The sequence below is a fragment of the Perca fluviatilis genome, chromosome 15 (genome assembly GCF_010015445.1).
Source record: "Perca fluviatilis chromosome 15, GENO_Pfluv_1.0, whole genome shotgun sequence".
In the NCBI taxonomy this organism is placed as follows: Eukaryota; Metazoa; Chordata; class Actinopteri; order Perciformes; family Percidae; genus Perca; species Perca fluviatilis.
In genome coordinates this window covers 18,051,382-18,195,560 of record NC_053126.1, presented here as the reverse complement: position 1 = coordinate 18,195,560, position 144,179 = coordinate 18,051,382, and the positions used below count along the sequence as shown (strand labels likewise).

At 39.3% G+C, this 144,179-nt stretch overlaps 1 protein-coding gene and 1 long non-coding RNA gene across 5 annotated transcripts; one reads left to right on the top strand and one right to left on the bottom strand.

Annotated features, from left to right (window-relative positions):
- Positions 1-33,711: 33,711 nt before the first annotated feature.
- elfn1a (extracellular leucine-rich repeat and fibronectin type III domain containing 1a) lies at positions 33,712-110,739 on the bottom strand. 4 transcript variants are annotated; one of them, XM_039825386.1, is made up of 3 exons: positions 110,115-110,739; positions 55,563-55,653; positions 33,712-36,657 (listed from the first exon to the last, which is right to left on the bottom strand). In XM_039825386.1, the coding sequence occupies exon 3, from the start codon at positions 36,287-36,289 to the stop codon at positions 33,923-33,925; it is 2,367 nt and encodes a 788-aa protein (XP_039681320.1). In that variant the 5' UTR covers positions 36,290-36,657; positions 55,563-55,653; positions 110,115-110,739; the 3' UTR covers positions 33,712-33,922. The 4 variants fall into 4 exon arrangements, with proteins under 4 accessions (XP_039681320.1, XP_039681321.1, XP_039681319.1 ...); XM_039825387.1 differs by lacking the exon at positions 110,115-110,739 and adding an exon at positions 108,619-109,465 and having other exon boundaries at positions 55,553-55,653; XM_039825385.1 differs by lacking the exon at positions 110,115-110,739 and adding an exon at positions 108,619-109,465.
- On the top strand, positions 55,982-59,418 carry LOC120574888. The gene is made up of 3 exons (XR_005641920.1): positions 55,982-56,041; positions 56,129-56,193; positions 58,927-59,418. It is a non-coding gene; the product is annotated as an uncharacterized LOC120574888 (long non-coding RNA).
- Positions 110,740-144,179: the final 33,440 nt, after the last annotated feature.

Here is a 144,179-nt window from a genome sequence, read left to right as displayed (position 1 = left end):
TGCTTGTTGAGGAAGGTTCAGACTAAATGGCTTTGTGATTGAGATGCTGTTCAAACCACACAATAGAGACACTCCTAAGAAGAAGAGGTAGTACAATACAGTTTTTTCATTCATTCAGAGAGTTACTTTGAATTTAATTTTAGGTTGCCTCAGTCTCTGACGAGAGGCCATAGATGGTTGGCAGGTTCCTACAGGTTGATCAAGTGGAGCTGTGGATTTTGCTGATACAGTACAGTATGTACCACCATCTCACTGTGGGTGTCTTCAATACAATAATACACAATGATCAGCCATATCGGTAATCTGGTCTCTTTTACGTTCCAATAAATGACCCTCTAAAAAAAACTGGTTAAAGTGAAATTAAAAATGATATATATGACAAATTCTATTATTTTTATTTAAACATATTTCAAGAAGCATTTGCCTCTAAACTCTTCAGACCAGCCTATTATTATTATTATTATTTTTATTATTATTGGCATACCTTGACTTAAAGTCTCACGGTATGCCATAAAGTGCATATGATGTAAATGGTAAATGGACTGTGTTTATATATAGCTATCTATAGCCCCTTTTATACCTTACTGTACCTCATTCACCCATTCACACAAACATTCATACACTGGTGGTGGAGCTGCCATGCAAGGCAATGTCCTGCCCATCTGGAGCAACATGGAACTTAGGGTTCAGTGTCTTGCTCAAGGACATTTTGACATGCAGACAGGAGGTGCCGAGGATCAAACTACTAACCTTGTGATTAAAGGACGATCCGCTCTACCTCCTGATTTTTATTTTATGTCAAAAAAAGAAAAATGCCCATCAAAATTTCCCGAAACCCAAAGTGACGTCTTCAGATTGCTTCTTTTGTAGAACCAACAGTTCAGAACCCAAATAATTTGCAATCCTATAGGACCAAAAAAGCAGCAAATCCTCACATTTCAGAATCTACAACTAGCTTATATTTGGCACGTTCCTAAATAGCAGAGAAGCTATGGGATTAGTTTTGTGACTTTAGGCAAGATATCAGTAGGCTTTAGCCTGCACACATAACGCCAATAGCCAAGTGTAGCCTCTTTGATATTACAATCTTTTTTGTTCAGTCTTTGGTGTCACAACATGTGTAAATGGAGCAGGCACCTCTGTAAATGGAGCATACACTCCCATCTCTGTAAATTCAAAGACTGATTAGAGATCTGTATTGGCCGTTAACATTAAAGATGTCCAGCAATAGAAATTACTTTGAGTACAATCTCTCTGATGACCCAATCTGTTCAAAGAGCGCTTCAGATCATTTTGAAGGGTTGTGTCGTGTGTTTATGTTGTTGTGTGCTTGTGTTGCTGTGTTTCCTTCACAATCATGGCCGAACCCATTAATTTTATTGAGTGTGGTAATGAATGCAGCCTTGTTGGTCTTTACTGTTTGATGTTCAAATAATTAGAGTAAGAAAAGGCCTAAAGTTCATGTGGCTTATTAGAATCATGATATCGAGTACATAGGAACCAGCACACTTCAAGTTTCATGGACGCTGACACTTGGCATTTCGATTTCGTCAGAGCGACACGTTCCGATCTAAAGAGAGTGAAGGTGTTGCGTGGGGGGGAGGGGGGGGGGAGTATGGTATGGTGACGGCCGCCTCGCAGGAAGCCTGATGAACTAAATGAGCTTCAGGCTTCTGTCACTCGGCTGACCTGGTGAGAGTAAAAAAACAGCAGAGGTAAGAGGTCTTGCAACGAGTGCAACTGAGTTTAAATCCAGAGCTTAGAATAGAGTTTCAGCATGAATTAATGCCACTCTGCTTGAGGGAATATAATACAAATGGTTTTCATGAGGGCTGAAAAGGTCATTGTACCAAAATATGGGGCAGCTGTGTGATGTTGAAACAACCGAGAGTGGTATTTCCTGAGAGACATTGTACTTAAATACAACGTGAATGTTCAGATAGTAAACATAATCGTATTGGCAGATTTAAAATGGCTCCTGTGTAACTCAGAAGGCTTAAAGGTCCCAGGAAATGAAAAACGTCTTTTCTGTAGTGTTACCCTATGGCCCTGGGTTTAATGTATAGCTGTCTTTTCTCATTTTATTTTTTTAAATATCAAACATTTTGTCGATCCCATGAAGATTATTTTCCCCCCAATGACTCATTCTGCACTCTGGGACCAGTAAGATGCGATTATAGATTTTAGGGTGAATGATTCAACACGTGCAGTTCCTCCTTCATTGTAAAGTCCCTAGCAAAAGTAGCAGTAATTTGAGTTTGAGCTTCAGTTTGAAAAATTGATTTTTAATTTACAGCGGCTATAGTAACAGTGTATAAAATGACAACGTGAAAACAATATAACTGGGGGAAAGGAGTATCTCGTAGTGATTAACCTACAGATTTGAGATATTGGAGGGCATTGCAGTTTTTTTAAAGTCAAGGAGAGGGTCTAGAGAAAATATTAAAACACCCCAATTATTGTCGTACAGTCCCCTATCCACATTGAATGTGTGATCATTTTAGCATTTGTTTTTGTGTTTTATCAATTTTATTCAATTCATTTGTTTTGTTTACCTTTGTGTATAAAAAGTGAGCTTCAGTGCCCCAGTGTTGAGCTTAATAGTCACACAGTTACAGATATTCACATCTGGAAGCTGCCCAAGCATTTTTTTTCTTGTGTCTATTTTAGACAAATTAGCAGCTCCACTAGAGCAGCTAGGGATGTTAACACTTTGCTCAAATGCACTTTGACAGTTGTCACTGAGGAAGAGGCAGTATGGGGATTCAAATGTGTAACCTTCTGTAGCCTGATGCTTCCTGCTGCCTCCTTATTTATTATAGAATATTTAGGACATTTGGGGAAAATGTCAAAAAAAGCAATAAAGGCGTTTATTATTATGCCTCGAGCCAGAGGCAAAATAATACTACTTCACAACTTTACTGTAAAACAAAGATATATTATTAGGATTGCGGTGAAAACAATATACTGTATATGCTCTTATGTTTTTTTTTTTTTCTGAATTTGTTTTTAGAACTGCATCTCTAAGATCACACATTTCTGTTATGATTTAATGAAGGAAAAAACTAGACAAAATTAGGTTGGATGTTGAATGTTATCCCATCTTTTACATCTTTATGTTGGCTGATTTTGATTTTCACTCCTCCCATCTAGTCAGGTTTATAGAGCTGACGCTAAGTAGGGCCACTAATGCAGTCAGGTGATTGGTAGCATAGTAGTGAGACACTGACCGCAGTAGTAGTAGAACAGGAAATCGGACAAAAGGAAAAAATATCTATTGTAAATTGTCTTTTTAATTACTCTTTGTTTCAAGTGCTCAATTAGCAAAGAAAGGTAGTGTGAAATGCTTTCTTAGATCATATGTAGCTTGACATTTATTTATTATTTTACTACTATAAAAAATGTATTGTTAATTTTATTTGACCATCGATTTAATGAAAATCGTAATATTTCTAACAACAAAATCTTTTTGTTATGGTTTGGGGAATGTCAGAAAAAGAACCGTCTCCAGCTTCAAAGTTGCATGTTTTCATCAGTCATTCTCCACCCTCTCTAAAAGTGTTTGTGGTGGTGTATTAATGTCACAGCTTTCCTTCCACCTTTGTCCATTAACATAAACATGATGTTTTAAGATATAATCAATACTGATTTCTCTGGAACACAAGAGGCCACTTGTGACATTTGTAAGATTTGCAGTATTCATAAAATTAAAGACAAGATGTAATGTGCACACTGCTTATTCCAATCACTGTGTAGTTGAGTGAGTCTGTGGTTCTTGTATTCTTTAGGATCTCTAAAGTGGTGACCTAAGGTTATCAGCTCAAATATAAAAATCAGACAAGCTTGTCATTTTTATTCCCCAGTCAGTTTTTATTCCTTGAACTCAAGCTGCCAAGACAGGCTTCACAACAAAAAAAGGTTAAATACGTATGAAGTGAAACAAGGTCATCATTTTACCACACATGCCTAAGCAGTTTATTTTGCGCAGGGAAAAATAAACACGGCTGTGCTTTATCACAGATCTGCTTGGGTATTTGTCTCAAAGCAAGTCCTGTTCACAGCCACCACCACTCCACCACTGCTCGCGCATATCCACCAATTCAATATCCTGGCCTTTTATTATAGTGAGTGTTAGATTATGCAAGCACAAGGGAGATGTGGGAAGTGACCACAAAGCAAAAGTGAGGAACAAATCAGAGTCTGTAAAAAGACAAGTGAGAACTGGTTCATGTCAGACAGTCAGATAACAACTGTGAATCTTTAAAACTGCCTCTGGTTGTCATGGGGAAAGAAAAACTATAATTTCTCTGATTTGAGAAATTGATCTTTTTACCCATATTTGTTAGAAAACATCTGTCCAAGACATTGGCTCTATCAAAGGCCATCCAACATATTGATAGTCACAGTGTAATCCCTTACAAGAAACATTGTCACAAGTGCAGTTTTAAAGGGTGGGTGGACATGCTCAATGATGAGAAATGTGCTTTCATGTTTCTAATGGCCTTTCATTATAAAGTCATAAGTACTTTGACCATCTTGTTAGGCAGCATGCTGTGTGATACCAAGCTGTATAGGAACCCCCTGTGGATCACAGTCAAATGAAGTGATACTTTTTTCTTTTAATTGCATTCTCATTTGCAATAAAAAATACTTGCATATTTATTGGGATTCACAAATGCTTTGAACACTTAGCCCTTTATAAGACATATTTTAAGATAACATTATGAAAGCAAAAACATTATTTCTATTATCATCACTTTTACAACAATAATTTGTTTTGAAACTATCATAGGGAAGCCACTTTCTTTTCAGTACATACTTTAAGGATGTGTTTAAAGTATTTTCCCCAAAGTATTCATTTGTCTCTGTATTTCAGTTTGTTATTAGGTGCTTCATCGTGTATCTTAACATTTCTATGTGGATGATGTTAACATTTATGACAAAGGAATAGTTCTAATAACTTTGCTCGACTGTGTTTTAAGCCCCCAATGTCGCCTTCCAGGCAGCGCTGCCTGGAAGATGACGCTGGGGGCTTAAAACACCAAACACCAATAACTTTCATGCCATTAGTTTACTGTGAAATAATTATTGTTTGTACCTCTAATTTGAGATTTCTTTACTTCATTTGTCATGTTATTAAAGACCTTAGATCAAATATATAAAATGGATTATCTTGCAGTTGAGTCAGAAAATGCTAAGGCTATAGTTTGTTAAAATGCTAAGGCTATAGTTTGTTAAGGGAAATCATCAAACAAGTGGAGAAGACATTGGGAGAGTTTGCAGCCAAGCATTCATCTTGCCTTAGCAGAAGCATTTTCAGAAGATAACCGCGGTGTCTGTAAGCTTGTTTTGAAGATATGAGACTGTGCGTGCCCACCAGGGCTTGAAATTAGCACCTGCCCACCCTCCAAATATGTTTAAAAATTAATCGAAGCAAGTAGTGTCCTCAGGTTACCAGCCAAGTTGGCAGGTGATGAATATAAAACTGATACTTCTGCAAAGGCACAAACAGAGTGACCAAAACAAAGTGCACCATACACAAAACAGGTGAAGTGAAATAAAAATTGCACTGTGGTTTTAAACGCAATGGCTGCTATCTTGGTTCTCTCATAAACGTGTGTACTTCAGTCTCTAATTTTGATAATTGGTTGATTATTACCAATAATGACAACCAAAACTCTTTGTAGAACATGAGAGACCCAGTGTGAACCTTTTAGGGCTGCAAATAATGATTATTGTCATTATTTATTGATGTCAGAAAATGGTGAAAAAAAGTTTTGTTTTTGTTTCTCCGAGTCCAAGGCGACATCTTTAAATATCTTGGCTGAATAGTCCTTTTTCCTTAAAGGGATACTTCACCGATTTAGCATTCAGCTTTGTATCAGTAGAAAGCCGATAGTATTTCCGAATGACCGTGCCTCCTTCCCTCATGTCCCCCTGAGACGAGAGATTTCTGCATTTGGGGCCTGGAAAAAATCTTCCGATGACGTAAAATGACGATTTTTGCGTCATTGGAAGATTTTTGGGCCAGAGGCAAAGGACTACAGCCGATCTACTTCCGTATGTTTTCAACACGCCCACAGGGGGTTGGACTGCCGAGTCTGGCCGAGGTATTCCGAATTACAACGACTGTCAGCCATCTTGAATCTTCGCTAAACAGGCTCTCGGTTTTCAGCAGAAAACATTTACAACAATTATCTGCATTCAAACTACCGGACGTGTGTACCACCGGGATACATCGGTACAGATCAGAGAATATGGAGGAAACGTTATTTCAGGCGGAATACTCGGCACACTACGTGAGCTTTGCCTGCACGGAGACCAGCGGTGTCGCTCAATGCCGCTAGCCGGCTAGGGGACATCCTCATCGGCTAGGTGGAAAGCCATCCTGCTTGCAAGTGTCTGCTCATTAAACAACTAGCTGGACTACATCCTCCTTCAACGAAACTCCCAACGTGAGTTCAGTGACTGCTGTGTTTTTGTTGTTGTGGAAACATGCCTGAACAACAGTGTACTGGAACCGGGACTATCCAGCTACCAGGCTGCTCTCGCCGGCCCGTGGAGGTGGACTGGTGTAGAAATAAAATCCAACTAGCTACTGCTAACTGCTGGTGGAGCTTGTGACTGTTAAATGCCGACCATTCGACATTCCACGCTAATTCACGCCTGTGTTTATACTCTGTGTTTAGCTACACCAATGCTAGTATGCGTTAGCTAAACTTTACGGATCCTGCTTGCAAGTGTCCGCTCATTTAGACCACAAACTGGACTACATCCAACTTCAACGACACTCCCAACGTGAGTTCAGAGACTGTTGTGTTTTTGTTGTGGAAACATGCCTGAATAGCGTACCGGACTGTCCAGCTACCAGGCCTGCTAGCCCTCCGAGCTAGAGATGCTCTGTCGCCAGGTAAAAGAGGTGGGCTGTGTTAACACCGAGTGGCGCAGAAATGTGGTGATTTGTATCCATTTAACTGCTAACTGCTGGTGGAGTTTGTGACTGTTAAATGCCGATACATCATACATTACACACTAATTCCACGGCTGTGTTTATGCTCGGTGTTTACAGCCCACCAAGCGCGTAATGCTAGTATGGCGTTAGCTGAACTTTACGGAGCCTATAAAGTGTGTGTACTAAATGTAGCCTGTTTCGGTATGTCGTTTTTATATATAATGTCGTTTTTTATATATGTTAAATGTGTAACACCACTTGAGTCACGATGAAACGTTTCGTGTATATGGTTGAAATGACAATAAAACATGCTTGAGTTGAGTTGAATGCCTCTGTCGGTCTGTCCGGGTCTGTCAAACGGTAGGCGTGGCTTGGGAGTGGACTCAAAGCAACGAAGCAGGTGCATTCTGGGATTTGGTGTTTTTCATCCATATAAGACCAAAACACATTTTCTGGGTTTTCTCGGCCTAGAAGGCACCAATTTAAAAAAAAAAATCGCATTTCTACTACATAAATGACCCAATTTAAAGATATATTCAGCTTTCCAGCGGTGAAATATTCCTTTAAGAAGGTTCCTAACAGAGTGAAATGACCCAGAAGTAGTTAAAGCTGCAGTAGGTAAGATTCTGAAGATCCAGGACTTCGCCAACAAATTTGAACATCGACAACTTCTCAGTCCCTCCCCCCTTTCTGCTGTAGCCCAAACCGTTTCCTAAGCCCCTCACACACAACGGAGTTTGACAGAAATGCCGGCCGGCATGTCAGACAACGTGTTCAATAACTAAACACTAACACAACGTTAACTTTACTCACCAACAGTAAAACGATGTTACTAGCAGGCTACCGTTAGCCATTTCAGCATCATATCAGACCGACCACTGTGCAAACGTTACTATTATCCTCACCAACGTAGCTTTGTGGACTTTTGACTACTAATAACCAAGTGAAAGATAAATCATTCATCGTAATTATGTTACCTGTTGAGAGGAAATGTGGCTACATCTGCATCGTTCTTCAGATCTTTAAAATCCCGGAGCTCACGCCACCTCTGAAAAGCCGCTCCAATATTCACCCGAGTTTTGGAAAACTTTTCTGCAGCTCGTGCGCGGGGAAGGGGGAGGGGAGAACGCTCTTATATGCGTGTATGTGCCTGAGCAGTGATTGACAGGCAGATAGACACCCCTTGTGGCCCTGATTGGAGAAAATCAACCGGGAGCGGTGGAATTTTGCCAATGGCACTACAGGCTGTAGGAGGTGCCATGTAATTTTACATAATTCATGTAGTTCTACTGGAACATAGGGTCAGTTTCAGCAAATATGACAGAAAGTTAGTTTTATAAGACTTACCTACTGCATCTTTAAGTGGCAGCCATGCTAAGAGCCGTTCGGATTGGTCTAGACCTACTCTATCTGTAAAGTGTCTTGAGATAACTCTAGTTATGATTTGATACTATAAATTGAATTGAATTGAATTGAATAATATGCACAGTAGATTCGTAGGCCTAACATGTTATGCTTATCATGCATAAATGTAAGAATTATTTTTCTATCAGGATTCATGTGAATAAATATGAGTGGACAGGAGAGTGAGCGTGAGCAACATCTGATTAAAAACTTTAGTTGCATAACACCTGTCACAATAAATAGCCTACAGCTCAGTGCTTTACAACAACAAAATGACATGCACCAAGTGCTTCACATGAATAGACGTAATTAATGCAGAATAAGATGGAAAATAAAATGGTGATGGAGTAATATTTCCACGGGGTTGTCCATGTTCATAGAGCCTGCGTGAAACAACATGAGTGTAAGGACAGTCAGATTCTCCTTGCAATGTGGTTGTCCTTTTTGAATTCTCCTTCATATCCTTTTCATTGACCTCATGATTTTTACCATTGGGGTTAAGAAAAAGTGCTTAGTAAAGGACAAAAGGAGGTCATTCTTTTGACTTTCTAAATGCAGCCCTTGTTTTGTCCAAACAACAGTCAAAAACCCAAGGATATTTGATTGAAAATGATAAACAATTAAGAAAAGCAACAATTCTTACAACATTAAAGAAGCTGGAAGCAGAGAATGATCCACTTTTTTCACTATTTTTGCTTGAAAATGTCTAAAAAGATAGATCAAATTTCAAAATAGTTGCAGATACTTTTTTTCCGAACAACTACAAACTTATCGTTTCATCTCTAGGACCTATAAATAGATCTTTCTTTTGCACTTCAGATTTGAGAGTGCACACACACACACACACACACACACACACACACACACACACACACACACACACACACACACACACACACACACACACACACACACAGTTTATGCATTACTAGGAAGTGATCAGAATGTACCCTGAGCTTGAAGATCTTGAGACTTTCATGGATCAAAATACTGAATACAATATATGATTCATAAGTAAAATAATATTTTCTTCTGTGTGCAAACAGTAATATTAGTAATATATTAGGTAAATATACTTAATGCCTCCCAACTTTACTTTTAAAGTGCTCATATTATGCATTTTGGCTTTTTCCCTTTCTTTATTGTGTTATGTATCTTTTTTGTGCATGTTATAGGTTTACAAAGTGAAAAAGCCCAAAGTCCACCCCAAAGGCACTTAACCATCTCCAACAGAAAACACTGTTCACAAACTGCTTCAAACAGCTTTATTGTAGTCCAGCCTTTACTTCCGTGATGAACGTGCGTCACTTTGTAACACTAGTTATAATGCTCGCCTAGCTGCTAGTGTGGCACTCCCTCATGCTCTGCTACTGACTAGCTAGTAGTGCTTACCTAGTGTGCATGTGCGACTCCCAACAAAGATGGAACAGAAGTGAGATACTTCACTCGGTAGCTAAAACAGAGAGCTCAACACACAGGGTGAAAAGAGGAGCTGCAGCAATGTTCAGTACAACAAAAATATGGTGTTTTTTGAAAATTAAACCATATATAACATAACATAACGTATATCCTCTAAATACAATTATGAACCTGAAAATGAGCATAATATGAGCACTTTAACATAAAAATGTTGCTACATTAGACCTAATTGGGGAAGGCAGTGGTTATATTATATACTATAAGTATTGCAACCTGATTCTGTCATGCTGTAAGAAACATAATAACTTTCTGGATTTATAGGCTACATGTCGATCCACAGTTCTTCGCATCAGCCTGATGGCTTCACAGCATGCTTATATCATGGTGCACTAAAATACAACAGTGATAAGACCACTCCATCACAGCTATATACCGTTATCTGAAATTAATCAACACCCCTCGAGTCATTCAGAATCGAGTATTCATGGCGACTATGGTATGAAAGTGTAATGAAATTTATTAGATCAAAAAAGGATGTGACCCTAAACGAATAACACCAGAGTTATTGAGATTTTGCAAATCTCTGAGGATAGAAATGGCTTTTTCTCCTCCACAGACATTTTTAGTTCTATTCACTGCTGCGCCAGAGGCTTTGATCTGAGATGTATTTACCTAATATCTTTCCAGTGCCTACACGGTGCATTTGAAACATTTAGCAAATTTAGGTTTCTCAGAAGTTGGTCTGCAAACGTGAGCATGAAGTCAGCTTTGCTATTTTAGTGTTAGTAAGTGTACTGTGCTGAAGTTTAAAATGCATTTTATTAGAGACATTTCACCTGCTTAAAGGAGCAGTGTGTAGGATTTATGGGGATCTATTGGCAGAAATGGAATACAATATTCAGAATTATGTTTTCATTAGTGTATAATGGCCTAACCTAAAACCAGGGCTGGACTGGCCATGTGGCATACCGGGCATTTTCCTGGTGGGCCGACGCACTTTTGGGCCGAATCGCCGATTTGAATAGGCCTTTTTTTGTTTTTTGGGCCACGCCGGACCATAAAGAACTCACAGCGGCCCATTGGTTAATTTCTTTATTGGCACTGGCCTGACCCAATCAAAACCAGGAACCCCCTTCCCCACTCTGGCCCGCAAATGTACAAATCCCACTATGGCCACGCCTCCCGGCCCTGAGACACGAGCTGTAATAGTTATGCTAGAAGTTTAGCATCCACGTTAAAATGGACAAATGACCGCCAAAGTGCAAGGGAGGTGCAGAGAAATTACGGGAGAAAAAAAATTAAGAATCTACAGGCGGATTCCTCAAAATGTGCCAACATTTCTGACATGTTTGGGGCTGTAGTAGCTGCTTCAACATCAGCATTACCTGAAGCCGAGGAGGAGAGGTGGCTGGCTATACAGAGAAGCAGAAACAACATCATGACAGGGAAGAAGCCGAGGAGGAGGAGAGTGACCATGACAGGGCCATGGGAGCGAGTGAGGATGGAAGAGAGAGTAGGCTAGATGACGACGTGATAAGGAGTAGGCAAATTAAGTGTAGGCAAATTAAGTGTGTGTGTGTGTGTGTGTGTGTGTGTTCATAACGACAACAAGCAGTTTGGCTGTAACATTAAAGTTAGTGGCTGTCAGGTAACAACTGTTTAAGCTTACATTTAAAATGCTAGCGGTTGGCCTGTTGGGTAGTTGAAAGGTCTGTGATCTATAAAATCAGTTTTTAAAGTTACTAAGCCAATATTAAGCAAAATAGTAGGCTAATAATGGCAATACAATATCAAATATCAATAATAAAAATACCATAAATATACAAATCATAACTCTAAGAATGAATTAATTATTTAAGTGTAAGATCAACAGATTAGTCTTGAGGCCCCTCTTGAAGGATCCAAAACGATCACATGAACGCAGAACACTAGGCAACTCATATCATAGAATGCCCGCCTATTTTAAGAGGACTGTCTGCAGGGAATGTGTCTGACCAATCATGGTGGGTGTGGGCCACCTGGGCCCAAAAATTTTTGTGCCAGTCCAGCCCTGCCTAAAACTAAGAATTGTGTTTTCGTTAGCTTAGAATGAGCCCTTCATATCTAGGAGCAGGTTCTCTTCCATGGAGGCCGCCATGTTCCACCGCCCATATTACATACATCGCCCTGTTCTGGGTTTACAGTAACCCAGAACAGAAAAACCAAACATTGGCCCCTTTAGTGTTTTTATGTTAACTGAAGGCCGTAGGTTCTACTACACGCTTGGAAAGGCAGGGGTGAGGGCTATCTCCAACCTCACCGCTAGATGCCACTAAATCCTACACATCGGTCCTTTTAAGAAGGCAACGGAGTGGATAAATACAGAAGCTGAAAAACATTGCAAGAGCAACACATAGTCACCACATTTTGAACCTCAGTCCACCTACATTTTCTTTTGAAAAGGCTGTTGCCAGGAGCCAAATTATGAAACCATTTTGTTCACAGAGCTGGCAGAAAGGACAAAGCTGTCAGAGTCAAAGCTCCTTAGTGACTGACGCGCTGACCTGAACAATGAATTAAAGGCAAATTAGTTTAACATGGTTCTGTTTTGGAGACAGTTGACATTTTAGTCAATAACTGCACATCATATTAGCAGAAGTCTCAACTCTGTGTCACTGTTGTTAATTAGTGCTAGCAGTATATTGGCCAGAGATGTGCTCGGGCATTTCGGTTATTTTGATGATGCACTCTGTGGTGCATCTTGTTAAACTGCAGCACAGTGTTTTATCTGTGGCTTTGCTTAATGGTGGTAGATATAAAATATTATTGCACGTCAGAGTAAAAACTTATTGTGACAACACTATTCCCCTTATTGTTACTCAGCATCCTTACTCTATATGGTTGGAGTTATACATTTGATTTATAATTCTGTTTAAACACAAGAAAGTCCAGTGAAGTTTGCAGGTTCAGCTCATGTTTGGGTTGGTTTCCTCTCAGTAGATCTGCAAGTCAGAGTTGTAGACTCAAATCCATCTTCTTGGCCACAGATGTGAAGGTGGAGTATTTGTTATCTCTTCCACAGACTGACAGTGTGTGGAGAGTGTTTCCATCCTTTTGCCCACTTTGTATCAGTTGTAGGTACAGACATTTGTCAACCTGAATACAGGTGGGGAGGAATATTCTGAATTATTGTTTTATTTTATTTTAGATTCAAATAGGTAGATTTTTTACTACTTTTAGAGCAGGAGACACATCAGTTAAAATGTACAACATTGTATTGCTAGTGTCAATAGAAAGTTACAACAATATCACACTGTATTCATTGTCCTTATTCTACTTTCTGTATAACATAAAGTTGCTTGAATTAATTACTGAAAAAGAAGGAAAGAGACAATTTAAGGAGGATGCTTCTTAACAAAGTCAAGGTTAAAAGATAGTACAGATTGCCAGACATGCTCAGTAAGTATCACTTCTGTTTATTTTGAATGGTACAAGTGGTAGAACAAGCATCTTTCATGCTGTTGCACCTTTTAACAGGTACTCTGGGGAAAACAGAGTGGCTTTGACTCTAATGACTCCTGACAATTTATCCGCTGCTCTTCATTTGCTTTAGTAATAAGCATATGTCAGCTGTTTGTGAGCCTTATAATGGGTGAAAAATCTAGCAACGTTCATTTGTACCGTATCAATGAATATTTATGCTTAAAACGTCATTCTGATGTGACTGCTGTTTCTTAATCCCTTTACTGCAACAAAACAAACCACACCAGCTGATTTATAAGTAAAACCATTATTATATGTAAGAGCCTATAGTCAAAGCAGGTCATTGAAAAATATTTAATGTTTCTGAGTGCTGCTACTGTGAAGCAGTGTTGACAGAGTTTGAATACATACTGAACACAGACCAAATCTGTGCTCATTCATAGTTACAGTTACAGCGAAAATGCGAAAGGCGGAGCAGTATGTCCTGTATGTCCCTTACCGGCTAACGTATTTCAAGACGGCGCGTGAATATGGAGCGTCTACCGCAGTTCATGCGAATGCAAATGTAAAATTTCAAGCCAAAAGGAATACTTGGAATTGATGGTGGTAGTAAATATACATGAAAAAGGTTTGTGAATGGGCAACACAGATTTTGATAATGAACAACTAAACACGTTGCACACTGGTTCTTTAAGGTGTCCCAGTCTTCCATGCCCTTGAGCCAGCATGCACAATACCAGGAAATTTGAGCTAGAATATCTAAATGGAATTGAGCCATAATAATGTAATTAGTTACTGTCCAAAAATGTCTAGAAAGTACATTTTGGTTCACTGGCTGTATTGTAGCTGGAATTGCTATACTAGTACATATTGTACGGTGGCCCTGAGGTGCAAAACCTGTGAGGTATGAATGTGTAACTGTGTGAATGCGATCAGGGTGTTCCTGCAAAAGAGAGGCTTCCTCTCAGTGAACCTTCCCTGAATAAATAAAGGTTGAAAAAAAAAACAATATTTAAAAAAAGTGGGAGTTGTTGTCAACTTCTCCCTGGAAATGTTTGTGTACACAGGCTTGTACCTTCGACTTGTTATCAAAGAACCAGATAACCCTAACCCACTTTTGTTAATTTTACAGACTGACGAATCAACCCGGACAGTGAGCCAGCATTCACGCTATCAGCACCCTTAAACCAATTCATGCAATTCCATAAATATAATATTTATTGCTATTTTTGGTAAATGGGGGAGAATGTTCCTAAACAAAAACATACAGTACAGGCCAAAAGTTTGGACACACCTTCTCATTCAATGCGTTTTCTTTATTTTCATGACTATTTACATTGTAGATTCTCACTGAAGGCATCAAAACTATGAATGAGCACATATGGAATTACAGTGCCTTGCGAAAGTATTCGGCCCCCTTGAACTTTTCGACCTTTTGCCACATTTCAGGCCTCAAACATAAAGATATAAAACTGTAATTTTTTGTGAAGAATCAACAACAAGTGGGACACAATCATGAAGTGGAACGAAATTTATTGGATATTTCAAACCTTTTAAACAAATAAAAAACTGAAATATTGGGCGTGCAAAATTATTCAGCCCCCTTAAGTTAATACTTTGTAGCGCCACCTTTTGCTGCGATTACAGCTGTAAGTCGCTTGGGGTATGTCTCTATCAGTTTTGCACATCGAGAGACTGACATTTTTGCCCATTCCTCCTTGCAAAACAGCTCGAGCTCAGTGAGGTTGGATGGAGAGCGTTTGTGAACAGCAGTTTTCAGTTCTTTCCACAGATTCTCGATTGGATTCAGGTCTGGACTTTGACTTGGCCATTCTAACACCTGGATATGTTTATTTGTGAACCATTCCATTGTAGATTTTGCTTTATGTTTTGGATCATTGTCTTGTTGGAAGACAAATCTCCGTCCCAGTCTCAGGTCTTTTGCAGAGTCCATCAGGTTTTCTTCCAGAATGGTCCTGTATTTCGCTCCATCCATCTTCCCATCAATTTTAACCATCTTCCCTGTCCCTGCTGAAGAAAAGCAGGCCCAAACCATGATGCTGCCACCACCATGTTTGACAGTGGGGATGGTGTGTTCAGGGTGATGAGCTGTGTTGCTTTTACGCCAAACATAACGTTTTGCATTGTTGCCAAAAAGTTCGATTTTGGTTTCATCTAACCACAGCACCTTCTTCCACATGTTTGGTGTGTCTCCCAGGTGGCTTTTGGCAAACTTTAAACGACACTTTTTATGGATATCTTTAAGAAATGGCTTTCTTCTTGCCACTCTTCCATAAAGGCCAGATTTGTGCAGTATACGACTGATTGTTGTCCTATGGACAGAGTCTCCCACCTCAGCTATAGATCTCTGCAGTTCATCCAGAGTGATCATGGGCCTCTTGGCTGCATCTCTGATCAGTCTTCTCATTGTATGAGCTGAAAGTTTAGAGGGACGGCCGGGTCTTCGTAGATTTGTAGTGGTCTGATACTCCTTCCATTTCAATATTATCGCTTGCACAGTGCTCCTTGGGATGTTTAAAGCTTGGGAAATCTTTTGTATCCAAATCCGGCTTTAAAATTCTCCACAACAGTATCTCGGACCTGCCTGGTGTGTTCCTTGTTCTTCATGATGCTCTCTGGCACTTTAACGGACCTCTGAGACTATCACAGAGCAGGTGCATTTATACGGAGACTTGATTACACACAGCTGGATTCTATTTATCATCATTAGTCATTTAGGTCAACATTGGATCATTCAGAGATCCTCACTGAACTTCTGGAGAGAGTTTGCTGCACTGAAAGTAAAGGGGCTGAATAATTTTGCACGCTCACTTTTTCAGTTTTTTATTTGTTAAAGAAGTTTGAAATAGTCAATGAATTTCGTTCCACTTCATAATTGGGACCCACTTGTTGTTGATTCTTCACAAAAAATTACAGTTTTATATCTTTATGTTTGAGGCCTGAAATGTGGCAAAAGGTCGAAACGTTCAAGGGGGCCGAATACTTTCGCAAGGCACTGTATGTACTTAACAAAAAAGTGTGAAATAACTGAAAACATGTCTTATATTTTAGATTCCTCAAAGTAGTGTTCTCTCAATGAGCTTCATGAGGTAGTCACCTGAAATGGTTTTCACTTCACAGGTGTGCCTTGTCAGGGTTAATTAGTGGAATTTTTTCCCTTATTAATGGGGTTGGGACCATCAGTTGTGTTGTGCAAAAGTCAGGTTGATACACAGCCGACATCCCTATTGGACAACTGTTAGAATTCATATTATGGCAAGAACCAATCAGCTAAGTAAAGAGAAACGAGTGGCCATCATTACTTTAACAAATGAAGGTCAGTCAGTCCGGAAAATTGCAAAAACTTTGAATGTGTCCCCAAGTTCAGTCGCAAAAACCATCAAGTGCTACAACGAAACTGGCTCACATGAGTACCACCCCAGGAAAGGAAGACCAGGAGTCACCTCTGCTGCTGAGGATAAGTTCATCCGAGTCCCCAGCCTCAGAAATCGCAAGTTAACAACAGCTCAGATTAGAGACCAGATGAATGCCACACAGAGTTCTAGCAGCAGACACATCTCTAGAACAACTGTTAAGATGAGACTGCGGGAATCAGACCTTCATGGTCAAATAGCTGCTAGGAAACCACTGCTAAGGAGAGGCAACAAGCAGAAGAGATTTGTTTGGGCCAAGAAACACAAGGAATGGACATTAGACCAGTGGAAATCTGTGCTTTGGTCTGATGAGTCCAAATTTGAGATCTTTGGTTCCAACCGCTGTGTCTTTGTGCGACGCAGAAAAGGTGAACGGATGGATTTTACATGCCTGGTTGCCCACCGTGAAGCATGGAGGAGGAGGTGTGATGGTGTGGGGGTGCTTTGCTGGTGACACTGTTGGGGATTTATTCAAAATTGAAGGCATACTGAACCAGCATGGCTACCACAGCATCCTGCAGCGACATGCCATCCCATCCGGTTTGCGTTTAGTTGGACCGTCATTTATTTTTCAGCAGGACAATGGCCCCAAACACACCTCCAGGCTGTGTAAGGGTTATTTGACCAAGAAGGAGAGTGATGGAGTGCTGCGCCAGATGACCTGGCCTCCACAGTCACCGGACCTGAACCCAATCAAGATGGTTTTGGGTGAGCTGGACCGCAGAGTGAAGGCAAAAGGGCCAACAAGTGCTAAGCATCTCTGGGAACTCCTTCAAGACTGTTGGAAAACCATTTCAGGTGACTACCTCTTGAAGCTCATCAAGAGAATGCCAAGAGTGTGCAAAGCAGTAATCAGAGCAAGGGTGGCTACTTTGAAGAAACTAGAATATAAGACATGTTTTCAGTTATTTCACACTTTTTTGTTAAGTACATAATTCCACATGTGTTCATTCATAGTTTTGATGCCTTCAGTGAGAACCTACAATGTAAATAGTCATGAAAATAAAGGAAACGCATTGAATGAGAAGGTGTGTTACAGAGCTGCAGAGGTTGACAGAGGATCATCCTGGTTTATTATTATTTTCAAACTTTGACAACAGCCACAGGGGCCTGATAGGTAAACTGGATGAATTATTGATTGATTGAATCAATGAATGAGTTACTTTCTGGATCCACACGTCATTTAAAAGGTTTTCCAAAAATGCATTATTTATACATAAATTCCCTTTTGAGGCTTTTAAATGTTATTCCTCAAACCTGATAACTATTATAGATAATTATAGAAAATAACTATTTAGATGTTAACAGGTTCTACAAGATTCTCGTATGATGAAAGAACAAATTATTCTAAAATAATTTTCATTTCAGATATTTCAGATGGCTCTCCATCTGTCCGTACGGACTCGTTTTACTCAGGGTTGTGGGGGTCTGGAGTCTATCCCAGCATGCATTGGGTGAGAGGCAAGGTACACTGCTGGAGAGGTCACCAGTCTTTCTCAGGGCTAGTACACACCTACAGGCAATTTAAAATTTCCTTCCCCTGACCTGCATGTCTTTGGACTGTGGGAGGAAACCAGAGCATCCGCAGGAAAAAAACATGCAGACACGCTGAGAACATACACAGACACAATACAACTAATTATCATACTGTGAAACTTGACTTTTGTCCCACTATCAATCAATAAATAGTATAAAAAGGTGCAAATCCCTAGATAATCCATTAATTTTCCTGCTTTGATTCCACATCAGCATTTATTTTGGAACCTTTCTGTTAGATAGAAACCTAGAGCCCCTTTTCTTTATACAACACAAATGTTGGGATCTCTGTTAATGCTTTTACTAGAAGTAATGAATTCATGCACGGCCACCTACAAGAGCTTTTTCCATAGAATTCAGTCTTCTATGCATGCTAAGGGTGTAAAATGAAGAACAAAGCTTAATTTCAGTCACAATGCATACTAACACACCATTCCCTGGTCTGATGCATCTCATTCTCTATGCAGCCAGAGTGTTGTTGCTTAGTAGAAGGAGGAGAGGAGGTTCATTTGTAATAATCACTTGTTTTTTCACACTTCACCCTTCAAAACTAGTTTCTGTTGCAGTGACAAAGCAGTGACACAGTCTTTAGTCCTAAAATGTAAATATACAAGTGCAATGCAATCTTAACTGCAGGATCATTTGAGTATTTGCTCATTTCATAGTGTGTATCTAAGTCTTCTGCCCAGTGCATGCTAGGATAGACTCTAACCCCATTTGACCTGTGGGCATGGAAAACTAACAGTTGCTTGTGAGTAGTACATGCTCATTTTGATTCTGTGCAGATGTTCCATTCATGTTCATCAACTTCTTCACTTCGTAATGTATCAGTTCTTGTTGCCATCGCACTCTGATGAATGCTCAGATTCATACGTTCAGAAAGAAAGAAGGATAAACAGGAGTAGTTAGAGTTTGTGCAGAATATGAAGCAGCGTGAGAGCTCCTGCTAATGAAAATCATGGTGCTTCCTTCTTTTTCTGTGATTAAACACGCAATATAACTGGGATATAGAGAATTGGTTTTCACTAAAGAGAGAAAATAATGCACCAAAGAGTCAAGTATTCCGAGAATTCTCAAAATGTTTTTAGCGTATGATGGGAAAGGCCACTTCTTAATGGATTGCAATCTAAGCTTTTCAAAATCATGAAGCCTCTGACTAATTGCATTCTCTTGTGCACCACAGTCATTTCACATGTCAAAGGCTGCAACTTTCAGAGTTGATCATTCTAAAAAAAACATTATTCAGAACAACTAATAACTCCTACAGATAAAGGTTGACTTGCTATTACCACTACCAACAACAACTTTCTTTAATTGGCGGCTAGTGTGTTTTTATCTTCATGCCAGAGCAATGAAAATCAATTTGGGTTATGTGTGTGTGTGTGTGTGTGTGTGTGTGTGTGTTGTGTGTGTGTATGTGTGTATTATATATATATATATATATATATATATATATATATATATATATATATATATATATATATATATATATATATATATATTCTTTAGTGACATGAGATGCTAGTAGACAATGGACATACATTGATGAAGGTTATAGGCCAAAGTGCCTTTCATTGACAGTGACATTTTTTAGGCATCTTCTGAAATAATGTACATATCAAGGCAATCAGTGACAGCTTCCAGAGACTTTGATTGCTGGACAGATTAGAAGACTGTAGTATGCATCGGAGCCTCATCCAGGAAATAACAAGTGCCTCAGCAATCAGAAACGCGTTCCCCAGGAAAAAGAACAGCCTCTGTGATTGCAGCGTTTTGAGATTAAAAGACATCACACGGAGGACATAGCTATAGTGAATTCCCAGCTGAGACAAAAGCACCAACAAAGTGTGACAGAAAGAAATCTCAGTGTCAGGATCTTGTAGTGACACATTGACAACACAGCACAGCAGCAGGACATCATTTCACTCAACACAGAGAATTCATTCCCCGAATGATAATGCATCTTAACTTCTCAGCATACACGGCCCTCAAAACAAAATTATTTAGTCCCTCAGTGAAATCCGAAATGTTCCCTTATTAGGTTACGTCAAAATCTCTGATGCATTTTTCATGCTCTGCTGCATAGTACTACTTTTAGCACATGTGAGAGACATCTAATAAAGATGGATAGGTTGTATGTGGTTCTCAGATAATACGCTTTTTTTTAAATTTCCTTTATACTGGAGATTGTTATTGTTTATTCGTTCATTGAGGCCTTTTTCACAGCAATGCAATTTGACTTGTCATAGCAGGAAAAGCACAGGTGTTCCTAATAATGTTAAAGATGGTTCTGTTCTGGACTTCCGGTGACGACATGGTTATGCTTGCAGCACCGTAAGTTAGCTCCGCTGGACAAAATTAAAGATAAGAGTGACAACTACAATATTTTGACGCTGAAACGTAAAAGATAGATTTATGAAACATGAGTTCCTCCGCTGGTCAAAGGAGACAGGAAAAACCAGACCCCTCACGGGGAAAAGATGATAATAAGCCGAATCAACCGAGCCCAACTAGCAAAACAAAGGCTAGTAGCAACACGTGTCAGTCAGACTCAACGATACTGGAGGAGTTAAAAAACTCCGAAAAAAGAAAACAAGACACACACCGACACACTCAACTGGCCCTTAGCCGGGTGGAACAAACTATTTCGGACATAAAGGACCAGCTGGCGGAACACGAAGAAAGAATGGGAGGACTGGAGGAGAGAGTCGGTGCGGCCGAGGATGCGGAGATGCGACATCGCAGGGCGCTGAGGTACCTGCTACACCGGGATATCGACCTATCGGCAAAATGTGATGACCTCCAAAACAGACTGAGACGAAACAATATCAGGATCTTTCAAATCCCGGAGGGCAGTGAAGGGAAAGATATGGCTGGATTTGCTAAAGACCTACTTCAGAAGGAGCTTAAACTGCCACCAGACCTGGACATTAAGATTGAAAGGGCACATCGGTCACTGGTGGCCAAACCTAAAGATGCCACAGCTTCACCAAGATCGATTATAGTGAGATTTCTGGATGCTGCGGTGAAGGACACAGTCATAAGGCAGGCATGGAGCCAGGGACCGGTCCTCTTTCAGGGTAAGCGGATCTACTTTGACCAGGACTACTCCCCCGATCTTCAGCAGAAACGGATGAGGGTTCGAGAAGTTATCAAACAGCTTAAAAAGATGGACATACAGGCGAGGTGTCTGTACCCAGCACAATTGAGAGTGAAGCTGAACACCGGGGAGAAGACCTTCGCATCACTAACGAGTGCCGCGCTGCTGCTGAAGGAGCTGGGAGTCGACGTGCGCTGTGGGGAGAGGGAGCGCATCGAGGAGGAGCTGAAGGATGGATGGAGGAGCCAAGAGAGGAGAAAGAAGGCAGCGTTTTTGTCACCAGCTGATCTCAGGGCCCTCCTTCAGGAGGGAGACTAAAGGGAATCTACCACTAAGATGGATAAGAAGTTTGTTTCAACTAAACCAGTGGTAAGGTTATAACGGACCTATAGGAATACCATAAGTGCCATTAACATATATATAAATAACATATTGTTGTCACATCATAAGGTAATGTGTTAGAGAGTCCAGAAGGAGGATATGCTGGAGTACATGAGTGGTATACACTCACCCGGACCTTTTTTACATGTTAGTGTAATATTGGTCACACTTGCACTGTGTGTGCTTTTTCCCACAGAGAGGGTAGGTCACACCTCTCTGCCCCAATACCACCGGGGACCTGGTGCAGCCACAGTTCACCTGCTGCGTCAGGTTGATGAGATGGAAGTTCAGTTCTGTGTTATATACAATGTTTTTTGTTTTCTGTTTTTCCTGACACATGTTACAGGCACTGTTTTGTTAATGATTAGATTATTTTTGACATCCAAGTGTAAACAGGTAGGGAGCAATATTGTAAGAGTACGAAGTCCATGGCTGAGTTGAATTTTATAACTTATAATATAAGGGGAATTAATAATCCGATCAAAAGGAAAAAGATTTTAGGACAATTAAATAGGTTTCACTGCTCTGTTGCTTTAATTCAGGAAACACACCTGTCTGAGACTGAGCACTTGCCAGCTAAAGAGAGAGTGGGTGGATCAGGTCTATAGTGCATCATATGGGAGGAAAAAGAAGAGAGGGGTTGCTATACTATTTAATAAATCAGTGTACTACAACAATGAGAAAATCTTTCAAGACGATGAAGGCCGGTATGTTATGGTGATAGGCACAATTGGGGGAATAAAGATAACCATACTTAATGTGTATGCCCCAAATGAAGATTGCCCATACTTTATCAAAAAAGTTGCAACTCTACTAGCAGATAAAAGTGAGGGTATTATACTAGTGGGGGGCGATCTAAACTGCACTCTGGATTCAAAATTGGACAGGTTACCTGCAATAAGAAAATCTCAATCTAAAATGTCTAAGGGGCTATTAGATATGATGAAGGAACTAGGCCTTGTAGATGTTTGGCGCGAGCGCTCCACCCAAATGAGAGAGATTTCACTTTTATGTCTCAAGTGCATGGGAGTTATTCGAGGATAGACCTCTTTTGCATATCAAAAACGGAACTATATAGAATTAAAGAAAGTACAATTGAGCCAGTCACTATCTCAGACCACGGCCCTGTGACCATGAAAATTAATTTAGGGGTAAACAACCACTTTAGACACTGGAGACTTAATGTCTCACTACTAACAGATACGAACATCAGGCAAGAAATACAAGGAGCTCTAACTGAGTATTTCACTGTGAATGACGATGGTAGTGTCTCCCCCTCAGTTGTATGGGATGCCAGTAAGGCCAACGATGAGAGGAAAGATTATTTCTATAGGATCTAGAATAAAGAAACAAAGGCCCTCGGCAAAACAACAAGGATTGGAAACTGAAATAAAAAAATTAACAAGGGAACATAAACAATTTGGACAGGAAGATACTCTTAAAAAGTTAAAGGAAATTAGAAAACAACTGGATGAGGCTCTGACATATAAGGCAGAGGGAGCTCTCAGATATACTAATAGAAAATATTATGAAATGGGGAATAAAGCTAGTAGGTTACTGGCTTTTCAACTCCAGAAAAGCCCAAATTAGTCGGCAGTTCCCAAGATCAGGAACCCTGGAACTAACCAGGTTGAGACCGATCCCACTAAAATATCAGACTCATTTGCTACATATTATAAACAGCTATATAGGGCTGAAGAACTAGAATTTAAGGAAGAGAAAATTACAGAGTTTTTGAGACCCCTTAAAATCAACAAACTATCAAGTGAGGAAGCAGAACTCTTAATAAAGCCTATCACAGAGAGCGAAATTAGAGAAACCATCACCAAGTTAAAAAACAACAAAACGCCCGGAACAGATGGTTTTTCTGGAGAATACTATAAAATCTTTGTGAATGAGCTCACTCCCATATTATATAAATTATATAATTATGTTCTAACATCAGGAGACCCCCCAATTTCATGGTCAGAAGCCATATTAACAGTCATACATAAGGAGGGGAAGGACCCCATACAATGCACCAGCTATCGCCCAATAAGTTTACTTTGTGTAGATTATAAAATCCTGACTTCTATAATGGCTACTAGAATCCAAAAATATATAAAGAAATTAATTCAACCAGATCAAACAGGATTCATACTAGGACGTCAAGGAACAAATAACATAAGGAGAACCCTGAACCTGCAGGCAATAGCGGCAGGAGACAAACAAGCGTCGATGCTTCTCAGCTTAGACGCAGAGAAGGCATTTGATCGAGTCGACTGGGTATTTCTGAGGCAGACACTGATGGAAATGGGCTTTGGGAAAGAATTTGTGGCTTGGATCAACCTATTGTATAAGGAGCCCAGCTCCAAAGTTAGAGTTAATGGTCACTGTTCTAGTTTTTTCAGGATCGAGCGGGGTGTGAGACAAGGGGATTCGCTATCACCCATTTTATTTGCTCTTAGTGTTGAATCTTTGGCAGAGGCGATACGCCAGAATATGCAGATTCAAGGGATAGAGGACGAAGGGGGGTCAATCCATAAAATAGCTTTATTCGCAGATGATATTTTACTTTTTGTTAAAAATCCACTTCTTTCCATCCCTGCGCTTATGAAATGCCTGCAGGAATATGGGTCAGTGTCTGGATACAAAATTAATGAAAATAAATCAGAAGCTATGATGATCTCAGGTACTTGGCCTACACAATTAAATAACAAGGTCTCTTTTCGCTGGTCCAAACAAGGATTTAGGTATTTGGGAATTATTATTACACCCAACCCCGTTCAATTGTTTGAGGCAAATTACAACAAATTAATTAAACAAATAAAAAATGATGTGACACGTTGGGAGGTCCTTCCCCTTTCTTTAATTGGCAGAGTAGAAACCGTAAAAATGAACCTACTACCAAGACTTCTTTTTTTGTTTCAATCACTTCCTGTAAGAGTACCTGCTTCCACTTTAAACATGTTGGACAAATTAATCTCAACATTTATTTGGCAAAAGAAGAGACCGAGGGTAACCCTTCATTTACCCAAAGACAAGGGAGGTCTAGGCTTGCCAAACCTTAAAAATTATTATTGGGCTGCACAGATAAATGCAATAGTGGCATGGATCGGAAATGACCGGGAAGCAATATGGACTCAGATAGAGCAAGACTCTGTTAGGGGCCGTCCTTTATCAGTACTACCATTTATTGATATAAAGTCTGTCAAAAAAATCAAAATAAAGAACGAATGGATAAAACACACTTTAAAAGTCTGGACAACAGTGAAAAAAATGCTCAGGGGACCGGAGACGATCTCAAGGGCCATGTTGATAGTAGGAAATATAGAATTCCCACCTTCCGTGTTGGGATAGCGGGGGTTTAGAAGGTGGGCCAATAAAGGTCTCTGTACAATTAATCAACTTTTTAAAGAAACAGAATTCAAATCATTCCCTCAACTTCAAGAACAATTTGGCCTCCCATCAAATGATTTGTATAGATACCTCCAGATAAGACATTATATCACAAGCCATAAGGAAAGGGAGCTGCTCAGCAAAAACCCAAATGAAATAGAAGAGTACTTTATTAGTGTTCTGGAGAGGCATTTCCCAACAAAAAAACGCATATCTAATATATATAAAAGGTTAACGGCTGGCACCTCACAAAGCACAAACTACATCAAGGAAAAATGGGAATTAGAATTGAATGTTATAATTGAAGATTCTACATGGATGGACATATGGACAAGTTGTCATAAGGGAATTAGTAGCCAACTGTGGAAAGAATTTGACTGGAAGGTAAAGATCAGATTTTTTAATACTCCCTTTATCATCTCTTCATTTGTGAAAAACCCCAACGTGGCTTTATGTTGGCGAAAATGTGGAACTATTGGAGACACCACACATATTTTTTGGGACTGTCCATCAATACAAGGATTTTGGGATGATGTTAAAAAGGAAATTGATATTATTTCAGAGATAGATATCACTCCAGAACCAATGTTGTTTTTGCTGGGAGCCATACCTACAGATCTATATAATACAGATCAGCGATATATACTTAGGATTCTTTTATTAGTAGCAAAGAAAATGATTACAGTGAACTGGAGGGATGTAAAATCGCCAACAATAGGTCAATGGGTCCAGAGACTGAAAAATGTATACAGGATGGAGCAAATGACGGCAAGTCTACAGCTGACTATGGACACTTTTGTGCAAAGATGGACTTGTGTTTCAAGGTATCTGAGGGTCTGATGGATGGGATGATATGATACAATACTGTTGGGAAGGGATACCTATCTAAATTCCTTTTTTTTTTTTTTTTTTTTTTGCTTAGCTATTATTTACAGATATCTACCTCTCTGCCTGTTGTTATTGTTGCTGTTACCATTATTATTATTATTGCTATTCTAATTTTATTTAATCTACCTTTTTACTACTTTTTTACGCACTTAGTTCTATTTTGCTTCATATTTACTTATTTATTTTAATTTATTTGTACTCTGATTGTAACTTATTTTGCCTGTCATTTGTTTATTACATTTATATTGCTGTCAGGAAACGTTATGTATAATGATTAAAATGTTTAAATAAAAAGTAAAAAAAAAAAAAAGATGGTTCTGTTCTATTCGAGTTTCCCAGTAAGCCATCACTGTGTTACAGTGAGCCAGCATGCACAATATCAGGACCCTGAAGCTAAGCTGAATTCAGTCCTCATTAATGTTATTATTTACACCTGTGCTTTTCCTACTGTAACGGGCCAAAAGGTCTTTTATAATCAAAGACCTATTGTTTTATTCACTCAATATTTTTACATAGACCAATACAAACACAATATTTACACTTGCCTGTTCGCTGACTTAGTGCAAGTAAGCTTTAAGTTTTAAGTAAAATGTTTCTCACTGGCTTTATTAATGTTTAAATTTTGATTTTATTGAATGGGCTACTAATCAATTCCACATTGTTTATAAGCACAGCAAAATAAAAATAACTTTCTTTTTTTCCAAGTATTTTAGATTCCCAGTGTTTAATACAGGAAAATAATTGACATACTCCTTTAAATGTGGTAAAAGGAAATGAAGTGATAGTCTATTGGAAGTGTGTTCAAGGGAGTCCTCACCACTGAATAGAGTGGTAAGCAAATTCATAAAGCTACGAGGAGGACATAATTAAAGCCTAAAAGCTTTTTATCTTTCTCAAGAATGAAACTATTGATTTATTTATTTTTTTGCTCAGCCTCCTATCGTTTGTACTCTGCTTTGATCAGAGAAGTCTGTGTTTGGAAGAAGAGAGGAAAAAAAGAAGAAGACCGTACCTGTGGGGATGAGACAGGCAGGCTCATTATCGCCAGAAGCAAAAGTTCCGGGAACAAAAGTCATATGACCCGTGTGGGCACACGTCTTATATTTTCTAGTGTGTGAAGACGCTTTGATTTGCTCTGACTTTCATATCCTAATGAGCCGTTGGGTCTCTCCTGCTCCAACATGTGATGTGCTCGGCAGTTCTTCTTCTCTTCCCTGCCAGTAGTATTGACTGGTGGTCCCTGTGACCTGCCTCTGCACAGCACTCATTTGAAGGATCATTCACTTGCTCTGCTTGGCGATCACTGGAGCTCTTGTCTCGAGCTGCTGTGCCGTGTATTAATGAGCTGGTCCTGGGTCTTTCCGGCTCGTCGGAATCATCCATCAGCATAAATCTCCTTTTAACAAGACTGAGGAGTTTCAGCCCATCAACATGAAGGTGCTTATAGATCACAGGCTTCAACACCCCTTGGTAAAACCATGAAAGATTCATTCATAATGCTCTTTCTTGGGGCATAAGCACACAGCAGGAAGCACTTCACACAGTTAGCTACATGTAACAATGTTACTGCTGAATGCAAAGCAACGACTAAATTGATTGTCATATTGAAATATATTTTGAAATTTCATTTGCAAGGCAGGTTTTGGTCACTGTCCGTGCTGGAAATGTTATTAGCTTGTTTGATCACCCTCTAAAGCAGCTTTATACGAGTTTGATTTGTTAATTACACCTGCTATTTGAGCTTTGATCTCCGTGCAGATCTCATTTAATAGCCCAACTGTAGAGCCTCTCTTCTTCACAGCTGGTCACCCCTATCTAGTTAGACATTGAATTTGACAAGAGCAGGGAACTTTTTGGTGTTTCCTCTTCTAAAATACTTTAAACTCTGAGCTATAGTCATGCTCTGCTGACAGCTGATTAATGCACTGTGTGTGCCATGTCCATGGATAGAGGGTCTCCATCGCTAAACTTTGCGGAAGGGATGACAGGCAGGGTGTTTATGTTCAAAAAGCAATCTTTCTTACAGGGAAGAAATGTCATGAAATAAAAGTCACATTTGTGGTTTGTATTCCACTTTGACTATATGGACATAATCTTTAGTCTTTTCACAATGTCACTCTTCCAGGGAAGAAAACCAGAAACAACATAAACAAATGTGTTCGGGATTAGGCTGATCTTTTTTTTCATTATTATCTAGCTGTTATGCTGTGTCCCCTAAAATATTTGTTAGTTCAGGATCTACATAAACCCTTGGGTAAAGCCCCAGTTCTGTGATCAGTATACTGCGCCCTGTTTTCTCAACTGTGACATGTTGGAGTCTGAAATCACTCACCAGTTCTCACATTCATTATTTCCTATACAAAATAAATACTCACTTGGTTATTTGATAGGGAGCAGGGCATTTCGAACATTTATGAATCATATTAAGCTGCCATTTAGCAAATTATGCTCAATTCAAGTTTCATTGGTATTGGTGTGGTCAGAGGAGTTGAAAACTTCATAATAGGGCTCCCTCCTTAAATTTCATGTTTCTTTATTCATCTCAGGTGTTGATGCATGACTGTAAAAGTGAAGCCAAACATGTAGATCGCCCCTCGGTGGTTGGCTGCAGTTTAGATCTTAAATCCCGCCGCCTTCATGTTAGCGGATGGAACATGTGCTGCGTTCATAGACATCGAAAAAAAAAATTCCAGTGAAAACGTCATCATTTACGTCACTTCCTGTGGGAATCAGAGGTGGGAAACTCGGGCTAGATTTTGCTAACCGAGTTTCCCAGTTGGTGACGTGTTGTCGACAACTGACGTTTGATGTTGGCGACTTTGGTTCACTGAAAATATTTCAATGACAATTAACTGTTTATTGTGGACAAATGCCTCTGCCAAGAAACATACACAGACATAACATGTTTCAAATTATTCATAAATAGGCCCGTGTATAAAAAAACAACACCTTATCCGTGTCCTTTCCCGTTCGTTGTCCTGCAGATAACACAAACACACCCCTGGCTATGTGCTGTTTGTATGCTCGTATAAGAAAACAGCAGCTAATCTTTTGTAATTGTGGCCTCCATGTTTTCCCACACCTGATGCTCTAGGCTACGGCCAACCGTTGGTGGCAGTCATGCAACAAGTTGTTATGCCAAACGCCAATATAACAGAAGAAGAAGAACATGCATGCCGACCATGTGAATGCTGGCAGTCGGAAAAACAACGTAATCACGGGGCGGCCGCTGTTATTCCCAGGTGGCATGAACGCAGCAAAGGGCCAAACAAAAAAATCGTCATCATAAACTGGCAAACAACAATAAACATGGGAAATTCTGAGCTGTAAAACTTTCCACTCCTAGAAGTCGATTCAGCTCTACTTCTGCTATACAAAGATCATGTGAGGAGTTGTGTCTGTAATTTCCGCCTCAATGCTAACCTCTGTTCCAAGTCCACGCCTTCCACAGTCTCTCCCCTTCATTTCCCTCCAGGCTAGCCAAACAAGCAAATTGCAATAGAAAGGCAGAAAAAGCAGCACTGTAAACAACGCTATTGATGGCAGAAGTGAGTCAAGCAAAGTAAAGCAATATGGTTATTGCTTTCTTGTTGAATTCTATTGCATTTTTAGAAAGGATATACTCCTTTTAGCTTCATTTACTGAACTGTTGTTGTTTATCGAGATAATTAAATGGCTGTGGTTTGTTGAGGACAAAAAATTTAAGTGAACTAAGTGAGACAGTTGGACCTTCAAACAACATAAAAAAATACAGCTTTGATCTGCTCCTGTGATTTTGAATGCAGTCTAGACATGTACCTTGGCTTGTTTACTTGCCTCTACTAATAATCAGCAACCCTTGCAGATACTTACTGCTCATATGCTTCTTGAAAGCATAAATGGACGAGGAAACGCATAGAATCTTTAAAATTGTGATTTTGACTCTGTGAATGGGCCTGGACTTTTGCTTTTAGTGAAAGGTGGGAGTGAGAACATTACGAAAAAAAACTTTCAAAAGAAGCCTTTTACCTTCTGTCATAGTTGCAACTGTGCATTCATGACAATAGCAGAGCTCTTGCAACATGCGGCACCATTGTGTGTAATGATCTATTAAGGCTACTCTGAGTGGAGAAAAATGTTTTTCGGCTCCTTTTCTCCCTGTATGATGGGTGTAAAATGGCGAGGAAAGACACTTCGATTTTCAGAGGTAGACATTTACATTTAATGTTTTCAATACCTGAAAAAATTTAATAAAATTTTATCAATAGAAATGTCACCACTAAACTGCACCATGTTGTCTGTTTGGACAGTTCTCTACTGGAACAAGAAAATTACCATGGGTTCAGACAATATAAGGTATTTTTGTAAGAATAAGCTCTTTATCCTGTTTAGTACTAGAGCTGAACACTCATTATATCCCAATCACATTAAAACATGTGACATGGTGTGAACATGGAAACATGTCTGCTGGTTGAAGAGTTTATCTCAAATGAGGCTGGCAGGCATAGTGTACATGAAAGGAGATGACGTGATTTTTGTCGAGGTCTATATTGGTGCACCATTACCAACTTACCTGAATTGCAATAAAATTTATCTTTAGTGCACTCCAGGCCCATTATAGCGCGTGACGTCATGATAAACTACAAAATCACAAGTGGATGGTGAAAAAATATCCACTTGCAAAGTCACAGTCTTAATGTGTGCTGCAAAAAATGGGTCCTAATTACTTAAGAACAGGTTTCTACTGAAGTCAGTTCTGTAGTGTAGATGATTTGATTTAGATTATGGAGCACCTTTCTGCATACATTTGTACATTGATGAAAAAAATAGCATGGCGGTCTGGACACGTCTAGTAGGTCTAACTCATCACTCATTTTAAATGGCAATATAGCTGATCACACAGCACAGCTGTTGTCGTTAGCCTGCACTTTTGTTTGTTTTGTCAGACTCTGCTGCAGCACAGCAGCTGGTAATGACTATTAGTAGGGTTTTGCGATATCTACCGAATTGGCATATGACGATGTCCACAGTGAAACATCATGATGGATGCTGACATTGTTGTTGGGGGATGGGGATGATGTCTTTTAAATTCAAAATTGATATGAATGGATTAATATTCAGGCATCTTGCTCCCAGTCCTCTCTTGCTGCATGTCTGTAATAGGCCTATCTGTCTATTCTGTCACTCTGACTGTCATCCAAACTGAAACTGAAATCATATGGGCACAAAACCTGCTTTTAAGAATAAAAAGATGTCTGTCATCTTATCAATTGTGACGTTCTTTGAATGAGAATCACTCATGGCATGTGGTGTGGAATCATGATGTTTGTTGTGACAACACAATGTCCGTCGAACATCATCCTTCGGACTATCCCTAACTAATGTTCAAACATGGTGTTTATGTATCAAATTCATAAATAGCAGAGTGAAAAAGAAGCGGTAGGCGAGACATTCGTATTGCAGAGCCAGAGCCAGTGGACATTTCCACACCGGCTAGAATGGCAGCACACTGTCGATGGCAGCACACTGTCGCTGGCAGCCGCGACGGAGAATGAACGTTATGCGGTTACACGGATCCAGTGCTCAATGGCTGTTATATCAGCCTTAAAGTGATTCTGGCCAGAAGTCATAATAAAGATGCTGGTGTAACTGTATGTGCACCCTTAACTTTATTTCACAGTACTTTGTCTGAAAGCAGATAACATAGTATTAAGAAATAAAATAAAAAAAACATATTTTGTGCTCTTGTTTGTTTTGATGCACTTGAACAATTGTTGATCTTTTCAAAGGTTTTATCAACACTCTTTTTATACACAGTGCTACAATATGCAGTATAAAAACATGTTGCTAAATAACTAAATTAACTAGAAACCTGACAGCTCTCAGAAGATACTGAAACGCTTTTACAAAAAATAACAACAAATGGAGACTCGTCAACAGTTTCAACATTGAAATGAAACAAAAGGAAATTTACACTTGTACACATATCCCAAAATCTTAAGGCGGTTGAAATATTAAGTCAGACAACCAAGTTAACACTTCATAAGGTTCTTACATAACACATTCACATCAGGCTCATGAATGCTTCATTTCACATCAATGAATAATATAAGCGTCATGACACACTTACATGAAATGGACGCAGAATTGTGACACAGAAAAAATACAAATGGGTTAACTAATGCCTGCAGTTATTCTTACATACTGAATGACTAATGGCAAAGAGTTGATGAAAAAAACATGTCACCAGACAAATTCATTCCCTCAGGTCAGCCCTGCTATCATATTGCAGACTCTGATCCTCACCTCAACGCAGAGTATGTCTGTCCTGCTTTTCATTTATGTACAGTATATCGAAATGTTTAATATTTATTTCCACGCAAAGTCCTAACATTCCTATGTGAGGCATAACTGCCTAACCCTTAAATAGCTGTTTTTTGCTTTTTAAAACAACACATATTCATGAATATGCAATGAGTCATCATGAGCCTGTTTGGAATAAGTTATAAAAACATCTTACAAAGACAAAGCGTTGATATTTACTCAAAAAAAGTCATGATATACAAATTCACAGCCAGTAAGTCAGAGGATTCAGTTTCACATTCTTAAATTTTACTCTAGCACGTTGATTATTGTCTGGTACGTAGCTTTTATAATATACAAAAAGATTTAACAGCCTAGCAGTTGAAAATAAAATGAAACCTCTCAGCAAGCAACAAGGCCCATCCAAACAACAAACAACTTTCCTGCATTTATCGGATCAGACATTATGCAATATAATACACTGGAAGAAATATTGAAGCAAAGGAAAAAAACACACTCGTTAATAGCATTAAATAAATATTTCCTTACATAAAAGCTGCCATAGACAGATTAGAATATGTATCTGTTACATTCATCCATCGGGCTCTCCTGCAGGAAACAACAGCTGTCTCTACCTAAACAACAGGTGACAAAGTACAGCTGCCTTCCCTTTAAAATGTTAGTGAGTAGGCTTTCAATACCATATCCTGTATGTGGATATTATTGTTTCCCAATGTTTTCACTTAGTAACTGATACAATAAAAAATGGAAAGAAAGTCAACATGGACCTACTACTGTATGTTGTTACGATTCCCAGACCGTGCAGGAATATTGTAAACATTTCAGCTTTTCTACTTTGGTACTAAAGATACAAATGATGGTTCATGAAACAGATGATTGAGACTTTCATTTCAGCATGTAATATACTGCAAAATACTGTTTTGTGTGAAAAAGGGGACATTAAAACTGAATCTTCTGTATCTTTTAAATGCATGTAAAAGCTTAAAAAAAAAAAAGAATTAAAAAAACAGGCGGTGACGGTTAAAATGACAAATGTTCAGACAGGTTTAAAGTGGCCGTTCTTCAGCAACAAGTTAACTCTAAATGAACAGTGCTTCATTTGATGAACCTGATTCATCCACTAATACTTATCCATTTACAATTTACACAGCAAACATTGCAAATATAGATACCCATATCTGTACATAGTTTTTGTTTAATGAAATATATGCAGGGAGGAAAGAAAAGAAAAAGTTAATTTTGAATGAAGGGTCCAGATAATTCCTCAAAAGAATATTGAGGTTTCAGTAGACATATCTTCATATAGTAGTTTAATATTACACAACAGCAAATCCACTGTCACAGGACTTGGCCATGCGATACCCAAAAACCTATAATCCATATATATATATATATATATATATATATATATATATATATATATATATATATATATATATTATTAATTTGCAATATATTTTCTCTTTAATAGATAAAAGTTTTCCCGATGAATGCTTTACATAATATTACAAATTTAAATACTCTTTACCCCATTTTACTCACAGTCAAAAGAGAATGTGAGTGAGTAGTTGATTATAATATGGAAGTTTCCATTGATTCAATTGTCAGATGAGGTTCTTGTGTCTTTTCTGCAATGTGTGGTCCATTTTAAAACCCCTAAAGAGGTTATGACTTCTGTTGGGATGATACACCTTTCCAGTAGTCTAAAATATCATGCAGGTCCTCATCCTTTGCAAACTGGACTTTCTTACGCAGTGCATGGCCCGCAGCCATGTATTCCTCATCTTTGTGCCGTTTTCGGTGGAGTTTGAATCGCTCCCAGATGCTGTGTGAAGGTTTGCAGTAGTATTCGGGACTGGAGGAGTAGCTTAGATTGTGATACTGAGATGACAGCTGGGAATATGCTAAGTCTCTGCTGCGGGAGTGAGTGAGAGGCTCCAACATGGAGGACTTGTGGCTGTCAGGTCTTTCAAGCTCCTCTATCTGAGCATCGGGATATGAGTGCCGGTGGTCATAATGACGGATCTTCTCTGCCTCAGCCCTCAGGATGGCGGCAGCAGGTGTTACAGTGAGCATGGTCTCTCCTGTTGGGGAGGTTTTCTCTATGTACTTGGATTCAGAGCGATAAGGCCTGGGACTTCGCATGGGCCCTCCTGTGGCAGTGCTGGGCCTCTTTGGCGAGACATCAGAGGTCCGATGCCTCTGCAGAGAGTGGTGATAGCTGTCCGTATACGCTGGGGAAAGAAGGCCAGATTTACTCTGTGGGTGTTCTGATATTAGTACGAGCTGGGGCTCTGCAGTGGAGACTGCTCCAGATTTCCCTTGAAAAGATGTGGATTCTGACTTTAGAGCGTCTATACAATTGTTAATTATCTGATTGACCTTATCCACCTCTTTTGCAATGGTTGAAATCTCTGCCACTGACCCCTGGCTATTCCCAGCCATTCCCATGTCACACTCCCTGCGTTCATGGTGGTCCATGCTTCGCACCTCCATGTAATTTCCTTTCATCATTTTAGGAGTATCACTTATCTCTTGAAATTTGTACTGCTCCATTTCAGCTGCAGATGGTAAGTACGGCATACGTGCCATGCTCTCCCCGGCCAACAGCTGCTTCTGCGACATTCGAGAAATAGTCGCTCCCTCCAGTTCTTGTCCGTATTTGAGTTCTATTATATTTTTCTTCAGGCTACCTGTTTTTTTGTGCTTTTCATCTTGCTGACGCTTTCTTCGCAAGCAATAGTAGACCACACCCAGAAAAATGACCATGCTAAAGAGGCAGCCCAAGATTGTCATAATGTAGTGAGTAGCAGTTGCATTGTTTACAACTCTATCCTTTCCATTCCAAGGACCAGTAGTGAGTGTCAGACAAGTGTGGTTGTGTCTTAGAGAATTACGTATCGAAGCAACACAGTATGTGTAGTTAGTGTGTGGTTTAAGGGTTTTTAGTTCAATGTCCTCCTTTATATCTTTCAGGTTTTGAATATCTGTGAAAAAGCTGTTGTTGTACTGAACCAGGATGTACATCTTTTTGTAGGGGTGAGGAATCTGAACCGTGATGATAGCACCTGTATTTGATACTTGCTTCAGTTTCATCAGAAGGTTTCCTTCCACATCATTGTAGGTTGTACTGATGGTAATGTCTTCTGGTTCCGTGCCTGAGGGACAATCTTCCAGCCCACAGAGTGTGGAGTCTGGCACAGGTGTTGTGGGCTCAATGGGCACAGAAATAAATGGAGTCACATAGTCCTCAGTACACACAGTGGTGAGCATGTGAAGCGCATTTTTATATTTTGGATTGTTTGGATTCTGGCTCAATAAACTATAACCAGAGACATCAGGTGGGGAGTCGCAGACCATCCGCTCATTCGTCCTGTTTGGGAAAACGGTGAGCCATTTGACAAAACCAAATAATTCACAAGAGCAGTTGAAAGGGTTGGTGTACAGCTCGCAGGTGGTTAGTTTAGTCAAACTTGTAAACGTGGACCCGTCTAACTGCTGGATTCGGTTCATGGAGAGGTCAATGTTCTCAATGTTGGGGCATTCCCAAAAGGCATTGGGTGTCACAGTCTCAATCAGGTTGGCCTGGAGGTAGAGGTACTGCAGCTTTCCTAAACCTCTGAGGATGCCCTCTGTCAGATTCCGCAACTTGTTGAAGCCCATTTGAAGGACTTGTAAGTTAAACTGAGCAGAAAAGGCCCCATCATCTATGTAGGAGATTTCATTCTTTGTTAGGTTCAGGTAGGTCAAGTTGGCAAAGCGACTAAGGGCAGAATAATGGATACTTTTGATTTTGTTTTCATTCAGACGAAGGTCCACAATGGTGCTGTTGATATGCTGTGGGATGGCCTCATAAGGTGGTTGATTTTGGCTACAAATTGCAAGCCATACAAAGCCCTTTTCCCCCTCAATTAACCAGCAGTCTCCACTGACTCTGCCAATATGAGTCAAATATACAATGGCTACAGACCAAAACAAGGCACTCATTACCATGCCTGAGCTGCAGGCCATTGGTGCTTTTCTAAGAGTCATGTACAGGGCCAAAAAAATGAGAGAGGTGATACTACTGTGTTTTCAGTGGAGCTGAGACAATCCTGGAAAATCAGCTGGTTGTTCAACTGTTCTCCGGGCCAGAAACAATCCTTTTATTTGTCTCCTTCTCATTGATGGATGGTATTGTCCCCATGTACCAATCAAAACATTTTTTAAGAATCTGCCCTTACACTGAGTTTCTTTCATTGAGGTTTGCCTGCAGTGAAGTTGTGGTAATGCTTAAAAGATATTTCACCGTCTCAGGTTGGCTTGTGCTTTTCTTCTTAGAGGTTACCATCATTAAATGGTCTCATCTTATTGTTTCTGCCCCTGTCTTCCTTTCTTCTTTATGTGCACGGAGGAATAACCTGCAAAAGACAAGAACACATAGTTGACATGAATTACATTTTATCAGGATAAGAAATTTACTTCTACTGCATATGTTGGTAATGAAATTTTGCATTCAAAGCCCAGGATTCATGTTTACAGCATGCCCTCCTTGTTTATGTCCCACCAATTATTTTGTACAATTTAAGAGGTGTTTGCAGTCCCTGTGGCAGACTGCAATTTGAGGAAACCATTGGCCAATTACCATTTGACAGGTTGGGAAAGGCAGGTCCCTGTTTTCACACCATTAACCTGAGGACTGTCAGACGCAACAATGTTAAGAAGCTGCATTACATCAATTATACAACACGACATGAAATTACACTTTGGATCAATGTATTTAGGATTTTCCTCTGAAAACCTTTCATGCATAAATTGAAATACTTTTGTGCACTGATTCAGAAACAAACAACAGAAAAGAGCCTATGGTGTCATTACTGGATCATCCTAAATTAAATTAAGTTCGTTTGCAAAGGGAGCCATGGTTGTAAAAATGGGAACATTCTTGCTCTCTAATCTGCAGAGGCCACTGCAGAAAGAAAATCCCCCAAAAATATTTTCTTTTATGATGTTCTTTTCTTGTTAATCTTGCTTCTCAAATACAAAATACAGCATATGACATCCTTAGACCATTTGCTTTTGAACCCATCATCTGGTTTTATTGTTTATGCAGTCTCATACAATAGCTAATACCAGTTATAATAACAGTTTATGCAAATGCTTTGCATTTCATACAAAGCAATCCTATGTAATTTTAGCTGAACAGCAGCCACTCTCGATACAAGTGACAATTACAGGATAATGATATATATACTAAATAAACAAAAATATATGGTAACAATAGCACGAGTAAAGAAGAGTCCTACAGTCAGCAAACTGACCCTTTGTCAGTTACACAGGGATATCTATCAAATGTTTGCTAACATTAGCCACTCTGAGCTACTGGTGGTTATACCAGACCAATTAAGGTTGTAGCAGTAAAACCTAAGTGTATTGAACTTAAGCAATAAAACACACCCCTGTTATGTGTTCAACTTCTAATTTTGAAAAGGATAAATGTGCTATCTTTCAAAAGTTATAGCGTTGCTTTAAAGTATAGTGATTATAGTTCTTTCAGTAGATGGATTCAGAGCCCAACCGTATTCTCTACCATCACTAAATCACATTATTACAGCCTTCAACAGCATTTTAATTGTTAATGGGTCAACGTATGGCTACTGACATGAAAAAATAAAATGAAAAAAATAATATAATGCCGCCTGCTGCTCAAATATGAGGTAGTGCTTGACTGAAATCACCAATAATAATTTTTAAAATGCAGCAAGGGGATGTTTGTACTCAATTGCAGGTTGGACGATGTTTGTGTAGAAATGGAATTTGTTATCTGATATGATTGTTTCATCCACAGCATAGTTAATAGATTTATTCTAATCAGTGGAACCTTCATTATTTCTTTAGACAATTTAGGATTTATTTGTAGCTCTCAAATCAACTTACTGTTCAAATATAATTAAATTAAGTCGTTAACACTACCCTTTCTGAAGGTGATTCAATTATTTCCTCCACTGTTCAATGTCATTTACACCATTTTACATATCTAGTGTAGTTAACAGAAATGATAACATTAAATCATACATTTTAAATTTTATTTGTTTAAGTAGTTAAACAGAGACGGTAGTTACACAGAGACAGAGACTACTGTTGGGCAACATCAGAAATATTTAAGCTTAGTATTTACAATGATCTTGTAATAAGCACTAAATTGTAATTAGAGTATGAATCAAAATGTGCATCAACCCAGAGATATTGATATGTGTAGTAATCTATTCTTCTCTTTTAGTTCACCAGTTCTGCCTCTGACAAAGGCCAAAATGAGTTGTCTTGTGAAGGGGACACAGGGGGTCAGAAGGTGCTTTGGTGGACACGGCTCTTCACAACAGGGATAATCACTGTTAGAATAGAATACATGTGACAGTTTGTGGCTGAGAGAATATACTTCAAGTTGAAAACCCCACCTGCCATTGTGGACCTAAAGGCCATTCCCGCTGTCTTTTGACCTTTTTCTGAGTTAAATTTATCATATTGGTGTGGTTTTCCTCATCATACACCAATTTGAGCAGTGTCTGCACTGAATTATAATCACTAATTTGTCATATTTGTTTGGCCCTAAATAGTATTGGTATTGACTGGGGACCAGCACCAGTTCTGAGGCCAATGCATCCAGGTGCTGAAGCCAGTATGAATGTATACGATTCCCAGAGGTACTGAGCTGGGGTGGGTGTGTGTCTGTTTTGGGTTTTACCCATCCACCTAATTAGGGTTCAATCCCAGGATCTTCTTGCAGTGAGGTGACACTGCTAACCACTTAACCACTGTACCAACTAATAACAAATCCCTGTGGTTTCCAAACAACCCTAACACACATTGACAAAAGTACATAAGAACTGCATGCTTCATGTTACATTAGAATTACAATTGAATGAATAATAAATGATAACAGAATGATATTGGGGAAATATTCATTCAGCAGCTCTGAATCCCCTCTAACAGTAAACACTGTGCTGTATGCTGATAAACTGATACAGAATCAGTACATTGGAGCATTTATGATGTAATCTGATGCATGTTTCACATAGATTTTGATTGGCCTAGAGGGGGAGATTATATGTGAATCTATAGCTCATAGTTTAGCCTTGTTGTGATTGTATTCCACACATTTACTATAAATGGGGAAGCTGGTATGTCTTCATTGCCAATTCACTCTTTCTGCCTTCCTAGTCCCACTCTTTACCAAATGTGGTAAAGGAATGCATAATACAGAAAGCTGTTTTTCTATGTGGTTTATGTATTGAATACATTTGTATTTTGTTAAGTGGCAGTTAGCATGAAGATTTTATTGGCAATATGAGTGTGACAAAGTTCCACAACTGAGGGCAGACCTTGCCACTGAATGTCAGTCCTGTGCAACTACAGCTAACTGCAATGCTGTATCCATACTAGGGCTGCTAGAAATAGAACCGACGTCTATTTTTCACACGACATGCAAGCGTGTTGGAAGTGTTTCCAGGCAAAATAGAATAGGAAAAAGATGTTGATATATCGTTTAGACACGAATACATATTAATAAATGACATGGTGATGTTTGAAAGCCTCTAGGTTTTGATATAAATGCAGATATAAATGTAATAAAAAAAAATCGATTTTCTAATATTGCACCTGTCAATACAGAACGAAATATTCTGTAGCCTATTTTTCTGTCAATACTGCCGACGTTGTCTTTGCTGTAATCAAATCAGTATATATTTATGTTTAACATGGTATTTCATTTTATCAATGGGAAACATACATGTGTTCAGACAAGGCTAGCAGCAGCAGCTGGTGCATAAGAACCATGTTTTAATTGCAATTCTCCTTGGTTCACACAATGCTAAGAAATCATCTGCTATTGGGATGTGATGATCAAGTAAAAGCTTTGGTAAGCTGTTCAAGTGCAGATAAAGAGGAGAAATAAATGCTGTGGTGGAGGACACTGGAACAGAATGTCAAAGGCTGCCATTACAAAAACACCTTCCTGGCGACAAAGGAGCAGCGGCAGAGGAGCGTTGAAGTAAAGAACACTCTCAAAGACCCTGGGAGGAAAGAGGTTCCAAATCAAATGTTCCATGAAATGAATATGAAAAAATACAGCTCTGCAGAATATCTGGCAAGGCAAAGGATCTCTTAAAGAAAACCTGTGCCTTGTTATTATTCCCCAGTCCCTGACCTTTATTGCAAATTCCGCATGGCAGAGACTGAACTCATCTGACCTGATCTCCACCTGCTCACAGCGTGGCACTGGTGCAAGATCCTTCAGCGGTTAAATGCAAGTTAAGTTAACAGAGTGTCTATTTGCACCCCCGGTACGAATAGCCTCGGCCACACAGCTGAGCTCACACCCTTTTCACACCCTGTGACGTAACAACAAAAACACGTTGCTCGCGTGCACCAAAATCATGGCGGACGTTCATCTTCCTTGACAGCAGAAACTGGCATATTAAGAAAGTTTTGTCTCTAAAGTTGCACTTTCTGTCTTCAGTGAAAGCATACAACCGTTAGTTTGTTAGTTAGTACCTTTTTTTTGTATACACTATGGTTACCTAGCAACCGATGCTTGACGACATCAAGTGGTAAACAGTTGTCCAACACTCTGAAAGAACTGTTGGGTGAGTGGTTGGAACACTGAATGTTGGCCTGGGAGTCTGGAGTTTGATTCCCTGGTGAGGTGATCTTATTTATTTTTTCATTTTGGATTGGATAATTTGCATGCCATTGCGCAAGTCAGGGCCCGCGAAGGCAAACTTTTTTTTGCAGGGTGGTAGGGGAAGACTCATGAATATTCATTAGGGACTCATCCCTGAATGGCTAGTACTCGTTGCCTGCTCTGGTTGCGTTGGTTAGGTTAAGGCAAGAGGAGTGGGATTGGTTATGGTTAGGGTAAGAATGTAGGGCGAGCAAATCAGTGATGAGTTCCCTAATGAATATTAATGAATCTTCCCCTACCACCCTGTAAAAAAAAAATATCGTGGCCCACGCAAGTGTATGTATTAGCAGCCCTCTGAACTGAAGTGTGCGAAATATTGGACAATGCAACGATAATATTCCAAAAAGGTGTAATACATGAGTAGTATGGATAAATGTGTGTAAATATATGCCAAGGTACTGTAAATGCACAGGGATGCAAATAACATACATTGATATTTGTACCAGACGGGGTATTAATAGAACACATTGCTGTGTGCACCGGCGGGGTACGAATAGCATTCATTTCTAATTGCACCAGGGCACGAATAGTACTTCTAATTGCACCAGAGTACGAATAGCATACACTGCTAATTGTACCAGGGGTGCAAATAGCCTCACCCTAAAGTTAAACCTGAGCAGTCTCCTCTCATTTAGAATGCATTGGCTGTTTTGTTTGTCCACAGTGACTCACTCTAGTGAGCCTCCAAATGATTCACTGCCTCACCACTGAAAGCCATGCATAAATTACAGCCACGCTAGTTCCCTGTGTTAGGGTTAACACAAATGCACACAAGCATACTCACAATGATAGGTGATACTGTAGTTTTTGCGTATAGATTTTGAATTCAAACGCTGTATTTTTTACCCTTGCACTTTTCCCAAAGAATCCACAGCATATGCCAACAAAAACGCCTGCGGTGTTGAGTTGTTCAGGGATAAACAAAGCAACCAACGACATTAAAATATATTTTTTAATGCTTTGGTTTCATGCAAATCACATCATACTGTATATGCAGATCTTCAAGGGAGCCTAAGGCAAGGTATGTGGCCTTATGAGAGCTTACGTCTACTTGCCACCACAAACCTACTTTCCATAATGGCAGCAATCTGTATGGTCCAGTGCTAGCCCTGTGTGCAGCAGGCCAGAACACCCAAGGCATCAGAGCCTAGTATATTCCCCTATCAGACACAGGCAGCCATTCCACAGTCTCTTTTCCATTTAGGCTTTATGCGCTGGGTAATGAAGGCTTTTCTTTTTATTTTCCTCTTCTGTGGATAACCTATTGAAACCCTGCTCTTGAAGAATGATTCAAACGCTGCCTTGTAAATTTTGGTTCCAGTTGCTCAGGGCCTGTTCATACTTCACTTCTACTCAGTAAATCATTGCTTCTTTTTTATGAAAAAAGGCTACAAAACATCACAGAGGCAGCTGTAAATGTGTGTTGAGGTCTATCTTGAATATAACTATTTCTGCCAACATGTAAAGCAACTAAATTTGAGCGGAGAATCTATCTCTTTTTGGAGTCGTCCAGTGAAAAATCACACAAGAGTTTGAATGCTGATATGGCCTCCAAGGAGAAGATTGAAGTAGGCGTTGTGATAGTGACAGGTTGGATCGTACTTTAGAGGGAATCTCTCAGCTGCAGTGGCTCTATGTGTGTCTGGTTGGAGTCTTTAAACATAAAGCAAAAGTCTTCTCTCACACAGAGCCTCAGGAGTGCTGCCTTGCCACAAAAGCCAGTGCTTCAAGGCAAACTTTGACGGAAGCTCCAGAACGCCACATTGAGAAAAACGATCTTGAAACTACTTTGTCTCCTTCCCAACAAACAGTCATATATTGTATGCAAACCAACCGGACTGCACCTCACCGCCCTCTGGCTATCTCTGCCTCTCAGTCCCCTTCTGTTTGCCAGCGTGTCCGTCAAAACAATTTCACTGTGCATACTAAATGGATATTTTTCTGTTCTATCTCCCAGTGTCTACAAAAGCGTGATATCTAAGGATCTGTTTTTACTGTTTGAGGCCCTGCTTTTTCTTGTTTCTACCCGTGCTTCCTATCTTGTTTTTTGTGAAGGTGCCTCAATCTCAGAGGACCCTCCTCATCCATACCAATGACTGCCCTTTATTTGATGCCATTGAAAATGCATGCACTTCTTGCTGGGAAGAATGAAATAAAGATTGGAAACCAGAAGTGTAGAATCAATTGAGTTTAAATGGAACTTCTTCTCTTGGGGAAGGAAAACATTGTGCTCATTGAGGTACTGAATTGCTTTTGAGGGAAGGAGAATGAGGGCACGTATGCATGGGTTATATCAGAGCATATTAAACTCATACATTAATTACGATGGGAATATTGCCTGGCAAAAAAATGATGGTCCTGTCTTCATTAAATACTGTTTGCTAAAGGTTCAGCACTTTTCATGGCTTCAGTGATATACTTGTTGGACTTAGTGTGTCTTTTCTAGTAGACAGGAGCTCAGAAAATGGAGTTTTTAGTTAGTATAACCTATATATATTATATACCTATAACTTATCTTCTAAGTGAGGGATATAGTGAGGAATATTGAATGCCAACTTAATAACCTTGATAGACAAAGCCTTTTATTCCCGCATGACTATTGGAATTGCTTCCTCACATAAAACCGAGTTAGAGGAAGCTTTCAGCATTATCTCAATATGGAAATTGAAATGTATTCATTTGAAACCGGGACAATGCACAAATAAACATTAAACTTGTAATACAAGAGAATATGTCTTGGGCCAGGTTATAGCAACAATTGTTAATTTCCACCTGTAGTCCCTGAGGCTGAACTAAAGTAATAAATGTAGTGATAATGTACTGTACTTGGTTTTGAAAACATTTGAAAACACACATTTTTAGAAATATTTGCTTTAACAGTGTCGGCCTGATTCTCCACAATAAAGTAAGAAAAAGCTGAAAAGGTGGCACCCAAACACCAGATAGTAACACAAGCAACGATAACTAGTTGTTTCGCTGCCTATTGTTAACTGTCATTGCCGCATGATGCTCACTCAAATGCTGTAGAGAACACCCGCCCGTCTGGGGAGTGTGTCCACTATCATTTCCACCCTACATTATACATTACTAATTTATAATTGTTGAAGAAACAAATCCAAAGAATACACAAATCTTTATTTTTATTTTTCCCAATAATCCTAGATTTATTAAAGTTTCGCAGAGACGAATTAAGGACAAGTAACATACTTTTGCTGCCAATTACTACTGGTCCCTGCTAATTAGCTTCAAATTGGCATCAGGATAATAAGTATTGCTGAAGTGTGGGTAGATCTGAATTAATGCTGATGATACATTAGTGCTTTTTGGATAATTAACGTATTGAGAGCTAAGGTTAGGCTAATACAGATTTGCACAGGCATTCTGTATTTGAAACTGGTCTATTGGAAAGTTATGCAGTCCACCAACTACTTAGTATTCCACACAGGTGTCATACTTTGTAAAACTTTAAATGACTTACTGCCCTGCCATCTCTTGTAAATTCCCAATATCTCACTCTATTGTTCTTTAGTGTATCAAGAGTCCTTCAGGAGGCTCGTGAACTAGTATGATTCAAGCTCCGACGAGAGCAAAAAATCTCATTACAAACTAAAAGCTCTACTTTGGGTGACACCTCTTATGTCAAGATGATAAGCCATGGAGAGTGGTGTGGAATCACATCGCACTGATGAAGACCGATGCATCATTTAAACCCTGCAGGAGAATTAAAGCAGCCTGGCACAATAGTTAGCAGAAAAGTGAATCCTGCTCAACCTTTCACAGTTCTTTCTTTAAAATGAATGCTGTGATCTCTGCACTGTACTGTATTCTATAACAAAACCGTAACAGTTCAGCTCCACAGGATGCATACTGAACAGGGGAAAAGGCAACTGGCCTATAGAGATCATTTATCACAGGGACAGGAGCTAAGAAGAATTTAATTTAATTCTGTACGTTTGAAAGTAAGATACAACTTGGAATAACACCTGAAGGTTTAAATGCAATTTTCCAGGCCATCAACTGACCATCAACCCGGCACGTCATTTTGGCCTCCAAGCCAAAGCATCTGCCAGCAATGTCTCTAGCTGCTGACTCATGACATGTCGAACTAAAGTGTGCAGCCCTCAGCAGGAAGTTATGGGAAGCTCACTACTCTACTGGATTTAACAGGATTGCTGCGTGTCAACTTCTTTATGTTTTTATTAATATCTTATATTTAGAGAATTGATAAAAGTTCATGTGCTGACAAAAGCTGTGATAAGAATCGCTCTCCTTATCTTTGTCAATTACCTCGCCTTGCTGAACCCAGGTTTCCCCACCAATTAATCTTCAGAAAGTGACTGGAGCTAATTCAATTATGCTGTACTGCAGGACCATGCTTTTGACTGACAGGTCAACCTGCCTCGGTGTTCTGATTGACAGGCTGTGAACAGAAGAGCAGCCATTCCCTGTGCTGAAAGTTTATATCTGTCTGACCAGACAGACTATCTGACACATTAAGGAAGAGGACATTATCACTTTGAGATTATCTCCACAAGGAGTTTAACTCAATTCATCTACATCTTGAAGAGTTAGCTTGGCTTCCCGGGAATTTCAATTTTTTATCTTTTTGCCCTCATTTACACAAATCCAGTCAGGACACTCGCGCCAGGGTTTTAACCATTTATTGCAGCTATATGCATTTTACTTTGGCGGTGTGGCTCTGCTTATGTGATGCTCTCTCAGGGGGATTGTCTGTGTCAAACTTGCTCAGATTTGTCAGATTTTGTCAATCCATCCATGGGAGGTGAATTTAAGATTGTGGTGGTCAGTGACAGCAGATAGGAGCGGCAGTAGCAACAGATTCATGAAGCAGGAGTTTCAATACATTAGTTTAGTGTGTGGGGGGATAATGACTCCCTGAACCTACAGTGTGAGCTCCTTTGTACAGGACCAAAAAGGAGTATCACAGTTGGACAAGATGACAGGATAAAAATCAATCTGTGTAAGCAAGAATGTTAGTCCGAATTTACTGGCACTACAATTTGATCCATCTATGATGAGTGCAGGAATCATAGGAAACACGGGGGAAGGCAAATGAAAACAGCCACCTTGTGCAATGTTAGGAAATAAAACTGTCTCTTCCTTGAAAGGGAAGTTATTGTTTCTGACAGGGCAAATTCTCTCAGGCTCAATAAGGGGCAGAGGATGCAACAGCAAGCTGGTGCTTGAATATCACAGGAGTGAAAAGTTTTTTGGTGCACCACAGAAAACAAACTGTCATACAGTAAATAAACGAGATCTCAATACGAGATGACAGGTACACCACTGGGAGGACTATTATCCCAGTTAGGTTGGAGGATGCAGCAAATAAATGCTTTAAATGCTAATGGCCATTAGTGAGATAAACAGACTTAGAATGCTCTGATGACATTGTCAGAATTTGCATTTTTATTGTTGTCCATTTGAATTTACCTCCACAAACGTACATTGTGGGCAAAAAAGGGAGTGTTTGCTTTCCTGATTTTGAAAAAAACAACCATTTCTTCACAAAGGAGTATTGTAGTGTGTATGCAGTAAACAGTGGTTAAAAAAATCACCTTGTGCTTGAGTAGCTCTCACATGCGATGCTATAGTTGTCACCACCGTAATAGTCTGGCTACACCGCACATACATTCTGGGATAGGAGAAAAAAACGCTCTTCTTTAAACCAATCAAAATAGTCTTGGGCGGAGCTATGCTCCAGACGTAGAGAGGGTCGCTCAGCAAAATGGTCTCGGAAAGGAACTTGTTTTGGTGGAACATTTGCACTCCGCAAAAGAAAATACATATAATATAAAATGAAGTTCACTGTTCACTATTTAAATTAGCTGGATACATGGTTAACCCCATTTGCCATTACCAGTATATCGCCGGGTGTACTTTGTCCATAGCAATCCCCACCAATCGGTCCCCAAACGTCCCAGTTAGATAGTAAATGCCGTAAACGTATTCCTTGTAAGTCTTTACAATCATTTCCCAAAAGAACCAAGGAGGCCTGCCTTCTTGCATGATCCAAATTCTCTTCAAAACTTGCCATTTTCAGCGTGTAGCGTGTGTTGATGTTTACTGAAGCGAACAGAGTTTGAGAACAGCCACACACAAAGAGCGGAAGTTGAGGGACACGCGCCAGATGTCAGGCAATTATCCTGGAAATGTACTTCCGTTGATTCAGACTACCGCCGTAACAATACCATTCACAGTTTTTCCCACATGCCTACTCTTTGGCAGAGATTTTATTTGAATATATCATTCTCTATTTCAAGAAGCAGAAGCTTTAATGAGGTTTTCAACAGCAGGTTTCATCACCAGCATTGATAATGCAAGTCCTCCATATAAAAATAAGTGCCTCTTTTTCACAGATGCTCCTCATCTATATTGCCTTTTGCACACTTGTAAAATACTTGTACAAGGGTGTGAAGTCAATAAATGTCATCTCTGTCATGACCTACTAAGGAGATGAGGCAGAGGGAATTATCATTCTACAACAAAGTCTAAAGGTCATTTGACCAGATATATTACATAGTGGACAGGTGCCGGATGTGATTAGTCATTTTGCAGATGAAAGCGTTCACTTTTATCGAGCCCTGTTGAAATGACTGCTGTCAGTCAGACCACACACATTTTGTCTTCACTGTGATACATTTGCATTTTACTGTGCTGTTAAATAGATGCATGGTTTTGTAAAAGGTACAAGTTTGAAAGAGACAACTGTTAATCCATTACTTTTATCAGTCTATTTTAACAATTTGTCCAATATTTGTTTAATTCCAGCTAACTGTTGAGACTTCTCTTGATAACCAGTCCCACCAGCTATTTGTTTTTTTTCTTCATGATATACTTCAGGAATGGTTTATATATGTATAATTATACCTCACATCGCCTGAGCATCACTTATTTTCTTCATCAGTGCCGGTTTCCAATAGCCTTAACACCTACATGTGATTTTACACTGCCTATTAGTAATAATAAGTATGCCTTTTATCTGGAGGTCACCAAAAAAATGTTCACTACAAAATGTGCTCGTAGCTAAATCGGCAGTTTTGTTTGTGTTCATGTCAGTTTGTGTATTGTTAGGCACAGTAACCTTGCCCTTAGAAATGTAGAAATGATGTCACTGTACATGGATGTCAGTGGTCTTTATTCATGAAACACCCACAGCTGTGTTTATTCAGGTTCAGAGTATTTACAACTAGTACAGCTGCTGATTTAAATCACTTCATTCCCTCTCACTTGCTCAAAGTGAATCAATAAATGCAACTGCTCTACAGTAAACCTGGATACACATGAATCTTCTTCCAACTTTGTCCTAAAGTGTCTCTGTGTGTGCTACCTTTTTACCTTTGGGTATTCAACGTTAAATCACTAATGTACTGTTTTCATATCATAGATTTATTACATCTTCAACTAGGTTTTTAAAACACACTGAATGAGTGATTCTTTGTTGGGACTGTACCACAGTCCTGACTCCTGACACATTACCGCCCAAGTTGAACAGTCAGACACTGATACCAATCTATAACCTATTTGAGGTGCAATTTTCGAAAAGAATGAGGGAATAAAGAAGCACAGGGCGATGAAAAACACAGAATCCTGAAATGGTAAGGTCAATTCCTGTTAAATAGAAATAACCAAACTCATGCAGGATATAATGGAAATTATAGATAATGTTTTTTTTAACTGTCATTTAAAAAGTTATGGGAGGGTGAGAGGCAAAGAGAATAAAAGCTAATACATGAATACCTGCAAATAGTTTTTCAAACTACACTGTGACAAAATGATGGTGTGACAGTTTTCTCATTAAGCATCTTATCTCCTGCAATCTTGTTATCTTTCAGACTAAAGAAAACTTCTTAAGAAAATCACTATATAAAATTAAAAGTGCCATAGGAAGCTTCACATCAGTTTTAGCTCCTTATTATGAACAATGACTCACGTGACATTTACCTAATGCAAGAAGGTGAACAAATTATGCTCATTAAATGTATTTAAAGACTCATTTACCAACATATTTTCTTCTATTATTTTAATAATCTTTATGAAATCTGGTACTAGTTTACAGGCTTAAAAACAAAGCTGGATAATGGTTTACAAAAGAAATTAAAAGGTAAATGTCAGAGACATGACGAAAATGAAGGACAATGTTTGACAAGAAGAAACAAAAGCCGCTGTCCAGAGATCCTTCTTTAAAGGAGGGTGGCCTCTGGTTTTTAATCATTCTCTGTAGGCCACAGCCTCAATTATCTCCTCATGTCTCAATCGTAAACATGCCTAAATCTGAGCTATAAACAACACATGCACATGGAGTTTCTTGCATTGCATTAATTTAAATTTCTAAGAGACAGACAGGAAGCTCTGTCTTCTGAGGTCTGACTGAATGAATGGCATGTAATAAGAGGGAAGATTTGAGGTGTCATGATGTGAGAAAAGTCCCTCGTCATGCTGAGAAAGGTGGCGCAGCGCAGCACTATATCAGTGATGTGGAAAAATATCATTAGGAGTCTGTAATGAATGGCTGACAGCTGTCTGTCAAATCTGTGCAGCCCTATTTTAAATTTCATCCATTTTCTCCATGATTGCCTTTCTCATTGCTAAGTCACAGCCTGGCTGCTTCGTCTTTATTAAAACAATATAGGATTTGATCGAAGTCATGGAGATGACATAAGTCACACTGGAGTCTCATTTTGGCTTCTTTTACACATGTATTTGTTGTACAGATGCATTATGGGCTGTAATTGTTTTTTACTTAACCCTATTGTTCCATTTTGTTCCAGACCCACATTAACAGCTGAAAAAACATACTCAGTATTGTTTTATCACCTTGATACTTCATGGCTTTTCCTTATTTTATAAATATGATGGATGTTCATATCCTTTACTATGACTTTCTACACAGCAAAACATCTTCAATATCCAAAATGTGTGTTAATTTGTCTGAATTTAATTGTGTAGAATAACATCATCTTCATCATCATCTCTGTACTCTCTCATTTCTTTGCTTGTTAATGCCGTTTTGGAGAACAAAAGGAATATATATTTGTTAATGTATAGCTCATATAACAAGTCCTAAACCAGTTCCTTATTTGGTTTAAAATCTATATTTTGCCACCTTCTTCAAATGTGCAAGCCCAGTTTGTGGCAAATGGAAGGGTTACCATTTGAATACTTCTGCATACTGCAGACATAAATAACACTGAGGTTTTAACACTGACTGACACAAAGGGACTTGAGCATGCACACGATGTTTACTGAATACATTTTTGGTCTGATTTGGATCCACTCATCTTCTACAGGGCAAAGCCTTAAATATTGCGCTGGCCATATTTCTGATAGATGTAGCTCTCATCACGGAATTAATGGACTGAGGGAGCATCAAGTGAGTAAAGTAATCACAAAAAATGACAGTACATTAGGACTGGTAACAGCCCGGACAGGGCAGTTGGATGACTTCAATTCTGGAATCGCACCAATACAGAACCACAACAGAACCACTGAGGAGGCACCATGTCATATTTTCCTTTATTCTGGTTGAGCACCGTAGATCCCAGTAATAAAAGTTCCCAGTAATAATGTAATCACATCGTTAGTCAAGAAGTGTAAACCAAAACCAGCCATTTACCATTTTAAATATGGAGTTTTCTGCCATGGAGGATGTGGTATATTGCATCGATCTTGCCTAAAAAAACAGACTGGTTTTATACAGTTACCAACTTGACATCCTAGTAAATGCAACTACATAAACAGCCAGTTGTTTTCCTTCCTGTGGGCATTGATCATTGTACTGCTTGGGCGCCAACAAACACCTCTGCATCCAACGTGAGATATAACAGGCTAGAGTCGAATCAATGCTGTGAGCAAATGTAGAGGAAGGGTTCAATTTCTTTGATGAGGAGGGAGCCCAATAATTGCCAACCATGCGGATGTTTTATAATCACTTTATGTGACCAATTTAAGGCTCCCTCGGGATCCATGTCTCCCACAGGCTAATCCATGATGTTCTTTACAGTAATCCATTCAAGTAACTCTTCTCTAGTGCCATCAATTAGGAATCCAGGTTGATGTAGGAGCTGGCACTATACAGTTTGACAGGGATAACGCTGTAAGAGCTGTAACAACTCCATATTTTGCTGTACAATTAATTGTCTCAGTAATAATTGCAATTAACAATATAATTGTCTCTTTCAGTCAAATTTAAAAAATATGTATTTATGTATTGCTTTTTTAAACAAATTAAAGTTTTAAATGAATTCCAGGATACATTTTTTGGTTATATCACTGTCATGTGACCTAGATAATGTAAAACACTGTACACAGCCTATGAAGTAAACAACACCTCTTTATTATCATAAAACATATTTTCTAACTATATCCCCTCTTGTCATTTTTGTAAAGGCTCAAGTGCCAACAATTAAAATATATAGTCCGACCAATAATCACTTCTATAATTACAATTTGGCATATCTAAACAAAATCAAAAACTACCAATCATACGTCTTAAGACCTTAGCTAATGTTAGCAATAAATTGCGGTTAAACAAAGAAAACGCGATTATGTAAAATAATTGACAATTAGACAATTATGCAATAATTGTTACTGGCCTAGCTGTGACCTGGTCGGGAGAATAATCATCACAATGATCAATGACTCTACGGCGATGTTGATAGGTTTTTACATGTAGTGAGACCCACAGTAAACTGAATATCTTTTAGTAATTTGAGGAGGTAATCTTGGGCTTTTTTCAAAATGTTTCACCATTTTCTGACATTTTATAAACAAAGCAACTAATTGATCAATCAACTATGAAAATAACCGTCAGTTGCAGCCCTACACTAGAGGCATACAGTAGTGTTTGTTTACAATAAAACACAGGGCCTCAGGCAAGAACTACTCGTAAACAGATTAGTTCTTAGGTGGCACACACGTCATTTAAGAGAATGTCAATCATTTTCTCATACTTTGGATTTTCTTGTACAAACGTAATTTACAAATAAATAATCCAGACCTGTGCTATGAGTCATGTACATGCCTTTTCTCACAGAACTAAATACTGAAATTAAAATATAGAACGAAAAAGAGACTTGATGCAAAATGAATATCCTGTTTACCAGATTATCATCATCATGGCTTCCCAATACACTGATTTGAATGAAGTTTGAAGTTTTTAAGATTTTATCCTTTTTTTTGTCAATTTGTCAATACAGTTAGTAGTTGCTAGAACAATTCTCTCACTCCAACAGCTGCAACTGTCCAGTATAATATTCTGTTGTTCCTGACAGTATAACAACATCTACTGTAGGCTATAATATTATCCCGTCTGATATCTCTGTTATTGCCATAGCACCTTAAGCCCCTTTCATATAAGTCATTGCTTTAGAAGGATGGTTTTATTTTTAACTTAATGTCTAACCGTTCCCTCCTTACTTCTCTCACAGTACAGTGCTGCTCATGACATGTTGTTGGCAGCTGTGCTATTAATGTTTTTTTTTCTGTTTTTTTTTAATAGCTTTCTTTAACACTACTACTGACACTACTAAATATTTTATGGCTTTGCCTGCTCCCTTTTGTCTACTTGTTGGTAACATTTTTGTGAGCTTAACAGGTAGCCTCATTTGGCATATTTTAGGGACATTCAGTATGGTAATGATACACATTACACACACCTCCTCATTAACAGGTGGCACTCATCAGGCTCATCAGAGGTTTAGGTTTAGGTCAAGTGTGTGCGGTTAAGACAGTCTGGTGAATCTGACTTGAAACACTCGTACGAGCAAGCCTAAGGAAAAAGTAAGGGAGATGATAGGTTAAGAATATGAAAATGTTCCTGCTTGAGGCCCAGTGTTTCTTAAAGTGGGAAGGACTTTTCCTCCTGTAGTGCACATTGCACATTCTGTAAACTGTAAATCAGTAGTATAAAAGCACATACCGCTGCAAGGAAACATAATGGGTCCCCTTAAAGAATATTGGTCTGGACAAATAAAATAATTAAACTGCAAGTTTTGTTGTCCCTCTCCAGCTCTGGGCTCACAGCCTCGTCACTAACTTAAAAAATCCCTTTGGCTGTACTTAAAAGGCAGTGAGGATTAAATCAAAATCATTCAATTGATCCAGCACTCCAACACATATTTGATATGTACAATGTGGGATTTTATTTTTTAAGTCTGTCCAAACATGTCTTTCCTTTCATGATTGACAAGAATATATACAAAGGCTCATTGTCTCTCAACTTCGAGTTTAAATAAAAATGCCATAAATACCTGCTCCTATTTGAAACAAAAACTGAACATGATAAAGAAACATGAAAGAAATACTTCAAACATAAAACAAAGAGGATTTCTTTGGTTAGTAACACTAAAAAAGAAGATTCAATATCCATTTAAGTGCTTTCTGGCAGAACTCCTAAACTGAATGTCTTGTTGCAAGCTGATTTAGATGGTGATATGTAAAATGAATGCTATTAACATGCTAACTGAGCTAAGTATTGGACATAGTGGAAATATCTATGAGTTTCATTTAACTACATCTAGGACACAGAAGGCTGTAGGAATTAATTATTAAAGCCTACAGTTCACTTTTTTATTATTCTGCTACAATTAAGTAAACGGCAAAAAGAACGTGTTAAATTTAGAACTCTACTGCTGCTGACGTGCCTTAATGAAGCCAAAGGGCACTCCCCATCTGCTCTGCTTTACATGACAGACTAGCTATGTAACTAGTGAGTCAGTTAAACAGAAAGGTTGTGCAGGTTATGGAAATGTATTCCCAGAAAGTGAGTCAGCGATGATTAAAATTCTAAGGCCATGCCCCTCTGTGAACAGCCTCTTAATTAGCACTAATTGTTCAGTGTGCACCTACTCTTCCTGTCACCCTACACACATCAGCCAATGAAAGTACTCATTTGTTGTTTGGTGGAAAGAAAAAGGGACAGAAAAACCAAAGAAAAAAACTGTTGTATTTTTAAAAGGATCGTTGGGTAGTATAGTATATGAAAGCTTAACTTAACTTAATTATGCCCATATGTAGGGCTGTCACAATCATGAATTTTAGTTGACGATTAATAGTCATACAAATTAAGCACAACACAAAAACACAAAACATGGTTCAAGACATTTAATTAATGTAGAAGGAGGCTTATTTTTTTTTCAAAAGTAAGCAGTAATATGCAACAGGGAAACACAAAGCGAGTGTTAAATGTTCCTGCTTCAGTTATCAGACAGGGAAGACTTTGTTTTGCCTCCAGGGCCGAGTTATGCACACTTTGGGGTTACACTGTTCATTTACTATACAATTCTACTGCTAATTTCTTCTCTGCTCTGATCGCCAACACCTGTCTTCTTATCCATCACTCACTCTCTCTCTCTCTCTCTCTCTCTCTCTCTCTCTCTCTCTCTCTCTCTCTCTCTCTCTCTCTCTCTCTCGTACATTAAACCATTCCTGAAAGGACCAACGCTACTCTAATAATACCATGTTTCCATCTTAACATTTTCATGTGAAATATTAAATTTAGAAAAGCTGGATAAGTTTCCTAGATAACTTTTCCAGAGCTTTCAAACACACTGCTGCATTCGTAGAGGAGACTCTCTGCGATAAATTAAAAGAGAGCCGTTATCGGCACTGCTCTGATATAATCTTGCTTCGAATTGCAACAAATACAGTCTCATATGAGCTGAAACAAAAGAACCTGCCCAACAGCAGTAAGATATACTGTAGATAGCCCAGCTCTGTTTTTCCATGTATTTTTTTATTTTTTTCTGATATTGGAACCTTATGCTCAGGTAGACACCTACTGTAATTCACCTTCTATTTGTTGCCACATTTGTAACATTGGCTTTAAATTCCCTTGATTGTGGAATCCAACGATTATGCAAAATGATCACGGTCAGCTCAAATAATTACGATCAGGCGATTATGTTATATAATAATTGTGACAGGCCTACCCATATGCAGACCTAGTAACTCTAAGGCAGAAGGGTGGTGATAAACTTATTAAATTGACTGAAATAATTGACACTGATTTATATTTTGGTGCAGGTTTGCTTTTCCCCCCACCATGATTATTGGGCCATTTTTTATGTTTTTAATTATTTGAATAATTCAAGTTTAGCTATAGTGAAAAAATCATTTCATATATTCTAGTCGTTAGAGGAGGAATATCATTTGTAACACAATAGTTGTTATAAATTCATTTATCCAGGCGGTTGGAAGTGGGTTATAAAAATAGAACTAGAACACAAACGAGACTTTCATTCTTATGTTCCCACTAAGTTTAAAACACTCCACCTTCTAAATCCTATAATAAACCTATTTGCTTGTGGAGCTGACATTCTAATGTAAATGAAAAAGCAGAGGTAGCAACAGGGAATCTGAACACAACACGACTCCAAAGAGTGATATTCAGACTGTCCACTCTCAGGATGACATGTCCTTCGAGTGACATGTCTTTGGCACTGTACTGTACTTGTCGTGTGTATTGACCAGTGGATTAGAGATGGATTCTCTGTGATCCTCTTATGGGCCGTTTGCTCATGCAGAGCTGCAGTTGACTCAAGCTGCAAGCAAAATACCTGCAATTACCTCTGGAATCTAGGTTGAAGTCCTCAGTGTGAGAAAGCATCCCTGGTATCCTCCAGCAGTGCAGATGTTAACTGATTTCTCCTTTTGAACTCTGAGGGAAAATTAAATGATAGAGAAACATATTAGGTCATTTTCTATTAAGATGTTTTTTTAGCAATAAAGTGAATGTTTTTTGTATATTTACAAGTGAAGAAGTATTTCACCAAAGTAAAGAGGGTTTTTTCATAAAACTAGACTGTCTATGCAGTAGAACGGCGCAAACATTTTTGAAATTGGTGCTATATGAACAGAGAAACAGAAAAAAAAAACTGTGATATTCCCTTTTGCTCAAAAGGTAGAAAACCTACAACTACCAGAATGCACTGCGCTGCACTGGACCAATAAATGCTCCCGCTGGTGGGTGATGCAATGCAAGCTTGTCCGATTGACACAGAATGGCGGCCGGCTGGTCACAAACAATCTTGTATAACAGTTAAACGGTAAGCTCAAATATGTTTTTGAAAACATTAAGTGGCTCTCTCTCTCGATCCGCTTCTAAACTCTTTGTGTCTGTACGCAAAGTACAGTCTGTGGTTACAGTGAAACAGCATTTGACGCAGAACGCATAACTTGGAGGTTTTTCTGCTGGCCTGTGAGTAGAAAGATCTGGGCACTGGTAAAATGGAGGGATGTTTAACATAGTTAATTTAATACTAACATTATTATGATACAAAGTTGGTTAAAAAACGGCAAAGTATCCCTTTAACACTTTCATAAAACAAGGTATTTAAGCCAACATGTCTTTCCATGGAGTCCTGTCTTAATGGAGCATGTAATAAAAAGCTGCTACTTCAAAGGATAACCTTCTTTTGGCATTGCGGTCTCCGAAATGAATTTAACAGCATGCTTTTTTTCTAATTTCTTTTTTTCAAAAATATCTGAACCACCTCATTAACCTTATCTAGCAAGCAGAAGCTCATGAAATCCTTTGTTTCAGTGCCCGGTCTTGCCAAAGTTAGTTTTATTAATTAATCAAACATCAGTTTCCCGCCCCCCCCCTATCATCTTAATGACTCCCTGTAAAGTAAATGAGAATGGGCTGCACACAACGCCCTGGGAAGGCTGCATGGGCACAGCTTTTTTTAATGTGACTATTACGCCACTGTTCATCACACCCCCAACCGGCCCCGTCAGACACCGCCTACCAAGAGTCTGGGTCTGCCGAAGTTTCTTCCTAAAAGGGAGTTTTTCCTCGCCACTGTCGCAACAGCCACTGCTAATGCTTGCTCTTGGGGGAATTACTGTAATTGTTGGGGCTTTGTAAATTATAGAGTGTGGTCTAGACCTACTCTATCTGTAAAGTGTCTCGAGATAACTGTTGTTATGATTTGATACTATAAATAAATTGAATTGAAATTGAATTGAACTTAATGCATTTTGTTTTGGAAGTTAAAATCAAAGAGAAACATAAGCTTTGTGCTAAAGAGAGACAGATGTTTTGTATTTACCACAATAGTGAAATAGAAATGAAACATGATTTCCTCATCTTCTGTACATGTTTGGTTCTTGCTTTTTTGATTCTGTTTATTGAGTCTTGATGCAGCGATGCCAAGCAGCAATTTTCCCACCTACATACTGGTACGTAATATCTGCATAATACAAGCTCCAGATTACTGCACAATCAGTATTCATATTACTCTTCTTGCTTTAATGAAACAATTCTGTGTTCTCAACCCTTGTGATTCAGAGTTTGACACGCTGTATCAGATGAAAAGCACCAGCAAAATTCAATCTCCAACAATCAGTAATGGAAATCATTTTCAGTAAATGAGAGGACAATAGATAATGTTATTCAATTAGCTGCTAAGGCTGCTATTTGCATCCCAGTGAAAGGGGTGATAGTTTAAGTGGCCCAAGGCAGCTGCCTTTCACCAAAGGCCCGTGACAAAACAAAAAGAAGCGGAACCAAGAGAAAAGGCGAGTTTGGGAGTCTTCAGCAGTATTCTTTTAATTACTCATCATAATGACTCCATTTAGCTGTTCAATGACCCATTTTATGGCATTGAACAGGCATGGGAAGCTCTCTGTCCTTGGCAGGGTCAGTCCTGCAGCTGCCCCTGCCTGCCATCCTATTTCCAAGAGGGAACATTCCGCCCCCATTGGGTTTTAACAGACAGGTTGTTTAAGAATTTCCCCTCAAAACACATTCACACATGTTCACAGTGGCTCCAAAAGGGAATTAAATACAAAGAAAAGCAACTTTTATGGGAGAAAATAATTATTTTTCATGTTGTTTTTTTTTTATTTATTTTAAAATTTTGAATTTTATTATTTCAGGACAATGCACATTTGATGAACATGTACAACAGTACACAGATTGTAGCCCAAGGGCTAATTTCCATCTGTAGTCCATTAGGCATGTATGTTGTTGTGCATCAGATGAAGATAGGTTTGTCACGTTGGCGCCCACCATGAAGTTGGCAAATAGAAGCTTCGAAGATAAACAATGTGTCCTCTATGCACAGTAAGATGTTGGTAATGATTATGTAGATGCTGCTTGACTACAGTAGCAACTGTGTTCAGGTTACAGTTAGAGGGAGTCTATTGTTATGTGAATTTACCTCATTAAAATAGTTTTACTATTCAATTCAATTTTATTTATAGTATCAAATCATAGCAACAGTTATCTCGAGACACTTTACAGATAGAGTTTGTCTAGACCACACTCTATAATTTACAAAGCCCCCACAATTCCAATAATTCCCCCAAGAGCAAGTATTAGCAGTGGTTATTGCGACAGTGGCAAGGAGAAACTCCCTTTTAGGAAGAAACCTTGGCAGACCCAGACTCTTGGTAGGCGGTGTCTGACCGGGCCGGTTGGGGGTGTGATGAACAGTGGCGTAATAGTCACAATAAAGATAATGGAACAGTGACTACAATGGTAGTCGTAGTAGTTCATGTCATAGCCGGGCACAGCAGGGCGTTACGGGATGTAGCGTGGCACAGCAGAGCATGGGTGGACGCAATGGACGCGGCAGGACACAGCAGGACATAGCAGGACATAGCAGGACATTGCAGGGAATCGCAGAGCGTACCGTATTTACAAAATAAGGTGTTGCATACAATAATGTATGTAACACCTTATTTTGTAACACTATATGGAACTTAACTTAATGTCATATAATAATAATAATAATAATAATAATAATCTGTTTTCTTGTAATAATCTTTTACAGACACTAAGAGGGAGTCTTTAATATCCCTATTTTTGCGAATTATTGACACTTTTATGTGGACGTGGAGCAGTATCCATCCACCGTGCTCTCTCTTTTGAACACGTTCTTACTGTCCAACGACTCTCCTCTTTTGTGTTGCTTTTCATAAGACATGATGTACGTGACGATTGGTCAGGTTGCAGCCTTGGAGAAACAGCCCCCAGATGGTCTTCAGGAGCTTTCTGGCACATCTCCAGGATGCTGACCCAGAGCATTGAAAGGTTGAGCACTGGCAGCGATCTGACTGATTCTGCCCAGCTGCTGACGTGCAGAGCAGCGCACATTGATACGAGGACAAAAATAGCTTGCTGGGATACACAGCTTGACGCAACTGTTCAGAATTAAAATCACTGCCAATTTATTCTGTCCAACGTCAACTTTCTATGAGATGACAACCGTCACAGTGTAGAAATATTTAGTTATTGTGTATAAAGGATGTTTGAGTTAATTTCGTTTGATCTGTGCTATCACTGTCCTAAGTGGAGGCTTTAGAAAAAATCTAGTTTGTAAGACTGGTCGGGTGCAATCTATTTGAAATGAGAGCAGTTAAAATATTCAGAAAAGAAGTAACCCCAAGTCAAGTTATGTGTGCCCTCCTCATCTTCCTGTGTAAAAAATAAAAATTAAATAAATAAATAAAAAATAAGTCAAAACATCTTGTTGTGCCCCTTCATTAATTGAAGAGATTAGTGTGCTAAAGTAGTTTATATTACCTTGTTATATTATGTCTTAGCTTCCGTTGGCCAGTGGCCAAACAGAAATAAATATCAGTGTAAAAAGTGTGAAGATGTGACAAGAGTGTTGCTTTTCAGTAATGTACCCATTTTATGCTCCTTGCGCGGTACACTTCAGTCAGAGTAACTTGTATTAAATAAGACAATTTTTGACATGATGACGAGGTTTAGGTGGTCCTGTTACGTACTTCACCAACACTGAGTTGCTACTCAAGGATTTCAGTACCTCACTAGCACAAAACATCTTTGTAGCATGTTGCACAGTCACAAGCAACAGACAGAGTGAGCAGCAGACTGGCTAAAACTATCGCTGGTCTTTGAAAGGGCCACTGATGTAGAATCATAGAATCATTACCAACAACATTGAATAAAATAAAAGCAGTTTCTATATAACGAAATGAATCACTAACTGGGGCTGTGTCGGGATAGAAAAATGCAGGTGGTTCCAACTGACCATGAGATAACTGAACCAGGGGAAAAGTTATTAGATTTACATATTTGCTACAGTCATACTCAAGATGTTAAGTTCCTGGTTTTACATCTGAGTGACTCAATCTCAGTTAAGCCTGAAGGTATGGAAGTGGAGAGCAACACAGCTAGTTTCCCCTGTGGAGAATAAAAGAGTTTGCGCTGCCTGTTGAACCCACAAACAATAAGCCTTAAGCAAAGCAACATGCATGCACACACACACACACACACACACACACACACACACACACACACACACACACACACACACACACACACACAAATGCACACAAACACACAAGAATACTTCCATCTAACTTTGCCATGTGCATGCGTATGCACACAGTAAACTTTGAAATTGCCTTTCTAAAAATAGACGTGCAGTAATACTTACAGTACCCTCAACCATAGAAAATGCTGTTGATGGTAAAAAACACATTTGGAGACAGAATGGGTTTCCTGATAGCTTCATGAAAGCAAGATACTGGTGTGCTATTCCTTCACTCATTCAATATTTAAGTAGCATGGCATGCTTTCTAGAGCACACATAATGATGTAATGGCTCGACAGAAAAATAAAACATGGCTGGTTATAGACTTTACTGCTAAGGTACAAAATGACTGCACTACTCTGAGCGTGTGGGAGGTTTTGGTCTACAGAAACTAAAAAATTAACCATGACACATTTTGAGACATTTATCTACTGAGATTTGCTTAAATATTTTAAAACAGCTAATGCAAGAAACTGCCATAAAATCCCATATCTCAAGTTAAATTGTACGTGCTACTTTATGTAAAATAAAATTAAATAGATGGATAGAGGCACATTGTGGTTTAACAGTCTTACAAGATCCTATAAGAGTTACATGCAATTTATTTGTGATTTAAATTGTATGATTCTGCTAATAGTTCACCTAATGATACTGTATACTTTGTGAATGCACAGTAACATCACATACTGCTTGATTATCAATTTAGTATTTCTACAAGTGTTCGATGTGTTGTCCTCCTTTTCTAAATAAATAATAATGAAGGGACTTTAAGACAACTACATCCTACAAAATTTTCTTTGGACCACCTTTTTACTACAAACTACTACAAAAACTACAATACCCTCCCCCTAATATCTCAAAATAATGTATTCATGGGAAATATAACAAAATGGTGACGAACAGGCAACAGCTCTGTGCTCAAAGGCTCGTTCACTGCAATATCTTCTCACCCCACCCTATATCCTCTGCATATGCCTAAAAGCACATGGAAACCATCTTCTGATGGTATTATTTTGTATTTTTTTCATATAATAAAAATCACAAATATGAAATTAAATTGAATTATGGACTTAAATGGAAAAGGAAAAAAACTTAGAATGCCCTTCCTTCAGCAAACAAAAAAGAAAAATTACATTACCCTCCCTATTTTCTGCTCTGCCTAGTAATTTTTGTACAGTCCTTAAACGTGTGTTGTTTTAAGATCTACAGCCTTTTAGATCATCAGAGAAGTACAGTAAGCAACTTTTGAAGAGACCTTGAATTTGCGAGCAATTCACCAAAGAAATAATATCAACCACTATATTCCTTCAAGAAAACTTAAATTAATTTCACAATACATTCTGCTAGAATTTAAGATTTTTTTGAAGGTGTGTTTATCATCATATTAAAAATGTAAAGTACATTACTTTCTGTCAGTATTTTATTATACAATAATCTCTTTAAGAACCTGGCACTCTAATTGTGATGCCTCTTGTGTTGTTTTAACATATAAAAGCTGGGCACTTAACCTTTGCCACATTGAGGGAAACCCTGTTGTTGACATTTCATTTCAGAAGTGCATTCACAATCTTTTGTTCAAGCCATTTCTGTCCTCTGTGAACAGAGTGGACCCCGGGGTACAACGTAGAAAACCTATTAAGTAACTCTGGGGCTGTTTTGTTTTGCATGGGGAATCATTCATTTAATGTCTGATCCTTGCCTCGTACAGTATTTTTTTTCTTTTTTGCTTCCAGGCGAGCTCTGAATAGTAATGAATAGTAACAGAATGGCACTCTGTGACCAAAAGTGGCCTTGCACACATGCATGTGACAAAGACATGTACTCCCATGTCCACTTTTGCTTTCCAGGATTGTTCATCAGGAACATCTTATGAAGCATCATATTGACTTTTATTCTCGATTAAAGTCAGATCTCTTGAGTGACACAGGCTGTAATTTGTTATTATTTGGAATAAGTGAGGTGGAATGAAAGGATGACAAGTATAACAGGGGCTCTGCATGGTTTTATTCCACTGCCTTTAATGCTTATAGCAGATTTTCTTCAGGGCAGGACCAGCTGAAGAGGGCATTGTTTGCTAGTATTCTGGGATTGACTGAGAAGAACAGTTTTGAACAAGTGCACATTGAAAGACAGACTAATGCATAGAGGCCCTTTCAGGAAAAGAAAGGCTTCATGATACATTGTGAAATTTCATTACAGAGATGCATAAAGTCATGTAAAGCGCACACTGTTTTCATTTTCAGCACTAATAATTTTCAGTATTTTTTTTATTTTTTTATTTATTAACCTTTATTTTACCAGGAAATAATCCCATTTCAGTATATCTGAATGTTTAGCACGTTCTCTGATATTCTCATGAGCGAACGTTAAAGGCATCTGCGAAAAACATATGGTGCAATGAAACACTGATGTTGCAGTGACTTTCCTGTCCAGCGGCTTCCAAGTAAAGATCATATCAAGAAGCAGCGGCAGAATATCTCGAGCACTGCTGCCACGATTAAATTAAGACCTACAGCAGAGCAAAATCTCACCAATAGCTCAAGCATTAATTTAAAATGAGTCCAATCATCACTGCCATCATGAGACTTGAATTCAAACGGTGATTCTGAGGCTTGCAAAACAAGTCCATTAAGAATCCCACAGTTCTGTTGATAGCATCATTGGGAAATCAACATTTTTATAAAAATTGTTTAAAATATCAGTTTTCTTCTTCTTCAAACAGGGTTATTTCAGCATTTCAATACGATGCCCTCTTTACATTTAATGCATTTATTTTTAGTTCACATTATTTGCTAGTGGCCATACAGGTATATTATAAAATTGAAATAGAAACACTTATGTTTGTTGTGATCAGTCAGGTTATATGGATAGCTTTAAAGGCATGCTTTACTGTGTAAAGGACAAAAGGTATAAGCCCGCCATAAAAAGGAGCTTGCAATTTAATTGATGAGATCAGAGGAGACTTGGAGGACTGTGATATGTAAAAACCTGGAATTGCTGCATAGCTGTTGAGCAGCCTTAAGGCCTTAGAGTTGTTTGCGGAGTTTGTCAAGATGACAGAGTGCTGTAAAATCCTCATGTTTAAATTGATATAATCCCTAAACCAGTCTGGATTGAAACCGTCACTGTGTACAACTGAGCAAGACACCCTACATTTACTGGTAGGTGATGCATATCTGGGAAATGATCTGGCATGAATAACACAAGTAATCTCACCCTGTTCAACTCACGAAGCGTGAGTGTCGGGTCCATAGAGCTGCACTGTACATATGTTAACAAGGAGACCTGCAAGGCCACAAACCAGGGCAGTCATAGTGTTGCAGAGTGCCCTCACACTGAGAGTACGCTCAAGCAGTTTACGGGGGAACGTCCCAGCCACTCAACTGAATGTGCAGAAGAGAGATACTGCAGTACACATTCCCTCTATGTTCATTAGAAAGTGGTTCGAGCTCCAACCTCCTGCACGCTTGCTCTTGCCCATTCATATATACAACACTGGAAAATGTTAACAATCAATTTGGCTCTGCAGACACGATTCCTGCGACTGTTCATTTATCCACTCATGAATATGGAATCATTCAGACCTCATTGGCTCTTTTTACAGTAATGTGAGAAGCGAAGCCTCGGAAAATCTCTCCTGACTACAGTGAGTCTCACTTTCCAGGTGAGAGCATTTTATTATCCCTGCTTCCCTCTGCAGTAGGCCTACTCATTAAAGCATGTACAGGTATTGTTGTCTGTGAAAGACCTGGTCAAAAAACTGGTGTACAGTAACATTTCCTGGTTCGATTTACAGTGTGCCATAGAGACAAAAAATCTCAATATGAGTTTTGCAAAAGCATTTTATGTTGCACTGTTCCATGCACTGTAAATACATGTAAATAACACATCACATGAAACAAACTAATTCTATTAATCATAATTGCATTTTAGGTTGACGTCATAAATGAGAACAACCTGTGCACTGCAGCTATTTCCCCCATTTCCTCAATCAGCACTTATAGAATGGATAGGGTAACAAGTTAGTGTCTGCACTAAAGGCATTATTCAGTGTCTTCATATTGATGGGTCTTGCCAGAGTTGATTCATTAAAGTGTTTGAGTGCAGCTGGTTATGCACTTTGGGGTCTGATGAAGCTAAAGTGTCAACACTGAAGCCAAGCAGTCGGTTCATGTCTTTGCATTGTGCATTCTGCTGCAATGAAGAATGCTTATAGAAATGAATTGATTGAGTATATAAAGAAAGTGCATAGTCATAAAACAGTATCTGAGTCATCCAAGGATTGAAGTTGTTATTAAATTCTGTGCAGCAGCCAACTCATTGCTCAGTTATTCAAGCAGAATGTATTCAACTACTATAACTTCTTTTGGAAGTGCTTATTATAGCACATTAAGTTCATACACTTTGTATTTACTTTGTATTGTTGCACTATTAAATGTAGCCTACATTCTGTTTTTTTTAGAGATTGTCATTAAGTGGTTGTTATTAATTTTGTTGCAATTATTTTTCAATCTTCCTCAGTTACTGTGAGTGTGAGCTGTACTCTATATCTGAAATACAAATAATTGACAATAGAATATGATATAGACCAAAATATGCCCAACCCTCAACTTCCTTGTGTGATGCTCTAATTGAAATTTGTAGTTAAAGCATTCACATAGTGTGGGTTCACTATAGTTCAGCAAACTCTACGCCACTGGAAACTTGTGCTGACTGCTGATTAAACTAAACTTTTGGTGTTTTCTAATTCTGGAAACGGGTTCCTATATCTTCCATCTATTACTATTTTATGGGTAATGTAATGGAGTCTGTTCCACAATACAAATATCTTAAATGATGATGGTCTGTCTTTTGAACTGCATATTTAGCAATGCTGCAGTTGTTGGGGGCGGAGTCCTGCAGTGGTGCGGGTTCGAATCCAACCTGCTGCCCTTTGCTGCGTGTCATCCCCCATCTCTCTCCCCCTTTCATGTCTATCCATTGTCACTTGTAATAAAGGGGAAAAGCCCACCCCAAAAAAGCTGCAGTTGGGTTTTTAATTTTAGAAACAAGTCTTTTTTTATGCCAAAATGAGACACTTTCTTATACAGTAGAAATGTTTACTTATTGTAGCACTTGTCTGCAATGCGTCTTCATGCTTTTGACTCAATAGAAAAATCTAAAGTATTTTCATACATTACTTTTGTGGTTTGCTTTACTGTATTATACTGTTATTCTTTGCTATGTTTAGGTTAAATGAATTAATCATTAATAATAAGTTGGGTGAAGCTCTAGGTGTTCACTGACAAATGCATTGAGCACAAAAAAGTATTGCTTTAAAATTCTAAGCGTTCATAATCCTAGTTTATTGGTGGAATTGCTGCTAATGTGTCAATTGTTCATTAGCATGCAACAACAACATTACTATGATGTAAATAAAAGATGACATGCTGTTCACTGTGATGGATTACCTATCTCATATAACATAAACACAAACAAAGACAAATTCACCTGGGGGCTCTTTGGAAAATGATTAAAATCACTGATAAAGGGGCATGCAGACAACATTCACTCCCTATCTCAAGGCATACAGTTGCATGTAGCTATGGATTTAATCATCATTAACTAAAGTTGAAGTTAAAATATTACTGCATACCAAATAAATTACATCTCATAAGGGAGCTTTTGTTAGCTATACATGTTTTTATTCAGTTTCTTAACGTTCATTCATCAAGTCACTTCACACAAGACATCATAGGTGTCATAAAAACACAATGGCATGACATTCAACAAATTATGAGCAATGAACAAGCAAAATGTATCTCTCTAACTAACTTGTATACCTATACAATATGTGGACATACTGGTAACATATTCTCTAATGTTTGATTTTTCACCAGCATGTGGTTGGTTACAAATGTTTGACATTGAATACAATTGCAACATCTCTAATTCTCTATCAGCTCCTTACTTACTTGGTTATCGGAGGGATTCACGTACATTGAGGCTAATGTCTCATCACTAATGCTGAAGCACAGAAACAGACCCAGTACGCCCCTGCTTGCCTCCTTCTCTCATCTCTTCCTGATTTTGTTTTCCCTCAAGAGGGTTTACTATCTAATAAGACTTGAGTGGTAGTGAAAAAAGGGGGAACAGAAGTTTTGCATACCTCGACCTTGGACACCCTACCAAACTATGTTAGGACTGATCTAAGTTGGTAGTTTAAAAGTAAATTGAATGTAGCATCTCAGGTGGCCTTGCAGTGAATGTAGCAGACTGACTCTTTAAAGAAAGCGGCATCTGTCAAACTAATAAAATAAGCTGCTTATTTTGATTATCAATATTGCCATCCACAAGTGTGTAAGTTTTTTGTTTAAAAGCACTTTGATTTACTCCTCTCAATATCAGCCCTTTTCTTTGTGCTAATCACACACGTTCACATCACAGTGGTAATAAAAATACCACATGTCATGCAGCATCATTGAGCAGCTTGCCCTCTAGGCTGCTTTAATGCAGTGGGATTTGCCAAAATCCACTAGCTGCATCAAGGGATGAGATGACTGCTTCAGATACAGTAGCTGGGCTGATGTCTCACTGAGAAACATCATGTACGTCTTTTCCACTTATCTTTCAGCTTCTTTTGTTAAAGAAAACTTCTGGCATGTCCTTTCATCACACAAAACATCTGTGCACACCAGCTCATCATTGGCTGTGTTGCAATCCTGCATTTATCTTTGGTAGTTGTGTATGACGTATTTCTGTCAGATACACTGTATTTAAATTGATTAAGTCTTTAGTGTGGAGCACTCAACAAAACCTGCTTGACCTTCTTGTTGCCGGGAACATACATTATATTCTCTACATGTAAACACTGCTGGAAAAAATCAACCACTATAATAACAGTGTTTCCTCTATGTTGATTTTGTAGTGGTGGCCTGCCATTGCAAAAATTCTGCCGCCATTTTATCAGAAATAAGGCAGACGCACAATGTAGTCGCTTTTTAAATTATCCTGCCGCTCACATTGCAATTTAACAAGTAGAACTATTCAGAGGTTATTGGGCCCGTCCAGTTTAACTCCACATACTGTTGTGTTGATGTAGTTTATTGTCAAAACATTTGCTTTCTTCAGAGTTGACCATTAAACGAACAGCTCCACCAAAAACGTCACCGCGGAGGGTCCGTTCTAATTGGACAACGTTCAACTTGTCAGTTCTGTCAGTTCATCGTCCTGATATATGTTGTTCGGACAGACCTGCCCCCACTGCTAAAAAAATTAACTAATGTCTCCATTCTTCTTTAGCCATGACATGGTTTACTGTGGCTGAATTCCTTTCAGTGATCTTTGTCTACATTCTTGCATTTTTATACTGCCATCCAGCACCTGGTTTTGTGCTGGATTTTTGGTGGATTTTCCAACATCTGTTTGTGCTGGCTGTGTTCCTGGTCTTTGCCTTTCTCTCTCTGCATCCAGAACTCTTCCGGGTTGGTCACCTATGCGACATTTCCTGCCCAGTGTGCATGTTCCTCCTCCTTGTCCAGAAAGTTGGCCCAATGCAATTCCATTTTTAACCTGAACATACAACTTTTTGTAACATTACTTAACATGCTTTTCATTATAACTTTTGTTCCCTTTGGTAATATGGATAATTTCCTCTCTTACATATGGTTTAAAGGCCAAAATTACAGTTCATACCAAAGTACATTTTCCTCTTACTTATAGTGCTATTTATCAATCTAGAGTATTTTGGTGTGAGTTGCCCAGTGTTAGAGATATCAGCCCTAGAGATGTCTGCCTTCTCTCGAATATAATGGAACTAGATGGCACCTGGCTTGTGGTGCTCAAAGTGCCAAAAAATACATTTGAAAACCTCAATAGCAGTGTCTCTTTCCAGAAGTCATGACCCAGTTACTCAAGATAATTCACAGACCTGGTTATGAGCACTTGCATAAAGGAACTATTTTCTTTCTATTGAACTACATCCACCAACCGTATCACTGCGCAAAAGGAAACATACTCATTGACGAGAGCCTATAAATGTTTCATTTTTTATTTTAAGGGGAACTGTCCCTTTAAGAGATAAACTATCTTGCTGGTAATGCTTAATGTATCATACAGAAATGTTGGCACAGGCAACACCAGTGATGGTAGCTTGACACGAAAATAAAGTCATACTCCATGAATAAGTGACCAACCTAAACACAAGACAGAGCCAACAGAAATGTTCAGTGATTAACGTGTATATCACAATGCTAAATATTGCAATAACAATACTGCTCTCTCGTATGTTTTTCAGCCTAACATCAATAGTAAGAAAGTTGGTTGCCTGCTTATTGCTTTATTGTAGAAATAGACAACTTAAGTGGTTAATGAGCTTTATTTATTGACTGCAACTTAGAAAGTACATTTATCAAACACATCAAAACTGCAGGCATATTATGGTCCAATCATGCTATAACACATTACATGTATTAATGAATGCCCCTTTAAAGACTCTAAAAACCTATCTTCTCAATCAGCTTCTTACTATGAGTAATGGGGATCTACAAGAACACAAAACTTCCTGCCAAACATGTTCACATGATAGATTGCTCTTCTTGCTGGTATAAAATAAAAAAGACAATTTCTCGGGTTCTGCTGCATAGATTTGAAAAAACTGTCCATCTTAAGTCTGACAGTATTATAGGAGTGCAATGCTAAATCAGTGGAGTACTCCTTTAAGAAAGGCTAACATATTTATGAGTGCATTTCACATAGTAAATTATTTGGTTACTTTGTTTGGTCTTTCCTAACTTAGATGAAACCGTACAGAGAACTGTAGTATGCTCAATCGAGTGATAGACTAACTGTTTTATGTCTTTGGGCTAAGAAGGTCAAAGTACAGCTAAGAACAAGAAACTACCATGGAGAAACACATTACTGGAGATGTGTTCATGGGAAAGATTAAAGTATCAGGTCTGTGGACCTAACATTGCCCATGGCTGCTCTAAAGCTACACTTCATAACAGCCTCTCAGAGCTGCAGCTGCCTCTTCTGTACCAGCATTAATGGTTTTGGAAGCACCACTAACAATGTCCCTACAATGTAAACCTCTCAGAGCTCTCCTGAATAGAGCAGACGCTCAATATTACTCCACGGTCGCATTAGTAAAGTATGATAATAAATGAAACATTCTCCTGAACACCCCATTAGTAAAAATTATCTTTTCACAGCCTCCTACAGCCACCAGCTATCGCACAAAAGCCCACATGCTGTCCAAGGCAGAAAAACTTCCCTTCTTATTTTTCTCTCTGTCTCTCCTCATTTGTCTCTCTTCCTCCCCCTTTTCACTTCTGCTCTCATTAATTCACTGACTTTTTTTTCAATGCGACAGTGTGAGTGTATGTACCTTACTCGAAAAACCCAATGCATCTAATCCAGACCCATTTGAGGCATGATATGTATAATAACTACATAGTCCTAAAAAGTGATACTGATGATTGCAGAAAAGAAAAAGTCAGCAGTGCTAGTTCTAAATTTAAATCAAATGTTTTCATTGATTCCTCATGTTACGAAACTACTTTGGGGGGCTTTTTTCCCGTTTCTCTGTTTTGTCATTTTATTTTAGATTTTCTGGATTACTTATTGTGACCTACTCATGCCTACTCATGGGGTTCTTTCAGTGCCACTGCCCTTTAAAGTCAACTCTTCGCCCTGAAGTCAGGCTCAGGAAAGGATAACATTGGGAGGTATTGGAGGCATCTATACGTATGTAGGGTTTCTCTTCTGGCACATTTGTTGCACTTTAAGTTAAGTTAACTGCTCTTCTCCCTTCAGTAAGAAACGACTAAACAAAACAATGTTTTACCTGACAACTGAGGGGGCACTATCATTTCATTTTTTAGAAATGGCTGTAATAAGCATATTTTTGGAATATCCAACAAATCTGCAACACCAACACCCAATTTTAAGGACTATGGTAGCTTACTATTTAACAATTCTAATCTTCCTATCACAAACATGACCTTACTCGGTTTCTAACAATAACTACAATCCAGACACTGAATATTTTTGCACACTTTCACACTGTTTTTCACACTATTATATCACATGAAACACAGTATACATCTCATGATGCAGTAGTAAGATATATAGACCGTTCAAAGAATGTGTGACTATTTATTATTTACAACAAATGCTCAATGGAGAGTTGGTTGGTTCATTAAAATAAACACATTGTGAATGAATCTAGCTTCATCCACAGTCTGTTTGAACTGTGCCATTCTGCTCAAGTCCCAGACCTTCTTGGGCTGAATTTATGTTGTGTTTTAAAATAGACAAGTGTTTTCCAGGTCAAAGTTGAGCAGTTAAGTGGCATTTTTAGACTACTCTGGCTATACATGTTTGGACTCTTGAATCCTTTACTATGGGATAGTGACAAAGAAGCTTAGCTTTAGTCGATAAGAACAACATGCTTTTTGCTTTTTTTAGTAAACAAGTGCACTTAAAAGTGAAATTTAAAAGGTATTTGTCTTTGCTCCTGGGAATCCAAATGTTTTCTTTTGCCCATACTGCGTTATTTATGAAACCTAAAAGTCAAGGCAGAGATTGTGTTCACCTAAGTGTGATTTGCAGCACATTTCTCATGCCTCCTTGCTATACTGTATGTCATTCTACATCGCTGCACACCAGCCACCTAAAAGCCTGTGTGCTTACATCATCGTTCTACAAGAAGATGTTTGCCAAAATATCCAGAACCATCTGATCCAGAGGACCTCAGTAGGACTGAAAAACAAAGTGTACTTTACTACAGATTGTAGCCCTAACCACAGACTGATTATCCAGGGCAGTATATTGAGGATACTTATTACACTCTTTTTTATGAAACACCTGTGATACCTCCAGGCCTACCAATATAAATGTAGTGTTATATAGCCTAGTGCAAAGTGAATCATTTTTCAGGTGGAATCAAAGCTGTTAATCTTTCAGTCTTATGATGACGACTAATGCAGGATCACTGAAGCAATAAAAACACGATGTAATGAACGTTCTTTCCTTGCTCGGGGGTTGTAAAGAATCCACTGTTCAATTTACAGTATGATACCATATAACCTCAATTTTTGCAATGTTACATGAGAAAGTAATCTGTAAAATGGTAGTCTTTAAAATACTACCAAACATTAATACCAGTAAAAACACTCTTGAGTAAAATATTGCATTGTTTACCAAGAAAGGGTTATTCCTTATGTTGTACATACAGACACACACAGACACACACACACATACATATAGACACACACACAAACAACACACACACACACACACACACACACACACACACACACACACACACACACACACACACACACACACACACAAACAAACAAACAAACAAACACACACACACACACATGTCCATCTCCACTGATGATTATTTATCGTGGTGGGTTGAGGAAACATTTTCTTTAGGTACCAATCCGAGACCAAAGTGGATCCTAGCAGTCAGAATTTTGTTTTCATGTAATTTTCATACTGCTTAACTCAGCACAAACTATGTATTCTCTTTATTGCAAGCTAATGGCAGTACAGTACCCTTTTTAGCCATTCTGCTATAGTAAGATCGGGTATATGTTAGTTTAGCACAAAGATTAAAGCAGAGGCGTTTCTAGGACTTGAGTAGATTCGGAGCTTAGCCCGGACCCATTTAAATAAACCGGAATGCAATGCAAAACAGCAATTGGTTTGCCCAGCTTGTTAATAGCCAGTGTATGTTCATTTTAACTGCCCAGTTTGTAGATGTTATTTAGATGGAACCACTATTTGGCCTAATCATAACTGGTCTGGCAACCCAAAGGCCAAGGTGTTGTTTCCCGATTTGTTTGGTGACTTATGATGTGGGGGTCTGGGGGTCCACTCCACAATTTTTTTTTAGCATTAAACACTTCTTTTCCTGCATTCTGGTGAATTTGTATGCACCTATTTATACCTTTTTCTGAATAAATATATGCTGGAAATATATTTATGTAAAGGGAAACATAGATTACAATCCAAATATAAAAACATAATGGAATATATTGCAGTAAGGCTGTCAGGCATTCTGTATTGCATTCATCTATTTATTTTCCTGTAGATCAGCTTTTCTAATTCTATCTGGTAGCACACATGTAGCCTAGCATCATTAACTCTTCCCTCCTCTTTTGCATATTTTGTTGAGGATGTAACCTCCTTAAATGTGCATATGACAATTATTCACCTCAATGATACATTAATTTCAAATCATTTAATAATAATAATATTAATAAACCCCTGGACTGTAATATTTCAGATGTGTTTGCACAAGATTTCTGCTCATGTTCAAAACTTTGTGCACATTCAAAATATATCTGTGTTCTCTGAGATTTGGAGGAGTCGTGCTATTTTGAGAAAAATAAAGTTATGATAGGCTATTACAAGAATAAAGTCACTATATTTAAGAAAATAAACTGTCTGCACCATAGTCTGCTGTGCATTACGCGATTGCTCTGCTGATACGGTAGATCTCAGACCTTCTGACAAACACAGAGCCCCGTTTGAGACTCTGGTCTCTGAATGAGCAAAAGTTTATGGAAGTGGCTGTACGCTGCTCTACGTCGGAGGTGGATAACCGAAACTACTGCAGAAATACACGGAGCTCAAACGCAACACATCTGCCGCAGCATCTCCACAGCAGAGCGCGTCCATTATAAACCTGAAGCTGCACAGACCACGGAAAGCACGCTGCTCATCTCTGTTTTCACAGCGAGAGTGGACAGTAAGCGACGGGCAGTTCTGCTTCAGAGCTCCGTGTGTTTGAGTCTGAACCACAGACTGTAAACGTCACGGGAACTTCAAACTAAATCATTAGTATTGTCCTAAACTTTGTGTTGATAGCATCAATGTATTAGATTTGGCTTTAATTTCTCTGAAAATTACACCTTTCACAGGTTTCGTCACTTAGAGATGGTTGCTAGGTGATAGCAACAAATACGGCATGATGGTCGGACCCAGCATGTAGCTGCCTGTTCTGTTCACCTCAGAAAAATTAACTGGACAAAGTTACAGTTCTATCATCAGTTTTAGCACAATGAAATAAGGCAACTTATGATTTCGGGGGTTTACATAGGCTATTATCCGGTTTCATATTTGTCAGTCAACTTTTCAAAATACATTTGGGGCTACACTCAAAACATTTGGGGCTGAAGCCCCGGCAAAATCGACTGGTGCCGCCACTGGATTAAAGGCAGGAGTAAAAGAGAAGCTCCATCATATGTTAAGGACAAATACTCCTTCCTAAAACTCCAAAAATGTTTTTAACTTTATGTCTTGGAGTTAATAAAGACATCATGATGTTAGAAATAGTTATGTGGGTGAAATTATTTTTGACTCATCTGCCCAGTATCTCCAGTGACACAGGTGTTGCTAGGTGCAGTTGATGATATTCAAAAACAAGGTACTTTATTATATAAAATATCAGAAAAACTAAATCTGTCTGTCATAGGTATGGTGTACTGTAGAAACTAATTGAAGTCACTGTCCTGTGAATTCCTTTCTAAGGCTGTGTTGTCCTGCACAGTGGGACTCCTGATCATCACGTGGAGAGTTGCGTCAGGCCACCCATCAATTTCCTATCAGAGGCGGAATGTGTTAGATTGTTCCTGCCTGACTTGTTAGGCAGTTGTCTATTGCCAGTCACGCTATATACAGGCTTTTGTAGAAAGCCTTTCAGGATAGATGGGGAGTGGCAGACCAGTCGTGCTGACCTGTTACATGAGGGTTAAAAAATGAGAGTTGCATTGGGCCAACTTCAAAGATAATTGTTGCTGTGTCAGGGCACAGGGCGCAGTAATTGCACTTTACCACACAAGCCTACTGTAAGAGAAGTGGAGTTGCTACTCCCATAGGACTAAGTTGGATCATCCTGAATGGCTGAACATATGCAAATTTCACTGAGGAGTGTTTCAGGGATAATTGGCATAGAGCCCCATTAAAGGGCTCTGACTACAGTTACGATTTGTGACTATCATCACCATGGCAACGTTTAAATGGTCTGTTTAATCTATATTGTTGTACTTAATGGATGTTTAGAATAATGCTTCCACAAAAGGCTTGCTTTCCTAATGGCCGCACATTTGGTGGCTTTCATTTCAGGATGTTTCATTCCTGCAATCAGTAAATAAGCCTAACATTTACCAACTAAACTAATGATGAGCACTTAATGTCCCCTTGAACATTTACAATATTTAGTAAATATTCTGGAAAATCAGTTGGAAAAACCATCAATGGATAAAATAGAATGTCTTAATGTCTGTAGCAATCAAGGTGTTTTGACGCAGGGCTGCAACTGATTAACATTATTAATTATTGCTTCTTTTTGTTCTGATTTTATATATCAATATTGTTGTCCTTGTTTTGTTGTACATTGTATAAAATTAAAAAAAATCCTTGTTTAAGAGTCAAAAAAAGCAAAGATATTAAGTGTATTATAAATGACAAATAAAAGCTTCAAATCCTCAATTATTTTTCATCTGTAACTAGAGAATGAATAATGAAAAATGACTAAATCAATTACCACAATAGTTGCTGATTAATGTTCTGTCCATCAAATCGGTTAATCGCGTCATCTCTACATCGATGCAAAAATCCATTAAAGGAAATATTGCTATAAAACAGTCTTCACTGATTTGTAACATTTCCTGCAATGGAAACAAAGCGATATTCAGGAGTAGTTACCTAGGTAGAAATAGTAAAGAAAAATCTGACAAAATATCTATTGCCTCAAAGTATATCCTCATGTCATCCAAACCTGTGTAACATGCTGTTTGACTGTGCCTCCCTCATAGGCCAACACAGCCTTGCCTGAAACCAAATCCATGGTGCAGTGTGATATATTGTACTAAATGACAGCTCAAATTGTCAGAACACTTGTCTCTCTGTGCTAGTTAAAAAAAGAAGCCTTCCCTACAAACCAACGCAAGACAAAACATCCCCCAGACCAAACAGGCAACATACTCAGAGGAATATTGTACAAGAAACAATGTTTCAAAAATGTAACATTTGATACACCAGGCAGACACAGCTTCTTTGAGGAAGAAAATAACTGACTGTCACTTCAATGACTATAACAGCTGATCTGTAGGAAGAGGTCTGTCTCCTCCAACAGAACTGAGCAACACTTTACTTCTGTCTATCTTTCCCTTTACATGGACCCATTAAACTGCCAAGCTGTAAGGCAGCAAATGATTGGTGTAAGTCGCTTGACTTTTTCCCACTACTTGACACATGTCAATCACTGTAATGTATTGAAGGAGCTCAGTAGTGGAGATAGGACATGCAGAAATGTCCTGTGCTTAGAGCTATGATTGACTCTTGCCTCAGTGCTCAGGAAGGTACGGCACTGTCTGTTCTGACTCCTTTGTGTGACAGTAGATGAATAAATAATAACAGATAATTGAATAACTTTTTCAACTTAAACTAAAACAGTGCTCATCATTGCATGAACTTTGTACACAGACTTTTTATTCCACCTGCAGAAGTCGGGAAGTTGGTAAGAATCAAATTCTTCGATTCCCATTACTTCCAGAGTCAGAGCAGTGTGAGTAGACAGTGTCAGAGTTTTTAGGTTATTTGTCACTTATCCACCTGCAGAGCACAGGGTTAGTCAAGCTAAGAACCACAAGCACTCCAGGGGACTGTACCATCACATCACATCTTTCTAAACTTGCTGGACCTCTCTGACTTCAGAGTTCACTCCACAAGTTCTTCAATGAATTACATAGTTTGGAACACTCAGGAGGTTGAAAATACAATAGGATTCTGGAAGAGTGTTTCATCAGGTGTAACTCTAATTTAGTATAAAAACATTAGCAAATTCCAAAATTTGTTAATGTTCAAGTGACAAAGCCCTTTAATAGCTGTAGTAATCATGGCTTCTGTCCATTGGGAGCAAAGTAGGAAGTCGAGTGACTTTATTACAGAGCGACAAAGTCCACATAGGGAGGAGGATGGATGGATGGATCACCAAAATGTTGGACTTTAACACAACTGTTCTTTCATATATTCTGAAATATATTATTTCATATATTATTTTCATATTCTTTCATATATTTCAATATTGGTGTATTTTTATTGACATTGACTTTTTTTTTTCGAAAAATCCTGTTCCAATCATTCTTTGTAATGATTAAGCTGACTTATCCACCTCAACAAACAAATCTCTTTTACATTGCCCCTTCCCACAATAGCAGCCATTTTCAGATTTCCAAGCACACATGCAAAACACACATGAACTACAAGAACAATGAATAGCCAGCTGAGCCAGAGACACTGTAAACACTCAGTATGAGGAGGCGGTAATGGAAAAGTCCTACAAGAACGAGTGAACTGCTCTTCTTAGAGGCTCAGGCTGCAATGGATGTAACAGACAATTAAACATTGTCTCAGTCAGTGGTGTTCAGTGCTCCACTGACTGAGGAATCTGTGGAGGCAGTGTTAAACAAACTGTGAGAGAGAGCGGCTGTGTTGTAGGGCTGATGCTGGACAGCCGGCCTGGAGGCAGCAGCGGAGGAGGAGGAGACTGAGGTCTAAACTACATCTTAGACAACAGCACCTTCAGCCTCTGGCTCAGCCCCTCAATGTGCTATATACAGTGCAGAGCTATTTATGGGCTCAGCAAACCACAGTCTTTGTATTATTGCTTTATTACAATGCTTGGCTCTTTTTCTAACTTTGGGGGAAAGTGTTGCATGTAAAGAAATCCCAAGCTGTATATGATCGTGAAGACACAATACAGAGATTGAGCTCTGCATGGTGTGGATTTTCTCTCCAATCCTCTTCACAAGGTTCTAAGACACAGTAAAAAGGGATTTACCACAGAATTTCAGTATTGTATGTTATTCTAACTAACAGAAATTAAATTGTATCATTTAGAGCCAAAAAGTAAAAGTTTATTCTGCCCATCCCCAATCTGTCATAGTGCAGCACAGTAAGTTTAAAAATGTGATACATTCTGGTAAAGAGTTCGATAAAAAAATATGGACAGTTAATATGAAGCTACACGCAGCAGCCAGTTAACTTAGGGGTGCTATGGAGCCCGCTAAACATGCATGAACCAAATTGTGGATATTCTCGCAATGCTGTAAGTTTTGTTGTGTGCCACAACTTTATAATTTGAATAGGGGTGCAAAGTTAAGTGTGTTTTTGTGCGTTTTTAAACATTTGTTCGTAAAATAAAAATGAATGCACAGAATCCAAAATGGTTGTCTTCCTGTCAGAGGAGAGAAATACTTCTCTTTAATGCTCCCACTGAATTTAGTGAACATCTTTATCCCAACCCAGGCGTGCGATTGAGGGCGCTATGAGCCCAATCACTGCAGAACATTGCAATTTTCGCCAGATATGACATGTGTGCCATTTTTCATGATTTTCCAGCATCCTGAGCCCGTCAAAAATCGTTCCTCGCAGCGACCATGGGGCCCCTGGAACTTTCATGCTTGGACCTTAATTAGACAATCTGATGTTATCTACATGATTTCAACGCAACTCAGGTTCATGGTCTGCTTAGCCTTAATACACAATAGTCTGTAGAAAAGCAAACTACTGGATGGTCAGCTAATTCATCCACTTGACTATTTAGTAGCCAGTAAGATTTCAACATCTTGGTGTTTTCTGTTGCAATAAGACTGAACTATAAAATCCCTTCTGGACTGTTGGCTCATACACTGGCCCTCAGAGTGAGCATATTAGATAGATGATGGCACTAAGGAAATTATGTCAACCTCGTGATGGGATGTGCCCAAGGTGCTGTTGACTATCATCTGATAGCAGTGGCCACTGTGGCCCTGAGTCCTTTTCTCCACCAGTATCACACAAAAAATCATACATTTTGAATTTCTTGACAACCTAGATGTATGCTCCCACACAGGAAGAGCTACAGTGCACTGCCAACATGTGTGCAGCATGCAGAGCTGTATAGTAACGAAGTAGAACTACTTCACTACTCTACTTAAGTACTAAAAGGCTGTATCTGTACTCTACTGGAGTATTATTCTTTTCTCCTACTTACACTTGAATTTAATTAAATACTTTTACTCCGATAGATGTTTTATGTGCTGCATAGTTACTCGTTACTGTTGTGAATTCCTCACGCTACGGAGACTGTGTAGGTTACAGTGTGTGTAGTTACGGCTACGTACGCTAATTACATAATTTACGTAAGAAATCCCCGAGATCGCGTCAAGTTTCTTTTCATTACGGTTGCCCGTTCAGAAGTCAGAGACGATGTAAGTTTGTACTCTTTCTATTTAGCTATTGTTGCAGCAGATTAATCTATTCCTGAGTTGTTTCAGTCTGCAGTGAGTACTGAATGTTAACCGTTTGACCCTGTGATGTGAGGCTCCTAGTTTATCTGTATGTTGCTAGCTTGATAACTTTCCTGTAGCTACATCACACATGTAACCAGCTAGCTAGTGTGCGATACGTTTTTTGGGGCTTTAATCGTTACTGTGCTGGAGAGGATGTTCATTTTACTTGCACAGTGTGATAATTGTACATTTTATTTCAGTATTTATTAATATTTGTTATTTTTAATATATTTAATATTTGTTAATTCCTTTGGCTACAGCCTTAGGCTAAACATTTGACATAATATAAACAATATGATATTCAAACTTTTGACTGCTTTCTTTAATAACTAAATAACACAATACTTGTACTTTTACTTTCAGTACTTGAGTAGTAGATTTTAAAATAAACTACTTGCAATACTTAAGTACAAAATGTTTTGAATACTTGAGTATTTCTACGTAAGTGTTGTGCTTAAAGAGCACTTCTACTTCTACTCAAGTCACTTTTTTGATAGAGCACTTGTACTTTTACTCAAGTATGGGTCTCTAGTACTTTATACATGTCTGGCAGTATGATTCAAAGCAAGAGAAAGGATGTGCTGGACTGAGTGGCTTTATGTGCATGCGTTTGGTGTGCAACCCGATGTGTGGCAGAAATCAATTTACAGAAGATAATTGTTAATTTCCAAGGGGAGAGGAGGAGGCAATGAAAGGCAATGAAAGATTGAGTCTACATCACTGTACACAATTGGCACTAATGGGGACAATGACCATCTCCAAATGAATCCAATTATGGGGCTGTTATTCCCACACCTCACCACTCTTCATGTCTTCATATGGGCACAGTTATTTAGCCAGCAAAAGACGATAAAAAGTTGTTGACACACCTAGCTAATAAACCCTTATCTGTCCCAACAGTTTGACAGTTAAATAGAAACAGATGACAGCTGTCCAGAAAAGATCAACCAGGGGGGTTGTGGCTGTAGTGAAGTCGATGGGATTACCTAGGGGATTAGGAACTGTAAATACAATAACAAAATGGCTTGACAAGGACACAGTTACTCTGCCATGTTTGAGACGAGCTGATAAAGGCATGCAACGTGGCTATGAGGGCCTGAGTCCCTGTCACATTTGAAAATGGGCTCCTGCAGCTTGCTGACTAGAAGGTTGAACCCTAACTCAAAATATAATTCAACCCATCATAGTACTCACTGAAAATCATGTACAGTTTGGGTCAATATACTTTATTTTACCCACCACTACTGGGTTGTTTTGACCCAGTGTTAGTGTTAGTTCTCATGTTACTGTTGAATTATTAACCAGAATGAGATATGTTTTTGACCCAGTGTTAAACACAAGAAGCTAAGAATTTTTACCTTAAAAATATCATAAATGTACACATTGAAAACTGAAGGATACACATATTATTAACAATCAGTAAATAATAGATACATATAAGTTTAAAAAGAGATGGGATAGAATTTTCAATTCAATTCAATTTTATTTATAGTATCAAATCATAACAAAAGTTATCTCGAGACACTTTACAGATAGAGTAGGTCTAGACCACACTCTATAATTTCCAAAACCCCAACAATTACAGTAATTCCATCAAGAGCAAGCATTAGCAGTGGCTATAACTGCAGAATATAACTGCTTGCAAGAATACCATATTTTAGTTTGGGTAAATAACCCAGTAATATAAAGAATAACACTACAGTAATACTGGGTTAAAACAATCCTAAAAGTTTTATCCAGTAATTTTTAGTGTGTATGTTCAAGATCATCCATGAGACATTTCACTAAGTTAACATTAATCTTTAAAGGTGCATGTACTTTCATTCAAACCATCTTGATTCCCCAGATTAAATGGTAATAAGAGTTTAGGAGAACACCACAAAGTCACAAATTATTTCTTCTGGCATTGAAGAATCCTATAATTTGTAAAATTGAAATCCCTCAGAAGAAACCTTAAAATATATGTTTCCCATTATCTACTTACCTCAACATATTGAAAGGTCCGCACACTATTTAGAGCGTAATCAGCCCTCTGCTGAAATTATATTAGATTCCAGACTCCCCTCCATGAGACTCTCATCAACTTAACATTAGGCTTGAAGCTGTGCAAATTATGGAAAGCATTCGTTTAAAGGCCGGCCTCTCTCTCCTGATGAAAGCTTTTGCGATGGTTTAGGGAACACCTCAAAGTCACATATCATTTTCTCAGGGTATTAGAAAGTCCAATCAGAATCTATAAAGATGAAAAACTCCCTCTCAAAGCCAGAGGTCCAATACTTAACTGCAGTGTCATATTGATGCACGGTCTAGAGTTCTTTCATTGGTAATGATTAATGAATAGTAAATGAGTTGAAGTAAGTGAGTTGGGTGACTCATAAATAGTTTGTCAGAACTACACCTCAAAGAGCTTTACATTATTCTACTAGTAAGAAAATAACTTTACTGAAGAATTTTTTTTATAGAATATTCTCTGTACTGCCACAGTCACTTCCCCATCTTTTAATCAATTTCCCCCCTATCAAGCTATATATTAGTGAAACTGTACATAAGATTAGAGGTCAGGGAAATCTTTTTCTGAAAAAAAAAAAAGATAATAATCTCAGTACCGCCACGGTCACTTTTTCCATCTTTTAATCAATTTCTTACCCTATTAAGCTATATAATAGTGAAACATACTGTTCATTGGATTAGAGGTCAGGGAAATCTCTTTTTCTGGCTGGCATCAATAAAAGAAAATATTAGCGAGTCAAAGTCCTCTAAAACAGGAATAGTTTTTTATGCCTCTGCCCCAGCGACAGCCGTGACCAGAGGCATTGTGTTTCCGTGTTGTCCGTCCCATTCTTTTGAATGTGATATCTCAGGACTCCCTGGAGGGAATTTCTTCAGGTTTTACTCAAACACCCACTTTAACTCAGGCATGAACTGATTAGATTTTGGAGCTCAAAGGTCAAGGTCACTGTGACCTCAAATCTTTTCCATTATCATGAACGCAATGCCTCAGGAATGCCTGAAGGGAATAAGGCTGTCAAAATTGGCCAAAAATGACGTTTAAATATTGGTTCTAAAAAACCACAGTGGTTGGAATATATTCAAATATCTATTTTGCGCATTATATCCATAAGAGGGCAAACCAATACAACAGGACACATAACAACTTGTGTAACGTTAGTCCTCTCTCTCTCTCTCTCTCTCTCTCTGAGTGTGCAGGAGGCAGATATGACCCGGATACACAAAGCCGTTCGTAATTTGGTCATAAACAACCAAGAGTCTTGCCGTTCTATGAATTTGTCCGACGATATTGGTGTCGGCTCTTACCGGAAAAATTATCTCTGCAGTTAAAGATTTAGCCTACATTAGCGCCTTTGTAATTCTTCTTCTTCGCCCTCGTTATTTGTCCACTTCTGGTACCGGCAGCCACATGATAGAACATCATCAACACGCCCAGTCGCTCACTGTGAATTCTCTTCCTGACCATGGATGTATTAAGAGAAGAAGAATTTCCCGACTGGCTAGGCTCAATCAGACAGGAAGCTGAACGTTTAGGCAGTAGCAGCCCAGGCCCACGAACGAATAGACCCGGTGGTGCCGTATTTATTTTTATTTTTATTATATCTTCAAATTTGGCAGAAGCGTCCACTTGGACTCAATGATGAACCAATAAGATTTTGGAGGTCAAAGGTTAAACTGCAACTTGACTGGTTGGCGAAGGCATACAACCACAAGGCGGTAATTCCAGTTAAAGCTGCACTCTGATCTTTAGCAGTCTCAAGCACAGATATGTTTGAATAGCTGAAACTTCATCAGGCGCGAGTGTTAATTGGAAACAAACTCTAAAGCCTGCAGCACACATTTTCTTTTCCTTTTAGAAAGTTAATTGTGGTTTGCTGCAGTGTTGATACAGAGGCTAGGGAGTTATTGTCATTAAAGCGGACATATTATGCTTTTCCATATTTTCTGTCATATCTACAATGTTATAATGTCAGGTTTTCAAGTTAAATGTGGCCATAACTTCAAATATAAATATATAAATAATGAGATAAACATATTTTAGAAAAATCCCCGTGATCTAATGGTGTAGACACAAATACCAGACGGGCGGTCTGTTCTGTGCGAAGAACAGACCAATAAGACGAGAGGAGACGAGACGTAATACATCTCTATAACAGCAGGCGGCGCTAATCTGTAATGTTGCCCAAGAAATGAAAACCGGCAGCTGATTGGACGAACGCATCACATGGGTTTGTTTTCTCCGGAAATTCAGAGCCAGACTGTCATGGCGGCCGTTCAGAATACGATCTCATATTGTACTAAAATAGTTCACTGAAACGTGTTTCTGAAAACATTTTAAGCGAGAAATAGGCCGTGCAGTTGCTGAATCTGTCTTCATTTCAGCTCAACAAAGGTCAGTTTAAAAGATTTTCATCAGATTTTGAGAGACTGTAGTCACCTCATTCCGCTCGTCATTTCCGGGTGAGTCCCGACTGCCCTGCCGCTGACCGAACATATCAGGTCGGCCAAAATGAACACCAACAGCCACCCAGACGGACGACGGCACGGGACACACAGAACAGATTTGAGTCACTGACCTCGCCAGACTGTCCCACGGCCGATAATCGGCCTGATGTGTCCCGGCCTTTAAATGTTCAGGTGTCCAACTGTTTTGAACGCTCCGGTTTCAACAGTTTTTTCTACTCACGGTAGTGTGTGCGTTATGCAACTCCAAGCCGGCCTTCTATGATTGGTCATCTGCTCCAGCCAGGCAGGACTGTAGTGTTTTGTTTTTTTAAGCTACTGCGCTGTTTAAATTGTTGCATGTAGCTACATGCTAACGGCAGTAAAAGATTTCATCTTGGCTGCCAATGTTGTTAAATTCTCCCCAATTTTGGGTTGTATTACTGCTGAAACATGTCCGATCGGATAGTATTTGGTTCAGAAGCCTTTATCTGTGATTTTTTTATGGTAGAAAGTGCTGCTTCGTCCCATTAAGCTCTAGCGTTAGCATACTGCTAACTATTAAGTAGCTGTAATCTTGGCGGCCAATGCTGGTTATTTCTCCCTAATTTCGGGTCACATTGTGCGGTCTTCCCGTCAACCTTGAAAAACAACACTTTTTTTCGATGTTTGTTTTTGCTTTTTCCAACGTTTTAAATTGTAAAATTGCACTTATTTCTACGTCCCATATTTTCTGATATAAAACAAGAATTTAAAACGGGTCAATTTGACCCTAAGTCAACACAATACTGCTGGGACATGTCAGGTTGTGTAGTATTTGGTTAAGAAGTCTTTGTTTGTGATTTTTGCAGGAGCTCCAGCTGCTACTAGTGTAACAAAACTGGAGCGCAGTGATTCCAGGAAACACTCTGGCCAAAAGAGACCAGCAGAGCTGTATACAGAGGGTGAATACAGGTGCAGCAACCATGGGCAGTATGAAAAAGATAAAGTGTTTTTTGAACATTAAAGCATGTAAACATGTCCTAGTACAAACACAAAATACAAGTATGAACCTGAAAATGCTATATAATAATTTCCCTTTAAGTTTGTCGAAATTTCATTTGGTTATTTCCTTTGTGCTGAGTTAATTTCCTGCAATTATCATTGTTGGGTTCCTTAGGGTACAGGTTTGATCATTGGCAAATTATCAAAGATGTTTTATCAATATTAATAAAGTTATGAATATGGTTATTAATAACTTTATCAAATCGACAAACAATCAAAAACGGGGCACCACCCTGCTAGTCAGGGACCAATAATCAACCTGTGGGTCAGTCTCATTTCTGTGTAAATCCCTTTAAAGGATTTAAAGGAAGGGGTTGATTCGAGCAACGGACCTGTTTGACCAGCAGTTGTCACAACCAGAACACAAATAATCACAAGCAACGGCTAATTAAGCATAATAAGATTTATTAACTTCACAATTATCAGTAGCTAAACAATAATTCTTCAATAATAAACTCCTATACCTTTTTATAATATCACAACCAAAAACAAAGCAAAAACAAAACAGCATGGACACGTTTGTGTCCGTGTGTGTGTGTGTGTGTGTGTGTGTGTGTGTGTGTGTGTGTGTGTGTGTGTGTGTGAGCGGAGGAGGGGCGGTGTCAAAATGTATTCCTAACTCAAAAACCAAACTGGCTGCTCCTGTGAGCTGCCCAAAACTACTTAGCCTCACGAGGGCGGTAGTGGTGCTGCGTGCACGGGGAGGAGCTGAAGAAGCCCAGGGGGGTTGCTAGGCGACACGCACGCTTAGCCGATATGGTAGCTAGTGTGTTAGCTCTATACCAACGTTAGCATATCCCACGTGGGTAAAACTAGCAGCGTTAGCTCGAGAGCTAATGCTAGCTTGTGTCCGTGTGTGTGTGTGTGTGTGTGTGTGTGTGTGTTAGTAAGAGGAGCAGAACAAAAGAAGGAAAGAAAAGAAAAGCACTCTGATCTGAATTATCGATAATGACCCAGTTCCCCTCAGCCACTCAGGTCTGGGCTAACGTGTAGTTAGAACAGACTCTAAGACTTTTGGTTTTGCTGAGGAAAACGTCACTATAACCACTCCAGTAGCTAACAGCTGATTTTCGCGAGTTTCCAGTCGCCAGTAATTAAAACTCCGTGAAAGGAGTGAGGAGCAGATAGCAATTACGGTTTTAACCCAGCTACTTTAACACAACATGAATCAAACGGTATAATGATCAAGTTATACATTCACAGAACAGATTAATAATCACATATGGATCAATACATGATTAAATCAGATCACATTAATGGCAAACAAGTAGCGAACTCTTTGCTCATTAATAAACACACTACTTATCTCTGCCCAGACGTCCGCCTTTTTACGGGTGTGTTCAATCCATTTATTCCTGTCCATAGATTCCACAGAAATGAAACAGCGCGGGTCTCGGGCTCTCGTCAGAGCCACTGAGAAACTTCCCTCCAAGAAAGGCAGCGAGGGGGGGGAAAGTTTGGTCGACTTTGAGAAGAAAACGTTGTTTCCTTCTCACTGCAGTTATGAAAAACACTGGTGCGTTTTTCAAGGATCCACCGAAATAAAATCCACTTTCTCCAGAAAATGAAAGTTTCAGCAGCAGCGCGCGGCTCCCCTCAGCAAACGGAGTTGCAATGGAAGACGAGGGATTTTGGATGATCAGGCTTATTTATAGATCAGGACCCCCTGCTGTGTTTATGGTCCCGCTGAACCAATAGAAAGACTCAAAACTCTTGAAAGGGTGAAAACTACACTTATGTAGTCCTTTGACTTCCTGCCAGTTGTGAGGCGTTTCCCTTCTGGCTGGCCCTTTCACATAGAGGTGTGAATTAAACAGGCTTTGAGCTTTACATACAGGCCGAGATTCCTTTGTCTTGGTGACATGTTCCTTTGTCTCTGAGCTCATGTGTGTCCTCTATCCAGCGGTCAGTTTAATCTGAGGCCTTTTGGTTAAAATCAGGTTTAACCAGACTCTCGGTCCCCAACAGTCCCCCTTTTTGCTCTGAAGAGCGGTTGGTCCCGGTCTTTGGAGCAAACCAAAGGACCATACAGATCATGGGAGAAAAGGTTAAACTGATATCAACATAGTCCATGCCTTCCTGGAAATGAGAGGCAGTTCACAAGTTCATAATGTTCATATGTTGGCTGAGGCTAGAGTGTCTGGGCAGACAGTAGGCTAAGGTAGCATCTGGGCAGATGACTTCTAACTGTAGCTACACAAAAATGTTTATACAAAACAAAATAGGTAAGCAATGAATTATCCCTTGTACAATCATTGTAGTTATTTCAATATGACATTAACCCAAAATATAGTGAAACAAAAACAAATGAAGGAAGATAGGAAAGAAAAGTGAAGTAGTTAGGGGTTAACAGGTTCACTCCAGAAAAGAATTGGGGTTCACCAGTGTATGTACCTGTGACTGTGCGCATGTACCTGTGGACTGGTGCATGTATGTTTTAATGTCAAAACAAATACTCAATGCAGACTCTAGTCTGTATACATTCTGTCTTCTGATGCGTAGGCAAATAAAATTGAGTCCTATCTCTCATTCTTATGAGCTACATAAATTTGGAATTGCACTGCCAAGACTATACGTCAGATGTACCTGTGAAGATTGCACAATACGGTTAGTAGCAGATTTATGGGTCTACACCAAGGCTTGAGTTTGTTGACCGAAGAGATTCCTTCTCTACCAATGCTTCGCATTAAATCTCTCGCTACTAGTACCTGGTTGTGTTTCTGTGACACCTGACAGTCTAAAGCATGCACTGGGTTCTTGAGGAGCAGAATGGAACTAACAGTAAATGGTATCCTGAAAGGAATTTTACTACCGAAGCTCTGAGGTAGTTTGATTACTGTTTGAAAAGTTTAGGATGGAAGCATGTCAACAGAGTGAGGTGAGGCATGCAGCTATCCCTATGACTCAACTGGTTTGAGTCTTATCCTCTTGGGGAAACGCTCCCTCCCCTTTTCCAGGTGCAGAAGCTGCTCTTCTCCTGGGAGTGAGGACCACATGGGGAGTTGGTCTGACTGAAGCGTGTGGTTCAGGAGCAGGACCGTGGTTGTCACGGCTGTGCAGTGGGGTGTTGAAAGGCATTCAACCCACCTGGTGAGGCTGCACGTGGACGAAGGAGGTACTGGGTACCTCGCCCAGTTCTGGTAACTGGGGGCCGATCAAGTTTACCTGGAGGTGGGGCCATAAATGTATGACCCCCTTTCCCTGGAGTACAGAGAAGGCGCCTGCTCCAGCCACCTTGAGGAGAGTCTGCGGGGACTCTGAAGAAAGGCAGTGGTTTTGCTTTGCAAAAGCTGGAGGCGGGTCAGGTGGGCGCAAGTGATGGTGCAAGTCTGGCCTGACGGCCGGATTCTTTGGCCAAAGTGATATGGGCACGTCTGTTGGCGTGGCGCCATAAAAGGGTGCACCTTTAACCATACAGGTGTGGTGACGGTGCATCGCTGTTGTTCAGCGAGCAAAGGAGAGACCTGTGAGGGTTGAAAGCCAAAAAGTCAAGTCGCCAGACTGCGGCGGCTGTGCTCGCCGGCGGCAAAGAAAAGTCAGAGCCAGGATCAGGCTCCGGAAGAATCATGGCAATTTGCTCATAAATGACGGTGACTTGTCCGTCTGGGGCTGGCAGGCTGCCTGCAGGATCAAGTGGCCTCAGGGTGTCGACCTGAGCCTGAATGTGTCCCCGGTGGCTGTCAGCGAGTGGGCCTGGCTTCAGGTGATTGTGACCGCTGCCCAAGTCCTCTGTGTCACTCACCCAGATGAGACTAGGATGCACCAGAGTCATCCTCTGGGGTATGATATCGACCAAAACAGGTTTTGTGACGGGCGGTTTATCAGGCAGGTAGCTGGGAATGCTATCACTAAATGCTACGCCTAATACTGGTGTACTGAGGGGAAGCATTGTTTTAACGACTTCTGCAGAAGTGTTAGAAGGTGTCTGACTTACTCTGGAGACGCAGTCCAGCAGGGCTAGGGTGCTCACACCCCCTTTCTCCCCTGCTGCGGTATCTGTACCGTGGGCGTTGCCCTTGTGGGCAGGGTCTCCCCAGGATGTCAAGGGAGGGGTTTGTGAGGCGCTAGGCGTCGTGGTTTCGGGGAGCACTCTGGGCTCCTTTAAGTTACCTCCCTGGTCTAGTTCTGCTGATGACAAATCAGTGTCAGGCCCCCTTTGAGGAGTCTGACAGTTCTGCTGGATCGGACCTTGTTTTGGGGATGGACGTGTGTTGTCCGAGTCAACGGAGCTCCCTCCCCCTTCGTGGGGGGTGGAGTCCAGGCAGAGTGTGGCTTTGAGCTACACAAAGTATCCATTGCAGTGGGTGAAAGTTTTGATCTACTCTTACCACACAAGGTGTGGAGGTTTTCTTCCTCTTTAAGCAAGTGGCGAAGTTATGGTTTCTTCAGGACGCAGGATGTTGCAATCAGAAATTAGCTGGGGTGTCTCCTTGGGCGTGGAGCACCGGTTTCCAGCAAACGCCCGATAGAGGCTCTTGATAACTCTCACCTATGACCAGCTCTGGCGCCTCCCTACTGGAGTTCACTAGGCTGCTAACCGTGGTCTCTGAGTAGACCGAAGTGACTGGATGCTCGAGGGGAACCAAGTAGGTTCATCCAGGTCGGCTGGACCGTTGGATGTGGTAGGAGGGTCAGGCTCAGGGTCAAAGGCAGCATCACTTGCTTCTTGGACGTGTGAAGGTGTCAGCATACTTACCCTTCCGTTTGGGTCACACCGGTCACTCTGTCGTAGTTGGAGAGTATCATGCAGCCGAGGCTCGATCAGATAATGTCTCTGGAGCCGGGGTCGTTCAGAACATCAGGAGAATCATAGTCATTCAGTTGAGGACGGCTCCTCCCCTTTGGCAGTGGGGAGGAGTCTGATCAAAGCGGGATGGCGAGGCTTTGTGGCTTGCACCGTTTGTCAGTGGGCCGGAACTCTGATTCTACCTGTGTTCCTCTGATGTGTGCAAGACCTTCCCTTCCCTTTTGCCCCGGGGAGGGGTGATCTCTCTCCCTCCGAGGTAGCGGAGATGAACAAGATCGGTTCGTCTCGTCGAGGTAGAAGAAGATGAAGAATGGTCTCTTCTCTGGGAAGAAGACAAGTGGGTTTTCGCCCGAGGTGCGGAGAGAAACTGTGTCTCTGACTGTGAGGAAGCCCAGGGGGAGGAGAATAGAACGCTGTTCTTTGCTTCGCCCGGAGCTGTGCCGAGAGGTCCTCGCGTTTCTCCTCTAACCGGGAGACCTCATCACGCCTGGCTTGGACTCTTTGTCTAAGCCCAGGCTGTTTTGCGCGCGCTCAGCTTCATAGCTGCCTTGCAGCAGTGCGAGCTGTTGGCGGAGACAGCGTTGCCCGATGGGTTCGGCTCTGATAGATTAGCACCAATTGGCCAAGCAAGCCTTGTATGCAAGCTTTTAGCATCCAAGACGGCTGTGCTATGTAAGCTACCAGTTCCTGGAGTATTTCATCGCAGGTAGTTTCATAACCATCACGGTTATTCTCTTCAGAGTCTAGGATGAGACAAGCGACCACATTCTGCAGGACTGTGTCGGTCGGCTTGTCGGAAGCTTTCGCCTCCGGCCTCTGGTACTCAAAGCGACTCATTTTACCTCTAGTAAAGAGATTGTACCAGGGCTCAATTCCTTTGTGGTGACAAAGGAAAATTAACTGTGAACAAGTTGATTCAAGGAGCAGGTGAAAGGCTTAACCTGTAGTTCCTTTAGTTTTAAGTGTTGACTGCTAATTAAGCTTATTACTGCCATTTACCACCAACCCAATTCTCTTGGGTAGTCGCAGAGGTCCACCAGTTCCGGTGCGTAATAGCTGTTACCGTCAAAAATCTGAGTGTTAGTATCAATAACTTTAAGATCGAGTAGAGCGTGAAAATCTTGACTGCTAACTAAGCTAATTACTACTCTTTTACCACCAACCCGAGTCTATCAGGTGGCCGTAGAGGCCCGGACACCTCAGTTGAGTAATAGCAGTTACTGTCAAGGAGCGTGAAAATGTTGTTGTCTACTAACCAATGTACACACTGAAAAATTCACAGATCATAACTGAATGTATGCTTGGCAGGTTGCAGAAAAATTAATTTTAAAATTGAAAAAGGTATGGACAATTATGCCTAAATGTTGCACTAAAGCAGGTATTCAACGCTCGCACGGGCGTTAAATATGTTGCAGGAAAATTATAATTTTCAAAAATAACTTTTTTTTTTTTTCAAAAAAAAGATTAATGTTCAAAAATTATGGATTATTATGTATAATTATTGTAACAACGCTGGTTCTAACAGGCTCACACGGGGCGTCAAATGTTGGGTTCCTTAGGGTACAGGTTTGATCATTGGCAAATTATCAAAGATGTTTTATCAATATTAATAAAGTTATGAATATGGTTATTAATAACTTTATCAAATCGACAAACAATCAAAAACGGGGCACCACCCTGCTAGTCAGGGACCAATAATCAACCTGTGGGTCAGTCTCATTTCTGTGTAAATCCCTTTAAAGGATTTAAAGGAAGGGGTTGATTCGAGCAACGGACCTGTTTGACCAGCAGTTGTCACAACCAGAACACAAATAATCACAAGCAACTGCTAATTAAGCATAATAAGATTTATTAACTTCACAATTATCAGTAGCTAAACAATAATTCTTCAATAATAAACTCCTATACCTTTTTATAATATCACAACCAAAAACAAAGCAAAAACAAAACAGCATGGACACCGTTTGCGGCCGTGTGTGTGTTGTGTGTGTGTGTGTGTGTGTGAGCGCGAGGAGGGGCGGTGTCAAAATGTATTCCTAACTCAAAAACCAAACTGGCTGCTCCTGTGAGCTGCCCAAAACTACTTAGCCTCACGAGGGCGGTAGTGGTGCTGCGTGCACAGGGAGGAGCTGAAGAAGCCCAGGGGGGTTGCTAGGCGACACGCACGCTTAGCCGATATGGTAGCTAGTGTGTTAGCTCTATACCAACGTAAGCATATCCCACGTGGGTAAAACTAGCAGCGTTAGCTCGAGAGCTAATGCTAGCTTGTGTCCGTGTGTGTGTGTGTGTGTGTGTGTGTGTGTGTGTTAGTAAGAGGAGCAGAACAAAAGAAGGAAAGAAAAGAAAAGCACTCTGATCTGAATTATCGATAATGACCCAGTTCCCCTCAGCCACTCAGGTCTGGGCTAACGTGTAGTTAGAACAGACTCTACCAAGATTTGGTTTTGCTGAGGAAAACGTCACTATAACCACTCCAGTAGCTAACAGCTGATTTTCGCAGTTTCGCCGACAGTAATTAAAAACTCCGTGAAAGGAGTGAGGAGCAGATAGCAATTACGGTTTTAACCCAGCTACTTTAACACAACATGAATCAAACGGTATAATGATCAAGTTATACATTCACAGAACAGATTAATAATCACATATGGATCAATACATGATTAAATCAGATCACATTAATGGCAAACAAGTAGCGAACTCTTTGCTCATTAATAAACACACTACTTATCTCTGCCCAGACGTCCGCCTTTTTACGGGTGTGTTCAATCCATTTATTCCTGTCCATAGATTCCACAGAAATGAAACGGCGCGCGGTCTCGGGCTCTCCGCCAAGTCACTGAGAAACTTCCCTCCAAGAAAGGCAACGAGGGGGGGGAAAGTTTGGTCGACTTTGAGAAGAAAACGTTGTTTCCTTCTCACTGCAGTTATGAAAAACACTGGTGCGTTTTTCAAGGATCCACCGAAATAAAATCCACTTTCTCCAGAAAATGAAAGTTTCAGCACAAGCGCTCGCGCGCTCCCCTCAGCAAACGGAGTTGCAATGGAAGACGAGGGATTTTGGATGATCAGGCTTATTTATAGATCAGGACCCCCTGCTGTGTTTATGGTCCCGCGGGAACCAATAGAAAGACTCAAAACTCTTGAAAGGGTGAAAACTACACTTATGTAGTCCTTTGACTTCCTGCCAGTTGTGAGGCGTTTCCCTTCTGGCTGGCCCTTTCACATAGAGGTGTGAATTAAACAGGCTTTGAGCTTTACATACAGGCCGAGATTCCTTTGTCTTGGTGACATGTTCCTTTGTCTCTGAGCTCATGTGTGTCCTCTATCCAGCGGTCAGTTTAATCTGAGGCCTTTTGGTTAAAATCAGGTTTAACCAGACTCTCGGTCCCCAACATCATAATCGCTGTGTGTGGCTGTTTAAAGTTGGTTATTTATTCTTCATACAAAATAAGTGGTAAGTTTTGGTGCGGTCAGCTTGAATTCATATTGGTTGTGTAGTAGTTGTTATTTTGCCAAAATATGGATTGATATGCATCAACCTTTAGTTAAAGTCTGGAGCATGCAGGGTTGGTTCTTTCTGTTAACATTTTGATGCTTCTTGTGAGCCGTGACAAATTATCAGAATTGATACCCATTGAAACAGACAACAGACACCTTTTATGTCGATAGAAAATTTGTATTTCATAATAAAAAGACTTTACTACTTAAAGTGGAGTACCACTTTAGATTTAAACAGATAAATATTTTATTTATTATTTATTCTATTCTGAAGGCATGGTACATAGTATTGTGCAACCTAACTATTGGGAAATTGCCTATTTAAATTTATATATTTACAATGAGCAGAATGTTTTATTTCTGCTTGGATAACAGCAAAAATAGGACATTCTCTTTGGAATTCGCTGTCAACGAGGTGTGGCGAGAGAGCTGAGGTAGAATAAAAGCAGGCAGATAGCTTAACAAGAGGGGTTAGAGAAGAAGAAAAAAGGACTGAAAAAAAGGTGAGATGAGAGACAAGGAATGGGGGCGATGGGGAGAAATGAACAGTTGAGGACAGTGAGCGCTGCCAGCTTGGCGTGAGTGCATGTGTGTGAAGCTGGGGGATAATATGGCCACAGCGGCAGAACACACATCTCACATCACACTCAATAGGTGGGTCAACAAGGGGCATCTCAAACAGGCAGGCAGGAGCTTATCTTAATTCTGAGGCAGAGAAAATCCAAGATCCTATCCACACTGACTCCCTGTAATCGATGTTGACAGGTAATTCAGAGCAGTGCATGGAAGAGCTTACAGCTCGCAGGAGTGGCAGGACATTTGTGTGGCCCTGGTTTCTATACACTCGATGCAATCAAAGTGCTTGGCAGTTCTAATACATGTCCAGATAAACACGTATTTTATAAGAGCTGAAAACCAATTCAGCAGAGCACTAATGATGGTGGACGAGACAAGAAAGTAAATCTTAAAATTCACAGAAAGTTGTTTGTTCATCTCTCAGTGGCTCTACGATTACCCTCAGATTTTGTTATTCAAGTAAAATTATATAAATATTAGTGAGGCTGGGTTTCCGAATTCAATACTTTTTAGGCACCGACCGAATTGACTCTGGAGTAGCGAAAAATGCCTTGTCATTCAATACCCAATTTCAATACCTAATGAGCAAATCTCATCAGTGTCAATGAGCCAATAAGCATGTAGCATGCTTCTACCAAGATCTAATAATGTTTGTGATTGGCTGTCTAACGTTACACGTCGTAGAGACGTGCAGGAAAATCTCTACGTTATGCAAAGAGACAGGGCTCACATAGTAGTATTTGTATGTATTTTACGTACAGTGGAATTGTGTATATATAGTATCAAAGTAGTGCCAAACTTCAGCTTTTTTTGCTTGGTTATGCCATCACTTTGCCTGTGAGTTGTATGCTACATGTTTAATGACCGGTTAAGCAATATTACTTTTTTGTCTGAATGTCCATGACCAAATATCTGTATATGAATGGTTAATCAGTATTATATATTATATATTTTAAAAAGTAGGTTTGATAAGTATTTTGCCACTTGTAGTTTTGGATCTAAAGGTCCCGTAATGCTTTTGATTTTTGATAAAGATTTCAGTCCTACCACCCTGCCCCCATACTACAGTACAATACACAAATATATTGTCACTGTATCTATTGACAAGCCTCAGACAAGTACAGTACCTTCACTACTGTATCTGACACATCTGCCTCTGTTTGCTCTCCAAGTCTCTCACTCTGTGTCTGAGTCAATAAAAACAATTTAAGAAGGTGAGTGGCCCTCCCACTTGCCCATTTCAAACCAATGCTAGTGTTTAAACAATGCTGGTGTTTTGAGGTAAAGTCAGACACTGCATGGATGTAGAGGCCAAACCCACAGGAAAGAAATTGACGTGAGTGTATGTAGGCTACCAGGGGAAGTGTGATGGCTCATGGCTGTGTATCCAAAGCACATTAAAAAAAGAAGAGAAGCATGGTTCGGCTGGCCCTTCAAAGCTGCCATTGGCATCTCTCCAGTTTTGTGAGAGGACTTGTTATGTAATTCCACAAAAAAGCCTGTTTTCTCATACTTAATTATTGCTAAGAACCAACACGACAACAGTTCACAAAAATCCACCTGCTGAATGATAAGATTAAAATGAAACAAAAATTTTGTGAATGTGAACTTGTTGAGTGAGATGTTAATCTGCATAAATATTCTGTGTCTCCCTTGCAAACACAAGCAGTGATGTACATGAATAATATTACAAAAATACAAAAGTGCATTGTTTTGAATGTGGGCCACATAGGCATTGTAAGGAAAGCTATCACTCAACAGCTGAGCTGAGATTGTGATCCATGCATAAAATATTCTGCATGTACTGTATTTCACTATGAGCATAAATTCCAAGACTCATGAAAAAATAAACACTCTGACACAGTATAATGTGTTCTTGTTCTCATTCACCGCTAGCTGCGTCTCTTTATCTCATTCATATGGTAGCAGTTGCGAAATTTAAAGCTCAAACTTGACACAGAGTAATTACTGGATACAGTATGATTACCGTACATGCACATGCTAGAAATAATTGCTCATATACACTGTTGTCATATAAATCATATTATTTGTATTAAAATTGTAAACATTATTTTATATTATTTCATAATTTTGCTTAATATTTTGGCAGTTCACAGCAGAAAGTGACAAACAACATGGGGGGGAAGAACAAGTCATGACATGTGACAAAGGCCCTCAGCCAGACTGAGGACATCGTTGTTACATGGTATATGTCTTACATCACGAAGCCTCATGTGGTCGGGGCATGGATGGTTTGTGATGCATATAAATGCAAATGAATCATGGCAAGGCAGTTCAGGCTACAGCAGACCCAGACAGCAGGCTTTATATAGAAAAATACTGTACATGGAAGAAAGAGAGCCTGCTTCTTTTCCCCCAGACATTTTGTTAAGAAACATGCTTCATTTAAATTAGAGGATATTTAAACTGTTCACATTGTGGGGATTGTGAAAAAGGATAAAATGAAAGACAATACACAGACACAGATTATGATAAAAAAAAAAATACATTACAGAGGTTACCAATTGCAATGTTTAAGAAGATTAATGGTTTAATAATAGTAATATTAAATAGTTTGTGCAAATAATCAGATTATGGGAACTAAGGTTTGTAATGAGCTCAAGATAGTTTAACAATATGCTTAATCTTTTTACAATTCCTTTAACCAGGATTACTGAAGCCTTCAATTTGTTAGTTATATTCATAAAAAAAAAAAGATTTTGCTTCATAGACTGTTGGGCAAAACTGCTAGTTTGCACACTTTGGCGAGTTGAGAATGTTTTTGGGGAAAAACAAATATTTCTGATGAAAGCTGGAGTGCAAAGAGTGCAAAATCACTTTATATCAGGGAATTGATTCTCACAGAAAACTCAACTTTTAATCAATGAAATTGCAACCAACTGTCAACTGTCACTCTCTTATGGGAGGCCCTTTCAAACTTTTGAGCTCCTGCTTCAGACCAAACCCTGGCTGCAGTCCGAGCTGCAGGGACGACAGCCAAGAACGCCTGCATAACCCGCCTCCAATCTATCAGCTTTTACTCACTGATATATTCAGACACAAAAACTTTAAAAGCTTTGATGTACTTTCCGGCCACCAGTGAATGACATATTTTTAGTCTTTGTTTCATATTTAACTACCGAAACATCCTATGCTCTTTGTATGATAGAAGCTGCACAGTGTCAGGGCTTTGAACACTGTACACATAAAAGATTTATGCCACACAACACTTTTTTTTTTCTCATTTTCATCAAGCAGATTTCACACATGCAATTATTGTGGAAAAGATAAGTATGCTTTGAACTATGTGTTCTTTAACATAGTCCCATAAGTGAGTCCACTTTAGTCTTATTGTAGTACTGCTACTAATTTTAGAAATGTGTTGCGTACAAGATTATGGATTAAATTGTGTACATTGGTTATCAATATTCCCAGCGTTAATGTACGCATTCTAATTATTAAGAGTAGCCTGCTCGTAGTTGTATGCAGTACTCAATGTCTCAGTCCAGCCAGAGTCATTCACACTGTATATCTTTGTAATGAGATCAGATCAGCCAAATGGGAGTACTGAAAATCCTTAAACAGCAAGAGTAATGAAAAGTGAAAGACCTAGTATTTTTTAATTATAAGTACAGTGACACTGGCACATAGAACTAGGCATAAGCATTTAGCTGTGCAAATCAGATTAGACAGAAAAGGATACAGTTAGTCAGGCTTGAACCTCTAATAACAGGGTGCAAAGCCCAATGTTCACTACAGTGTGCACTTTTCCTCATGGACTTCTTCTGATGTGGATTTATACGCTGGTCAAAATGGATTATACTTTTTAATCAGGCTCATATCTTAGAAGACTATCAAGGAAAGTAATTTAAATTTCAACCTCCTTCATACTGTGATTAATGTAATTATAATAAACCTAATTTTGCATTACATTGCTAAATTGAAGGGTTGTCTCCCACACGTTTCCAGGAATATGTGTATTTCCGTTACAGGAATGACTGATACTAAAATGCATAATTAATGTTGTAAAGTTCAATTTATTATTGATTAATTGTAGATACCACAAGAATAAGGCTATAGTTGATCAACTCAAATTAATATATAGTATTATTAGAATTAGGTCAATCATCATAGTAATGCTTCCATTTGATGTCCTAGTCAGTTGAGAAAATGTTTTTGATAATTTGCAAAGAAAAACAAAACAAGTTCATCATCATGTTATGACTGACATTACTGTGACATAACAGATGTACCTCTTTGAAAACTTCCCTGGAGAAGGGACCGGAGGCACAACACAGAGGAATTGACAGAGGGACTGTGCCTGCAGCAAATCGGATGGGAGTCTGAGCAGGCACACTCTCAGGGCTAATAGGCACTCTGGCCCTCAAGGGAGGCCCTGTCCTCGAATAAAACATACACAGTGTATTTTGTAGTAATATTCACTGTTCAGGCTTATTCCTGCCGTTCATCCAGCACTCCACTGAGCACTCTGAGGATTTGGATGGCCTGAGTTGTGTTGTTCTATTTTAATGCTACAGGGAGTCATATTTGCTGTCCTTACATTCAGACTGTAGAGGATCATACTGTAAAACTATTAGCTGAAGCCCAGTTGGCTACAGAGCAAGCATCTCTCACTTATACTTCCCTTAAACACTTCTCATTTTCCCTGGAGGTGAGCTGATCTATAGTACTGTACTGAGACCATCTATACTGGTAGGCTATTTCCTCTGGTGAGGTGTCCTCTGGAGGGAGGACACATCACTATGGTGCCCTGGTAATCATCACTCCCAGGTCAAAGGGTGCCTTCTCTTTGTGCACCACATCAGTGACAAGGTGTTCAAGTTCCAAGCCAAAAAGAAGAAGGAAACAGCATGCTCTTCCTTAATGTTTATGTGCAAAGTGCCTGTGGCATGCAAGGTGTATTTTATTTATTGTATTTCACTGATGAAAATCTTCTACATCTCTTGTGCAAGTGAGCAGAGATCTGGATACATTATATCATAAGGTGAGTACTCTGCTCCACCCTCCATTTGCAGATTATTTACTGCCCTGACAGCATGAGGCTTTGGTATTCATCAACTTTCTGAGTGCACTTTAACCACTAGAGAGTCATGATTCTCTCTATTTGTAGTAGCTGCATAAGCAACTGAAGGAGACCACAAAACTCAAAAAGCCTATACATTTAAAGTTAATGTAACCTGATCCTTATTTTCACATGTGACTGCAGGTTATTCAGTTTAGTCACTAACTTACATGGTAGACCATGGGTCAGGAAAATCACACAAACATCCCAGTTAAACCACACACACCCCCTGGGTAAAAGCAGCAGAAACCGCTGTCCAGCATAGCTGTGAAATGATTTATATGATCTCTTTTATAATTTTAATAAATATTATCAAGCCTCATGATTTTGATGGTTTCTCAGTGTTTAACAGATCTGTGTTTAACAGATCACAACAGGTTGAAACATGCTTCAGTGTTTTGCTTGTTTTTTTCAGTTTTATGTGGGTTTGCCAGCGTGTTCTAAATGTGAAAATCCTTCACACATTTCTACACCTGTATTTTGCCTAAAGTGGTTGGGCAGATTCTAAATTAAGACAGGTTATGGAGATCTCCCACATTTAGATTTTTCTTTTTTAAAAGGACAATCCTGCTGAATTTTACAGACTAGAACTGTGTTTTGTGACTGTGTAGGAAGATTTTACATTAAGACAGACAGGACTGTTGGGTCTACATCCAGCAGACACTGAGGCTAGTTCTAATGTTGCCTTAGCCTGGATTGAAAAGTTGAATTCTCCTTAAAGGAGTAGTGTTGATTTTGCTGATTTCCAGTGGTTGAGTTTCTCACCTTGGTTTAGGGACGAAATGCCCTCTGAGTGTGGTAAATACATCCTGACATCACTGTAAGCTAACCTCACGCTTTTCTCCTGTTCATTTTATATAGCACATATAACTGTACATTTTATTTACTGTGCATAGCTTCACAGAGATTCCAATTGGTCGTACTAAAGAAGTGGGAAATCATAATATGCACACAGGCTTTACACATATTTATTTAAGGAATAACACCTCACAGGCCTGACAATCTGGCACCCCAGATCCGTTCTCTCGCTGTGCTCTGGTCTCACTGTGGGTGATCACCAGGCTGAGCTGATTTGGCCTAAAAGGCAGCGCTGTATAATGAGCATTGGAGGGTGTGAGTGAAGAGACAACAGGTGGAGCGTCAGATTTATGCTCTGCAGCTGGGAATGGACCACTTTTCTTGCCAACTGTCAACCTGGATAATAATCCTAAAAAAATAAAAGTCTTGTGCAAAAGTGCTCATGCTACCAGAACATTTTTCTGTGATTCCATCAGCTGTTGGGATGGGAGAAATAAATTATATTTGCAAGATGTTATTCATCTGGCTGTTGTTCAGAGACATCAGCTCTCAGCATGGCAGTTATCCAGGTAAATATTGATACGTTTCTGATTTGCTGCTGTAAGCACCAAGTAAGCTGCCAAGAAAGGTCTTGCATCCGATCCGAGTCATGATCTGTAGTATTTGGAAAATGGCACTTTCAAAACATGGCACAGTCCAACACTGACTTCATTGCTCAGGGCGCACCAAATATAGTGATTTTTTCCAGTTGATGTGGCTTGGTTCAGTTATTGCTTTGAAAGTCCAGCGTTCTACCTCGCTTTGTTGCTCTGCAATCAATCTCTCTGTAAAGGACACCCCTCCAAACAACTGCAGAAACACAAGTGACTCAGTGGGATTTTTTACAAACAGTGTGAGTCCTAATTAATGTATAGTTTTTCAAGGTTCCTTGTGCAGTTCGTTGTGTAAAGCACTTACACCTAGGCCTTTTCATGAATCCATTTAGATGACTATAACGCAGGATCTTTGAGTAATTTGCATTTTATTAAAGGCTTGGATAGTGTCAATGAACATTAAGTCAAGTATGCAGTGTTATGGCCTGCTAATGGTGTGAATACTGGCACATTTTTATAAGTAGATGCTAGTATGTTTGCTCTAAGTTTTGGAGCAGTTTCTATGGTAACAATGTCCTATCTTCCCTTTCTCACTGACAATCTCTGGATTTAGTCAACTGATTCACTGATTAAGAATGGAGCAGCTCTATTCAAGCCGGTGAACAGCCATTGCTTTGACACTCTGAAATATGTTGCTCTTTAATCATGACAAGACACATGTGCTTAGGTAAGCAAAGTTGCTCACTTGCCAAAACTTAAAAGCTATACACCATGTTGACAGAGGTGCTTGAAGGCTTTTAAGTTGCGATGCAGAGATGCATTAGAGGTATTCTGGCAGCTTGCTCACTGTAAGTCAATAGCTATCAAAAGACGTACTAAATTATTTCCTCGCAAAACTGACCTTTGATCCCCATAGTGCAACAAACAAAGTCATCTACATGTTGCAAAGGCTAGACATATGGCTGATGAAATTATTGATGAGTCAGACACCCTATTATTTCCAACCTGCCCTTCTCAGCTGGTCTTTAAAGCAGCCATTTTCTCAATGAATTAAGCTTGACTTCGTGAATCCACACTCTGTGATATAGTAAGCTATTGGTCCCTGTGAGAAGCTCAGTTGAGGCAATGATGCTTTAGCTTTGCTCACATCTCATTCACCAGAGTTGTGATTGTCTTAAAGAAAGTAAGTTTAATTAAAATTAAAAGTCCCCAAAATAAAAAGAGATAATTTATTTTTTGAATTTAGTTTGTTTTTTTCCCACCATATTTCAGGCAGCAACAATGCTGAGCTTCACTAGTAAAACAGATGCTGGGATTGTTGTGTGATAAAAGCCTTCTGTCACAACAGCTGCACACTGAGTTAAGAGGCTGGTATTGCAGGAACTGGAAATTATCACTCATATATGGCATTATTCCTCATTATGAATGAGAATTAAATATACATGCCAGAATGTGTCTCTGATACAGTAAGTAAAAGTAAAGTTAGTAAAAGTACTCAAAAATAAGGCCCTATGTACAATACATCCCACTGAAATGTAGGAGAGTACAAGTATAAAGTAGCATGAAATAGAAATACTCAAGTAAAGTGCAAGTACCTGAAATTTGTACCTAAGTATAATACTTGCACACGGAATGCACTTAAAAAACTGAGGAAAGGAGATGAATAGTATTTGTAGTGTATACTATTAAGCCTAAAATGTATCAGTTGTCTGATAAGATGCCTTTTGAATAAGGGAACTTTATTCTCAAAAGCCATTTGTGTTCCTGCATTACTTATTAAAACATGACGTCTATTACGAGCAGTCGACAAGCTAACATTATACGCCTTAAACCAATTGAAAATGATTTTTATTTGGAAAAGGTGGATTTAAACACTTACGGCTTACAGCAGCATATGTTCAACACATTAAATTTGTCATATGCGTCAGATTTGTCATCCGTGCTCTATGTGCTACATGCTCGCAAATATGATGTTTAGCAGTTTCCAGGAGAACCAGTCATGAGAGTTGCCATACATGTAGGTGACTTAAACTACGTATTGTTTTTATTTTCCCTTTTTTCTCAGACCATCTCTAGATTACCATAGAATCTTCCTTCTGTAGTTGCCATCCAAACAGTGGTTATAATGCTAGAAAGTCACAGAGGTCCCTATTATGATCAGAGGAATACTGTCTGATGTTGACCTTGTTATTTGGGTCAGCTGGATATTTGTGGGGGTTGCCCATCAGCCACCAAGCACTCACCAGCATTGCAGTCTGTCCCCTTTATGGCTTCTTAAAAACTGGCTCAACGGGAAGCAATCGACTTGCTCAAATCATCCATAAGACGTGTGAACGACAATGCGGTTGGCTGCGGTGTGAAGTAAGATTAAGGGATGACCTTCACACAACATCAAAGTGAAAACGAATCCTGAACTGATCATCTGATTGCTCCTTGTCTTCTTGGATTTCACTTTAGGTGATTGTACACTGAAATGTTTGTTCAGTTGGTAAGGGGAAATTGGGTGCACAGAGCAAAAACAGCTCGACAATCAATCCCCTGAGGTAAAAAGTAGAGACATTAACCAGCAACATTGTGAGTGGACTATGAGTGGACAGAGGGCTTGGATGTTTGTGAACAGTGAAAGGACATTCTGACATAATTGTGTGTGGGACTCATTGTTTCATAATTTGTCCATTTATATTATTTCATTTTACTATATTTAAACTGTGGCATCCATTCGTTACACTGAATAAACATTGTAACTATGCATACTGTACAGTTTAGTAATACCAAAAACCAGGACTTTGAATTTGACTCTTAACACGTTTTTACCAATTTCCAAAATGTCATTGAATCTGTGCTCCAGTCCCCCACCCCCAACCCCAAAATTAAAGTTTTTAAACCGACCCCTGCACCAGATGTTGTAAGTACTAAAGAAAAGTGCAGCAATTAGAAGGTGTAATTGTATAAAAACCAAGCTATATCACTGTTCACTGCTCAATTGTATATAATGTAGCAGGCAGAATAGTCTAGTCAAACAAACTAAAAAGTTAGTGTATTGTTTTTTACTTGAATGGATTGGGATTTCTAACATAATCACAAAAACCTGAGCTGTTGGTTGAACGATTTACTTTAGAGATAAAAACACAGAAAGACATAATTTAACAGTATTTGGAGATATTGAACATTGCTGCTATGCAGAGGAATAGATGATGGCACTACAAGTCTTCGTCAAAAAGTGCAGGATAGAAATACGGAGGGTCAAACACCCACACTGTTGCATGCTGGCAGTGTTGAAGAGAAAGAACACACATGTAGTGCTTCATGTTTGCAGAAGTCATTGAAAATGTTAATTTCCTCAGTACATCATTAGTGGATCAGCCGTTTATGAGCACAGACTGGGGTTACTTAACATTCATATGGAGGAGGGCCATGTTTCGATTACCATGATACGACTTTTGGCATCTACTGACCTCAAAGAATTTTCTCACCGTTTGATAGAAAGCATTTGGCATGTGGAAGTGACTTTATTCACAGAGCATCTGTCATCTTTAAAGGCTATTGGTTTAAATTTCATAATTGGTAGGAAACTGCAAACTGCCTAACCATGCTACATTACCAATCAGGGATCTAATCAGCTACATGTTCTAACACTATTTGTAACTGCAATGAAATCTAATATAATTATCTAAACAAAAGATGTGCAACTCACGGCGAAACACAAGCTACAAAGTCTGCTGTATAAAATGATTTTAATTTGATAGACTGACAGCTCACAGTCTTAAATATATTTTCTTATTTGGTGGACTTTGAGTGCCTTGGACTTTGTAGACCTACTCCTTGGGTTTTATATTTCCCCAAGGAACCAATTAATGTGATTGGTGCCCTGTCTTTTCAGTGTAAGAGAGAGAGATAGAGAGTGTATTAGATAGAGAGGCAGAGCATGTTTGTGCCCATGTGTATATCTTAGAGAGTACCAGGACTGCCTTAAAGTAGTTGTCAGCCGTTAAATGATGTACTACAGTAGTACTACAACGTCTAATCCTATTTTTATGGTCCTTAAGATGTTCGCTCTAATCTATATTATACTATAGAAACAGCATTTCCACTCAAGGTAATCAGCTACATCCAATAAATGAAAAATATGTCATCATGGCACATTGTCATTTTTGTTCATTCACACCTAACGGCACATTAACACAAAGCCTGTTAGATTTCATTTGTAAAAACCACACATTTTATCCTTTAGTTTAGTTTCATTAAACAGCTGAGATCAGTTCCATTCAAACTCAAGTGTGCACCAAAAACTGCATAAAACTACACAGGCCTCAGACCTCTCAGGTGCAGTTACTTTGAATAGAGAAATCAATTGACAGGACACTGTATGCATTTATGACACATCATTTCCCTCATCAAGCTGCAGTATAATATGTGTTGGCCCTTTTATTTTTATAGCATCCCTTTCATAATTGATGAAGAGCATTTGCAGTCTGGACTATACAGTGAATGAGACTAATTCTCATATCCCGTTATTCATTTATCATCTCTTTGTTTGTCTGACTACCACAGAAGGTAAACCCTTGTCACCAGATTAGACTTTTCATTATCATTTCCTGGCGTCATTTGGACCAAAGAAAATTAATAATAGACATAATCGCACCTGTATCTGCAACCAACATAAATACCTTAATGATAGCCATGGCCTTTAACTGCTATTGTTTATGATTGACACCTTATTGTATAGAACACAGTCTGTATACAATGATTATTGACTTCCACCTGAATTACAGTTACACAGCTTTTATTTAGACTCAATATAGATCTTTTTTTGAAGGTGGGGTTCAAATATAAATGTAAGTTTATTGTTTGATCATTTTAGGTACATGATTAAAATATGTTATCCAAAAACAGATATTTTTATGACATAAACTGATACAGATACAAAGTGTAGCCCCATGTTACACTTTTAATGCAATTCCACTGTATTTGAGCATTAAAATGTCATAATTTGGAGTCAAATGTAATTGATTAGTTGAACATATAAACCGCCAGTAGAAATGTTTTGATAATTTTTGTGCTGTGGGGCCAGGAGAAAAAAACAACAACTATGTTGCTATGTTGTAGCTATGTTGTAGCTATCAACATAGCTACAGTAATCAGTTGCTATGGCCAAAAGACAGGCCATAGAGACTGATTATTAAGACTATTGAAACTAATATCACTAATAAAAAGAGTTTAGTTTCATAAAATGGAATAGATAAGAAGATAAGAGTTATTTTTATGCCAGTGCTTTGTGTGTGTGGTAATGTACAGAGTATTTGTGCTGTGTACAATGCACAGAGGAAATGCTGCTCTGGTCTATAATGAAAAGGTGACCCACACACCATAAGACACAGTGCATTATGCTATGCTCATCATCATATGCATAATCTGATGTTACAAAAAGCATGAATTTAGGAAAGGCAATCAGGGACGACCCTTGACACAAAAAAAAACCTGCTTCTGAAGTGAGCTATGACAGAATTCTTATGTATCGCCAGCTTTAATGGGCTCTCATGTACAGGATATTCATCAAGCAGAGCAGGTGCCTGCAGATACACTGCCATGGTGTTTTGCATCCCAGCATCTAATTACTTTGCTGAGAAGATGGCAAGGAAGAGACAGAGCAATGTTCAATACGCCTCACTCTGCCATTTTGTGATGCTTGTTTACTAAAGGGTTTCATCTATATCATAAGGCAGCCAGCAGGTGGCTGGGGAAACTACATAGAAACGTTTCTGGCACTCTTGGGTGGATTAATTGTTGTGCACTCCTGAATTAAAAAGACTGATTCCCACCCTCAAGTGAATCCTAACATCTCCAGCCTGTCAATGGCACAGCAGCTCATTCTAACTTTGCTGTCTCCAGCTTTCTTCTCATGTACGGTACATACATTTATATTCTGCTTAGCTCATGTGGGTTGATCAGTTGTCAAGAAATATGTAAAAATCAGTTTACATGGCAATCTCATTTTTACCAAAACTGAAATCAACACATAAGATGTTCAACTAGAAGAAATGAAAGTACTTAGCCATAATGGTTACACCTGCAATGTTTTTTTCTTATTCTTAAAACGTACATTGAATCCAAAGAGCCATTGCTGCCACTTTCAATAAACTCCCCTAAGTAAACTCCATTACTTTATTTACTGAGATGAGACCAGGCCACAGTTCTGTGAACACAATGCGCAGTTAATGACTGATGAGCTGCTGAATCAAGGTGAAGTTTGCTAATGTTTTTTTTGCATGCTTTCTCAGCAAAGGTGCATCTTTGTTTTGCACTGACTAAATAAAATATACAGAACAGCTGCATTTAAGCAGCAGCAGTTTTTATATTATCAGCCTTATCTGCTAGTTACAGCCTTTATTAGATATTGGAAATCCCGAACCAATTGCCTTCCTTTCCTGAATGTTAAATTACTGTCAATAACATTTCCTTTTCATGTCTGTTGTCCTGAGGCGCAACTCTGTCAGTGTCATTGATGGTTCTGTCCTTCACAACGAAGGACTCTTCACAGGTGCAAAAACTGAAGAAAAGCTTCAAAGCAAAGGTCGGCAGCTATAATGCATTAATTGCCATATGTTTTTAAAACTAAGATAATAAGTGGCTCATAGCTCTGAGTAGCTACTACATCAACACATAAACAAACCAATAAAAGTTACCATTTTGTATTTTAGAAGCCAAAGTTCTTTATTATTAAAATGTAATGATATATCAGTTCTGTGAAATGTCATAAACTGAAAATTTTTATTAGAGCCCGACCGATTATTGGCCTTTCACAGACATATCTGTATCTATCAGTATCTTTGTTATCTTTTAAATATCATGTTGCCGATATTTGGGGTGATTTATAAATGGTGTTATTCCATAGTTTGTCCAGCAAAGCATGATCAGCAATTGACTAATACTAAACATACAATACCGACTATTTAGCTATTTGGTTTTATTTTTTTATTTTCTCAGTGTTCATTTCTGGAATTAGTACACAATGTAATACATTGTATGCATAATAATGTTCAATAATTTTAAGGTTGCTTTAATAAAGAAAGCAGCCTTGTGAGTACCTGTTACATAGTCATATTGATGCAAAATTTGTGAAAAATTCAGATCTATTTTTATTCCAGCTCAAAATTTCACTAAATTGGCTGCCATACAGTATTGGTAATCGATAAATATTTCCTTTCTAAAATTGTGATCGGCCAGGCTCTAATTTATATTCATTATTATATAAGTTGGAATTCTTAAGATTTCAGTCCTAGTTGATTTGGTGACATTTGGGGGGTTTAGTGGTAAGAGATGCTGGATTCCATGCATGCATAAATACCTTCTGCATGTGAATGAACTTAAAGCCAGTGTGGGAATGGCAGACTCCACCACTAACAGTGAAAACTAATATATAGAAAGGTCACTGCAGAATACACGGAATTTCAATTGCTAAAAGAAAAATGCAGGTTAAAACTAAACTACTGTATATGGGCTTTTCCCTGTTGAAACATAACTATATCGCCTGCATCCAATCCAGACATTTAGCACTTACTGAAAGCATAATTAAATTTTTTCCTTCCTTTTGTTACCCCTCTGTGTCCAATTTCATGACCTTACTATTCTTCACTATGAAAAAAAGAGCTCATTCTTCCTTTTAAAAACAGCTGAGTGTCACATGGGACTCTTGAAACTAAGGTGGTGCAACAGCTCTTGTAAAATGGCACACACACTACTCGCAGCACAGGAAGTTGCTGTTTGAATTTTTACGGTATGGAAGCTGTGGAGCTTGAACTGAAATATAACATGCTGTTGTACCATGTTTACCATGTGTACCAGCTCCATCTACAAACCCTGACTGGTCCCTTTGATTACACTTTACAAACTGTTAACCATATAACCAGAGCATCGCTGCAACGTAACTCAGGATCAGCATACAGTATATACAGTATAGATGAAAAGATGATTATATGACCTTAATAGTTCACAAGCAACCGGAAACATGGGGAGATATAAAGGGGAATGACATCTGGTGAAAGTCCCTAACTGGACTCAAACTGGGGATGCCACAGTTACATGCAGAATGTGTTTAGATTTAAGTTTTTTATTCTCCATAGCACTCTACAACTGTTTGTGTATACTCACAGTACTACTTGCCTGTAAAATCTTTCTCAATTTACTAACTTGCTAACAAAGAGTTTTGGATGCTTTTATTCAAGTCGTCCACAGAATAGAGCCGTGGAAAACTGTAATGTGCGCTGCCATTTCCATTTAGAAAGGGTTGGTCACATTTCCAAAACCACTGTCCCCCTAGGATATCTGTCTCTCTCAAACAGCAATTTATCGAATAGGGCAGCCTCATCTTTTCCACTCCTCACCGTCATGAGAAGCTGTAATTCTCTCTCAGTATCCTCAGCACGATCTCTCTCTCTCTCTCTCTCTCCCCCAGCTCTCTCTCTCTCTCTCTCTCTCTCTCTCTCTCTCTCTCTCTCTCTCTCCACAAAGAATCAAGCTAAGGCAACTTGCATACAAAATAGCTGACTCAATCATCCAGCTGCATAATCAAGATAAGGAAGACGGGGACAGAAAAAGGGAGATGTGGAGGCTAATGCAAGAGACAGCTTTAGCAACAGCAGCAAAACTAAGATGTGTTGAAACAGTCATAACTCTAGACACTAAAAGTTGGAAGAAGTAAGATAATGATTCACACTGATGGTAAAGGCTAAGTTGAGGCTGATCTTCTGTAGGAAATGACTGGAACAAGGGTAACCACTGACAATACAATGTCAGCAGTGCAGTGGCATAAAACAGATTGTTTAAGCATTATATTTTAAAGCTTTAGTGCGTACGTTTTTTATATTAATGAACGTCCGGTACATTTAAGCCATTGCCAAATGAGTTGCTACAAAGCTAATTAAGACTATCAGCTCCACAAAACTCTCTCTGTATTTCTCAGTATGGCTATGTTCAGAAGATTGTGACGTCCGGTGACTTTTCCACGCAGAAACTAAAGTGAAGATAATAACCTCTTCTGAAGAGTCCATCATGTTTTTTTATTCCACCGTGTCCTCCTTGGCTACTTAGCAACTGCGTAGAAGAGGCGTGCGGGCTTGGCGCGATCACGGAATGCTTGTATCATGTGGACTGTCTGTAAAGTCTGCGATTTTGAAGTGTAAAATAGCAACACTCTAACAGCTTACCTGCTTGACGATCGCGGAGCAAGAGCCTCTTCCCGAATGCTTGTATCATGTGGACGCACTGACAGTGTTGTTGTCATAGAATTCCTCAGGGTGGGGGGCAGAAACAATGCACAATAGCTTTAAATGCGTTCCTGGTTTTAATTGTCACTAAGACAGTATCAAATTATTTAAGCAGAGCCGAGATGATACAGCACTCCTACACCTACGTCCATAGTGCAGCTGAATGGAAAGCCAGAGAATTGTTCCTATGGGCTTGTCATTTCTTTGGCTGTGTGACCGCAAGTGTAATTTATATTAAACCTGGCATTGTTTCAGCTTTTTTTCAACCCTGATGCTTTGGACTACAGATGCTTCCCAATACCACCACCACATCCTCCCCCGACAGAAAAATCTGGAAGTCTTCATTCAAAGCTGGCTAAAGATCTTTGGAAATTAGGCCTATGCTGACTAAAAAAAAATCAGTCAATCCATATGAAGCCTTGTGCAATTCAAATAAATCAACATGCATAGCGTGTAATATATAGTATGCATTTCACAGACAGATGGCACAGAGAAAGCAAAATCCTCAGCTAATCTGAGTGAAACTGCACAGGGCTATAAGTACAAGACTGTGTAATGTCAAGATAATAGGTTCAGGCCATGCCAATGCCCAGATCCTTTATTATTTGTTTTAAATTGTCAGAATCATACCGTTTGCCATGACTTAATGCAGGGTTTATATGGCATAGATCCGTGAAACTGACTCTCATTTTGAGACTGCGGTGTAGGCTGAGTAGGCCTAATGCTGAAAGCTTTTTCTTTATTTAATTTTTCAGTAATAATAAAAAGTAATAGCTAACTTTCACAATAGCATGAGTTCTCACTCCGATATGAGTAGATATACGTTTCTTTGTGTGGATCTCTGAAAAAAAGTTCAGCCTTTCCTGGTTAAGTAATTGCGACCGGGGAGCTGTCCGTGGTGCTGAAGCGACATTAAAAACGGGCGGTGTTATTAGAGGTTTACAGTTGCAAAGTACCTAGTACTTTCCCTGGAGCCGATCAGGTGGAAGCTAATCTATTATGTCATAAAATGCACAAGTATTCAGTCAAATGAATATTCAGAATGATAGAACTTAACACAAATAAACTTAAAAGACTACTTGCAACACATGAATCGCAATCTTAGAGTGCCCCCATGTCCCGTGCACAGTACATGTCAGCTTTCAAAGATCTCGCAGAAACGAAAGCAAAATGCACCGACTTTGGCGTGATGGTGCACAAGTTCATTTTGTACGGTGTGTATGCTCAATAAAAGAGTTGCTGTTTTTGTTCTGCACACAACAGCCGAGCAATGCTAATCAAATACTATCACCAATATTCTTTAAAGCACTCCCTTTTAACCATAAAGATTTACCACTTTCCCGTGGGAATACAATAGACATAACGTAGGCCTACAGTATGCTGTCTGTAAAGTCTGCGATTTTGAAGTGTAAAATAGCAACACTCTAACAGCTTACCTGCTTGACGATCGCGGAGCAAGAGCCTCTTCCCGATGCAAGGCTGGCAGCTTACTGTATGTCACCACGAACACAAGACATTTTCAAAGAGACAGGAGATTTTTTTCTGTTCGATAATAAAACATTAAAACAAAGAATCCCAGTTCTCTGTTTTCGGGTTGAAGACGCACAAAGCCGCGGCTGACTGTGTCAAGGGAGAGTCTCAAAGATCCATTTAGCGGTGAGTGATTTAATTCAGGGCTGAGCTCCTCTCACCGCTCGCCTTTATGTATGCTGAACAGACCCGGAGTCCTGCTTGGGTTTTTCTATTACACCCGAGAGCTGACACCGGCGTTTAACCGCAATCAAAGGAGGCGGGTAGGCTACTGTATCAGTTGTGAAACTGCGGGGAATAAGTGCGAAAGGAGCGCATGTTGATCCTCCAGTCTAGCCGAGGCAAAGTTTAAATCTCATAATAAGATTGTTTGTCACCGCGAGGCTATAAATGGTGGCGGGTTCATCACGGATGCTGGGAGGGTTACGGCAACAACTCCTCCGGTTGAAATGAAATCGCATGATAGCCGCTGTATCATAAAAACGGAGAGGTTTCAAGTTAATGAAGACAGTCGGAGTGAAAAGTATCAGTACGTCACATGAGCTTTCAGGTTTGAACAGCCAATCTATGAGCAAAGTTTTCCTCCTTTTTTCTCTGACTATAGGCTGCACCACCGCGCTGGAAATTGCTCAATTTCACAGTCTGGTTGGGGGCATGTTTAATTTGCATGAAAGAAGATACTTTTTATTTTTATTTTTTTTTTTTTACCACACGAAGGTCCATTGGTCCTACCAGCAGGGGGCCCTTTAATCACCAAAAGAAGTGCCTAATATGTCCAAGCAATTTGGTGACTATATGTGATGTGATATGGGGTCTTTCTATTCCCTTTAATATCACCAGCATATTTTTGTAATATTCACATTGACCTAGTGTTATGTTATATTTGTACACACTAAATTAATAAGATTACAAGCTTTTTGTGTCATCCACAGGCACACATGTAACAAGGAAAATGTAAGGTAAATGGAAACCATTAAGGAGTCCCAATAGAGAAGTAAAAACTGCCAAGTTGTGATGTCATGGTCTGTAAATTTCAGGATTAAATGGAGGGGGCATGGTAGCTATTGAAGTAGACCATACTTCACTAAAGAGGTCAAGCCTTGGTCCCTGTGATAGCAAATCAATACACATCAATGATAAATTGTTGAATACAAGAAACTGCAGAATACAAATTCCCACCCATATGGACCTGCGCCCACGCATTGTGATACAGGACAGTGCTTACAAGAAATAAGAGATGATAAACATGTTAAAGTACAGGTATATTTGGATTTCCTTACTCTATCACACATAAACAAAATCCAAATGATGGAGGTTATGGCAAGGTGACCCTATTTGATAGGGTCAGTGCAAAAGAAAACAGAAGAAAGGATTACATTTCCTGCTAAGATATAGCTGTGACAAAACTCTGATCTGTGCCTCGAGGGTTAAACCCACATTGTCTGTCCCTGTGTAAATGTAGTCCCACATTTAATTTATGGAGAGTGCAGCCTGATGTCCTCTGTAATGACGTAGTCTGGGGGATGACCCGAGCAAGTCGGGAAGCAGCAGCCAGGCACTTCCCTGAGAGGGAGCAAGTGGTTGTGCGGCGACTTGGCACAGACGCTGCAATGTCTTGTCTCATTGCAGCAGCCACGTTGGAGCTGTGAAATGTGGAAGCCGACAGCCCGGCCCAGGAAGTCAGAGCAGTGCAGCTGCAGCACTGAGAGTGACAAGCACACTGTATCATGCTCCTTAATGTCCTCACGACCCCCGGGCAAGCCTGATACATGACCCCATACAGACACTGTAGCCTTTGAGCCTGGTGCTGCCACTGCACAACACCCTGAATGAAAAAAATAAAGATATTTTTTAAAGATTTAAAGATATCAGGACCCACAGCTGGCAGAATAAAGAAGAACAGGTCACAGCCAAATGTCTCATTCTTCTTTTGAACAAACAAGCTACATGTATTCTTACAAATGACAATGTTTCTGCTTCAATTCTGAATCTAACAAGCAAATATTTCTTATGATGCATTCAAGAAGGCACATAAGTACAAGCTTCGGACATCTGGTTTTACTGCCTCTTTGTTTTGTTTATTTTTTATTCAGATACAACATGAGGACAGCAGCTTTCAGAGTGCAGCAGATGGGGTGGGCTTGATGGGCTTTCTTAATGAACCTTCCCAGCTGAATTTACCTTGAGGGCACGATCGCTTTAATGTCATTCAGGTGAGATTTGATTCCTATTGGATAGGACTGTCTGTTTATAATATACTAATGCTTTATAATATACAGTGGAGGTTAAGCATATATAAATGAATATATATTCATATAATATTTATAAATCCAAATGTGTAATGTTATGGTGTCTTGTCATAGCCTGACAAGCCAGACCCACATCAAAATGTTGGGTCTGGGAACTCATCATTGACAGGGCTCAATCCAAGGGGCGGGATAAACGGTTGTCTTTCAAATTCCCTCTGCACGCAATAGGATAGCGCTACAACCAACCAGAGACTGATTTTTACAGATTTTACATATAATCCAAGGTTGCAATACTGTAGGTTTGTTTACCAGAGGTGTCAAAAGTATTCACATTCATTACTCAAGTAGAAGTACAGATACTAGGGTTTGAAAAGCCTTCTGTAGAAGTTGAAGTATCAACTCAAGCTTTTTACTCAAGTAAAAGTGTAAAAGTACTGGTTTCAAAACTACTTAAAGTATAAAAGTAAAAGTAATGTAAGGAGGAAAAAATGCCATTAAGGACAAAAGATTAGTCCGCCCCCTATAGTGCACTACCCCACCTCCACAAAAAACTTTTTTCTAAAGGCCATAATGCCTATAATAATGTTATATTAAAATCATACCTGCAAACTCAGAAGGGCTGAAAAAGGTGACACATCTCTTCTGTGCTTTTCAGACAACAGCAGCTACAGTCTGATGTTAGAATCAATCCTCTCCAGTGAAATACAGACACACTTTTACACCGTTTAGCTGTCAGCATTTTAACCGTGTTTACTCCAGCTGCTAGCTAACGCTAGGCTAACGTTACCTGCTGTCGAGTGTAGTGTTAAGCGTCCCGTGCGGCGATGTTTCAGTTACCTCTAACGTCCGTTTTCGGAGCATGAGAGAGAAGCGCAGTCATTTAAGTAGCACCTAATAAGGCGCCGAAATCCGCATTGCTACTTGGTCCGGTAGATAACAATCGTTAAGGCACCGGTGCCGTATTATCACCGGGTCTGTGCAGATGCGATGGATCGCGTACAAACCAATAGGGTGTCGGAATTGTATTTGTTTATACTTCTCATCCAACAACAATCAAATTCACCCTCTCCGGATGGCGCGATTTACCTGGATAGGGTTTGTTTTTTTGTGTGTTTTTTTGAATGATGACAAGCCGGAATAAAAACAAGCCGAACTGAAATAGGAGTAACGAGGCTATTTTTAAAATGTAAGGAGTAGAAAGTACAGATAATTGCGTGAAAATGTAAGGAGTAGAAGTAAAAAGTATGCTGTAAAATAATTACTCCAGTAAAGTATAGATACCCAAAATTTCTACTTAAGTAAGGTATTTGTTAGGGGTGGTACGGTTCATGGAAAAACACCCGAACCGCTCGGTTCGCTAGTCTCGGTTCGGAGCATGTGTGTACCGCACGGTTCGTCAGTACACTGTTAATGTGCACTAACCTCTTACTGCCGTAGTGCCCACTTTCGACACCTATGTTAAAACAGTTACTGGAAATGACGAGCTGGATGGGCGTGACAAACGCAACCCATGGCAGCTGATTGGACGATTGCGTCACACGGTTCTGGCTGGTCCCAAATTTCAAAGCCAGACTGTCATGGCGGCTCGTTCAGAATACGATCTCATATTGTACTAAAATAGTTCACCGAAACGTGTTTCTGAAAACATTTAAAGCGAGAAATAGGCCATGCAGTTGCTGAATCTGTCTTCATTTCAGATCGACAAAGGTCAGTTTAAAAGATTTTCATCAGATTTTGCGAGACACCGAGCCAACCGCTCCTCAAGTGGAGTGGGGTGCCGCTGCAGGTCACGTCACGTCACCTGCAGAAATGTCAAGTGGGAGAGAGGCTGCCCAGAGCTGGAGGATGCACCAGCGTCGTTTATAGTCTGGTGTGTGGGAACATTTGGGATTTCACGTTACCTATGATGAAATAAAACAATATATAGAACTGCCACTGTGTGCACGTTTTGTGCAACATGCATTCAATATGCTAATTTTAGCTATATGCTGAAGTATATTCTGGAGTGCTAAAGAAAAAATAAGAACCGTACTGAACCGAAAACCGTGACCCTAAAACCGTGATACGAACCGAACCGTGGGTTTTGTGAACCGTACCACCCCTAGTATTTGTACTTCGTTACGTTACATTTCATACTTTATATTCCAATATGCATTTTGCACAATACATTTGCACTATTACTTTGCACTCTACATCCTTATCTATTTTGTATTTTTTTATTATTCTTTGTATATTGTTAATTAAAGTTTTAAATCCAATCAAGTTTGCCTGTTCATTCATTCCTGCTAATTTATAATAATTAATTCCTGCTCATGCAGACGGTTTAAAGTAATAATAATATTAGTATCATTGTTATTAAAGTTTGTTAAAGGTTAGGGGAATGTAAAAAAGAACGTTAGGGGAACGTTCCCTGAAGGTTGCAACGTTAGGGGAACGTTAGGGGAACGTTCCATAAAGGTTACAACGTTAGGGGAAGGTTCTCTAAAGGTTGCAACCTTCAGGAAACGTTAGGGGAACGTTCCCTGAAGGTTGCAACGTTAGGGGAACGTTAGGGGAACGTTCCATAAAGGTTACAACGTTAGGGGAAGGTTCTCTAAAGGTTGCAACGTAAGGGGAACGTTAGGGGAACGTTCTCTAACCAAAAATTGTTAGCTGGGTCGTTACTTGACACCTCTGTTGTTTACATAGCAATTTTTAACCCTCTTGTTGTTCTGTCACTTTGCATTTGGGTGTCCTTACAGCATTTTCAGTTAAACTGATGCTTTTTAGGGCTTAAAGCTGAACGCGATTGTCCTTTCCCAACGAGCAAACACTGCTATCAGTCTTAGTTTATGAATGCTTTAAGCACAATTTTATGACTTATGTTTTTCCAATATACTTTTTTTGGCGAATTGCTGAACACAGTCTGAATTATGCATTATATACACAAACATTAGACAAACTAGACTAGACCAACATAAACATTTTATTTTATTTGTAGTTCAATACAAATAAAAGTTTGCTATGAAAGACTAAATTCAACTTAAGAAACAACAATGAGCAAAGCGGAAGTGGAAATTGATCCAACAACATAACTGTAAGTAATGTTTTTCTGGTATTTAATGAGTGCTACAACACACATGAAATTTTAGCTTCTCAGGACACACCAGGTATTGTTTTCATCAACAGAGAATACGTATAAGTAGAGCTAAGGAGTTAAGAAGACCAACAACCTAGAAATTTCAATCCAGTTAAGAGCATGTACATGTAACTGAAATGTAGATTTTCATATACTTACCTCTAATACAGAATTATAAAAGTATAAAATGACAGCAGTTCTGCTTCCGAAATCAGGCGATTTTACTTGTTTTGCATTGGAAATCTTGAGCAACTGTTACAAATAAAAAGATTATAATGTCACTAAATGAAGTCCAGGCAGAAGAAAAGGAGGCAGATAGGTGGAATGTATTATTCAAATCCTTAATTTACTGGCTAAGCCAATTTGGTGCTGAGGCAAGTAACAGGGTTGGCAATAATTCAGGGGAGGAGACTGACTGCTGGTTGATATAATGGAATATCTGCTGTCAGTGAAGTGCAGGAGATCCATCTTACTGGCTAAGCAGTGGGGCCAACATCTACAGCTGCTTCACCAATGATAATGTTATGTGGGAAAAATAGGAAGCTGCACTCGAAAGGTGCTTGTTGACTTTAACAGCCCTACTTACATACCTTGGTCCTCACAGCAACACACAAACACAGCAAACAGATGGAATGTTGCACCCTGGAAAGCTATGAAGTGATTGCACATGACATGGAATTAATGTCTCTGCTATTGTTCCAGTCTTCTCTTTCGAGGCACCTGTATACAGCTAACAAACATGAATAAAATTAAACTAAAGAAAGAAGAAAAAATATGTCTACATAGTAAAGAAAAATTACTGACCCAGTGACAATTTTGTTAACCATGTACTTATTATTTACAGAAATAAATGGTGATATTGTAATTCAAGTGGTCTTGTGATTTGTACCAATAAAAAATGTATGTTTTATTCCTCTGATTCACTGCTTTGTTCTTGTTAGCGCCAGCGCCATTTCCTCTCTTTATACACTTTATATATATCTCGACCACCACTGTTCTCTCTCTCTCTCTCTCTCTCTCTCCAAACACCAGCCGATAAAAGTAACATATTATCTTTAACTACAGTCCTTGAGAATACTTACTGTAACTTATAGTTACATTCTACCACTGAATGTTAACACAATATACAATTTCATGAAAAATTGTGAGACTTTGCATTTAATTAATTCACCTAGAATTCTACTGAGCAGACAATAAGCAGTGACAGAAGGACAGATCAGAGCGATAAAAGAAGCAGAAATATGTATGCAGGAACCAGTTTAACCTGGCCTCCACAAACCAAAGAATTGCAATGAGCAACTAACTCTGAAGAATAATTTGCATAAACACTAGGTAGAGCGCTGAGTGGGACTAGGTTACGACATAGATCCCAAGCCGACAAACCTTTGTGGGAGTACCATTTGCACTCATTTAAATATTTAGTCAGCACAGATAAACTGCTTGAGATAATAATTGATCTCATATTTCCTGCTGTAGGTTTCCAAAATGTTTAAATTGCACCTAGAAGGGACTTGCAGTCATCACTGAGGATTGGTTTTCATTTCACCCAGCTACGCAGGTTTGGGTTGAGCTGGTAAGAAACGTCTTTTGTTCTGCTGAAATATCAATCACCTGTCCCCTAAAACAAGAAGACCAATTTGAGATTTTATCTTCTTATCAGTGGCTCTGCAGGGGTAGTGAAATGTCGCTTAAGCCAAGGTATTACCCTCTGTGAAGTTAATTGTTTCTCTGCTTTGCCTGTGTCTATGCTCATTATGGAGCAGTCAAGGTGTCAAGACTTCAGACCTCATAATTTCCCCAAGAGCCAGAAAAACCTGATGCGAGGGTCGTACATGCTCTGTAATTTAGTGAAAATGATGTCCTCTCTCCACACCCCTCCTCCTGTATGTTTCCTATGAAGATATTTGACAGCTTGGGTACCGAGAGAGACAGCTCACAGTGGAGAGAAGAGCGTGGGCAAACTCAGCCAACACTCAGCGAGGAGGGTGAGGCCCCATGGTTGCTGCCTCAGCGTGACCGGTGGGATAAACACACCACCTACACTAAAAGCCTTACAAAAGAGACAAGACTATTCCAACAGCTGTGACATGCAGCCTGTACCCTGTGACTCTGGAATAAACAAGGTTTATTTATGGTTTAGATGGAAGAAAGGCTGAAAATACCTGATGTTGGTACTTTCATGAAAATACCTGATGTTGGTACTTTCAGCTCTCCCAGCTGAGCTACTCTGGTTTAGGTTTAGGGTTGACCGCCCTGCCGTTAACCAAGGTAATGAAGCTCTATGTCTGTAAATAGTGTCCAGCTCATATTGATACACTTACAGGGAATGTACAGTGGGATTATTTTGACGGGATGCAGGACATATAATAAATAATGGCTTGTGTGTCTGCTTTGGTCATTTTTTGTACCTCCTCTATCCATTAGCTTGGAGGCAAGATGGGAAATACCTATATTTTACACACAGCACCCAAGAAAATTGCACTGCATGCATGATTCAGAGGCTTGTTCAGCCTTGTGGGCTCAATTTATCCACGGTCAACAAGTATAATGACTTGACTTGGATTTGAGGTTCTGTGACAGATAGATTTAATTTGAATATCACGGCAATTTGGCATTGTAGTCAAAGGAAAGGGCCTTCTTTGCATGTCCTTTCCATCAAGCTGATGACAATATATTTGCCTGAGATACTGACTGCTTCATTAAGAACCCTACAATAGAGAACATTTCCTTAGATTTCTCCCTGGTAATGATTTTACAGCGGCTCGGGATGTAGCATAAACTTTACAATACCTCTGCATTTGAATTATTCAAATTTGAGAGTGCTCTGAATGCAGAGCAATTCCCTACTAGGGCCTTTTATTAACAAGCTTGGCTGCATGCCTGTGAAACCATGAGATCCTCTGACTCAATGCCATCCTTTATACATTCAGCAATCCTCTCACCTGTCTGCACACATGCTGGCAGTCACTTCATGCCCCAGAGGGGTAAAAATAACTAGTTAATTATTCATCTGGTAGAACTGTTGCCGTCTTTCATCATCTGAAATTTCTTGAGAAACATCTCAACTAGTGCAGACATACAGTATACCAATAGCGATGTATGAAGGGGAAAACCCTCTCAGTAGTGAAGGATGTGCTGCCCATTTAAGTTCTTTATCTTCTTTAGTAGTAATTATGTGAGCTAATATAAAGACAACCCTGCTCCTATTAGTTTATACTTTTTCAGAGTCATCTAGTCTCCAGTCTTTATGCTAAGCCAGACTAACCAGCCGCTGGCGTTATATGTAAGTGGTATCGATGTACTCTCAGCAAGAAAACAAGTAAGCATATTTCCAACTATTAACTATTATAACTATTAATCACCATTCATTTTTGTACATGTAATTTCATGAAACTAAATCAGTACAAACAACAAATAAAACCATTCTGGCAATAATATATGCAGAAATGCTAATAAAACATTCCTCATCCTACACAGTATTGTTTCTTTCATTCACAACATCTGACTCATGATATAGGATGTAACCAGACTGATGGCGGGTCAGAGGCCAGGGAAGTGGACTCAGGCACACATGTGCTGTATATCTACATCACTCCAGCAGTCATTTCAAACCAAGTGTTGATACACTGTAGCCGCTGCTTGAGTGTCTGTCTGCAGGCAGTTAGCAATGAGGCGCCCACCAGTCTGCATCCATCTGACTGCAGCCAGGGAGCCTGGGCCTTCCAGTGCCCTATCCATAAGAGAGCTGAGCCCAGCAGGCAGCCCACACAGATGCTCTGCATACCGACAAAAGGACACCCGCCTACACCATGTTGTCTAAATGATTCCCTAGCTCAAGTAACGGCATAAAGGCAGAGCAGATTGTGAAGTGTGTGATCAGTGGAGGTTGGAAAGTGTTTAGAGAAAATACTTGCCTCGGTTCCTGTAAAACTTTTCATTACTGCACTAAAGAGTTTCTTGAATAAAAAGAGCAGGGTCAAATGTTGTGAGCTGGCCTATGATTTCTGACAGATGGTGCATGGAAAGGGATTGTTTTGATAAACTCTGGCTTCATTCTTTTGATCGCCATTGCATCTGTGAAGGTGAGAAGGGGCCAAAAGAAGTGCACTCAAACACAACTGGCACATTCAGCTGTTATTGTAGGTGTTGTTGTTAAATCTATAAAGCCATAAAAGCACCACACACATACACATAGGAATGCATGAACATACACTCAACCACATACACATATTTCTGTTAAGTTGACACTCGTGCACGGCTTCCGTCTCAGCTGAAATTTTCACCGAGGTTTTGGCGCACCACAAAATCCCTCATAAGCTTATTAGCTTGTCATGTTAGTTACTGCTCATTAACACAGGAATGTATTCATGAACTCATATTAGATTGTACATTATTTGGAATAACTTTGTTCATTTTAAATAACCAGTTTGCAAAATGAATACAGGAATGCTAAAACTACCTACAGGAGAACACTGTTTATTAATAGTAGGATAGTAGGAGTAGGATAGATGGGTTTTCAATAATCTATGTGTAACCCTTTTAAAAAAGCACTTTGCTTTAATTTGAAGAAATCAGATGGCTTCAAGCCGGCATGGCTTTTTTTGTTAAATCAATGATTTATTGTGCGATAAAATGATTGTAGTGAATATTAACCTTTGCCGCACCTAAACTTTTCTCTAAAGTTTTTCTCCCTGTCCTGTGAGCAAATATGATACTACTTACAATCAAATACCGTTATGAAATTATTGAATGAGACTTGTGCAGCACAAATTGTCAGTATTGTCATCTGGCCACTCTAGCCTTATCACCACAATGTTAAACAAATATTATGCTTGAACAGAAAGCTCAGCAGGATTTTTAGATAGTTCCAGTTCTGTAACAATAGCATGCAAGCTGTTTGGAGCTGATGTCACAAAATGTAAACAGACCACTCTCCCTGTTTGGGGCCACTTATGTCAACCTTGTTGAATCTATAAATGTTGGCCGGTCTGTAAAGTTTCTTATACATCTGAAGATACTTACTTCTAGTTATGTATTGACACAGAAGATGGTGTGTGTATGTTTGACAGTACTGTAAACTGTAAAGAAGCCAAAGGGAAAATAAATCTCCTGGCTTTATGAGAGGCTTAATGTTCAGGAATAAAAAATCAGCTACTGTAAGCTTGCAAAGCAGCATTTTTAATAATTACTGTACATTGTACAAAAAAATTGTAAATGTACCCAACTGAACTCTGTGGTGCTATTGAGTGTGCCAGGAAGAGTTCTGAATACTTCCTAATTAACTATTTACAAAGGTGTCGAATACGCAAATCAGCAACTAAGGGTAGCAGCTGGTATTGCTTTATGATCCAGTGAATAATCTACTGCTGGCAAAAGCTAGTTGCTTGTTACATCACAGTGATGTAGTTGCATACTACACACTTCTAAAAATGAGAGGTTTTTACCTATAGTTTCAGAAGTTAATTAAGACAAATGTATTCATGATAAAGGCATTGTTTAGCCAAGGAAAGTAGCTTGAGTAAATGTGTAAGTTTATATGAGAAACAGTGGAAGGGTTTTAATGCTGAATGAGTTTAGAGTCTCTTGCAAACCCAAGAGCCCCAGAGACAAAAGCAGCATGTAGGAAGGACCACTGAGAACAGCTCCTGCCTCGTTTCCGGCCTGCAGCTCTCACGTGTGAGATGTGCAGCATATGGAAGCATTCAGCTGAAAAGCCCACCGGCTCCTTCAGCAAATACAAAACCCTGTTTTGCTCAGCATGTATGGAACCATACCTCCAGACATGAGTGGTTGATAGCACTTCTTATCTAACTCTTGGCAAGAAACTAAATAAGGGTATTTCCCAAAATGTCGAACCATTCCTTTAGTTTTCTTCAAAAAAAGTACAGACCTGACTTGTCTTTTTAGATTCTGTTTTGAACTAAAACACAGTTTAAGATGTAGACATCTTTGATCTAAATGATTAAAGTTAGCTATTATCTCAAATGCTCAACATGAAATTTCTTATCAACACATCTGAAATTACTTTTCTCTCTATGGACCGTTTTGTTTTGTAGGTCCATTCAAATCTACGGTGGCTTCTTCAATCAGACTTACATGACCCTGTGATGCTGCCACACAGACAGATATCTGGAGCGGGACAGATGCAATCACAGTAATCCTTCCTTGTGTGTCTGAGGCTCCATGCAATGAAACCTTTAAAATGATTCAGGTGTCTCTGCTGCTTGGAGCAGGTCAGAGCAGAACAATGTCGACCCTGATGACTGACTGTTAGACATGAAGATGTCCGCTTGTTGCCCACCTAAATCTAACACCTGTATGTGTTTCCTCAGCTCAGCAAGTGAGTGTGTGTGTGTGTGGGGGGGCTCTCTACTGAATATTTCATTCAGGTTAAAGGGCAAAAAACACTTGTTGCCAACACTGTGAATAACAGACCTGCTAATGGCAGACATACAGTATGGGCAGGCAAAGTGTGTTTTCTAATTGATAAATTAGATGACTGTTTTTTAGTCAGCTATTCAACATTTAGGTACATTTTAGATGTATTGTTTCCACTGCTAGGATATAATTTCAGTTGTCCCCTGAGCAGAGAAAGCTGACTGTGTATACAAATAAGCCCATTTAATTTCAAAATACGTAAATGGTGGCTGATGGGTAATGTTAGCCATTTGTGCTCTTCCCCATTAACGAGTCTCCCACATATTTTACAGCTACATGACTTGATGACACTCCAGGGAAACAGATGTGTTCAAATGAATTTACAGAGAACTCTGATGTCAGAGAGATGGTTTTTCATTATTTTCCTGTCATTCTGCTCAGTGCAAAGTCATCAGCTGTACAGTGAGAGGTTCAAAGCCCATGAACAAACCATTTTAAAGCCTTAGTGTAGTTAAACAGCATGTACCAGACTACACAATAGCACATGAGTATTCATTATTATGCAAATTAGTACGGCCTCTTTAGGGGCTCCATGATTTCATTTTCAATTAAACAATTTTCTCTGTCACTTACAAATTTTCTTTCCTCTTTCATTGTTTTTTGAACATCCAATCCGTAACAGCTTGGGCATTAAATTAAAGTCCAAATGGAAGTTTCAGAGGATGCCTTAGAGTATTTGGTTATGCTATATCACACCAAATGTAAAAAAAAAAATCTCATTAAAAGGATTTATAAAAACTGGACGAACAAGCATGCTGCTGGTTGCTTCAAATGGGTCTCTGGTAGTTTGCATTTTATTTACTGTGTAAAATGTTCCTCAACTTACCGGCACGATGTGAGCCTGTTCAATGTGCTTAATGAAAACTATTTGCAGTAATTCCCTTTGTTTGGTAACACAAATATACAATCACAAATCTATTAAACAGACATTTCCATCACACAATTTGCTTTAAACATCTAACAAGCAGCACACACATGTTTAATACCCTCACAGCAGTTGATTGGTCCCATAGCTTCAGTGAGGAAGTAGGCTGCTGTCATGCAACTTAAGCCTGACAGTCACTACTATTGACATGATCTGTGAATAAGGCCTGATATGAGGTAAACACAACAATTTAGTTAGCTGACTATACAAAAAGTGCCAAAATTATTATTCAAAACAGATTGTTGGCTACGTCTCCTGGCAAATGTGTTTGCAGCTTGCATTAATATTTATTGTGTTACTGTGTCGAACTACTGAGGCATGTAGGATGGCTTAACTTTAACTACAAAAAATAGACAAAATTAAGTTAAAGCTGCAGTAGGTAAGATTGTGAAGATCCAGGACTTTGCCAACTAATTTTAACATCGACAACTTCTCAGTCCCTCCCCCCTTTCTGCTGCAGCCCAAACCGTCTCCTAAGCCCCTCCCACACAACGGAGTTTGACAGAACTGCCTAGGCATGTCAGACAACATGTTCAATAACTAAACACTAACACAACGTTAACTTTACTCACCAACAGTAAAACGATGCTAACTAACAGGCTAGCGTTAGCCATTTCAGCATCATATGTGACCGACCACTGTGCAAACATTACTATCATCCTCACCAACCTAGCTTTGTGGACTTTTGACTACTAATAACCAAGTGAAAAATAAATCATTCATCGTAATTATGTTACCTGTTGAGAGGAAATGTGGCTACATCTGCATCATTCTTCAGATCTTTAAAATCCCGCAGCTCACGCCACCTCTGAAAAGCCACTCCAATATTCACCGGAGTTTGGGGAAACCTTTCTGCAGCTCGTGCGTGGGGAGGGGGGAGGGGAGAACGCTATATATGCGTGTACGTGCCTGAGCAGTGATTGACAGGCAGATAGACACCCCCTGTTGCCCTGATTGGAGAAAATCAACCGGGAGCGGTGGAATTTTGCCAATGGCACTACAGGCTGTAGGAGGTGCCAGAGGAGCTGTTTTTTTTATATTACATAATTCATGTAGTTCTACTGGAACATAGGGTCAGTTTCAGCAAATATGACAGAAAGTTAGTTTTATAAGACTTACCTACTGCATCTTTAACTTTACTGCAGCCCAAAGAGTTGTAATGTTGCATCAAAAGTAACAAATATATGTTAAAACTAAGCACACTTATAGCCACTGTATATTAGACATTCTTCTTGTCATTGTGTGGACAAAAAGTCAACAATGATGTATTGTTGTATCATGTAACATGTATTTGGGATTTCCACTAGAACGTGTTTACATGATTTTTTTTAAAAACACATTATTTTTCTCATACTATCTGTGTGAATATACCTGCATTCACTCTGTCTGAAACGCTTCATTTTAGTGCCTTTCTCGAAAAAGCCCAGTCTGCTCTGATTGGTCAGCGTTTCTGGGTCTTCCGCATCTGCTCTCTCAACGTCTCTGCACCGTCATTGCAACCAGGGATTGACTGTAATGGCACTGTAGCGTCATCGCTTTCCAGAAAGTAATGCTACATTATGTAATTATGGCTACTTACTAAAGAAATCAATAATTTGACACAAAATATGGATTTAAAGGAGTTTCTTGATTTAAATACGATTGTATTTCTTCCGCTAAAGAAAATAGTCCGTTCCGTCTCTACGGTTGGAATCCTGCGTCGATAGCAACGTAAACTCTGTAGCTGTCACTCCACACCACAGTATTTCCCCCTCCTGCAGCGAATACATTTCTGCCAGTCCGGGCACGCATTTTATTCCCTTTACAGGCTGTGGTAGTAGCTGTATATTTAATGAGTCAGGCTGTTATGGGATGCTGCCGTGCTATCGCTAGCTGTAGAGCTCAGCAGTCATGACCCTCCTCCGATAGACCTTGGGTTCTGGAAGTAAATTTCCCATTCATTTCTCCCATTGATGTCTGGAAAAATCTGTATATAAAGAGTTTTAGACCATGCCTTAGACTAACCAGCTACGATATGACTCAAAAGCATACAACATATCATTTAGAGTGAAAAAACGAACAGAAAACCCCAAAAAAGTCAAAGGTACAAGACATATTACATATTTTCATTATCGAGCAAAGGAACTACTCATCCCATAAACAGAAGACCCTCAAAATAAAACCTGAAAATAACCATTAAAACATATAACAGCTGTTATGTCAGCTGTAGCCTACTTTTCCCAGTGTTTAGTTTGAGTTAACGTTATTTTAGACTGAATCATGCTGTCAGCTAGCGGGTAGCTGAATTAGCTGTTAGCTGAAATAACGTTAATAACTTAACTTATCATTTTGCACATGCTCATGACGGATTGTGCAGGCAGCTCCCCCTCCTCACCAGCATGCGTTCCAGCAATCAGAGACATCACTGTGGGATTGTGGGATTTTTCAGGATTGTGGGTAAGGGAGTACTTATCCAAGACATCTCGAATATAAGTTCATGTTGACGTTTATGACCTCAATTATCTTGTTTCCTTTTTGTACAGCCGCTGCAGTTGACACACCTGTAACATTAAACATGCAATGTTGTTGTCACTACAGCTGAAGCTATTGCGTAGCGATCATAGACCGTATATAGAGATGTAGCAATAGGCGCTCACCAGATCTGCTGTTACTGATTGAATTGGAGGACAGAAGTTGATCCACGTTTCCCCACTTTTTGCCACAGCTGATACATTAGGCGGACTTCTTTCAGGGGATTGATAGCTGTCCTCCAGAGTGAACAGAACTGCGTCCATGGCAACACTCTGCTATGCATGGCAACGGTGTGTTATACTTAGCAACAGTCTAATAACAGACCACAGAATGCCTTAGAATTCAACCAAGTCATGTTATAAATATATTTATGACAGTAAAGGCTGATTCAAGTCCTGATCACCCTGTCGGGGTTGTATTCGCTATAATAACCACCTCACTCTACTTTATCCCTTACCTATAGTGTAAAATAACATATAGTTGTGACATCACAACTATGCAGAAGTCCTGATGGCTCGTTTAAAGGCACCGTTTCTGAATCCGGGCTATGTGCATTTCTCTGTGGTTTGAGGATTTTTATACTTTCACATTATTTATTAGCACCTCGACATGCTGTATAATCATAAAAGATTTGGAAATCTCACTTTTAACAATATGGGACCTTGAAGTATTAAATATGTAAGGCAGCATTCAATTAAGCCATCATTCGCTTTTTTGTAAAAAAAAATCTATTTGTATGTATGTATTATGACTGCACTGAGGTTGGGGTCACCTTCACTTCAATATTCAGTATAGTGATTTATGAGTCCTACAGTGTGACCCGATACAATTTGAACAACCCAGCTAGGAGACATTATGCAGATGTACTCAAGGTTGGCTACTTCTATCGCATTTGGCATGCACAGACAAGGAAGACAAGAAATGGTGCATGGTGCACTGCAAATGTATTTGTGATTATAAATGAATTACTTCAAATTATCCCAAAAATGAAAGGGAAACTTGAATGAATGGATCCCATTCTTGTTCCTCTGGCAATAACAGAAAAAAAAAAACATTTCTGTTTCCATGAGTTAAGCCAAGTAATTTTTTTTTTTATATTACTGAAAAAATTAAATAATGTTGTAAGCCTCCTGTTCTGTGGCTCCTAAACAGCAGAAGAGTACCTTGTCACATTGTCCAGTCCAGATACAAATTGCCTACTTTATTATATTAAAAGTCTAAACCTCTTACTTCTACGCATAACAACACTTTTGGAGATTCATTTTGTAAAACTGATTGTCAGGAACTTCCAGCCACAACATAATATAGAATATGCTCCTGTGCAGTAATCAATAACAGTATGCAAGGAACAATAATTAGAAGTGCCAGTAGGACAAACTGCGATTAATTAACAACAATAGTTATCCATGAGCATCTTGTTCAGTGGGTAGTTCTATTGCATAAGTAACATCACTGATTGGAAATATCAGTGTATTGTAGGAGAGACAGTGACTTACATGTTAAAATATCAAAACTCCATGCAAACAAATAAAAGATGTCTGTGATTCACGTGTAAATTACTCTATTGAGAAACCAAATGGAGGCAACATATGCTGTGACAATTAATCACATTACAGGCTGTGAACCTTCTGCTTAGTGCCTCTCAACCTACATCATTGCATGCAATCCGTGCAATCACTTAACAATATTTCTCGTGCTGTGGAAGAAAATTACCAATGAACGCTTTAAATGAATTTTTTTAAATGTATCTAATCTCACATGAAAACTCACTAGGGATGACAGAAAGGTTTAGTGCACTACACCGCAAGTGTCAACAGTGTTTTACATGTGTTACATTTATAAATCCAGAACATTTGAGTTAGTGCCTAGTTTATGCCAAAGTTTTCTTTAGCTAAAACTAGATTATTTTAGCCACACTAGAGGCATGGCTTTATGGATAGTCAGTCCACCACTTTGGTCCAGACTGAAATATCTCAACAACTATTGAATGGATTGCCATAACATTTTGTACAGGCATTCATTCTCCACAGAGGACACAACCCACTGACGGGGCGCCTGCTAGCTTACCTGGTTGAGTGTGCGCTCCAAGTACCAAGGATCATTCTTTACTGCAGAGGCCCAGGTTCGATTCCAACCTGCAGCCCTTTACTGCATGCTGTCCCACCTTTCTCTCCCCCCTTTCCTGTCTACAGCTGTCCTATCAATTTCAAGGCAAAAAACCCATACAATAATCTTAAAAGACTTTGGTGATCTACTCTTTTCTCTTTCCCTACCATTAGGGTTAACATTTGTGGTTCTGAGTGAAACATCTCAAGATTGTTTTGATGGATCACCATATACCATGTACAGTAAATGGACAGATTTGGTACACCAATTCTTGTGACCCTCAGGATGAATTACAATAATATTTAGCACCATCAATATTTTAATATTTCCAATACTTTCTTTTATGAGCAAATACCTGCAAAACTCTCTTCCTGTAGCCTCAGCTGTACTTTGTGTTCAGTGCTAATTAGCCATTTTTACCAAGCTAAACGTCTGCTAAAAATCTGCATGTCAGTATTGTCATTGTGAGCATTTTAGTATACTGACTGACAGCATTTAGATCAAATCACTGCTTTGTCTAAAAGCACCAGCATGGCTGTAGACTTTTAGTCTTGTTAGTCGCATGTTTGTTTCTCTTTGTTAAAATAGTTTCTGCTCTGATGATGTATATGCTCTGTTTCTGGAGTTCTTGACCTTTTCATGTAAAACATGAAGAAAATATCAACCCCAAATATTGATCTGTGACACTTTTTTAAATATTTACTCATTAAAATCAAACAAAGACTTAATTAGAACCTGGATATCTTTACTTTCAAATACAGCACAAGTTGAAGTGATTCATTAAAACAGCAATTCATTAATTCTACTGAGTGGCTAGCAGGCTAGTCATTGGATCTCAAAAGCATGATGCCAGAAGGCTCTTTTATTTAATACCCAGCAAGAATTACAAGTTGATCACGTCTGCCTTCCTTTAAACTGAGAAAATAAGATACCTATTAACCTTTTTATATTGCTCGGTGCATATGTAAGAGTTGGAGTCCCAGAAATCATTAATAAGTCGCACTCAAGTGGCATATCTAATACCCTGGGGTTATGCATGTGCACAAAAACTGACTTCATCAGGTTCCCTCATCTGCATACAATCAAACTGTGCAGTGAGCCATTAAGGAGGATGAAGACAAGGTGGTAGGCTTATGAAGGGGTCTATATTGTCTTGACCAACAAAGGCAGGAAATTGATCAATATGTCTTGAGCAGTGAGTTGCCTGTTGGTGGTAAAAGCCACCCTCTCTCTTTTCTGGCTGCTGGCAATGTTAGGCAGGTTCAGACTGGATATATCATTATCATCAATATTCTCATAAAAGAAAAAACAGACTCATTATTTTGATGAGAAACAGCTGGTGTGCTGCCAATTAGGCGCTGAATTTACATTATTAGTGAAATTTGCTGCTGGCAGTGATGGGTTTTTTTGCACGCGCATGACTTCATAAAGAAAATTGGCTCTCGAAAGACAGGCTTGCTTGTCCACTATGTACCACAGAAAGATATTACTTTGGCAAAAGTTTGGAATTCGGTGTAAAAAAGCTGGCAAATCATCATGGCAGATGGAGTGGAATATATGGGATGTGATTGCGCTCATCAAAGGCTCAGGTCTGCGTTTTATCCAGTTTTTTAAATCAATAAATCATGAAAGTTTTGTTGCACAGATGGCATTTTCATTCCATTCAAATTAGATCATACATTGCAATGAATACTTAAAGTGACACCCAAAAGTTTAATGTCATCAAATGCATTTTGAGGCTTCTACACTGAACTCCTTACTAAACCTTGAAAGTTAGTTTGCTAATAATAACGTGGTAGTCAGTGACAGTCTCAAAGGCTAAATGAAAAATGAGACCTTGTGACCTTCTCACAACAAGGATCTTCATATTGCTGATTTAAAATTCAGAGGACCTTTTACTCTATGGGGGAGGTCATGAAGGTGAGAGGGGTACTGAATAGGAAGGCATTTGAAATGATAATTTTATCTGCCAAAACATATTGTTGTCATTTAAATTCCTCATTGTGATAAACTTTGCTAAATTAACATTCACCCTGTGTTACAGAGAGTTAAGCATAGGCTGTGTGTCAAAATGAGCTTTTCATTGTGCAGATTTTTCATCAGATGTTCACTCAGAAAAAAATGGCACAAACAAACATGCAGTGGAATCCTTTTGTTAGTCCTCGACCTCCTTGGGAAGTCTGTGACCTTTTTGAAGCTCAGCTGGTATGGCAAATAAAATGTTAGTTAAAAAGATAAAAATTTATCAAATTCTATGTTTGTAAACAACTGCTTTAATTATTTATGATGTTAAGATAACCACATGTGGAATGTGAATGTATTTACATTTTTTGATTCATGTGCTATTCTGCATCTGGTTTTTAATATGCCTTGGTTATAGTCACAGTAGTACAGTAACTGCTTCATCTTCATATCCTAAATATGTATTTTGTGATAATTCACCATTATGAGGCAGAAAAATAACTTCACAAAAGGAGATCTTGGACTTTAGTTTGTTACTGACATTTTTCTTTACTAGCCACTTGTTAACTGCTGTCTCCTGTTGTTGTGCTGGGTACTAGTGTAAATTTGGCTTGTCTAAGGTTTTTAGAAACACTTATTTATTATTAACACATTTATTTTAAAATTTTACATGTGAGAAATTAAGAGACAACTACAAAGTCTGTGTGAGGCTGGCATGTTAGGTATTAAAGGAATAGTTTGACATTTTGGGAAATATGTTTCTTCACTTTCTTACTGAGCGTTAGATGAGAAGATTAATGCCACTTTCATTACAGTAAATATGAAGCTACTGTACGACCAGCAGCCAGTTAGCTTGGCTTAGCATAAAGACTGGAAACAGGGGGAGACCACTACCCTATCTGTCTAACATTTAAAAATTGAAGTGTAAAAACAACACATGACTACTTCCTGGCACTTTCTGGAGTCCTGTCATTGCCGTAAGGTTGCCTGGCAACCAGCTAATAAAGCACATTTTCAAAAATGTCGAACCATTTCTTTAATTCTAAGGATTTTGGCACTAACAATTCAATACCCGGCTGTTTTTTGCTTGTTGGCTGAAAATGATGAGGAGTTTGGCATCATGGGTAATAACAAGAACCATTTTAGCTTTTGATGTTGATGAAATATTGGTACATCAAAACCAAAATTGTTCCTGGTAACAGTACATTTTACTGGGCCATAATATCATATTGTAAAATTGTTACCTACATGTTACCCATCATATTGTTGAAAGGTTGTTCACTCTGCAATAGGAAACAATGAGCACATTTTAAAATGTGTGCTTCTGATCTAGCCAGAAATTTGTTTTCCTCTCCTCATCTCTATTGGTTGTTTATCACGTTACATGTGCCTGGCCACTGCAGTAATCATGTTAGCATTCTATTTAACCTAACTGGCACAGTTTTAATCAAGTAGTTAACATTGCAAAATGGAACTAGTTAAGTTTAGGCAAAAAACACTTAGTTTGGCTTAGTAAAACATCAGGAACTGGTTTAAAATGAGTCACATAAAACTACTAAAATGAGGACATAAGATGACATCGTGAATGTCATTGTGTTACGGACTTAGGTCCGTAAAAACTTGCCTAATTTCAAAATGTAAGAGTTGACTTATGGTTTTATACAGGACATGAACCCCAGTCTTCTGAATGAAAGTCCACCACCCGAGCTTGCCTCCTTATGCGGAATTTGGCGCTATTATTCTTTATCACCTCACTTCCTCGTTCGCTTTTGTAAAAAATGGTAACTATGGGTTGTTATGGTTGTTATGAGCTGCTTGCACAATCAACCTATACAGCCGTTTATAACTCGCCTCTGGGCTGTCGCTACTGTAATAATAATGTAATAATAATAATATAGTAACAGCCAAATCCATATCTGAATTGGTCTGGCACTTTTAGCATTTGATAGAACTGCCTAGATTCATCCTTTTGCATCACATATGTAAATGTTGCCAGCTTACACTTACAACAATATAACCCTCCTTGTCTCTATTAAGACACAGTAGATTTATTTTTTTGTTAATTAAGGGCACATGAGGCACTCGTTCCCCTGTAGCCAAAATGCATGGTTTTGAACATTAAAACCACCACTGTTTTCTTTGAAGTATTTACTCATGTATGCCCAAACTTCGATCTGTACAATCTGACCCAGTGAACACCTTGCCCACACTCTGCAGCACTAACACTGGCTCCCGGTCCTATATGGCATTTATAACAAGATTTTCCAGGTCGTCTTCAAAATCCGTCCATGGTCTTGGGCTTCCTTGATTCACTGACCTCATCCAACCCTACACACATCACTCCTCCCACACTCTCCTCCTCCCTGTCCTCCCTGATAAACTCTGCTCTGGTTTGGTCACAGGGCTTTTAAGGTAGTAGACTCCAAGCCTTTGAATCTCGCTCCAAGACCTGCAGGGCCACAACCTTACTTACTTAATTTAAACCCCTTTTTTAAAGCTTGCATTCCATCATCTTTTGAAGATTTATGAAGAGAAGGGATGTGTATTAGTCTGTTCACTTGGCCTTACTACACATTTGAGGCTTTTGTTGCAGAAACAGCTACTAATGATGTTTTTTTATGTTTTTGGTCACAGACACATTTTTCATCTTAATTATTTCTTCATTACACTGGTTTTAAGTCTACAGAGTTTGCATTTGAGTTATATTAGTTTTTACATCTAAGAAATTACAGTTAAAATGAAAGAACAGAAAGAATAGTGGGAGTTTATACAAATGCATTGAAGAAGCGACACCCATTTTGCAGGTCTTTGATTCTGACAGGAACCAGAGAATTTTATTTTGACCTGAAATTTATATATCCCTATACTCAACAACATGCTGCTTTGGGATTAAAGGCTGCCTGAGGCATTTTTCAAAAGACTTTAATTAAAAAACACATATGTGCAGTTTTTCTACTGATGATTATAGTCAGTGGCAGTCAAAAGAACTAAGCTACTTTAGTAACCACACTAGACCCCTATAGAAATATTCAATGATAAATACAGTACATGTACAAATATTCCTTGCATATTCACAACAAAGAAGGGCAAAGATGAAACATTGTTTAAATGAAAACAGAAAGGATATCAAATCCTTTTATCTTAGCTGAGACTACATAACATGAGATAGTTTCTTTTGTTGAAATGTTAATGTTTATATTTCATATTTTCATGGTGTTCATTTGTTGAGTCTCCGTGTCCGTGATCATTTGGTAAATAATAATATCTACTTATAGTTAATGCAAGACTGACCCTTTGTAGATCTCTGCTTGTACCTTTCTGCATAATGTAAATCGTCCTTTTTAAAATATCTAGTGTTTGAATAACGGTGCACTTTAACAAATGTCATTGTGTTGTTGAAGCTGAACAAATAATATTATGATTCTACTAACTACATGTGGCATAGAAGCTTTTGTTTTGTGAAATGATAATATTGTTTCTAATGAGGCAGCACAGATGGTGTCACAGAGCTTGAATATTTTATGCTCAGTCAGTGTCCATCAACTCGGCCAGAGTTTCAGAAAGCGGATGAGGTCAGGCTGGGCTTTCCCAATGAAGAACAAAGACAATAGTAATGCAAGCAAATGCAGCACTCCCACACATCGCTCTTAACTGAATCCAAATATTCAGTCTACATATACAGTATATAGACGTGAAGGAAAGCTGTTCTGGGCAATCTGACAGAATCCCTTTTTGTTACATGAGCTTGAACACAGCACAGAGGTCGGGTACAGTAACTTGTGTATTATAAAGAATGAAGGCCACCTTTTTATAATATCTGGGTGTCTGTATAGCTGTAAAGTGACTGTGGTGTTCTTTGACAGGAAATTAGAAATATTTTAGAGAAAGGTTGCATGCGAGCAGGCAGAAGAAGACAAGAAGGCCTTCAAGAGAATGTTACATATTTTTTTGATATTTATTATAACAACTCACAATGGACAGTTAAAAAAAATGTATGTAGTATTACCCGAGATATCATCTATTTTATTCCACGCATTCCTCTTTCTTGTCAAAACCTGGTGCCATATTACCCCCCAATGTAGTTCATACCTGCAAACTAGTCACTTTTCGTCGAATATCGGCATTTTGAATGGGAAAATGTCATCCATGTGAATCGTGTAGATCTGAATAGTTTTTATTTGGCGGGGGGGCTGGGGGGGTCCGGTGCCTTAACGACCATTATCTACCGGACCGAATGGCAACACGGATTTCGGTGCCTTATTTAGGTGCCACTGAAATGCCTGCGCTTCTCTCTGATGCTTTCGAAACGGATGTAGAGGGAACTGAAACATCGCAGCATGTCACGCTAGTTAACACTACACTTGACAGCAGGTAACGTTAGCCTACCGTACCAGCTGGAGTAAACACTGTTAAAATGCTGACAGCTAAAGGGTGTAAAAGTTTGTCTGTATGGTATTTCACTGTAGAGGAACGTATGACAAAAAAACAACACAGATGTTGCATTCACTTAAAACTCGCCTCGCCAGTCTCGTGCTGCATTCAAAGTTATTGGAAAATACCCTTTTCCCATCCAGTGGTTGTTTTTGTCGTTTAACAGGAATATACTGGTGAAATAAGTTATTGTTATAAGTTATTGTTATTACATTTTTTATAAATCATTCAATTTTGACCCTGTGGCCTTAGCAATAAACAAGCCGTTCTTTAATGTCACCGACTGTCGTTTTGTGCTCCTTTAAAAAAAAAAATATATATATATATATATATATATATATATATATATATATACACACACTCACCTAAAGGATTATTAGGAACACCATACTAATACTGTGTTTGACCCTATCCTATCAATATGGGCCAACATTTCTAAAGAATGCTTCCAGCACCTTGTTGAATCAATGGCACAATTAAGGCGAAAGGGATCCCCCACACCGTTACACCCCCACAACCACCAGCCTGCACAGTGGTAGCAAGGCATGACAGATCCATGTTCTCATTCTGTTTACGCCAGATTCTGACTCTACCATCTGAATGTCTCAACAGAAATCGAGACTTATCATACCAGGCAACATTTTTCCAGTCTTCAACTGTCCAATTTTGGTGAGCTCGTGCAAATTGAGGCCTCATTTTCCTATTTTTAGTGGAGATGAGTGGTACCCGGTGGGGTCTTCTGCTGGTGTAGCCCATCTGCCTCAAGGTTGTGCGTTTTGTGACTTCACAAATGCTTTGCTGCATACCTTGGTTGTAACGTGTGGTTATTTGAGTCAAAGTTGATCTTCTGTCTACTTCCGGTGCGGCGATGCATGGGTAACACGGAAGATTTTGGAGCTCCCTGCCAACTGTTCAATAATTCGAAAAATAACGGTGGTTTGCATTTTCCTATGGCCCACTTTTGCTGACGGGTTGCAAACAACTGTTCTGGCGGTACGTTTTGACATTATGAAGTGTCCCTTTTGAAGAGTCAACATGCCTACTAATCCTCGTGCTAAGGGAGCCAGCGTGGACCAAGCTAACACCACTACCTCGGACCAAGCTGTGCTCACTGCTATTGCTACACTTCGGACTGATATAACATCTGATCTGGCGACTCTCAAAAATAACATTTGCACCTCTGTGGACGCTAAAATAGACACCCTAACAACATCTTTGAGGGCCGACATTGCGTTGGCATGGACAGAGATTCATGGCGACATAGTAGCGGCGAGGGCCGAGGCTGGAGCCTTGGCTAACCGCGTCACAGAGCTGGAAACAGGAACAAATCACTGGGCAGATGTGACTACATCCCTGGAGAACATGCTACAGATCCTCACCAAGCAGGTGACCTCCCTAACTGAGAAGTGTGAGGGTTTGGAGGGGAGAAATAACCTGAGGATCATTGGCCGCAGTGAGGGCGTAGAGGGAACTCGCCCAACCGACTTCATTGCCGACCTGCTGAAGGATGCCTTACAGCTGCAACAGCGACCGTTGCTAGACAGGGCACACCGCTCTCTTCAGCCGCGTCCCAAACCTGGTGAAAGGCCGCGTCCCTTCATTATACGGGTGCACTATTTCAGGGCCAAGGAGGACATCATGCAACACGCAAGGCAAGCAGGTCCACTCCTTTACAACGGGCAAAAATGTATGCTTTTCCCGGACTACATGGCAGCGGTGGCCAAGAAGTGATCAGCATTTGACAAGGTCAAGAAACTGCTTCGGGACCGCCCGGAGGTGAAATACGGCCTGCTGTTCCCAGCGCGATTCAGGATCACCCATAACGGCACCCAGTCTGTGTTTAACACCCCGAAGAAGCCACAGCTTTTGTCCAATGTAACATCCTGGTCTAACAACTCGCTTCTGCCTTTGCTTATGGTGAAGTATCCTTACAACACTGACACGACTAGTGTTTTAAGCCATTAATGTTACCTGGCATGTTTGTTTTGGTTAATTTGCCACTAGCTAATGTTAACGTAATTCCCAAGGTGTATAAAGTACTAGAGACCCATACTTGAGTAAAAGTACAACTGCTCTATCAAAAAAGTGACTTGAGTAGAAGTTGAAGTGGTCTTTAAGCACCCCACTTAAGTGGAAGTGGAAAAAAAATTGTACTTAAGTATTGCAAGTAGTTTATTTTAAAATGGACTACTCAAGTACTAAAAGTAAAGGTACAAGTATTGTGTTATGTAGTTATTAAAGAAAGCAGTCAAATTTTGAATATCATATTGTTGGAGTTCAACTTTTTACTTGGTATTAAGACGGTCCATTACAGGCAGTCACGAGCTGTACATTGATGGATATGAAGGAAGTATCTGAAATAAACCCAAAAAGGTACATTAATGTCATAGCTGTTATAACTACCAGTATCTGAAATAACAGTGGGTTATTAATCACTTATTAACAAATACTGAAATAAAATGTGTGATGTAGTGGAAAGTTAGCAAGCTAGCAACCTACAGATAAACTAGGAGCTTCACACCACAGGGTAAAACGGTTAACATTCAGTACTCATTGAAACAACAACACGACTGGAACAATTCAGGAATTGCTTCATCTGCTGCAACAATAGCTAAATAGAAAGAGAACAAACTTACATCGTCTCTGACTTCTGAACGGGCAACCGTAATGAAAAGAAACTCGACACAATCTCTGGGATTTCTTAATTAATTATGATTTCTAATTATCGTATAACTAACGTAGCCGTAACTACACACGTAACCTACACAGTCTCTGTAGCGTGAGGAATTCACAACAGTAGCGAGTAACTATGCACCATGTAAAAAATGTATTGGAGTAGAAGTATTAAACTCATCGAAAATATGTACTCAAGTAAAAGTGGAAGTAGGAGAAAAACAGATACAGCTGTTTAGTACTTAAGTACAGTAGTAAAGTAGTTCTATTTCGTTACTATACAGCTCTGCGTAATGCTAACTGCAAGATACCGGACCTCCTCTACGTTACGTTATCTTTGGAATGGGTGTTTACTCTGTAAACATCAACTTGTGCTAAAAAATGCCTACACAGTGTTTTGGCTGTCGTATTTTTGACTGGACACGGAGCAAGATGTTTTTATTACACTCAGCTGAGTGCACGCGCAACACTCCACATCACCTTTGAGTATCTGCTTTGATTCTACAAATGACAGTATAGCCAACAACACTCTGTTACAGAGTGTTGGGGGACAAATCGTCTAATACATTGTGTGTTATTTACCCCTGTGCATTTGTCGTGCATGTCTCTAGGTCCAAGTATTCTTTTAGGTTACTATTATTTTCCTTAACAGGCTGCTCTACATTAAGGGGCCCCCACTTCAGGCTTCCTTAGCAATATTATTTCTAATTTGCCCAACAGCAGCCTGTTTTGTACCATGTAGTATTGGGATTCAATTTAATGGATTCAGGGCCCTAAGTTATTATTTATTGGTTAGAGCTAACTTCACAGACAAGAGCATATTTCAGTAGAGTAGTTTCTATATATGGGACTGGGAACTGGTTATATTTACAGTTTAATAATGATCAACATGACTTTTGTTCTTGTTCATCTCTGTTCAATGCTGCCTTTGGATTTCGTAATATTGTTATGAGAGGGTTTGTACTGTTTTCTATAAGGGTTAAGTGAGAAGGCACAATCGTTATAAACTGCACTTCGTACCAGCTGGCTATGGTGAGATAAACCGTTGCTGCCTTAGTTCATTATAAGTGCCCTTGTGTGTTAATACCAGAGTGCCGACATGCTATCTGTATCTCAGCTGCATCTTTTGACAGGACTCCATTGTGGGTTTTTGAGTGTTAAGATGTACGAAGTAGCGTATGCATGCCCCCATTGGGGTTGGATGCGGGGGGGGGTGGAGGGGAATCAAGGGGGATGTCTGGCAGGTTAAGGGTTTTACTGTATGGTGTAACCTATTCATTTGCCTTACTCATCTTTTTAGTCTTTTTACATTTTTTTACTCTTGTTTTATATTGTTCCCATTTTCTCTCTCCCTCTACTTGTCTACTGATGGTCGACTTGTCTCTCACTGATGGAATCTCTCTCCAACCTTGTCAATAGATGTTTATACCATTTTACTCCCTGCTGCAACTCGTAATGCCATCTCCTTCTGGAATGGCAGGCGGGGTGAGTAGGTCAATCCACTTCACCAGCTGGAACGTAAAGGGCCTTAACTTCCCTGTTAAAAGGAAGAGGGTTCTCACCCACCTCAAACAGCTCAACACTTAGATTGCATTCCTCCAGGAAACACACCTTTGCGACACAGACCAGGCTAGACTTCGCTGTGGTTGGGTGGGTCAGCTATTCCATTCACAATTTAAATCCAGAGGGGCCACCATCCTCATTAATAAAAACATTCCTTTTTCGGTCTCTAAGGTGGATGCAGACTCAAAAGGTCGTTACATTACATTTAGCTGACGTTTTTCTCCAAAGCGACTTACAATTGCTATATATGTCAGAGGTCGCATGCCTCTGGAGCAACTAGGGGTTAAGTGTCTTGCTCAGGGACATATTGGTTGATGTATCGCAGTGGGAATTGAACTCAGATCTCCCACACCAAAGGCACGTGTCATATCCACTGCGCCATCAACACCCCACATTACATGTTACATAATAGTTACTGGTCGGTTGTACCACTGTCTGGTAATTTTGGCCAATGTCTATGCGCCGAATTTGGATGACGTACAATTCTTCAAGGACTTTCTGTCACGCTTACCTGACATCAGCACACATAGTCTGATCCTGGGAGGGGATCTTAACTGCTTTCTATCCACTACTCTCAATCGCAGCTCTCCAAAACCTACTTCACTATCTAAATGTTCTTCCATTATTAACAGTTTCTTAAGCTCCTACGGTGCATCCGATGTCTGGCGCTTTCTAAACCCCACAAGCCGTAATTACTCTTTTTTTTCCCAATTCCATAAGACTTTTTCGCAGATCAATTACTTTTTGCTTGACAACAAATTACAATCCTCAGTTCGAAGCTGTAGCTACCAGGCTATTTTAATTTCAGATCATGCCCCATTAACTCTTGAACTAGCTTTACTAAATCAGCCTCTATCCAGTCGACAGTGGCGCTTCAACTCCCTGTTGCTTCCCGACGAATCCTTTCTCAACTTCATGTCTAACCATATTGTTTCCTTCCTAGAAATAAACCGGACTCCGGATGTATCTATTGCAACCTTATGGGAGACATTAAAAGCCTTTATGAGAGGCCAAATTATATCGTACTCTGCCTTCACCCGGAAACGTAAATTGCTAAAACTCAATGCCTTAAAGAATGAAATATTGGAAATTGATAGGACTTGCTTCATCCCCGTCACCTGAGCTGCACAAACAACGTCTTTCATTACAAACACAATTCGAAACACTGTCAACTGGACATGCAGAACGCCTCCTTCTGCAGTTACGTTGTAAGTTCTACGAACAAGGAGAGAAATCAGGCAAGATTCTGGCACATCAGCTACGCCAAGCAGCAGTCCGCCAAAATATTACAGAAATTCGCTTTCCAGTGGAATTTTATAGGGCATTCTCAAATCTTCTCTCACCACTTTTGGCTGACATGTTTGGCGAGGCATTTAGAGCTCACTCTCTTCCTCCGTCTTTATGTGAAGCTTCAATTTCAATTATACTTAAGAAGGGTAAAGATCCCCTCGACTGTGCATCGTATCGGCCAATCTCACTCCAATATCTCGCTGACGTAAAGATATTGGCTAAGGCCCTTGCCTATCGCTTGGAGACCGTCCTCCCTGATAAAATTTCAACCTCCGTCGTCTTTTCAATTTTGTGTTCCGAACCCTCTCATGTGCCGGAGGTGGTGGTCTCATTTGACGCTGAAAAGACCTTTGGTCGCGTCGAATGGGATTACCTCTTCTTTACCCTGGAAGAATTTGGATTCGGTGATAATTTCATTTCCTAGGTCAAATTATTGTATTCCTCTCCAACGGCCTCAATTCGAACAAACAACACCATTTCACCTCCCTTCCAGCTGCGCAGAGGTACTGGGCAGGGGTGCCCTTTAAGCCCTCTACTCTTTGTAATAGCAATAGAGCGGCTTGTCATAGCCTTGCGCAGGGACGATAGCATCGCCTGCATTATTCCAAAAAGAGATTGTTGAGAATTTATCCAGAGCTTAATCCAGAATGTGACAGATGTAAATGGGAAACTGCTGACCTATTCCATATGTTCTGGTCCTGCCCGAAACTGACTCCATTTTGGGAATCCATCTTTGATGCTTTGACTACTGTGTTGCACTGCACGCTTACTCCTTCACCTCTTATTGCCATTTTTGGGGTTGTTCCAGCTGGTGTGCACTTAAAGGCCACCCAGGCAAACCTTGTGGCCTACTCTGCTCTGCTAGCCAGAAGACTAATATTGTTCAAGTGGAAGGAGGCTTCCCCTCCTGCCAGGGCTGGACTGGGACAAAAAATCGGCCCTGGCATTTTTGGGCCAGGCGGCCCACCCCCACCGTGATTGGTCAGACAAATTCCCTACAGACAGTCCTCTTAAAATATGCGTGCATTCTATGATATGAGTTGCCTAGTGTTCAGCGTTCATGTGATCGTTTTGGATCCTTCAAGAGGGGACTCAAGACTTATCTGTTGATCTTACACTTAAATAATTCATTCATTCTTAGAGTTATGATTTGTATATTTATGGTATTTTTATAATCTTTTTATTATTGATATTTGATATTGTATTGTCATTATTTTTTTATTATTTTTATTTATTACTATTTTGCTTAATATTGTCTTAGCAACTTTAAAAACAGTTTACTGTTAATTTTAACTATTGTAAGATTCATATTTTGTCGCTTTGGACACAAGTGTCTGCTAAATACTGTAACCATAACTATAACCCTTCCCAAAAGCTACAATAAAGCTGTAGTATATGCCCTGGAAAAGAGCACCAATACAAGAGAAGCTAATTAAGCCATCCAAGAACACTGATGCTTGTATCAGTCTGTCAGACTCTACAACACCTGCACCACCCGATAATGTTGTAGTTTTTTTCGGGTCCTGTCTCAATCACCCACCACTCAGCATGGCTCTACGTATATATTTGTTATTATCTGTATTTATATTTTTCCATCTGTATTTATATTTTTTCCATTCCAAGTACTTACTTTTTCAATATTATTTATATTATGGTCACACTTAAATATCATTTATATTATGGTTAATTACTTTTGCTGTTATGTAATTACATATTTTTCAATCTAATTTCACGTCAATTACATTACAGTATTTTGCACTGCCCACCTCACTTTACTTAAATACTTTGCTGTTTGTTTGTTTGGTTGTTTGTTGGTTTGTTTTTATTGTGGAAACACTGCTGCTGTAATAAGTGAATTTCCCCATTGTGGGATGAATAAAGTATTAATAAAAGTATTATCTAATCAACACTGATTTTATAGATCACACAGACTTTTCAGCTACCCAACAGGCTAACCGCTAGCATTTTCAATGCAAGCTTAAGCAGTTAGGTTACCTGACAGCCACTAACTTTAATGTTACAGCCAAACTGCTTGTTATCGTTATGACGTGACACGCGCACGCGCGCGCACGAACACACACACACACACACACACACACACACAGCCTCCCTCCCTTCCTGAAAGTCCCTGTTAATTTGTCTAGTCCTTACCACATCGTCATATACTCTCTCTTCCATCTTTTCCTCACTCGCCTCCTCCTCGCCTTCTTCCCTGACATCGTTGTTTCTGCTTCTATATCCAGCCACCTCTCCTCCTCCTCGGCTTCAGGTAATGCTGATGTTGAAGCAGCAACTACAGTTCTCTATGGACCGGCCCGGCCAAAACATTAAAAAAAGGCCTATTTGTATCAGCGATTCGGCCCAAAAGTCCGTCGGCCCACCGGGAAAATGCCCGGTATGCTAGATGGCCAGTCCAGCCCTGCCTCCTGCCTTTGCGCACTGGGTTCGGGAGATTTTGCAATAACTGAGAGTAGAAAAGATCCGTTACACATGAGAGGATCTACTTCAAAATGTTACTTGAGTTGGAGGCCCTTTTTAGACTTTATAGATGGGTTGGATGCTCTACTTAGTAACCATAAGGGATCAACATACAATCTGACTTCAGCTGACTGTCCTTCATCCTCTTTTGCTTGCATTAGCGTTCTTGCTGCACTTAACTTGATTTGAATTTTTTATTTTTTTCTCTCAATTCTTTATTAATTATTTTTCTATTCTTTTTATTGTTGATGTGTGTAACCCTTGGTAATTCATATTACTCTTGACTGCCTGTGCGACCTGTGATTGCTGCATAAACTGTGTTGTTCATAACTGAAAATGAATAAATAAACCTTGTTTAAAAAAAAGTTGATCTTCTGTCAGCTTGAATCACTCAGCCCATTCTCCTCTGACTTCTAGCATCAACATGGCATTTTCGCCCCTGTGACTGCAGCATACTGGATGTTTTTCCTTATTTCAGACCATTCTTTGTAAACCCTAGAAATGGTTGTGCGTGAAAATCCCAGTAACTGAGCAGATTGTGAAATACTCAGACTAGCCCATCTGGCACCAACAACCATGCCACGCTCAAAGTTGCTTAGATCACCTTTCTTTCCCATTCTAACATTCAGTTTGGAGTTCAGGAGATTGTCTAGACCTGGACCACACTCCTAAATGCATTGAAGCAGCTGCCATGTGATTGGTTGATTAGATAATATCATTAATGTGAAATTTAACAGGTTTTCCTAATAATCCTTTAGGTGAGTGTATATATATATTTAAATCTTTCGGTTCAGGCACCGTTTTAAAAGTATTGTTTTAGCACCGGGAAAATTTTGTTTTTTCCCTTTATTTTCTTCTCCTGTGTCACCTTTTTCAGCCCTTCTGAGTTTACAGGTATGGTAATCTATATCCACGACGTTCCACTTCCGGGATTGCTGTGTTGCCGTCGGAAATTCCGCCGGATTTCACTCTTTTCAGCTGGATGTCCATTACCTTCCGTTTTGTGTGTGTTGGAATTTTCAACTCCGGTGGATTTATGAGGACCATGGTTAACTGCTCCTCAGATCTCTGCAGGGTAAATCCAGACAGCTAGCTAGACTATCTGTCCAATCTGAGTTTTCTGTTGCACGACTAAAACAACTTTTGAACGTACACATGTTCCATCAAAACACGCAACTTGACAGCCGATAGTTCGATCGGAGATCGGATTTTTTTCTTCTTCTTTTTTTTTTTTTTTATACTAGTAGTGGCTAATACAGCCTGAATCTGCTAGCCTCAAGCAGAGATCATTTAGCAGATGTCTCCCTCTGGAGCCCTCTGTAGGCTTTATGCTACTTTTTTCATTATGCACTAGTACACCCTAAGATCTATGATCTATGATCTATGTTGTATATGATTATGCTAACACCATTCAAATACAACTCTTAAATTGCAATTCATTTATTTGTCTGCATATTCTTTGGATTTTAGTCACAAATGCTACATATTCTTAAACTATAGTTAATCCCTCTCTGAGCTCTGAGGACGATCCACAGGGACCAGAGGGCCATTGGTCCTCCCAGGGTCTGGTCCAACTGTAACTTTAAATTAGTGTGTACATCACCTGCCAAAAGAACTCCATAAAATGGATATTCGTTGTGTCTCTTCCCCTGACCCCTGCCTGGGTACCCCGCCAACAACTGTAATGTAACTTAAAAATGGAATTAGATGCTTTGATGGTGTTAAACCAATAACTATCATTAAAAGTTTGGCACAAATGAAGTATTGACAGTGCCAACAATCTCATGTTTTGTGTATTTTTGGAACTCTAATAACATCCAAGCCTGTTTTAAATTTTGAAATAATCCTCAATGGTCAGATAAGAAATACCATTAAGATGTCAGACAGTGTCTAACAGACTCTAATATTTTAGGTCTAATCACAGTGACTAGACTTTGCATCTAAAGTAACATACAGTAGGTGAAATAGTAATATTTATTTATTTTTGCAATGATGGATCACCTTTCCTTGTACACTGTAAGTACAAGTTGTTTGTATTGGTTTGTGTTACACAGTGAGAGAAACTGAGGACTGCAAACTGCAAAGACAGAGACTATATGTGTGCATTAAAGTCAATATAGTGCTTTCTGTTAGTGTGAAACAATGCTGTAATAAGCCAAAATACAATTCTACAGTTCCTTTCCCATAACTTTTAGGAATATTATTGGACTCCATGTTTCAGCACATT

What these genes read in the sequence shown, in the direction of transcription:
- elfn1a (XM_039825386.1), bottom strand. Translation starts at nt 36,289, where the DNA reads ATGACTCTTAGAAAAGCACCAATGGCCTGCAGCTCAGGCATGGTAATG.